Source organism: Chelonoidis abingdonii, chromosome 2 (assembly GCF_003597395.2).
Source record: "Chelonoidis abingdonii isolate Lonesome George chromosome 2, CheloAbing_2.0, whole genome shotgun sequence".
Classification (NCBI taxonomy): Eukaryota; Metazoa; Chordata; order Testudines; family Testudinidae; genus Chelonoidis; species Chelonoidis abingdonii.
In genome coordinates, this window is record NC_133770.1 from 282178048 (window position 1) to 282322226 (window position 144179).

The 144179-nt window shown below is 43.9% G+C and overlaps 1 protein-coding gene, 1 long non-coding RNA gene and 1 other non-coding gene across 3 annotated transcripts; 1 reads left to right on the forward strand and 2 right to left on the reverse strand.

The window, feature by feature from the left end:
- Window positions 1-43219: 43219 nt before the first annotated feature.
- On the reverse strand, window positions 43220-45903 carry LRATD2 (LRAT domain containing 2). The gene is made up of 2 exons (XM_032783339.2): window positions 45704-45903; window positions 43220-44784 (listed from the first exon to the last, which is right to left on the reverse strand). Exon 2 carries the CDS (start codon window positions 44777-44779, stop codon window positions 43889-43891), a length of 891 nt encoding a protein of 296 aa, XP_032639230.1. The 5' UTR covers window positions 44780-44784; window positions 45704-45903; the 3' UTR covers window positions 43220-43888.
- On the forward strand, window positions 45157-87454 carry LOC142046410 (uncharacterized). Its single transcript, XR_012655397.1, has 3 exons — window positions 45157-45252; window positions 56321-56409; window positions 87045-87454. It is a non-coding gene; the product is annotated as an uncharacterized LOC142046410 (long non-coding RNA).
- Window positions 87455-142921: 55467 nt separating this feature from the next.
- Window positions 142922-143135, reverse strand: LOC116826544 (small nucleolar RNA U3). The gene has a single exon (XR_004374095.1). It is a non-coding gene; the product is annotated as a small nucleolar RNA U3 (small nucleolar RNA).
- Window positions 143136-144179: the final 1044 nt, after the last annotated feature.

A 144179-nucleotide genomic window follows, 5' to 3' on the forward strand; every position in this document is an offset into this window, starting at 1 on the left:
ACCTCCTCTTGCATACTGTTGTTTTGTTTTTTAATCTATAAAATTCCTATCCTCATCTTTTGACTTATAGTTTACCTTATAATACAATTACACACCAAAACAGTATGTTAAAAGAATATGACTAAACATGCAAAATCAAGCACTCAAAAGTTCGGAGATGCCACAATGAAGGTTGCTTGTGCAACACCTACACGGTTCATTAGCAGAGTTGGAACTTTTAGATCCACTGAACAGGCCTCTGCACTTCAGCTAATGGACTAACTGACAGAAGTAGAAGGTTGTTAACAAGGTTCTCAGCACCAGAGGGGGATGAGACATTTTGACAGAAAGTTTCACAGCTATTTGCTACAACAGAGGAATAGTGAGACTCAGGAATCTTGGATCCCATTCCAGGCTCTGGAGGGGAATGTGCTCTTGTGGGTTGAGACTTTTCTGCCCATTTCTTCCAGTCTCCCAGAGACTTTTCTGCCCATTTCTGGCCTCTCCCCTCAACCTGTCCCTGTCCCAGTCATGTCTGTTACCCATCCCTGGCTCTTCATCCCATTCTCCTCACATAGCCAGTCCTAGCTCCCTACTCCCAGCCTCTTGTCTGATCTCTCTCTCTTCCCTCCTCCTCCAGCTGCCAGTCATTCCCATGCCGACCCTTCCCATCCCCCACTGGCTCCCAGTCCCAATCTCCCTTTCTGGGCTCCTTTTCCAATCTTAGTCTTCTTCCCCATACTCATCAGTTCCCTCCCTGGCTCCCAGTTCTTTGCCCTCCCTGTACTAATCCCCTGCTCCCAGGTCCCAGGCTCCCCCCAGAATTGCAGTCCTAATCTCTTTACCAAACTGGTCCCAGCCTCGCATCCCAAATCCTAGTCCCTTCTCCGCCCCGCCCACCAGCCTCTGCCATGTTTTCCCTCACCCAAGCACCTTGTCCCCTTTGCGTTTAGTCCAGAAAGCTTCCTCCTCCATGCTGCCTTGGTGTCAGTGGGGGGCATTGAGAGCACCAGAGGCACAGGCTCCCTGCTCTCAGCTCTAGTGCCCAGCCTTGGCCTAGCCCAGGGCAGTCAGGAACTACAGTTGCAGGGAAAGGCCTGTTCATCTCCAGACTGGGATATTCTCAGTATGGACAGAATCTCAGACACAGAGGCTTGCCCTGCTCAGATTTCAAATCCCTGCTCCAAAAGTATAGAGGCAATAGAGCTTCTTGAAGGAAAGGCAGCCAGAAGTTTTTGACATGGGCTAACCAATGCCCTCCCCCCACCTTCTCATTCTTGGAATCATTGTAGCTGAAACTAAGAAAAAAAGAAGAAGCCTGAAGCAGACTCCCAACATGGAAATGATTAGCCCAAATGATTGAAGTCTGGCAAAGTTATAAGCAACTGACAGCCGGTGCTTAGAACGGAAAGTGTCACGCAAACTTAATAGTGGGCAGTACTGCAGCCCTGCCTAATAATAAATTGTTTAATAAAATAAAATAGTTATAGCTCTTCAAATGCTTACTGTGACCTCTATACAAATAACATAAGAAGAAAATTCTAAATAAACAACAGAGATTTAAAAAGTCAGAGTGACTAGTTAAGGTTATATAGAAATATTCCATTGCCCAACCAGTTACTCTTGCAGTTTAGTTAAAGATAATACTCATATAGAAAAAAAATTCACCATACACAATTCACAACCAGACTTCACTGTGACTGAGACAAATACTGATGAACTTTTTGGAATGCATTTATCTTGAATGAGGTACTCAACATGTTCTGACAAGTTATGTTGCAAAGTTAGTAAGTATTGTTGTTGGTCACAGCTAAATTTAGTTGTGGTCAGGTTAGACTCCAACTTGGACTTCCAGTCCCTGCGCACCCAAACTCAGAAAAAATTCTCACCGAAACAAGGGGCCTAATTCTGCCCCTTTAATTCTCTTGTACGTGTGTTTGTCACGTTACATTGGGAGATGCATACTAGCATACTATATACTAGCATATTTTCCAGATGAAGAATTGAATCATTGGTTGTATGTGGAGTTACATGTTCTGTAGAACTCAATGAGATATTTTTTTATGATACAACAGTTGCAGGTATGAAAGGAACAATTTTCTGATCAAGTCTAGTAAGATTAGAATATGTTGAGCAGCGTATATATATATGTACCTTTGTATGACGGGGAATATGGTCTTAAAGTATTTGTTCACAGTATTAGAGAAAAATTATATGATGGGGGGGATAAGGTTGAGTTAGACATAGTTGTGAATGCTTTTGTTACAGGGTCAGAGTTCTTTATTCAAAATTTTTAAATACATCTTGGGGTGCCCATCCAATACTTTGAGCGCCTACCCCATAACTAAAAATCAGAGCATTAATATAGATAAAGGACTGCCCACAAATTTATCCCCCTCAGCATACACCCTGCTCAACAGCCATAACAAACAGGATGGAAAGATGGGCTTTGCAGCCTGCTGGGAAGGTTAACAAATCCAGGCTCTGGTGGATTAGATTGCAAGCCCTTTGGGGCAGGGGACTGTCTTTTTGTTCTGTTTGTACAGCACCTAGCGCCTCCTCCGTGAATGGGGCTTCTAGCTGCTACCACACTACAAATAATAACTAAGGGGGGGAGCAAGTTCCCAAACTGAAGTGCCTCATAGAGAGCTGGCAGCAGCTCCCTGTCTAGCATCTCTGCCAATCTCTAGTGTAACAGTATATCACAAAGAGAGAGGCAGTCTCTCAGTTAACCAGGTCCCAAACCACTTAGCACTTTGTAGGTTAAAACCAACACCTTGAATTCTTCCTGGAAGCTTATTGGAAGCCAAGGCAGCTCATGGAGCTCCGGTGTAATGTGCTCCCTATGCACAACTCTACTTAATAAGCGGGCTGCATTAGCATCAGCTTCTGAAGGGACCCAAGATGTAGTCGCATGTTATAGCAACCTAATTAATCTAATTAAGGTGGTCTAGGTGTTGGTCAGTGAAATTCTTCTGCCTCTGTTGTGTGCAAATTGGATGTTAAGTTAAGGCTGGGGTTTTAACTTATCACAGCTAAACTTAATTATGCCCCTTAATGCACATTTACAACTCCATCACTAATACAAATATTTCTGCAACCATGTAACTTCTATAATGTTTAATGGATAGATTGAGAGTTTCCAAATGTGTGCTATGGAGCCTGGTTAAGTTTAGTTGTGTAATGTGCCTTGTGAATGTTTGCTTGGTTATATTGTCATTAACCATCTGTCTGCGGTGAAGAGCGATTGAATGTGTAATCTCAGCTGGTCACTTTCATAGTGATTAATGCTTAAGGGTGTTTAATTGTAATGTGCTGGTTATCTAGCATAAATGTTAGAGTGATCACCTGAGAAACCATATGTTCTTTTTAGTGGGAATTTTTAAAGCTATCTTATACATGACATTCAAGTTACTGAGAGGATGATGTGCTGTATACAGAAAAGACCATGGCAGCTGGAATGGCAAAATGTTGCCATACATACCAGTGCATACTATTGCTGGGCCATGTGCAATTTTTGATTGTAACGGTCACAAACAGGAGAGACGAAACAGAAATGGAGAGCACATGTAGCTATACTTTATTTCTTGCTTGTCCACGTTACGTTAAGTTTCCCAGAGCCTGCAGTTTCAGCAGAAATGTATTGCTTATATAATGCTAGTTCTACTATGTTTATACCCAGTGAATTTAAGATAGAGGATGGAGAGGCTGCACTTTTACCAAGGGAAGGGGTGGGATTCTCAGTCCCTTTAAGGGTGAGATATTGTCCCCATTGAAGTCAATAGCAAACTCTCATTGATTTCAATGGAGCCAGGATGTCGTCCAATGTCTTTAGAAGAATGGATGTCATTCAAAAACAAAAAAAAAAGTTCCATCTCAGTCAAGAATTTATGGGTTTGATAAATGAAATTCTATGGCCTCTGTTATGCAGGTCAGACCAGTTGATTATAATAGTCTCTTCATAGTTTCTTAATGGTCTTAAGGTATCTTTTAGGTAAAAATATATGAATGTATTGTAATTCACCCTGCAAATTTTGAGATCCCTGTTTCAGAATATGGAAGTTTTTGAGCTTTTCAAAGAAACATGTGGTGGTGGTGGTCGTGGTGTAATAAACACCATGAAAACTATCTATTGTTCTCTAACTTTATTCTTGAAAGTGGCTGAACCACTTCTGTTGAAAATGATTTTTTTGTAAATGTGAGGCAGACACCAAACATGGAAAAATTCAGCCCAGATGATTAAAATATCAGTTGATTTAAGCAACTGATAACAAGGGTTTATAATGGAAAGTATCAAGCATTTTACTTCTGAGTTTTGCACCCATGTGATGCCTCTGATACATGGGGATGGGCAGAAAGGTAGGTATAGAACCACAGTCAACTTTTTATTTAAATAATAGAATCATATAAATGTAGGTCTGGAAGGGACCTCAAGAGGTCATGTGCATCCCCCTGCTCTGAGGCAGGATTAAATATTCCTAGACCATCCCTGACAGGTCCAACCTGTTCTTAAAAACCTCCAAGGATAGGGACATGGGGCACCAGAGTGGGGGGGCCAACGGGCTATGCCCCCCCACACTTTTTCTCAGCTGTAAGGGTGAGCAACATGGGGGGGGGACGTGGGGTTTGGGGGGGGAAGAAGGAGTGCAGCAGCAGGGCCTTGGAGAAAGAGGTGGGGGGCAGTGGGGCCATGGTTCTGGCACCGGTAGCCCCTCCTCCCTACTGTTAGGAAGCTTCTGCTACTCCAGTGGGGAACTAGCAGACAACAGAGTATAGCTCAGTTTAAATACTTAGCCAGTAAAGGGCATCCTTTCATTTCAGCAACAAAACATGTCCTAAAAGAAACTGGAAAACAAAGGACCACATTTTCACATAGTCTATGCTTGCAAGATGTGCAAACACGCACAAGTGACTAAACTGGCTTTCTGTGCAAGTAAGCAGTTAGAGCAGATGCACACACAAATGAGACATAAACGTTTTGTGCAGATCTTTTACCCAAGTTGTCTGACAATCTGGTTTGAAGTGTTTGCTGCAGGAGATAACATTTGAAGCTCTAGCCAAAGCAGGAATGAATGCAAGGTACTTACTGATAGGGAAAATGCTGAGAATAAATACTTTGTGCCCACAAAAAGTAGGAGAAAAGCATTATTTTGAGACTGATACATTACAATGAACAAAGTGGTTCGGGAATCTCCCTTCTGCAGCAATGCAGAAATCAAGCTGCTGAAGTTGAAACAAGACTGGCTACTTCAGCTTGTATTTTGCCATTCTGAGGGAATTGAGTGGACTCACTAAATCCACAGTTCTAGGTCAAAACAAGTGGCCAAAGCAAAACTAACAATAGCATCTAGAAAAGAAGAAACAACCTCACCTTTTCTATGATTCACGCTCTTTTTAGTCATCTAATCCTATCCAATATGTGGCTCCTTCCCCCAGACCCTGAACTGGTTCTTTCCAAACCCATGTGATACAGATCTTTTACTGAACACTATGGCCTGGTCTACACTACGCGTTTAAACCGATTTTAGCAGCTGTTAAACTGATTTAACACTACGAGGCCCTTTATATTGATATAAAGGGCTCTTTAAATTGGTTTCTGTACTCTTCCCCGACGAGAGGAGTAGCGTTAAAATCGGTATTACCATATCGGATTAGGGTTAGTGTGGCCGCAAATCGACAGTATTGGCCTCCGGGCAGTATCCCACAGTGCACCATTGTGACCGCTCTGGAAAGCAATCTGAACTCGGATGCACTGGCCAGGTAAACAGGAAAAGCCCCGCGAAATTTTGATTATTCATTTCCTGTTTGCCAGCGTGGGCTCTGATCAGCACGGGTGGCATGCAGTCCATCCCAGAGCATGTAGAGGAGTACTGGATCTGATCGCTGTATGGGGAAACAAATCTGTTCTATCAAAGCTCTGTTACAGAAGACGAAATGCCAAAGCATTTGGAAAAAAATCTTGGCTACACAGTGCTGCGAGACAAGCGTAACAGGAAGCCAGACTCAATGACGTCATGAGGAGGGAGGGGTACTGAAGCTCCAGCTATCCCACAGTCCCCAGCAGTCTCCGAAAGTATTTGCATTCTGGCTGAGTTCCACTGCCTGTAGGTTCAAACACATTGCTCGCGTTTCGGTGCTCGCTTTACGCCCCCCCACACTGAAAAAGGGAAAGAAATCGTTTCTTGACTTCTTTCTGTGTCCCCCTATGTCTACTGAATGCTGCTAGTAGCGCTATGCTGCAGCAGTGAAGCAGTATCCACTTCTCTCCCCTACCCGTGGCAGATGGTGCGTGGATGGTAACCATCCTGTTTCAACCATGGTGCTTCTGCTGGCTCAGCTGAGGCTGGCTGGGGGCACCTGGATGAAAATAGGAATGATTCTCGGTCATTCCAGTAGATGGTACGAAGCTAGAACTGTCCTCATGATAGCACTGGGGTGAGCTCATCATTTCTGTTGTTGAAAAGATTCTGTCCTGCCTGGACTGTCATAGCAGCAGCATGTCTGCTCCTCTTCCCCCACACTCTTAATGTCCTGCCTGGACTGTCATAGCACTGGGAGCTGCTCCCCCTCTCTTCTCTCTACTAAAAGTCACTGTTTCTTATTCCTGCATTCTTTATAAATTCATGAACAAATGAGGGGAACTGCCACGGTAGCCCAGGAAGGTTGGGGGAGGAGGAAGCAACGGGTGGGGTTGTTGCAGGGGATTTGACATGGAGCAGCTGTGCTCTCTGATACATTGGTTCTAGTACACTTGCCCCATATTCTGCAGGACTTGTCATAAATAGATAGCTAAGGTAATGTTCTTTTACTGTAAAGGTTAACAAAGCGAACCAAACACCTGACGAGCTCCCCGGAAATTGGATTTTTCAAAGTCAGGGAGAGTTTGGGGGTCTGGTCTTTTTTCTGTCTCAGCTATGAAGAGGTTTTTCTATTCTACTTTCTGTTTATTGTAAGTACAGGTAACAATATAGGTATTATAGTTTTTGGTTGTATTTACATGTGTGTAGCTTGCTGGAATTTTCAAATTGGATATCTTTTGAAATCAGACTGTTTATTCATATTTTTCTTATAAGCAATAGCCCTGTATGTGTACTTGATGCAGAGATTAACTTCTTATGTTTTTTTCTTTCTTTTTATATAAAGTTTTCTTTTTGACTTGTTTGAGTTTTTCTCTCTGGGTAGGCTAGGACAAAAGGGAGGGAATTTCTTTGCGTTAGATCTACGAGGGTAAGCTCTGCAGCACCAGGGAATTTGTGGGAGGGGAAGAGAGAGAATCCTTTCTGTTTCCTTGTATTTGGGGTTTGTCTCTTTGTGGAATAGAGGAGACATGCTTCTTGGTATTGTGATTAGTTCATCAGTACTCCCAGGTTAGCCCAGAGAGGAAAGTCTGGGGGAAGAGAGGGGAGGGAAGTGGGTTTTCCTTTGTGAGACTCAGAGTCTCTGAGTCTTGGGGTCCCTCCAGGGAACGTTTGGGACCAGAGCGGGCAGGCACTGTAATTCTTTCTGGTGGCAGCGAGATAGAATCCAAGCTGGATTAAGCTTGGAGATTCATGCTAGGCCCACATTTTGGACGCTAAGGTTCAGAATTGGGAAAGATGCTTATGATAGGACTGACTCTATTTTAGAAACCATAATGAGGGATTGACTCAGGGAGTCATTTCCAGTTTGCTTTGTGCCCCTGGCCGATTTCAGCCAGGGGTACCCATGACACAGGCAGAGTATCAGAAAGACAGATAACCATCATCTCATTGCCAATTTACACCAGCAGCAGATGGTACAGAACGACTGATAACCGTCTCTGCTATCATGCAAAAACAAATGAATGCTGCTGTGTACCGCTGGAGTATTGCCTCTGTCCGTGGCATCCAGTACACATACTGTGACTGTAAAAGAAAAAAAAAAAAAAGCTGAACGGGCTCCATGGTTGTCGTGCTATGGCATCTGCCAGGGCAATCCAGGGAAAAAGAACGTGAAATGATTGTCTGCCGTTCCTTTCCTGGAGGAAGGAATGACTGACGACATTTACCCAGAACCACCCGCGACAATGATTTTTGCCCCATCAGCCACTGGGCTCTCAACCCAGAATTCTAAGGGGCGGGGAAGACTGTGGGAACTATGGGATAGCTAAGGAATAGCTACCCACAGTGCAAAGCTCTGGAAATCGACGCTAACCTCGGACCATGGACACACACCGCCGAATTAATGTGCTTAGTGTGGCCACGTGTACTCGACTTTATACAATCTGTTTTATAAAACCGGTTTATGTAAAATCAGAATAATCCCGTAGTGTAGACATACCCTATGACTAGGTACAGTGAGGTCTAAGGGCTGCCTCCTCAGCTGCTGTAAATTGGCATAGCTCCACTGAAGTCACAAAGTTACTAATGTGAAAAATGAGTGCAGGATTAGGGCTCCTGTATCTATGTATACGTCTGTGTGTGTACGTGATGCATAAATCCACTTTTGGCCTCATCGCAAATCCCCCTTACCCATTAATACACTTTTACTACAACTTTTTTAACATTTGAATCCCCTGATCAGGTTGAAAGAGCTGTAATTTTAAAAATCAACCTGTTAGAAAAATGTTTACTTCTTTCCCCCAAAACATGGAACTTCCCCCTACCCCCCACAATTACACTGGCTTGTGGCACAGACTGGATAATATTCAGAACTGCACCAGTGACAAGTTTACCATCTAATATTTCATATGACCTTCGGAGGCTAGAAACAACAGGGAAATTCCACTGGAAAAAGAGCTTCCCAGGTTCCCAATGTGACAGACCACTGCTTCTACCTTTGGAAAGCCCTAAGTCAGCATTGGATATTCATGTTAATCACTTTTATATGCAGTAGACTTGTTGTCAGAGGTGTGTTGTCAAATGATACCGGTGTGGTGCTCTGCTTTCTCCTTGTTGGTATCACTCGGCTGCGTGCGTGTGTTCCCTCTGTGTGCTGCCCCAGCTCTGCGCAGGTAGCTGACACAGCAGACCAGAAGAGAACCCCCAATAACCACAGAGTCCAGTAAGGTACGAAGGCACGTCGGCCAGGTTTATTGCCGTATTGGATACAGTAGTAGTTCTCCGCAGATTACTTAGTCTACCGAGCATACTACAAATATGTACCTACGGTCAATGGACTCGGCTCAGTCAGTGGCGGGACTTTCCACTGCTCCCTAGGTCGGACAAAGACATCGCCCCAGGGATTCATTCTAATACACAGGTACAAACAAGTTACACATCACTCCTGACGTATTGAGGTGCAACCCCTCTACGTAGCAAGGTACAACCCCTCTACGTAGTAAGGTGCCGCCTCTCACCTTGTACATGTTGGTTTGAACAAAACAACTCTATCCATCATATTACCCTTTTGCCCCTGTCATTGGGATGGGTCAGTCTGTTCCTTGTTATCTGTGTGGAATGTGCAAGTATGTGAATGTTCTGATCTCTAGTGTTCAGTACCTTTTAGGTACGTATCTTCTTGCAGCATCAGCCCTTTCCTTGCCAGCTTCTGTGAGCAGGGCCTGCCTCTGGCTCACAGCTCCACTTTGCTTTGTTAGCAAAGTCTTAACCATTACTTTAGTTCAGGCCTCATACTGGGCCTTTAGCAGGGCCTTCACTTACTACAAGACTCATTTTGGTAGTTTTTAGAAGTTGTTAAAGTATGGATCATTTTCCTCTTGCTCTGACCCTACATTTGGAGTCATGGTAACTAAATCAGCTTGAATCACAGGTGGAGGGATATGAAAATACTAATACACATGTTGTGATGGGTTGGATCACAGAACCCTCCTTGGGAGCTGCCACACGATATGCCAAGACTACTTCTACCCCTGCCTTCCCTGCCATCTCAGGATCCCAGCACCCTGTCTTGCTGAGCTAGACACTTGTCTGCTCCCACAAGAACCCAGGGTCTGAATTACTTGACCCAAAGCTGCAGGTTTACCTGAAAGCAGCTCACAGAAGTGTGCTTGTCTTTAACACTCAGATGCCTAACTCCCAATGGGGTCTAAACCCAAATAAATCCGTTTTACCCTGTATAAAACTTATGCAGGGTAAACTCATAAATCGTTCGGCCTCTATAACACTGATAGAGATGCACGGCTGTTTGCTCCCCCAGGTATTAATACATACTCTGGGTCAATTAATAAGTAAAAAATGATTTTATTAAATTCAGAAAGTAGGATTTAAGTGGTTCCAAGTAGTACCAGATAGAACAAAATCACCAAGCAAAATAAAATAAAATTCGCAAATCTATGTCTAATCAGACTGAATACGGATAAGATCCTCACCAGTTCCAGAATGCTCCTTTTTACAGACTAATCTCCTTTTAGCCTGGGTCCAGCAATCACTCACCCCCTTGCAGTCACCGTCCTTTGTTCCAGTTTCTTTCAAGTCTCCTGGGGGGTGGAGAGGGTCTCTCTTTAGGCAACTGAAGACAAAATGGAGGGGTGACCTAGGGGTTTAAATAGACTTTCTCTTGTGGGTGGAGACCCCCTCCTCACTCCTATGCAAAGTCCAGCTCCAAGATGGAGTTCTTGTCAAGTCATATATCCATGCATGACTCACAGTCTTTACAGGCAGAAGCCATTCTCCACATGGTATCTTGTATGTCTCCAGGAAGACTTCTTATGTGGATTGGAGCATTCCAAGTTACATTGTTCCCCAAGTACTTCCTGATTGGGTACTTAACCTTGCAAATTCCTTCCTAAAGAAAGTGATCAAATGCCTCACAAAGCTTACTTAGAAATCAAGCAAGTATACAGCCAATATTCTTAACCTCAAGTACAAAATGATATATGTGTACAAATAGGATGAATAGTTATAGTCGACCATAACCTTTATGGAGATATGTTACATGGCACAGGCAGCACAAAAAAATATTCCAGTTATGTCATATTCCCATAAAGCATTATGGGGTACAGTGTCACACATGTAAACTATAAAGTATGTCTATAGGAGTTCTTTATAAAACAATGCATACACAGAATAGGGTATAAAAAACAATCATTTGGGCTTAGCTATATTTTTGGATGGCTTGTTTTACCAAACTGGTAATGCAGGCAGCTATAAAAACCTTTATACAACGCCGTGCTAGCCTGGGTTGTGTGCTTAGTAATTATGGGCCAGATTGTGAGTGGCTGTAGATCAGTGTCAGTCCACTAAAGTCAATGTAGCTATGCCAGTTTATACCATCTGAAAATCTTCCCCATATAATAATGCCCATATAAAATGGATATCCATCTATAATGTGCATGTAGCAGTGTGAACACATGACCATACTGTATAATACAAGTTAAGATGGTGGCTACCTGGAAAGCAAAATCAGGAACACAAATAGGAGTAGGAAAATGTGTGAAAGCAACCATTTCCAAGGAATCTGCTTCCTCTCTTGATTGCATGTTGGGGATGTTACCTAGAAACAACATAGCATGCTAGGTATTTATGCATTATTAAAAAGGATGGTACATAAATCCCCCATGTGGATTTAACACAAATGTTCTCGCTGCAGAAAATGGTTTATGATGCCCACGCTTGAATGTCTCATAAAAGTGCACATGTGCTGAAATCCTGCACCCTTCTGTGCCAGCACTGTTCGTGCAATTAGCAGTCACATTGCCCTCCATGCCTGGAAAAGACTCGATGGCATAATACCCAGTTCAGTTTGGTTCTGGAACCAGGCCTAGCTGGGATTTTTTTACCTCTGCTTGAAATCTTTGAAACGTTATTACAATGCACTTTTTCAATAAAATGTACACAACGGCTTTCTTCCAAAGCACACAACTAGCAACGTCACATACAAACAGCCCCATTGAAATGCAGTTATTCCACTACCCTAATGGGCTGGAGGGGAGCAGCCATAATATAGGATACATGGCTGTCATTCATGAGGAGGGGATCAGAGTAGCTCCTTTGGTGGACACCCAGCCAGCCAGTTAGCTACAAAATCCCTCTTGGTCTGTTCTCCGCTTGCTTTACCAGTAAAGGGTTAACAAGCCCACAGGTAAAAGAAAGGGAGTCGGCACCTGACCAAAAGATCCAATGGAAAGGCTAGAACTTTTAAATTTGGGAAAGAAATTTTCCCTTTGTCTGTTGTTCTCTGGGTTGCAGGGACAGAGCAGCAATGCTGTGTAAGGCTTGAACCAGGTATGAAAATTCATCAGATCATACTTAAGATTACTTATTTGGAAACACCCTTCCCCCACCAAATATGTAAGTAAATTAGGAATGTTTAGCTAGACGTGATCAGGTTTGTTTTCTTTATTTTGGTTTGTGGACTCCTCCGTGCTAACTAACCCCTGATGTTTTTGTTTGCTTGTAACCTTGAAGCTGAACCCCCAAGAAAGCTATTTTGGGTGCTTGATTTTTGTAATTGATTAAGATCTAGCAAAAAGCCTACATTCCAGATGTAATTTTTTCCTTTTTGTTTTTAATAAAATTTACCTTTTTTAAGAACAGGATTGGATTTTTGGTCTCCTAGAGGTTTGTGTATGTTGTTTGATTAGCTGGTAGCCACAGCTAATTTCCTTTATTTTCTTTCTCAGCTTTTCACGGGAGCAGGGCTCAAACGGCTTGAGGATACTCCACAGGGAGGAATTCCCAAGTGCTCCTTCCTGGGTTCAAAGGATATTTTTTTGTTTTTGTTTTTGTTTTTTTTTTTGCATTTGGGTGGTGGCAGCGTTTTCCAAGCCAAGGTCAGAGAAAAGCTGTACCTTTGGGAGTGTAATACAAGCCCGGAGTGGCAAGTATTAATATTTAGAATCCTGGCAGGCTCCTACACTCTGCACTTGGAGTGACAGAGTGGGGATTCAGCCTTGACAATGGTACAAAATGTAAGGAAAACCCAAATCCTCCCATAACTGAAGAGAATCATGAGCATTCCCACAAAGCCAACTGGATCTTGATAATGGCCCCAGGAACAATGAATTTCATGGCACTCAATTTACCTATACGGGAAGGAAGAAGTGCTGAATTTGGAACTTGTAATTCCAAGGAGCCTAAGCAATGTATGCCCAATCAGGGCAGGCTTTAAGCCAATTCACCCGATTCCCCCGAAATGGGCCCCGTGCCGAAGAGGGCTCCAAGCCTGCACATAAGGGGGCCCCAATCCGGGGGTCTTCGGCAGCATTTCGGCGGTGGGGGGTCTGCCCCTGGGGTCTTCAGTGGCATTTCAGCAGTGGGGGGGGCCTTCAGTGCCACGGAAAACCTGGAGCGGATCCCCCCGCTGCCAAAATCCTGCCAAAGACCCCCACAGTGGGGTCCCCTTCCAATCAGACCCCATGGGTCATAAAGCCAGCCCTGTGCCCAATGCCTCATCCACTAAAACACCCATCTAACTGAGCTTTCTCCGTCATAGAGTCATGTAGTTTAAGACCAGAAGGGACCACCAGAACATCTAGTCTGACCATCACAGGCCACTAAACCCTACCCCTGCATTGAGCCTAGTAATCTGGATTAAACTAAAATATTGCAGCCCTCTGGAGACAAAACTATTGTGTGCCATGGGAAGAGAACAGGGGGCCTGGTGTGCCACCAGTGCCTGAGGCCTCTGCAGTAACTGGGAATGGATTTAATGAAATATACCCAGACAAAGCTAGGAAGCAACCCATACCCCATGCTGCAGAGGAAGGTGAAAAAGTCCCAAGGTCCCTGCCAATCTCACCTGGTGGAAAATTCCTTCCTGACCCTGAAAATGACTATCAGGGTGAGCCTGAGTACATGAGTAAGACACACCTGACAAGCATATGAAAAAGAATTCTCTGTGTGGCCACTCAGCACTGAGCCTCACATTTGGTGTCCCAGCTCCAGCCATGGCCAACGCTGATCCCTCGTGGTGCTGTTGAACACCTTAAAGAGAAAAGCACACGAGTTGGGTGCAGGGCGTTTTCAGAGCAAGGTGATGGTGGCACCCATTCATGGGCCAAGAGAGATGAAGTTTCTTTGCCTTCAGAGTTAGAGCCATTTTCTTGACTTGCAGGGTCCTTCTGAAGGGGTTGCTTGCAAGGTGTTTGTGAGTGCAGTGGCGGGGAGGTTGTTTTGTTTATGTTAGTTATTCTGGCATTAGTGCAGCTGAAGAATTGTAGGTTCTTAAAATTGTTTTTAGCATTTCTGCCTGGAGATTAAGAGGTGTCATGTGATAAAAAGGGGGAAAACAACACACCCCTACACTCTCCTCCTCTGTGTAACTGTGATGTCCGGCCCAGAACTGTGAGTCACTATGTTACCCCTTTGCCTTAGGAAGAGTGAGCACAGCGGTTGCTGAGCTGTGTGGCAGCTCCCTGACACTCCAGCCTGTCTCCTTGTCAGCAAAGTCTTCAGGACTCTGCCAGTCTAAACCTTGCCTTGCGGGTGACAATTAGTGTACCCCAGTTCCTGAGTTCCCCAAAGATGTCTCCAGCTGTGCCCAGTCACTCTCACTGGGCACTCACAGAAATTATTAGGGTTTCTGCTCCCAAGGAGACAGTGCACACACGGGCTTGTTAAGTTAGCTGAAGACTCGCACTTCATTTTAATATGAAGCTCTGAGGTGGTTCTGTAATAAAACAAGCATAAATGTGTTAACAAAGAACAGAGATTTAAGTGATACTAAGCAGGAGAAAAAGGACCAGGTCTGGTTACAAACAAAACAAAACAAACTATGTTTTCTCTTGCCTAAACATTAATCTTAACAAGTTACAATCTTTTCCTAACTAGTTTTCTTACTCATATCAACTTCCCAGCAGTCCTTCATGCCAGGGTACCAGCATTCACAGCATCAAAGGGTGCTGTCCCATTTGTTCCCTGCTTGATGGATAACTAAAATGCCTTTTTGTTCCCCTTATATTACTCAAAGTTCATTGTCTCTGCCTCAAGAGCCAGGAAGTATTCCTAGGGTGCAGACTTTGCTCCCCAGAGTGTTCATTAAGCTGCTGATAGCTTTGTTTCCCATATATGTAAATGTACTTTAATTGTCCTCTGCCTGTTATCAAGCTCGTCAGACAGGGAATCACACATTCCTTTGTCTAAGACAGGCTGGGTTAATGCACTGCCTCCCAAACACAGTTGAGGAACATATTTCTAGAACATATACAAAACTCTTCGCACACAACCTGCATATCCCTCACACAATGATTCTAAGGACCAGCATGTCACCAGTTTACATAAGATACCTTACATGACATCTTTTAGATACATATTACCACAACAGTGGCAGGGCCAAATTTAGGGGCAGGTGACTCAGGTGAGCACCTGGGGTGCCAGGCTAGGGGTGCGCCAGGCACAGGGTGCTGTTTTTGTTGTTAGCTACAAAAGGGAAAATAGAATGTTTGAAGTAAAATATTTCAGGTATTCTGTATGTGGATGCGTCTTTCACTAACCTCCTAGAATGTTCTGGACCTTTGTAGAATCTCATGGAACCTTCCAAACTTTCTGAGAACTATATATTTTTTGATCCTCTTAGAATGTTGTCAGCCATGCCCTGGTGGGGCATTGCCAGTCAGTCAGTGGGATATAAGAATGAAATGAATTGAGAGCACAGCTGCAATATGGTGAACCTTGTTTTATGGTGTAATTGTAAAAGTCTGAGTTTTAAGACTTGAAGAGTATAAGTAGCATCTTATAAAGGGCATATTTAATGAGAAGCCAGAGATATCTATAAAACCCCTATATATGGAACAGTGCTGTTAGTTTTGTCTTGCTTAGCACGTAAAGTTTAATGACTTTCTAAGATTGCAGAACAGAGACTTTTGCTGTCCCTGGATTTTGCTCTCTGTTTTCCCCCCACAGAAAATAAAAGATGCCCCTGAAGAAGCCTCCAGGAGCTCAGTATAGGAAGCAAAAAAAGCCCAATTGCAAACTAGTTTGCAGAAAAGGGACCATTTGATGGGAAAATATCAGAAGCAGAATAACATAGACCAGGCTTTCGACAGAAGTGATTGTTTTGCAGTAGGAAACGATGGAAGACCTATTACTAAGGAATTAGATGTTTTACCTGAATTTAAAGAGTCAAAATGTGAGGAAAGTGATGGAGAATTGTCCAGGTTTCCTGGTGGCATAAAGGAGAGTGTGATGATAAAGAAGAATGTGACTCACATACAAAGGAGAGTAATGACAAAGAAAAATCTGGTTTACATGAAAAGGAGAGAAACAATAAAGAAGAATCAGCCTCGCATGATGACAGAAAGAACAATGAGAAAAATTGCACACCACAAATCAGTACATCAGATCCTACTTTATGGCCGGTGATCCTAGACTCTGCCGATATTGATTGTACAATTTTGAATGGGCCAGGGAAACTCGAGGATATGACATTTCCAGTAAATGAGCAGAAGTGACAAGTCTCAGTCACATTGCAAAAGAGTGCTTGAGAATGGTGAGAAACTGAATTGGCATTGGCTAGTTTACTCAAAATCAACTGACAAAGCTTTCTGTTATTGTTGCAAAATATTTGACAAGAATGCCAAATTCTTGCTTGTGCTTATCAGATACAACTACTGGCATAACTTAGCTGATGCTCTGAAGCAACATGAAAAGTCACCTGGCCATTTTATGGTCTAATCTAAATGGATGGAGGTCAAGTTCAGGGTCAAGCTGAATAAATGCATAGACAAAGAAAACCAGTGCATTGTTAAAATAGAAACCCAGCATTGGAGGAAAGTGCTCAAGCATCTGATCTCAATTGTCCTATTCCTTGAAAAGAATAATTTGGTTTTCTGGGGCTCAATGGATAAGTTGTTCACTGAACGTAATGGTAATATTCTCAGTTTGCTAGTGCTCCTTGGGAAATATGACGATGTCATGCATAAGCACCTATATTGAGTAGTTCATAAAGAAGCTATGGACCATTACTACAGCAAAACAATTAAAAATTATTTGATTGACCTTATGGCCAGGAAGGTGCTTGATGCAGCTCAGCAAAGCGAAGTCCTACAATGTAATGATAGACTACACTCCCGACATGAGTCACGGTGAAAAGATGTTTTGGCGGGTTGGATCACAGAAACTGTCTTGGGAGCTGCCAACTGATGTGCCAAGACTACCTCTGCTCCTGTTTTCCCTGCCAGCTCAGGACTTCAGCACCCTGTCTTGCTGAGCCAGGCACTCCCGTCTGCTCCAACAAAGACCCAGAGTTTGAACTACTTGCCCTAAAGCTACAGATTTACCTGAAAGCAGCTCACAGAAGCATGCTTGTCTTTAACACCCAGATGCCCAACTTCCAGTGGGGTCTAAACCCAAATAAATCCGTTTTACTCTGCATAAAGCTTATGCAGGGTAAACTCATAAATTGTTTGCCATCTATAACATTGATAGAGAGATATTCACAGTTGTTTGCTCCTCTGATACTCTGGATCAATTAATAAGCAAAAAGTGATTTTATTAAATACAAAAAGTAGGATTTAAGTGGTTCCAAGCAGTAACAGACAGAACAAAGTAACTCACCAACCAAAATAAAATAAAATGCGCAAATCTATGTCTAATCAAACAATACAGATAATCTCACCCTCAGAGATGTTTCAGTAAGTTTTTTTCTCAGACTGGACACCTTCCAGGCCTGGGCACAATTCTTTTCCCTGGTACAGCTCTTGTCCCAGCTTAAGTGGTAGCTAGGGATTCTTAATGATGGCTCCTCCTCCCTTTGTTCTCTTCCATCCCTTTATATATCTTTTGCATAAGGCGGGAATCCTTTTGTCCCTCTCTGAGTTCCCACCCCCTCCTTCTCAATGGAAAGGCACCAGTTTAAAGATGGATTCCAGTTCAGGTGACATGATCACATGTCACTGCAAGAGTTCATTACCCGCTTGCCAGAACACAGGTATACAGGAAGACTTACAGGTAAAACAGCCATTTGCAGACAATGGTCCTAGTTAATGACAGTCATCAAGATTCCAAACCACCATTAATGGCCCACACTTTGCATAATTACAGTAGGCCCTCAGAGTTATATTTCATATTTCTAGTTCAGATACAAGAATGATACATTTATACAAATAGGATGATCACACTCAGTAGATTCTAAGCTTTGTAATGATACCTTACAAGAGACCTTTTGCATGAAACATATTTCACTTACATTATATTCACTTATTATTAAATTTTTATAAAACCATATCGACTACGCAATGTCACAGATGTCATTTACAGTAAGATTTGTTGATGACGAGAACTGCTGTATCCAAGTAAAGGAACACTTTACTGTTTCTGGTCTGTGGATGGCTCTACTGGAAAAGGCCAACAGAACTGTTTATGAATGTTTTGAATGAACATAAAATAAAGCTTCAGGACTTCCGCAGCAAAGGCTACTACATTGGCGCAAACATGGGGAGTGGTGTCCGGACAAGGATCCTTGTTCTGATTCCAAGAGGTTTCTTTGTGCTTTGTGACTGTCATTCCCTCAACATTCCCTGTGGTTGTGTCAAATTCCATGTCACCTTCTTTAGAGTAAGAATCTCTCTTCATAGTACTGCAAAGTGTATACGTCCTGTTTTCAGCATCAGCTTTCAGGTGGAAGACCATGAAACTGCTAAGTGCCACTCTCTGGGAGAGCCACAATGACAGCGTAAAGCCAGTCAGGTACCCAGTGACTGAAGTTTATGATGCACTGATGGAACTGGTGCAGTCGAGTAAAGTTGAGGCTGGAATCAGACCCCAGGCACAAAGCCTGGCAAACCAGATCAGACTTCAAATTTCTGGTCTCAATTGTTTTAATGTAATTCTTAAAATTAAGAAGTTTCTATGAAATCAGAGGAAATTTTTTTTTGATTTGCTTATACATGGCAGAAATAAATACAGATTTACAAATCTTAGTGTGCTAATTTATCATCTTATATGACAGGTATAAATCATGTATGCAAATCATGCACCAAAGTCATGAAATGGGTACAAATGCAATAAAAAATAAGGTATTCAAAAGTTTAACAAATGGAGGTGGGTTGCCGAAGACTCTCCTCACTTGGGGCACCATTTGGTCTAGGGCTGGCCCTGGTCTCAGGCCTGATATGAGTTAGAGTATGGTGGGCCCTCTGTCAGTTGGTGTTGATGGTCCCAGTGACCCAATGGAAATACACTGGCATAAACCTGGGGTAGTGGAATGGACCACTGGACTCTAAATAAAGAGAAAGGGAATGTTTTACGGTGAGGCCCCGAGGTGATTCAGCATAGTGGGTGGTGGTACTTCCAGAAAGATGAGACAGCAAAGAGCCAGATTTTCCCCCACCCACCTTTGGGAAGCTGTGGGGAGGGGACATAGACTGCCAGAGTGGTATGAGTGGATTTGAGAAGAGAGAAGGAGAAGCAAGTCTAGAAAGACATCTGAAAAACGGGTGGGAGAGGCAAGTTTGAAGCAAACCAAGGAAATCCAGCTTTATGGAGTGAAAGAGTTAACAGAAACGTAGCTCACTAGTGGCATGGAGATAAGCCACTTAGGCTTTCAGCTCATGATTTATTCCTCAAGTCAACTCAGCTTAGATATGCTCAGTAAACCTCTGCTGCTTGGAGGTTTTACCTTCAATGCAATCTATTTGGGAAGGCATTTAAAACCCCTCTTTTTTTTTTTTAAGGCTTTAGGAGGAAGCATCTGCTCCAGCCAGTGTCTTGTGTGTTTACTTAACAACTAGAGGTCACCTTTCTACCTGAACAGATTTCTTATCAAGCTTGACTCTTCTTTTCCCAGGCATAAAAACTCAGGCCAGTTAGCAGCATGACAAGACAAACTGAGTTGAAAGTTCCTATGAATAGAAAGGAAAATAATAGGATCTGTGGGATACAGTTAATCAAACAGGTTAATTTTTTTTTATTCCAAACCTGGACCTGCATTTCGTTTGTGGCCGCTGGAAGCAACCAGCACCACTCAGTGGTAATACTAATGATGGCTCTGCAAATGTCCTAGGACAGTTTTTGTTCTGTAAATTACTGCGCATATGTTCTGGGGTTTTTACAAACCGCTATCCATCATACATACAGACTTGACTGTAAATAATATAAAGTTGTATATATACTTAATTGATAGCTTCAAAGCAATATTGCTTTTGTTTTCTATCAGAGTGCATTAAAGAAAAAAAAAAATCCCAGCCGTGACAAGGACTGAGTCATCTAGAATTCGGACCTTACCAGAAATATCTATTACCTAAGTCTTTAAATTTCTCCCTACATTGAGGGAGGCTGGAGCACAATCTCTGAAGCAAATAAGTTGCATCCATATGAGAAGACAACTCATTTTTATTTCTGTCCAGTGCTACTGCACATTTCCTGTATTCTATTCATTCACTAGCATTGGACCAATGCCAGCAAATGTAACCAGGGCCTTTCCAAAATTCACAAACTGCTACATGGAAAATGCAGCATAGCAAGTATGTCCAGTATGTGGAGTTGGCATTTCAGATGTGTGTATGTGAGAGAGAAAGAGGAAGACAGACTGAAAAGTTGGTGCCTTCTTCTAGCCTTCCTACCTGAGAACTAATAAATCCAAGGGGAAGACAGGAAAATAGTTACCAACTTGAGATGAAATTAATTCTCACTGTTATTGAAATAAAATTTTGTGCTTCCACCATGTCTTTTTATCTAAGGAGCTCAAAGGCTATCACAGATATTCCTAAAAGTTGCCAATTGCATTAGTTTACTAGATAAGTATTTGCGGTTAGATAACATTAGTGCAAGGTATTTCTTATGCGGGGGAAGACTGCAAATACTTAAGTATCCTACTTATCTCGGGTAAAATTGGCAATTGTTCAAAGAAGAAAGCACTGAAGAAACCATGTGAGTTCAATGTACTAGTCACAATATAACTGCAAGATAAAATGGTACCTGTTTTACAGATGGAGAGAGATACCTGGAGGTTAAGGTCCAAACTTTTAACAGTGGCCTCCAATTCTGGGTGCCTCTGTGTGTGGGAACTCAGCATTAGAAATGCTGAACATCCGCTGTCTAGTTGAAGTAGATGTGCCCTGTAGATGCTCAGCAGCTCAGAAATCAGGCCCTCGTTGTATAAAATTAGGCATGCAGAATTAAAAGGAACTGCAGAAAATGCGGCTCCCAATGATTTGCCCAAAGTTACACAGTAAGTCAGTGAGGTAGCCAGGGATAGAACCCAGGGGCCTGCCCCCCAGTCTGTTTCTCATAATCAGAAAACCGCACTAATTTGGAAAGCCATGCAATATACTTCATAAAAGTATAAGGTGGATAGAAAGCTGGCTAGATCGTTGGGCTCAACGGGTAGTGATCAATGGCTTCATGTCTAGTTGGCAGCCCGTATCAAGTGGAGTGCCCCAAGGGTTGGTCTTGGGGCCGGTTTTGTTCAATATCTTCATTAATGATCTGGAGAATGGCATGGACTGCACCCTCAGCAAGTTTGAAGATGACAATAAACTAGGGAAAAGGTAGATACGCTGGAGGGTAAGGATAGGATACAGAGGAACCTAGACAAATTAGAGGACTGGGCCAAAAGAAACCTGATGGTTCAACAAGGACAAGTGTAGAGTCCTGCATTTAGTATGGAAGAATCCCACTCACTCTTACAGACTAGGGACTGGATGGCTAGGAAGCAGTTCTGCAGAAAAGGACCTAGGGGTTACAGAGGACGAGAAGCTGGATATGAGTCAACCGTGTGCCATTGTTGCCAAGAAGGCTAATGGCATTTTGGGCTGTATAAGTAGGGGCATTGCCAGCAGATCGAGGGACGTGATCATTCCCCTCTGACATTGGAGAGGCCTTATCTGGAGTACTGTATCCAGTTTTGGGACCCACACTACAAGAAGGATGTGGAAAAATTGGAAAGAGTCCAGCAGAGGGCAACAAAAATGATTGGGGGCTGGAGCACGTGACTTATGAGGAGAGGCTGAGGGAACTGGGATTGTTTAGTCTGTAGAAGAGAAGAATGAGGGGGGATTTGATAGCTACTTTCACCTACCTGAAAGGGGCTTCCAAAAAGGATGGATCTAGACTGTTCTCAGTGGTACCAGATAACAGAACAAGGAGTAACGGTCTCAAGTTGCACTAGGGGAGTTTTAGGTTGGATATTAGGAAATACTTTGTCACTAGGAGGGTGGTGAAGCACTGGAAAGGGTTACTTAGGGAGGTGGTGGAATCTCCTTCCTTAGAGGTTTTTAAGGTCAAGCTTGACAAAGCCCTGGCTGGGATGATTTAGTTGGGAATTGGTCACATATGGCTGTGCATTTTACCGACTTGAGCACAGTTTCATTTACAACTCTAATTATTTACCTTACTAGGCTGGAGTCCCAGAGCCAGATCATCAGTTGGTATAAATCTGACTTACACTAGCTGAGGATCTGGCCCTAGGTGCTTAGAAGGCTAAGACCTCAACCAGATTTTTTATTTTTTAACTTCCAGTTTATCTTTAAAACCTTTGGGCCTGATTCTGCCATAATTTACAGTAAGATAAGGCAGGAGCAACTCCACTGAGTAATAAAAGTATAAAAAGAATGTGGGAATAGAATTAGGTCCTGCATTATCAAGCTTCTAGAATCTACATCATGGTTATAGGATCCTTAAGCCTCATTAATTTGTGCCTGCTCCTTTCTTTTTCACTTAGAAATGTATTTACGGGTATGTTGTTAACTAAAATATGCTAGTTTCAGAAATGTATTTCCTTCCCTGTGCTATTCATAACCTTGTAGATTATTGCACTGAAAGAGTACTTTAAATCCAATTTATTTTGCCACTAATGCTGATTGTTTGTTTGGCTGAAAGGAAAAATCAGTGCTGGCAATGGAAACAAATGGTGTCCTTTCACCTTTATTTCCAGTCAGTGTCTAGTCACTTTCACTTTCAGGTTCTCAGACACACAAACTGCTGCTACAGTGTTTGGCTTGCAAAAGATATCTGTAAATTCAATCAACAATGCTTTTTTGTTGGAGTTAAAAATAATTAAATCAGAGGATCTGTGTTGTTCTATTAAACAATGGTTTCTATTATAAAACCTAAGTTTATCCAAATCTAAAATTTGATATCGTGTCTATCTCAGTATTCCCTTAAACTGGTAAAAGATATTTGTTTTAGGTATCTCTGGATTTTAATTGAAGGAAGATTCTAATTTGCGCATGATATCATATCATAATGTACCAGAGTATTTCACACAGTTGCGATTTGCTCTCTGTTACAACTCAGGAAACTGAAGAATGAAATCAAACTGTCCAAACCATCCTCAGTCAGCTCTAACCAGCACAGGCAAGCTGAACTCATGCTAGCTAGTCACAAATTAGAAAGAAGTTGGCTAACCTGCTACAAACAGTAACAATGCCCCCCTGACCCCCAACTACGCAGACAGTACCGTGCACATTTAATTCCACATGGCACATTCCTCATACCATTGTTATCACCAGTCGTTAACTTTTACTTACTCCTAAATTAAAATATGCCAAGAAATGCTTGTTAAAGAATGCAAGGAGAGTTTCATTTGGCATGGGAGAACATTCTGGTTTCAAGCTTTTAAAAAAGCGCCTCTGTTTAAAATAAACTCTCTCCTTAGGGTACGTCTACACTGCACGATTATTTCGAATTAGCTTAAACCGATATTACAAAACAGATCTAATAAAATCGGTTTAGCGCTCGTCCACAGTGGGATCCCGAAATCGATTGTTTGCTCCATGGTCCAAGCTACCATCGATTTCAGGAGCGGTGCACTGTGGATAGCTGTTCCTCAGCTATCCCATAGTTCCCCATTCCGTGTTGAGAGCACAGTGCCTGATGGGCAGAAAACATTGCCCCGGTGGTGCTGGGTACAGCCTCACCCCTCCCTTTGTGAAGGCAGCAGAACAACCCTTTGCGCCTTTTTCGCGAGTGCATTGAGCAAACGCCATGCACAGCAATCTTTCCTTTTTTTTCACTAGGTGGTGGGGGGAAATAAACTGAGGACTGTTCCCTGAACCACACCAGACACTGTGTTTGAACCTACAGACATTGGGAGCTCAGCCAAGAATGCAATAATTTTCAGAGACTGCTGTGGACTGTGGGATAGCTGGAGTCCTCAGTACCCCTCCCTCCCTTCATGAGCGTCCATTTGAGTCTCTGGCTTCCCGTTACGCTTGTCACGCAGCATGTGTATCCTGGAGTTTTTTATTCAAACGCTTTGCATTTCGTGTTCTGTACAGAGCTGGATACAACAGATTTGTTCCCCATACAGCGATCAGACCTAGTATCTCCCGTACGGTCTATGCTGGAGCTCTTTTTCGATTTCAGATGCATGCCAGCCGTGCTGATCAGAGCTTCCACGCTGGGCAAGCAGGAAAATGTAATTCAAAAGTTCGCGGGGCTTTTCCTGTTTACCTGCCCACTGCATCCGAGTTCAGATTGCTGTCCAGAGCGGTCAGTGCTGCACTCTGGGATGCCGCCCGGAGGCCATATAACGTCGATTTCCATCCACATGAACCCTAATCCGAGTTATCGCTATCGAATTTAGCGCTTACCTCTCGTTTGGGAGGAGTTCCGAAATCGATTTAAGGAGCCGTTTAACTCGATATTAATGACGACGTCGTGTGAACGGATACAAGCGTTAAATCGGTATATTGGCCATTAAACCGATTTAAAGTCACAGTGTAGACCTGGCCTTAGTTTTGAAAAATCAATTCTTGATAAAACTTTGTCCAAGTTAGCCGCATGCACCGGTGTCTAACTGTTGCTGAAACTATTCCTGCAGTAAATCCTCTCAAAATAAAAGGGTAAAGACATCCCAGTTGTTGAGTACTTGACACACATAAGGGAATTGCTTCCCTGGCCTAAATTTTTAACTCTGGATGGTACCTGAAGTACAGCGAAGTACTTCAGTGTTAGCTACAAATAACTGAGATCAGATTACAAGGCTGAAGTTAGTGCCTGAGGCCCAGCTCCAAATTCAAAGGCCACAATATTTTTAAAAATTCATCATTGTAAGTTTAAACTTTATGAAGTTTCACCAAAATAAATGAGAGTGAATTTTATAACAGTTTATATGCAAGCTAAACCCTACTCAGATATGGTGTAATTGCCTCTTAATTTGAGTAAGTCACTGATAGTTAAGGATGTATAATGACAAAATATCATGCTAAGCAGTGCAGCCCTGTGACCACTGGACTACTCTGAACAGGGTCAGCTCCAGCTTTTTTGCTGCCCCAAGCAGTGAAGAGGGGGGAAAAAAAAAAGATAAAGCCGTGATCGGCGGCAGCTCTACCGCGCCGCTTCATTCTTCGGCGGCAATTCAGTGGCAGGTCGTTCACTCTGAGAGGGACTGAGGGACCCGCCGCCAAATTGCCGCCGAAGACCTGGTCGTGCCGCCCCTTTCCATTTTCCGCCCCAAGCACCTGCTTCCTTTGCTGGTGCCTGGAGCCGGCCCTGGCTCTGAAGTAGCTGGACATGCCAGTCCTCAGCCTGAAGCTTAACTTCTGGGTGAGGTTCTGTGTCCTAGCCCCACTCCACTTTCATGTTGCAAATGCTCCTCGTATAAACAACTGGGACTAAGGCCCAGATGCTCGAGGATATTTAGGTACCTAACTCCCATTGAAATTCTTTGAGAATCTGGGTTAGATCCCTGTGCAGGACTTTTTTTTTAAATCCAGCTCCTGTCTCATCCTACAATTCCCACCCGCTCTCCTCCCACCCCGCAATGCCCATTCCCACTCTTACTCACTCCCACATTGTTTGTTGAATTTTTATCCCACTCCTGTTCTTATGGTAGCGTGTCCTGTGGGACCCACGGGCTTCCAGTCCCATTGTAGGGCTCTAATCTGGGCCTAAGAAACCAGCTTTAGCCTCATGTTCAGGTTGCCATCTTGTCACTTCACAACAACCCTCAACACAATGAAATGTAATAGGCATCTTTCTAGAAGACCGCACTGGATAAACTGCCCCTTCCCCTTTGTAACTGCATCCATATAACTGCTGCTAAAATACACAGTCCACATTAGGCCATGGACGTTTTTTTTTTGTTTCCTATAAGAAATGCAAAGGTACCATAAATCACAAGTTTAAGTCATACACAGTGTTAGTGGTGGAATGCTCTATTAGTTAATGAAACCCTTTGGAGTGGTCACCTAGGATTCTGCACGAGTGTAAAGCTGGTGTTAATTATCTGAAGAAGCAACTGCTACTTTAGACCAGCCTGCAGCTTGCAAATTTCATCCATTCCTTGCCTGAACAAGAAGGGGGAAAGAGACTTGTTTTCATTGTATGAACTTGCTTCCTGCGCCATCATTTTAGTTGTGTGGTGCGTCTACAGTAAAAATAGAGTCCACCTCAGTGAAAGATACTCTTGGATCTTGCTGTTCAGTTTCTCCAACCTTTTCCCAAAATTTTGCAATGAAGCTGAAACATGTTTTTGCAAACACCAATCCCCAGAATTGTCGGTATATAATTCTGCCTAAATGTATAAGGATCCCCTTGTTTTAAAAAAACAAAACAACAAAAAACAGTGGCATTCTGTAGTAATGGTCAAAATTATGGACCATTATTGTCGCTTTCCCCACTTAAAATTGTCAAAACTATTTATAATTTCAAAATAAATTACTGTGAAATTATCAGATCTCTTTTTTCAGTTCAAGATATCCATTTCTAACATACTATAGTACTAACATAGTACAGTGTTACTCATCACTACAAAACATTTACATTTTTAATAGCTATGGGATGATGTAATTTATATAGTTAAAAATACAAATTTACAAAATCTGCATGCACTCACAAAACCCTCCAGCCCTCACATTTCATAATCCAATCAGATCAGCCATTCAATTTCTAAATACAAAAATATCCTTCCATTCCACCAACACACCAGTACTATGAGAAAATGTGTATGTTTGACATAGCTGACTGTTCCCAGAACTATATTTCCTTAGAATTCTTTATCACATTAGCCCTAATACTGCTGCAGAGAATTACATGGCTTCCCCACCCGCACCAGCACAGTAGGACTACGTAGATCTTGTGTCTGGGTCCACAGTGCAGATCCTGCATAGCCAATGCTTTGTATGTCAGCAAGTAGGTAAAGCGGGAACAAGGAGTAGGTGAAGCAATTGTGCCACACACACAGCATTATGTAGTATATTCCCCCTAATGAAATAGCAGAACTATAGCAGTGGTTGTCTGTGTGTCGGTGTTTACCGGGGCTGCTTCTGGGCTTGTGTGGTGGTGCAGTTTTGACACTGCTTCTTGCATGGGACCGTCCTTAAGGGCACAGTCTAACCCTGGATAAATCTAGAGTATCAATGGTACACATCCGGCAACATGTTTCCATTACAAACCAAAGCAAGGAGGCAAAGTTCAGGTAGAGTGGGCTGGCAGTGTAGCCAGGTGGGATATTGAAGTACCATATACTTTTCATATCCAGACTTTTTAATATTTGAGGAATTCTTTTTTAAATTGTAGACTTTTGGTAAGGGAAAAAAAAGTAACTTTGGAGAGGTTGGGAGTTGAATGGAGTCCACTGAACTGTACATCGGACCTAATTCACTTTCAGAGTTGTTTTCAAATTTCCAATACTATCTGTGCTCCTTTAGCTTTGGTGTCTGAGATCAATTTTTCAAACTTGAGTGCCTAAAATTAGGCATGTAGGGTGGGATTTACAAAGATATTTAAGCATTTGACTCCCATCAAAATCAATGGAAGTTAGGCCCCTAGTTACCGTTGTCAAGCCCACCCCTGCCTATTTGGGCACTTAGATAAGGCTCTACTCTTGAAACACATACGCTCATGTACATAAAGTTAATACATGTGCTTAAGTGTTTTCAGAGTCAGATTTGGTGCCTGCGAGAGAAGGTGAATGGCCACAACTCCTGTTGACCTTAATAGGAGCTGTGGGTGCTCAGACCTTTAAGTCCAGACCTCCCTATACTGGCAGTCAAGTTTGAAAAGTTTGGCCACTGTTTATTCAAGCTGCAAAATGTCCAGTTGAAAGGGGTTGTTTTCAGGGGTTCTGCAGCAGCTGAGGGCATTCTATGTGGATGAGATGACTAAAATCTCCAAAAAGTCCGGGTACTGAAGGGAGAATGAATTGCTGGTCTTGGGCAGCAGGCTTGAAAATTTCAGGGGCTGGTTTAGTCTTTAGTGTGCAGCAAGCTGAAGAATCAGAGCATGCTTTAAAAATGTCAGTGCACAAACATGCATGCAGGCCCTGCTCGGCTCTTCAATAATGCAGCAGGCAGTGATTATGATACAATTTTATAGCTTCACTAACCCCAAAGGATCCCCAAAGTGTTTTACAAACTGGCATTATGTATAACTGATGGACTGGGCCATCCTTTCTCCAGAAGAGCAGGCACTACTGCAACTACCAGGCAAATGTACCCAATACGCATAGACGCATTGGAACAGAACCAAATCGGAATCATTCCTCCCCCCTCAAACCCACAGAAGCTGCTTTGTCCATGTCAGAGAGGGATAGAGTTGAGGAACAATCACTGCAGCTGAAATTGTGTGCTAGGAAATTGGCCAAAGCCAGCAGAAGGGAGGAATGTGTTTCACTGATGAACCAACTGATCACTTTGTGTATGGGTAAGGCTCTGACCTTGCAAAGGCGTGGGCATGTGCTAACCCTATGACTTCAGTAGGATGATACATGAACAAATGTTAAGCATGTGCTACGGTGTTTGGAGGATTGGTGCTGTAGTGTCTAGACACTGAGTAGTGTGAGCAATGTTTGTGAGCTCTTTAATGGCCCTTATTGTCTCCTGTAGACCAGAAGCCATCAGAACCCTACCAGAGCAGTCATGTATATATGTAGCCTAGGCTTTGCATGGTGTATATAGTCAGTAAATATGGTTATCTGGTCTCCATTGTGCCCAGGTGGTTCCTCCATATTATATATGTTGAATAAAAAGTAAAAGATCGAACAGATGCCTTATGCCCTGATCCTTTCATAAGCTGCATGTGGGTTCACCCTGATGCCAGTGCATAGCTCTGTGGAAGTCAATGAGCCTCTGTAGGGTCCAGGAGCTTGCCTGTGCAAAGCACCCCATAGGTTTGAGGCCTACATTTAGAAATCACTTGCACTCCTTCAGAATGAAAGGTGATTTACAGAATGGGACTCTGACTCTATTGAAGTCAGTGACAGAACTGCCATTGACTTCCATGCAGCCAGGATTTCACCCCAGGTGTCTTAAGCCTGGAGCCTGCAGAGAGGCACCAGTAAAGCAGAGATCATGGCTGTGTCATAGAGTCCCATCTTCTTCAACAGGACTTTGTGTGTGAGTGACAGGACCACACTTACAGATCAAAGCCTCTTTGATCCTCCAAACAGAGACTGCCTATTTTCATTGTCACTGAGCACATCATCAGTGTTTAAGAAAATAGCATTCTTAATAAAATCTCCATTTGATTTGTCATAAGAAAAATGAAGATCATTAATTTTATTGGAATTTAGACTTCCTTCACCTAGGAAGAAACCTAGTATATTCACTTCAAAAATGGGGATTGAGTAGAAAAATGATAACACAAAATACAACTTACAGTTCAATTTTTCTTTTTTCAGGAAATCAGATTGGACCAATACACAGCGGAGATCTCCGGGATGTGTTTAGCCCATTGTAGTGTGAGCCCCAGGACTAGAAGGTGGAGATGGATGGAACTCTCTGCTCTCGGTTTCTCTAGTGGGGAGATGGGGAAAAGGCAGATCTGGCTAGCCTCATTGAAATGAATTATAATGATGTGTACCCATAATTCCATGATTGAGGCTTTTTTTTTGGGAGGCTTGTTGAAATTTATTTGTGATTTGATACGTAAAGATGATAACAGTTTATAATTATGGCACTTGTGAAAGGGCACTGGAATTGTGCAGGATTGGCCCTGGGTCAATGGTCGACACTAGCAATGGACTTTGGTTGGGTGGTAAATTTGGGGCTCAACAAATGGGGATGGGGCTTCTCTTTCTTTGGAAAAGAGGCGTTCCAGTGTAGGAAGCAGGGCCTCTGCCCAGCAATCCTGTTCTGGGTTCCCTCCCTAGCTGGAGATTTGGCATGCTGTGTGGAGGAATTTGTGGATGTGGACCTATAGTGGCAGAGTTTGACTCCACAGCAAGGTCTAATTGAACCAGTAGAGCAGAGTCTAACTCTGCAGTGAGACCTAAGTGGACCAGTAGTGGTGGCAATCTGAACTGATTTCAAAATGCCCCAGTCCATATGCCTGTAGGAAACAGAGGTGAAATCCAAGAGCTGGGCCTGGTAACTTCTCTGCAGAGTGGAACCTGCTGGAGCAGTTCTCTCAGGACTGGAACAGACCAGCAGAGGAGAACCACCACTAGACACTTCTTGGCTACCACTGAGACTAACTCAACCTATGAGTGGGTAGTATTTGTGGGGAGGCAGAGTTTGGGCCTCCCTCTCTATAAGATGGACACTTATTAAGGACTGAGGATTGACCAAACCCTTGAGATATTGATTTGGATTGTTCTGTTTCTTATACACAAATTAATATATTCTCTGCATTTTCATAAAAAGATACTTGTGCTCTTGTGAGGGTCTGGTCAGGACACCCAGAACCATAAGAACACTCCTCTGCCTCAGCAAGTGAGGACTTTGCTGCTGCTATGTTGTGTTTCAGCAACCTGATACCCCAGCCCAGCCCATCTGTCTTGCTAGCAAACTCTTTGATGCTCAGCCAGTTTAAACCTTGCCTTGCAGGTAACAATCAGTGAACCCCAGAGACAGCACTGTGCATCATCCAGTCCTTTGCACTATGACGCTGTCAGAAATTATTAGGTTTGCTTCCTCCAAAGAGACAGTGCACACACCAGTCTGTTAGGTTAGCTGACGAGACCCTCACTTCACTTTAACACACACTTTAACCACTGAGATGGTTTTATAATAAAACAAGAATAAGTTTATTAATAAAGAACAGAGATTGAAGTGATACTAGGCAAGTGAAAAAGAGACAGGTCTGGTTTAGAGTGACCAGATAGCAAGTGTAAAAAATTGGGATGGGGTAGGGGGTAATAGGTGCCTATATAAGAAAAAGCCCCCAAAATCGGGACTGTATCTATAAAATCAGGACATCTGGTCACCCTAGTCTATTACAAGCAAAACAAACACTCTTCTTAGTGACTCCAACTTAATTCTTGCAAGTTACAATCTTTGTCTAAAAGAGTGTCTGACTTACAGCAGCTCCTGCCCTTCAGGTCAAGAGAATCAAATTTTGAAAGCCTCATATAGTGCTGTTCCCTATATCCTCTACGTGTTGGATAACTAAAATGTCTTTCTGCTCCCCTTAGAGTACCCAAAGTCCATTGTCTCTGTCTATAGAGCCAGGAAGACTGTCGGCGGGGGTGGACTCTGTCCCCCGGTGTGCTTACTAAGCCGTCATGTGATAGCTTTTTATTTACCTTACATGTAAATGTACTTTCATTGTTCTCTGACCCAGACTTGTGAATACTTGACCCAGACATGTGAATCCACAATCCTTTGTCTAAACCAAACTTGTTTACCAAATCTGTCCCCAAAACACAGTTTAAGAATGTATTTCCAGCAACATACATAACTCTTTACACACAAGCTGTACATACATCAACATTCATGACCAGAAGGTCACCAATTCTTAGGATACCTTACTTGATGTATTTTTATAGTAAAATAATATTGTACATAATCAGTTTATTCAATTGTTTATTCTTTGTGGATTAGACCCTTGTTCTCCCCATGGGTTGTGTGAACCTTGATTGTCTCTCAGTTCCGGGTCTCAGAGGCCTCTCAAGAACTAGTGAGGAGGAAAAGTTAGCTGCAAAGATGACTATGACAATTTTATTTTAATCTCCCAGATCCAGAAGTGGGGACTGGGACTGAGTGGGGACTCGATGCATAGCTTTATGTATTTTATAAGCGGACCCCTAAACAGATCGAACCAAGCCCTTACTGCTGCTATTGGCATCTGGCCTCAGGGTTACAGTAGCATGAACATTACTCAGCAGCATGTTATCACAAACCTGCTAACCTTCCAGCATCGGTCACCTTATGTGACTGTCTCTGAAGCTCCATGTATTAACCCAACATGGCGAAATAAACATTTGACAGATATATGTCATGTTGCCCAAAGGGCTTAAAAATGTGCAATGATGCATAGATGTGCAGTGAAATTTTAAAATAATATCCACTGACATTTCAGGAGGATGACCACTCAGTATTAGACAAACAGCTGAAATATCCAGGGCTGCTGTCCAGACCAAGCACTTCATTCCTTGTTATATGAAGTGACTTTTTAAATGTTTTTATAGGCACTGTAAATGGTGCTACAGGCATGTAACAAAAGACCTTTTTCTAATTCACAACCAGCACAGAGTTAAGGTGACAGTGATAACTCTTAACTCTAAACATGTTTTGATACATTAACTGGAAAGATGCATGGTCTAGCAGTCTGAATAAAGGGTGAGATGTCAGGACCCCCATGAGTTGTAATTCCTGCCCTAAAATAAATTCCCTCTCTTGTTTTGGTCAAAGGGGAGCTGACCACCTCCTGAGCGGTCCTGAGTGACCTCAACTCTTTAAAGTCATTGAGATAACCATTTGATGTCAGATTCCTCATCTGTTAAATGGGGATCCCACCACTTACTGGGGCAGCTGTGAGGGCTGACCTGCTCTGTGAGTTTGGACAAGTCACTTTATTCTGTGCCTCGGTTTCCCTACCTGGAAAATGAGGATAATACTTAATAACAATATTAACAGATGGAAAGTGCTATATGAGCCTGATTCAGAGCCCATTGACTTCACTGGGCTTTGGAGGAGGCTCTGTAAAAGCCCAGTAATACTATAATGTGCTATAAAGATGAAACATGATTATTATTATTATCATAAATGATCTGGAAAAGGGGATGAACAGTGAGGTGGCAAATCTGCAGATGATACAAAATTACTCAAGGTAGTTAAGCTCAAAGCTGACTGTGAAGAGTTACAAAGGGATCTCACTAAATTGGGTGACTGGACAGCAAAATGGCAGATGAAATTCAATTTTGATAAGTACAAATTAATGTACATTGGAAAACATAATCCCAACTATACATACAAAATGATGGGGTCTAAATTAGCTGTTAGCTCTCAGGAAAGGGATTTTGGAGTAATTATGGATAGTTCTCTGAAAACACGCCCTCAGTGTTCAGCAGAATGTTAGGAACCATTAGGAAAGGGATAGATAATAAAACAGAAAATACCATAATGCCACTATATAAATCCATGGTACAGCCCCACCTTGAATATTGCATGCAGTTCTGGTCGCCCAATCTCAAACAAGATATATTAGAATTGGAAAAGGTACAGTGAAGGGTGACAAAAATTATTATGGGTATGGCACAGCTCCCATATGAGGAGAGATTAAAAAGACTCAGACTGGTCAGCTGAGAAAAGAGACGGCGGGAGGGAAGGGGAGTTATGGTAGGCCTCCATAAAATCATGAGTGGTATGATGAAAGTGAATAAGGAAGTATTATTTACCCCTTCACGTAATACAAGAACTAGTGGTCACCAATGAAATTAATAGGCAGCATGTTTAACGCAAACAATAGAAAGTATTTCTTCTTACAGCACACAGTCAACCTGTGGAACTCATTGCCACAGGATGTTGTGAAGGCCAAAAGCATAACTAGGTGCAAAAAATAATTAAATAAGTTCATGGAGGACAGGTTCATAACAGTTATGAGCCAAGATGGTCAGGGACACAACCTTATGCTCTGGATGTCCCTAAACCACCAACTGCCAAATGCTGGGACTGAACAACAGGTTCACTCAAAATTGCCTTGTTCTGTTCATTCTCTCTGAAACATTTGTCATTGGCCATTGTCAGAAGACAGGATCCTGGGGTAGATAGACCACTGGTCCGATCTGGCCATTCTTATATTATTTATTATTGAAGTGGGGGGGTTCACTGCACCGGGCATTGAAATATATGTGTACTATACTTCCTCCTCTGTCCCTTTAACAGAAGCAGTGCAGTGCTCCAACCCTCTGTGAGACTGTCTGCAAAACAGGACTTTTTTATTCACAGAAAGAGAATTTCCACAAGGGAATTTTCAAAGAAAATTTATCATATCTCAGGCAAAAATGTTTGAAGCAACCCTCTTACAAAAGCTATATGTCATGGGCTGTAAAATAGAAGGTTTCATTTTACAATAAAGAATTCTTTCCCTATTGTTGCTGTAAGCTCTTTGGCTCAGGGCCTATCAGTGGGATTTTCAAAAATATCTGAGTTAGTTAGGAGCACAAGCCTGAATGCCTTTCAATGGGACTTGGAGACCCTTATATTTTTATTTACTCTCTGCTGCATTGTGCTCCCCTATTGTACTATATATAAATGTTTAATAAGTAATGTGGTGGAGGGGCCCTGCACAGTAACAAGGGACCATATCAAAGGACCAAATTATGCTAAGCATATGTTTAAACGTTTGGTGACTCACGGCCCAAATAGCCACCTGCATTTTTTCATCCCTCAGATGTGGATCTTATGTGGATCTAGATATGGATCCTTTGCAGAACCATACTTTAGAAATACATAGTTGATAGCTAGCCTCATATCCAAGGTAAGGGATTTGCACTAAATCAAGGTCTCTTGTTCTGGTTTTAAATACATCAAATGGGCTCCTTAGTTAAGTTGCTGATTGCAAGTAAATGAATCAGTTCACCAAGTGGCAGTGTCTCCCCCTGGAGGCTCATAGGAATTGCACAGAGTAAGATGAGATTGCCCTGTCACCATTGTCTTGCTCTGGTGGCATGCTTCCAAAGGTGACCACATGCCAGCTTTCTTCTGGCACTGGAGTCTTACACAGTGCAACTGCTTCAATTAGAAATATGAGACAACTTGTCTTCCTTTCATACGGAATAAAAATAATCCTGTCTAGTGTCCAGGGAGCAGGACCATGGCAATATATACAATAAGGCACATTTGTAGGGTTACCCAGCCTTCATCTGCTGTTAAGTATTTCCCCCTGCAGAGTCATTTCCAAGTCTGGAGGCTGCTGATGAATTTAAGTTAATATTTAAATTTAATTATTTTATGCTGCTTTTTTCCTGTGTTTTGTGTTCTAATTAATTCACAAGACATGAGCCAACTTTTCAGACTTGGGCACCCAAATCCAGTGAACACCTAAACCTGGTTAAGTGTTCATATGAAGGCACAAATGTAGAATTGGGCACTCTCACTTTTAGATACCCACATTAGAGAACGGGATTGTGCCTGTTTTTAGCTCAGCTTCTAACGGATTATCACCCCCTGACTCACTCTCCAGTTGGTGGGCATATCCTCTAATCTGAGCTGTAGTTTGGCTGGGGGCGGGGGGGAGACATTTGTATTGTCAGTATTCTCCATCTGTGCAATGTTGTGGGGCAGATTCTGCCCTCAGTGACAACTCTGTGCAACTCTGCCGCTAGATAAAACATACATAGCTCCAAGTAGGCCACATTTTTCCTATCAGCTTCCTTGAAACTAATGAGGTCCTAAGGTAAGAGAAAAGAATATTATCTATTGATTTCAATGGGCAGTGCATCGATGTGTATGAAGGACGATTTTGCCCAGTGGATATTAGCACCATGCAAGCGTCAACACAAGTGCTCTCCACGCACCTTACGTATGACCTCTAGCATCTAATGTCTATGGTTAAGCGGGTAACAAGCATGCTAAACTGTATTCCTCAGTTAATCCACATCCTGTGACTTGGGTTGCCTGCTCCATGATCCAGAACATCCTCATTACTAGGGGTCTACCAAATTCATGGTCCGTTTTAGTCAATTTCACCATCATAGGATTTTAAAAATCATTAATTTCATGATTTCAGCTATTTAAATCTGAAATGTCACAGTATGGTAATTGTAGAGATTCTGACCCAAAAAGAAGCTTGGGGGGGGGGGGGTATCACAAGGTTATTGCAGGGGGGATTGCGGTACTGTTACCCTTACTTCTGCACTGCTGCTGGCAGCGTGCTGCCTTCAGAGCTGGGTGCCTGGTCAACAGCCTTTCAGAGTGGTAGCTGTGTTAGTCTGTATCAACAAAAAGAATGAGGAGTACTCGTGGCACCTTAGAGGCTAGCAAATTTATTTGAACATAAGCTTTTGTGGGCTAAAACCCACTTCATCAGATGGATGCAGTGGAAAATACAGTAGGAAGATGTGTGTGTATATATATACACACACACACACACGCACAAAGAACATGAGAAAATGGGTGTTGCCATACCAACTCTAATGAGACTAATTGATTAAGGTGGGCTATTATCAGCAGGAGAAAAAAAACTTTTGTAATGATAATCAGGATGGCCCATTTCAAACAATTGACAAGAAAGCATAAGAAACAGCAGGGGGAAAATTAGCATGGGGAAATAGTTTTTAGTTTGTGTAATGACACCTTCACTTCCAGGCTTTATTCAAGCCTAATTTAGTGTGTCCAGTTTGCAAATGAATTCCAATTCTGCAGTTTCTTGTTGTAGTCTGTTTTTGACGATTTTTGGTGAAGAATTGTAACTTTTAGGTCTGTACTTGAGTCACCAGGAAGGTTGAAGTGTTCTACAACTGGTTTTTGAATGTATATAATTCTTGATGACCGACTTGTGTCCATTTATTCTTTTGCATAGAGACTGTCCAACAGCCGCCACTCTTGGGCTTCCCAGTTCTGAAGGCAGCAGCACAGAAGTAAGTGCAGCAAAACTGCACCCCCCCACCCCACAACAACCTTGTAAAATAACCCCCTATGACTCCCTTTTGAGTCAGGATCCCCAATTTGAGAAACTGTGGTCTCCCCCATGAAACCTCTATAATACAGGGTAAAAGCACACAAAAGACCAGATTTCATGATGGGAAACCAGATTTCACAGCCTGTGGTGCGTTTTTCATGGCCACGAGTTTGCTCATTATAGTTCTTCTTTCCTCTGGCAATTCTGATTTTTAATTATGGTAATATATCAGGGCCTCCTCATACCAGCCACTGTACAGAGTAAAAAGCCGGCTCTGATCCAAAATTGCTTCCAGTCAAAAGACATAAAAGCAAAATATGGGAGAAAGGATGTATCATCCCCATTTTAGGGCTCCCAGACTTTCAGTGAGACGCAGGCTCCTCACTGCTTAAGTCACTCTTGAAAATGGGACTTAGGTTCCTTTGAAAAATGTACTCTGAGGTTAGGGTTGCCAACTCTCCAGGAGTCTCCAGAAATTAAGGAGTCGTCTTTAAAGTTTGGCATGTAAGGAAACCTCCAGGAATACAGCCAATGTAAACTGGCAACCCTATCTAAGGCCCAGATCCTCAAAGATATTTAGGTGCTCAACTCTCACTGATTTCAGTGGGAGTTAGGAACTGAAATACCTTTGAGGACCTGGGCCTGAGACTTGCTCACAGACACATGAAAAAGCTGTAGCAGGGGTATGAACTGAATCCAGGCCTCCTGAGGTCTAGCCAGCACCATCCTTCCTTAATCCCATTTTTTTTTTTACTGTATTTGTGATTCTTTATGTAGACTGCCAAGGGCAACTTGAGATCCTTTGACGAGGTTTCTGTTAGTGTGGTTATCAGATACATTTTGCTACAGAAAACACTTGTTGCATATAAACTTACTCTGGGTGGTCTTTTATTCAACAAAGCATTCTTGTATAACCAGACTCAGTCCATTTGTGCGAGACAAAGAACTCTTTCAAGCCAGGCACAAGTACATTTGACCACTTGTATAATTTTTTAGTAGTGTGTGCAGTGGAGGACATGACAAATTGTAATAAGAACATTCACTGTAGGGATATCAAGGCTTATTATTATGCCTAGTCCTCATAATCTTCACTATTAAAACTTTTTGTTCCTGATCTGCACTCTCACTGGAGGGAAGAACACAGATCCCATAAGGTCTCCAAAATTTCAAAATCCATGACATGACATGTTCAATTAGTGTGACAATTGTGATGATTTCATGTAAACTCTCAGGAAGTGCCCTTATGCTCCCATTTCTCACTCTCACAGCTATTGGCAGCCAGGACACGCATGGGTGTCAAGAAATATATGATCTTCTGCTGATGTCATTGCCACCTTTAGAATTAGATTATGGGCCAGATCCTCAGATTCAGTGGAGTCACAGACAATTAGACCAGCTGAGGGATCCAGCCCTATCTAGAGAATGCTCTTCTCTCCCTCAGCCCTAGAGCGTGACCAAGGGTGTTTGATTTCTATCTGAAATCTAGAGGCATCTGTATTGTCAAGGATTTTGTACCAGCTACATCCACTTTGAGAGAGATCACAACAAGCAAGCAAGAGGAAACAAATATAGTTCAAATAAGGAAGAGATTTTGAAAGATATTATAAATTTTTTATTTCATTTTAGTTACTATGCAATGCCCTTCATTTTGAAGGAAATGGTACAATCAGGAGCCTTTACTTCTTTCTCAGGAAAAAGTGATATTAGCACTAACAATGCAACATTTACAGACAAGATACTGCTCATGGAGGGAAAAAAAAAATCACTTCGCGATTACACTTGTTATTGTGATGATTTCATGGAGTGTTGCAACGTTAAATAAAAACTTCAGGTATGTGTAGAGAGAACTTCTAATTCAACATTAATGGAAAAGAATTGTCTGGACCACGGATGTTTGAAGTTATCCTGATTTTTTTTTTTTTTTTTAAATTTACAAGCAAGTCTGTGGTTTTAATAGCATAAAAACTATTCAGCAGTGATGTGACCTCATCAGATTTTTCACTGCACTTCAATTCATAAGACTGTTTGATTCAACAAAAGTACATAAGTGATACAGTAGATTTCTTTAAGAATAAGAAACTGCATTTAGAAATTATCCAATTCCCTACAATTACTTAATTTTTCATAGCTGATCTTTCATATAAAATTAAAATTCTGCTTTCAAAAAATATATGTTCCCACATGGCTGTAATAATTATGGTTGGTGCAGCTAATTGTCAAAAAGCACAGGTGGCAAAGCACCTGACAAACAAAGCTCACAGGCACCAGGGACAAGTTTTTCATAAAGACCAAAAATCGTTCACATTTAAAGTTTCATCTTGCTGGAAGAAATTTATTCCAATCTGTTACCTATTTTAGTACTGAAACAAAATATTGAAATTAAATCTGAATACTATAAAAAAAAAAGACACTTTCATTTATACAAAACTGTTGTGTATAGATGGGAGTTCAGATCCACTGTCTGGATTCTTTCACTTTGAAGAAAATATTTTTTTCAAGTAAGAAAATATAGTTTCTGGAATTGCTAATATATTTTTTTTTTTAAACCAAGCAGACCATCACTCTTCCTGACCGAACTTCTGAAGAGTTGCTGTAATCAATACTTTGTCCTCAAAGAGAATCAGGAATGGGTAACCTGAAATAGTTCTAAGTGTGTTTATTTCCCCTCCTAATGGAAGGGGACTGATTAAATCATGTTTTTAGAACAACTTAATCAAGCAATAGTTGGAGGTTTTATTAGGCTTTTTCCAAGAAAAAAACGTTATTTGCATAAAAAACACTGACAGTCTGGAGAAATAGACGGCTCATCTGCATTTCCTAACTGGAGTCACATTTACACTTCTGGGGCTTAGAGTAGACTAAATATAGGCATAATGATCCTCTCAAGAGTAGCTCCCTCAGTGGCAATGGGACTACTCATGTGAGTAAATTCACATACATGATTAAGTGTTTGCAGGATCAAAAGGCTTTTAAAAAAAAAAGAAGTCTGTTAACTTCAGTATTCAAAATGCAAAGAGAAGGTTCTAACATGACCAGACAGAAGAGTTTGGAAGATATTCTGCAGTGTTAACTTTCTAATTTACAACTGTAAGTTGCTGGGTAGGCTGCTGCCCTCTGCTGAACCAGTGCTATCCACTGATTTCAGGATGCAACTGTGGGCAGAATTTTGTCCATTCTGTGCAGTATGATCCTGATTCCCCAGCACCTTCTTTGGGCAAAATTTCCCCTTTAAAATGCCCCTCAGTGGGACTTTTTCCCCTTGCTTCCCCCTCCCATCCCTGAACAGATCATCAGCCTCAGGGCTCCCCTTCCACTGTGGGTCAAAGTGTAGACAGGAAGCCCTGAGATTCAGCATGGAATTTAAGCATTGAATGATTTCAAGGGAGCCTACTCATGAGCTAAATGTTAGGTGCATGCTTAAGGCCCTTGCTAAATCAAGACCTTAATGCAGCTCAGTAGAAGGATCAGGCCAGCATTTTCTATATTTTAAATGTAATCTGCAAAAGAAAATTAGAAGTGGGATTCATTTTGTTCCCTTCTCTTTGCTGTATAACAAAGGCTTGAAAGGCTTGAACAAAAGTGTTTTCCTGGTTTTGGTTTTAAATATAAACACTAGAAAGTCCGGTCTAGTTTACTCTGGAAGACACTGTGACAAATGGAAAAAAGTCACAGGAGACTGAAAGCTTAGTAACTACATTACTTCTCCTGCTGTGAACTCCTGGCCTGCTTAAACCTGGTTTGCTTGTGCTAGTTAGCATCTATTTAATAACTTTGCCTATTCAACAGTTGGGAGAAAAGTTTTCTAAGTTAAAGATTCAACAGACATCCCTTCAAAGGTGTGACTGATCTTAATACACACATGACCCAGCCCTGTCCAAAGCAATCCTCTAATACTACCCAGGAAAAGCAGACTTGACGTTGCTGATCTTAGTAAGGGAAAGCAGAAGCAGCAAAAGCTTTAACACAAAACTTTCAGTCATTCTTCACATATTATGAAGCAGCAGGAGAGAGTACAAATCCCCTCTTAAAAATCCTTTGCAGGTCACATTTATGTATTCCAATTACACCCATTCTCTAGCTGCATGTTTTAATGCCAAGCAAATATTTAGTCTAGGTGCAAAGAGAATACATGGGATGGCCTATATTTCACAGCATAAGCATCACTGAACTCAAGAAAGAAGGTCAAAAAGTAGCAGATAAGGAATACGTTAGTATGTTTGACTATTAGGCAAGCTTCCCTGCTCACCTCTACCACTACATCTCAAGCTTGATTCACAATATCTCTGCCAGTGTGTGGATTTGTACCAAGCTGTGTGCTAGGTAGAGGTGTGCATTAATAACTACATGAGACAACAAAATAGTTTCAGGTAGATCTTAACAGGCTTTGCTCTCAGTTCTCAGCTTTTGTCTTGTTTTTATAAATAAAACAGACTAAATGTCTGAGAAGAAGGAAGAGAGGTTTGAGCGTTCATTCTGATGTGTCAAACATAAGGGGAAAACATTTTCACAAACACACACACAGTTTAGTACCTTTCTGATACAAAATGTTTGACATCTACAGCACTTTCCATCCTGTAGGACCTAGAAACTTCTTTAGATCACTAATGACAAAAATAAATCCATTCAGAGGACATCAGAATAATGTGCATAACAACTTACTTTCAAAAATGTAAGAGTCTCATGATGGAATTATTTTTAACTTTCAAAAATATTTGTAAGAAAATATTATTTTACATACATATATATTACATAGTGAATAAACTTGGTTCTGTACAAAATTTCAGGACTAGGAACAATAGCTAAACATTTATTCATGGTCTAGGTGATCTTAAATCTGTCTTATTCTATTTAGAATAGCCAATATACAGAGAAGCTCTCCTTCATTCTGTTTAGGAATACATCAGTTACAATCTTAAACAGTTAAAGGTGGCTGAACGGAGAAATAGCCACGTTAACCTTATCACAGTTCAGCTATGGATAGTTCTCATGCTTCTTGAGCAACATTGCATGTTTGTTTAACGATCACAGTAACTGGAGTATGACTCAACCCCATATTGAGGAAAGATTTCATCAGTACAAAAGCCTGAGCTACAACATTCTAAAGGAGCTTTGTTTTAACAAATTCTCCGTAGGAGCCAAGAATTCCACATCCTAAAATTAAAGCATAGAAAGTATTAAGGGAAAAGGTAGAATGAGTTTTAAGTGTGTAACCCCATAAGTTGATCCTCCCCCCAATAATGAACAAAATTTTTCTAAGGGAGTGGGAGGGGGGAAAACAAAGAAAACCTCTCTCTGCATTGTCCACTTAAGTAAGATTCACAACAATGGAAGTCTATTTGAAGCTTAGGTTCCTTTCATACACATGAAAGCTGCTTCACATAGTCTTAATTACTCCAAGGTTAGGTATCTGCTTATTTATAATTGACTGGTTTCTCGCCCTAATCTTAAAAAACAGAAATTGTAGAGTAGAATTATGCTGCAAGCAGTGAAGTAAACAACTGCAGGGAAAACAGAGTCATTTTAATACACTGCTTAATTACACTGCGTGTTTACTTTAAAATATTGATTTCCACTATTTAAATGAACTCTAGCTCATCCTCAGGTTAGCTTTGTAGCTAGTGTGTTTTAAAGGGCAGGGAAGTTTATATTAACAGTCCAGAGGAAAACATACACAGAACAGATTAAGAATCCATGATGATCTGGTATTACCGGGCATTGGAGACTAGGGAAGAAGTGATCCATTTCAAAAAGAGTTGCTATTTGGTAGGTAATGTTAGATACATATAGCACCTTACCCTCCTGCAAAAGCATCCGTTGATGGGAGCACAATACTCGAGCAACCTTCAGGAGATGGATCACACAAGGAGAATGACTACTCCCTCTTTCCTTCTCTAGTGGCATCGCTCAGCAATGTACCAGGAAAACCCACCAAAAACAAAGCACAACCTTGAACTTACTCTTCATCAGGGATTTATCTGTAGTGGGAGAACACCAAGAATTTCCCCAGCTTTGAATTTGCAGTAACTTCCCATTCAGGGAATGTATTTCCTTCCCCTCTACACTGGTCTTCTCCCACACACACCCCTCAATTACTTCCTGTTACAGCACTGTTTACCATGGTGCAAAAACAGTGTGCAACTTCTCCTGACCCCTACCACTAGGAATTTTACCAGTTAATCACTAGCCCACATGTTCCAGGCAGTGGGATTCAAGACGTTGCTTAATTCCCTGTGATTAAATGTTTAAGCAAAAAAATCAAAGTGCTATTTGTACTGTAGACTTAAACCAAGACTGACGCAGTGCTGATACTGGCTAGAGGCTCCCACCTCTGGTAGGGCTTAGCCAAAATGCTAGACTACCCCCTGCCAGAGTTAACTTATCCCTAGCTCACCCAAACACACTAAAAACATATGAAGAAGCTGCTTATAGGGCCCAGTCCTGCACCACAGAAGTCAATGGGGACTTTGCAATTGACTTCAGTGGGAGCAGGATCAAGCCCCCTAAAGAATGCTGATGCAGTCAAGTCTGGTGTTAGTGACAAGTTTCAACATATTACAATGCATAGAGAGCAATCTTGATCACAGCAAACCTCCACTTTGGGTCATTTCCTACCCCCATCATGACAACTTAGCTCACTGTACACAAAAGGAAGCCACACACAAACAGGCAGGCAAGGATTCCCCCAGCCAGTCTGCAAGTTACTTTAATTAAGATGACACTGTGCATGTCAAACCTTGTTTCACAAAGTTAACCGTGATTTATCCCTTAAATCCTTTGAGGACTGGGGGTTGGGTGTGAAGACACAAAGGTCTGGCTTGCTGTAATGCTAACAGCAACCACAAGATAACTACATGGAGAGGAGACAAGGGAAGGGGGTGGGGGGAAAATGAATTTCCCAGCTAGGACACTCAGTCATGCACTTGAGAGCGACAGGACCCTATCCTACAAGAAGCTGGCTCCTTCTTAATAGTGCTGAATGCCCTCATCTCCCACTGAACTCAGCAGAAACTGAAAGAACTCAGCACCATTTAAGATCCATACCTGCTGGCAGCCAAGGGGCTGATGGTTTGGGGATGAAGGTAATATATGGGGGTGGTGGAATCTCCCCAAGTTTTATCCTTTACAAATAAGTCAGAGATTTACCAAGCACTGAAGGAGTTAAGTACTAAAGCGCAGACATTTAATCAGCTTTCTCCCTTCCTTTCACATGTGATTGGAATGAAGCTGCACTGAAGCAGCCCAAAGGGCTTATAACAGCTCAATTTCGCAGCCTTCAGTTTTAATCCCCATCACCCAGCCCAAGCAGCATGATGGTACTGCTGCTACTACTCAGCAGCAGTCTGGGCACCTGGATCAGCCTCCTCCTCTTCCTCCTCTGCAGCTTGCAGATGGCTGGAGAGCTCCTGGATCACAGCAGCTCTACCAATCTGGTCATTCCTCCTCTTCTCCATGATCAGATCCTCCAGGCTCTGGAATTCCAGTGTGTGGCTGCGTTTGTCCCCTAGCCGGATCTGCAACCGGTAGGGCTGCTTCCCTATGCGGAGCTCCCCGCCGATTTTAAACTCCCGTTTCCCATAGCGGCACCAGGCAGCGAAGCACTCAGAGTTCCTCCAGCTCAGCTCCCGATCCTTGCAGCCCACCTGCTCCAGGGCATTCCGCACCACCGTGGCTGGGCTCAGGGGCTTGTAACGGTACAAATAGTTGGCAATGCGACCTCTCCTGCCCTGGCTGGCATCAGTCAAGAAGCTGTTCACCACCTCCAGCCGATGCAGGTGCACTACCTGAAAATCGCCAACATACACTGCCCAGTGTGGGTACTGGGCCTGGCACACAAACTCCACCAGGTCACCTGGTTTACATCTGTTCAGCAGATTCTCTGGGGTATAAGTGCTCAGCTGCCCTGCACCTCCTCCATCCCTCTCGTCTGGTGCGGTATCATCCCCAGAGAAGCTCTTCTGGTAGATACACTCATCCCGATAATAAACCGAACACTCCACCTCCTGCAAACGAGGGTCATAGGGCTGCGGTGCAGGGTGCTCGCCTCCCATATCCTGAGCCACTGAGTCCTGCTGCTGCTGCTCCAGCTCATCGTCATCACTGGAAAAGATGTAGGACACCCCGATCCTTGGACCCTCGTCTCTGTCCATGCCCGTCGGGTCGGCCGTGGGAACTTCCTTGTAGTTTAAGTGGGTCAATTTCTCCATCTGGTTCCCCATGCCCACTGTAACCATAAGCAATATGCAGCCATCAGCAACAGGCACAGGGATTGGGGAGCGGGTAAGGATGAAGGAGACAGGGCTGCCTCACCTCCCCCAACTTTATGGCCCTGGCGGTGATCTTCTCAGTGCAGTGGCAGAACTAGTAAGGTCTTCCCCCCCCTTTGGTAACGCCTGTGTCTCCCTGGCCATCGCTCTGAGAGCAAAGGCAGGAATACACGCTCTGCTCCCTCGGGAGCGAGGAGGCTGGGTGGAAGCCCTGATCCCTTTGCTTCGTGCACTGGGGGCGGTGCAATGCAAAGGCGGCAGAGCCGGGCGGCCCCCGGGAACACGCTGCAGTTCCGCTTGCTAAGCGTAGAGGGGGCACGAGGCGAAGGGGATCAGGGCCACCGGCCGATCGGATTCCTGCCGTCCCTCGGCAGAGACAAAGGCAGGGGAGAGCGCGGCGCGCGCGGCGCAGCCCCCGGGACCGGGTTAGTGGCATAGGAGGCGCGAGCCGGACTTTGCAGGCAGCCCCAGGCTGCTGCAGCAGAGAACGGGGCTGGCAAGGGCACGCACGGGAGCGGGCGAGGGGGGACACGGCCACCTGTTAGCGGGAGCGGCACTAGCAAGGGAGGGTGCGACTCGCATTTCCACCTGTTGGCCGGGCGGGAGAGGACCCGGCCGGGGCGGTGCAATCCCACCTATTGGAGGCTGCCGGGAGCTGCTCCGCCAGGGACCCAGGGGTGGGGGAGTGGGGGCAATACTGGGCTTTGTAGTCCCAACCCGGCTCAGATCCCGCCCAGAGCCCCGCGTTGCGGGAGGGGCTGCCATCGCTCACCCTCCTCCGCCAGCTGCAGCCCGGCCAGGTGCGCCTGCCCGCACCTGATCCGCCTCCCGCCGGCTCCTCCTCCTCCTCTTCCACCTGGGCGCCCGGAAACTTACCGTGCTGAGAAGGGCTCGGCTGCTCCCCGGGCGCGGGGCTAGGGCCAGCTGGCTGGGACGGCAGCCGCCTTGCTCCTAGCGCTGGGCGAGGCGTGGCGCCGGCTCATGTCTCCTTTCCCCCTCCCCGCTCTCACCTGGCCGCCGCCTCCAGCGCACTGGCCAGCCGCAGGCTGCGCTCCCCTCCAGCCGAGCTGAGCAACAAGCGCTGAAGCCGGAGCGATGGGGGGGGGAATTCTAGATCCGGCTGTGGACTCCCCGGCGAGAGCTCAGCCCCCAGCATTTAAAGAGACCGCTCGCCTTTTCCCTTTGCCCTCCTGCTCCCGTGCGCGCCCTGCTGTGCCCGGGGCTGGGATCTGGGCTCCCCCGGCCGCCGAATCGTGACCGGCAGCCGGCTGGCCGCCGTGCAGGGGCTGGAGCCGGTGGCTGGGACTCGCTGGGGCTGCTGGTGGGTTTTGGAACAAGCTGTGTCTTTAAGGGCGAGGCGCCACCGAACGACCTGCCCGCGTGGGGGAAACTCACTGGGATCTGGAGTTTGCCTGGGACGACCAAACTTGCAGCGGCCGGACATTGATCTACCCTCCTTCCCTATCCTCCTCGGGCACAGGAAATCCCAGCGCGGCTGGCAGGATCCCTGCCACCTTAATAAGAAAAAAGCTCCTGCTGCAGCCCCTCTAGCTGATCTGTTATTCTTCAGATTAATATTGATCAGCCTTTTACCAGTGGGCTTAGCTGTAATGGTGATAAATAACTCAGGTTGCAATGGGCTATAGATTGCTGTTGGGAAGGGAGCCCCGCCTGTTTCGTGGCTCCTGTATGTATTCTCAGGAATGTCTCTGGAGTGTGAGATCCTTCGGTGTCAGACCACACATGCACTGCTTCTGTTTTCACACAGCCCAAAATAATAACAGTTGTAAAAGAAACAAAATAGAAAACCTCTGCCCTCCTGGGCTGGCCTGATTTGTTAGATTCCACCGCTAAGAGTGCATATTTCTTATTATATTTACTTTTAAAAGACAGGACACTTTTTTCTATTTCAATGCAGCGCATTATTGGTCTTTCCTTCTAGACAGAAACGATCAGGGCTGGTGGGAATATTCCTTTTAGTTCCTTGTTGAAGGAAGTAATACAAGATTCTGCTTTCTTATTAGGTGGGGGGTTTATTTTTAAGACTTGCTGGTAAATGCTGATAAATCTAATACAGAACTTTTAGAGGAAATATTTGGGAGCTGAGAGAAGAGCTTTATTGTCTTGTCATTTTCAAACCCAGATATTCAGCTCAGGTTTTGAGCATAAGCTGAACCAAAATGGCCCGCATTACTACAGTGATGGGCACTGTATAAGAACTTGAATAGAATAGAATAGTACCAGGGGGTAGCCCTGTTAGTCTGTATCCACAAAAACAACAAGGAGTTCAGTGGCACCTTAAAGATGCATCTGAAGAAGTGAGGTTTTTTTACCCACAAAAGCTTATGCCCAAATAAACCTGTTAGTCTTTAAGGTCCACCGGACTCCTTGTTGTTTTTCTGAATAGAGTAGTTTCCTTCAAATGGCCTACATCTCTGATTTCAAATACACAACTGATGTTGGGTAAGATTAGTTGCTTCTCCAGCGCAGCTTGCATGTGAGATGAGAATTGTGTTCTTCATAGAACCTTCTGGAGTTGTGTATCTCTGTATTGGGGAAACATCCTAAACCCTGGAAGGAGGGAGATGACCATGGATAAGCTCTCTGGGTCAGGGACCAGGGGTTCTGTTTGTACAGCCCCTAGCGCAATGTGCCCAGGTCTATGAGTGGGGCCCCTAGGCACTATGGTAATACAAATACTACAATGGAAAAGCGAGATCCTAGTAAAAGGGCTCTGACCCAAAGAGATAAAACACTTTCCTCTATTCTGATCATGAAACTATTAGCCGACATCCAGCCAGTTGTAACTTGCTTAACTGGTACTTATGTAGAAATTCATTTTTGGTCCTGGCAGTGCCATTTTAAGGGCCATATGTCCACCTGGATCAGGGTTTATCATCTGAATCAGCTTCAGTTTATGTGTGGCTGTACTTGTGCAGATGTACAAAACTCATTGCTGTTCACCTCATACCTTTATCCAGCTCTGTGCTCATCTCCTCCTACCTGACTCAGCAACTCACACCAACACTTGTTAGTTTTCTTCAGCCTTCAGCACCTTGTCAGATATTTTTTTCCACTTTCATCCCTTTGCTGCAAGGTTGTTTCCTTTCTGAGCATGCACCCAGAATCCATAGTCTTGCTGCATCTGATATTTTATAGAAGACGGGCAGAGAATCCTAGATGGATTGTAAAAAAATATTAATATGGGAGCATCGTTATTGTAGTAAAGGTATCCCCTGTGGGTTACAGCTCCAGGTGACAGGAAAAAAGTGGATTGATAGTGGAGCATGATTAGTGTTATTGACACCAGGTGTGCATGGTGCTTAGAAATATAGAAAATAAGGGCCAGATCCTCAAAGATATTTAGGTGCCTAACTCTCATTGATTTCAATGAGCGTTAGACTCGTAAAAACCTTTGAGGATCTGAGCCAAGGTGCTATCTCCGTCAAGAAACTTACAGTCTGATTCAGAGAGCTAACCTAGCTAGTGAAGACATCAGACCACAAAGGATGCTGAGAGTGTTGCACTGGGGAGATAATTGGTGTGAGTGTGAATACTCTTGGCTGCAGTAAATTTCTGACATCTCATTAGAGGACTGGAGGCCTTGGGAAGAATCAGTAAGCTGAGTGGAAAGGAAAGGGAGTTCAGAACATGTTTGGAATAAAGCTATGGGTTATTGAGTTAGGGTGACAGGGAGAAGATCAAAACTACAAAAGGAACTGGAAAGACTGCTTAGACACATGCCAGTCACTGGATAAATTTCCTTGTGGTGATGTACATATATGAGAGGTTTACCCCTTTGAACATAACAAGATATTCTTTTCTGAACATCTGGAGTCTATTAAATACACATTCTCATAAAAACAAGTCTGAGGTTTATATGTACTAATTCCTATTTTCCCCTTTATTACAATGTATCCCTGTCTGTACATTTTTATAGTATATTCATCCCTTTATGTGTTTCCATTTTGCAATTTTTTTTTACCTTATTTCATTCCTAATGAAATAATTGATTTCTCTTTTAATGGCTGCAGGACACAGTTCTGGCAAAAATAATTTATCTATGGATTTACAAGACATTAATATAGCCAGAAATAAACCCTGAAAATCTGGTTTAAAAAAACCCAGCAGAAACTGAAAACCAGAATCCCTAATTATTTGTAATAATTAGGACTTTGTCATAGATCTCAAAACACTTTACAAAGAAGGGTAAGTTTCACTATCTCCATTTTATAGGTTGAGATCTTGAGGCCCAAAGAGGTTAATTGACTTGCCACAGGTCACACACCAAATCTGGGCCACAACTGGAAACAAAAGCTAGTTGTTCTGCCTACCAGCCCTGTGCCTTGTCCACTGCTTTGCTGGTGGGCATGAACAGTTTGCCATCTCCAACCTTACACACACATTTCCTGCATTTCTTTGAAACTAAAGATTAAAAATATAGGTCTTGGTTTGGATCCAGATTTAAAGTTCCTCCCAAAGTTCAGGTCTATTTGGATTTGGGAATCTGGTCTCACATTAATATTTATTAATTAAGATTATTTTGCAGAAATGCATTTTAAGGCAAAATATCACTTCCATTCATATCCCTTCAGTTCTTTTCTTGAAGGCCAGAATGTCAGGCCATGACTAGACATCGGCCATCATAGCTATGTGAACTGGGTGTGAAGAAGTGTGACACGTGACTGACATAGCTTTGGCACCAAAAGCCCGGGTGCAGTTTTGCTGGTATAATCTGTATCCACACTAGAAGCACTTTGCTGGTATAGTATACTGGTATATCCAGACCAGCAAAATGCTCCTAGTGTAGACATGGCCAGCAGCAAGAGGATCCGTAAATCTGTTGGTTTCTGCAGGTGTCCCTCTGGCCAATGGCTATCACTGCATGAAGTTATTTAGCAGGTTTTATTTCTCTTTTCCAGTAGAGCTCTATGAGGACTGACATTAGTTATGCTCCAGTGGGCACATGAACATCCTGACTGTACCTCCTCTATTCATCAGGCGTGCTTCCACACTACTACCATCACAGAATTAGAGGCAGCAGGCTTTTGGATGGAGGAGTCCGATCCAATGCCCGCTGAAGTCAATAGGAGCCCTTCCTTTGACTTCATTGGGAGTTAGACTGGTCTCTTAAAGTGGTCAAAGGATGAACAGAGAGAGATGGTGCTGCACTGTTCTTCCAAATACAGGGTGTAGCAGAGGTCTGGGAGCTTAGGAATGTGGGCTCCCTCCATAGTATGTAATCCCATCTGAATCACCTCATTGTATAGACAAGGTGAGATAGCTGTGCTCTCTAGCAGCTACAGGGGATTCAGTGCAGACCCAGCAATCAAAACACCACTGTGCCCAGACTGAGAGGCCCCAAACAGAAAATATTCAGCAAAAGAAATGAACCATCTCATCTCTCATTTCCTTCTTGCTAATTAAATATGAAATATTAAAGCAATTAAATATTAACTAAACTTTAGCTTATTAATGAATCCTTACAACATGCTTGGGAGGTAAATCAGCCAGTGTTATTATCCTTATTTTAAATATGGGTAAACTAAGGTACACAATGGTGAAGTGACTTGCCCGGGGATTGAAAGGGTTTTATCTGGAGAGATAGGAATAGAACATAGTTCCTGTACTCATCTTGTATTCTCAGCTTTGGAAAATGCTTCTCCATTTTCAGATTAGGATCTTAGAGTGCTTTTCAAGCTAGGGGGTTGAGTTCATCCCCGTTCTCTGTCACAGGCTTCCTGGGCAAGTTACTTGGGCCCAGATCCTCTCAAGGGCCTTAGTCTCTCAGACTCTAGATCCACAAAGGTACCTGGGTGCCTGACTGCCTATGGAGGTGCCTGAGTCCAATATTTAGGCACCACTGACATGCTCAAAAGCACTTCCCAGCCCTGTAGGCGCTTAGTCCCCAAGGCACTGGACTTTCTTTCCATGATCGTGCACAAAGCTGCCTCAGCCCTCATGCCAACCTGCAGGTGATGAGCTGCGTGGAGCCCCGCTCACGCTGCAGCAGAACTATCAAATGAAGCATTCCCCGCCTATCTCCCCACCAGAGCCAGACCCAGTACGCACACCGGATTGGACCTTGCACAAAAGGCAGCTGGGGACGAGCAGGTTGGGAGTTTGTTTTTCAGGCTGAGGTGTGTGTGTCCCCAGAATAGGCCAATGGTTGGGGCCCTCATCTAGGAGACCCTGCTTCAGAGCCTGCTGCCACCTCCCAGTCCGAACTACTAGGCTATTGGGGGCTCTGATTAGTCCTTCCTGTTGAAGCTGTTCCAGTTTGTAGCAGTAACTAAATATTTAGTGGAGCAGGGACTTGAGCCTGAGTCTCTCAAATGCCAAGGGCTATCGCATCAAATCTTTCACTTTTGCTCTCAGGCCCAGTGACTGTTTAATTATTTAATACAAAGAACAGTTTAAACAGGAGTAACTGAGACAGCTGGTAGTTAGGGCACTGTCCTGGGAGGTGGGAGATCTGTGTTCAGGTCCCTGTCCCAGAGCTACTGGCTATCATGGAATTGAATGGGGGAGGGGGGTTGTCTCTTCTTCCCCAGGGCTAACTGGCTTAGGTGCCCAACTCCAGTCCTGTGCCAAAGGCCTAGATCAATGAGAAACAGAGCTGGGCCCTAAGCCTCATCTCTTTCCTCTATATTTCCCCCCGTCTAGGTTAGGCAGCTACCCATTCTGCTTGGCTTCTGAGGATCCCTTTCTTAGGTGCTTACCTCAGCCCATGGATTGCATAGGGAGCCAGAGCATCTAACTCAGGGCTGAGGAGTCCACTAGACAGCAGGGGGCCTTGTGCTTAGGTGGTGCAATGCAGAGCCTAAGTCCCTTTGAGGATCTAGCCCTCTGTGTCCCAGATTCCCATCTGTCAGATGAGGAGAAGAGAACTTCCCTTACCTCAGAGGGGTGTTGTGAGAGAAAATAAACACATTTAAGATGGCGATGTGCTCAGATATCATGGTAATGGGGCCCATAAAGGTTTCATAGATAGGTAGAAGAATTCCTAGGTGCAGCCTGTTCCAGAGATGGGACCCTCAGAATTTGGATCAGCCCACCAGCTTCCACCGTGTTCAGGGAGGTCTTTGAATCTTTATTCAGGCCCATCTCCAGTAGTATGTGGTCCTGGCCACCAGTACCAACATATAGGACAAATGCAACCCATTCATGCATACTCCTGTGGGTCTGGAACTATCCCTGAGTCTGCAGCTCGATAGCAGTGGTGCCCTACACTCAGACACCGCAGGTGACTAACTAGGACAAGCCACCCCTATGTCGCTTGGGAGGATTCACTCATCACTACAACTAACTAATGACAATTTTCTACCTCAATTGAGCTTGAGTCTGGAGACAATCAGCTCGCTTTCTGATACAAGGCGCTGTGCGCTATGGCTGCTGTGTTAAACAATTACCATTCCTTTCAAGAGGACACGTGATGAGGAAACAGCACGAGACTCAAGCGAGCAACTGTATTATCCAGTTCTCACGGTAAACTCTTGCAGCACACAGTTCAGGGAGCAGTGGCAGGTGCAGATGGATATTCCTCCGGCCCTGGGAACTTGTTAGATGAAAATCATATCCCTGGTAGAATCTACTGTAGAGGAAACTGCTGGCCTGCCTGATGGCTCCGCAGGATTGGATTTACAAAGTACTCCACGGATAATGATGTGTGTGCTCATAATAATGATTTTAATACTTGTTCGAACTGACAACAGTACACGTTCTCCTTCCTGTAGGCAGATGTTCTTTTGCCTGGTGATATGAATTGATTCCAAGTGGAGGAAGGGGGCAGGAGAGTGAGGGAGACACTATCATTCATTTCTCTCTTTTTTTTCTTTTGCTTTTGAGGGCTGTCTGCCAGACAGGAGTCTGACACTAGCGCATCAGGAGCTGCAGGGAAGCCCTCTAGCCATTGCAGTTCATCCTTCTCTGCAGGCTGTCACAGCATAGAGATGCAGGGCAGTGCGTGGCACTCCTCTCAGTTTGGCTGGGTTCAATGAAAGAATTCTAATGCATCTTCCCCCCAGTTTACAACACAGTGGAAGGGAAACGCCTGCCCCACCTTGCAGACTGGGCTTGATGTTCATACTTACAGGCAGTGTTTAATTTCAAACAGTTCCCATACACAGGCAAGTTGTTGTCTCTCCACCAGATCCTGTTTCTTTGCAGTGTGCTGTTCTTTCACCATGATTTAAGTGCTTTGCTGAGGTTCCACATAAGGGAGATAACAGAATGTGCAAGGCTGTGGGTGAAGATAAATATTCAGTATGGGAAAAATGGAGCTCTCTTTATTTTTGGAAGGCAAGCCCACCTCACAAAGGGAACACAAAGTGCTTACCACAGTAAGTCCTTGTAACAATCAGCTCTTTATCTCGCCTGCATCAAATTCCACAAAACAATTCCAATGGAAAGCCAGGTTACAGTGCATTTTTTTTTATTTTAAAAGGGACAGTAAGAAGAAACTCATCAAAGCAGGAAGTAGAATATCATTTCATTAGCATATGTCCTCCAGACAAGGGTTATAACCCAATCCAACTCCTTTCACAGTCAATGGAAAGTCTCCCATTGATTTTAATGGGAGATAGATCAAGTTCTATATCTTGCACTCGGAAGGATGCATTGATTCAATGATCTAACTCTAATAGGTATTCTCCCTTTCTAATACCTATGATCTCCTGATCTTGGAAGAATCTGATCAAGGTTAGGCCAAATATTATTTTGCTGGGGGTGCAGGTGATTATTTACTGACTCACTGTCAGTACGAAGGTTTAACAATAAAATCCAAGAGAAACTAGCTGTCAAGAAAAAAAGTCATGGACCATAATCTGATTGCAACTGTGTAAATGGGATGAGAAGTCAACCTCATACATTCAGAATAAATGTGTCCATCCACATGTCATGGATAACACTTTGGATTATTAATGCAACTAATCTACTTTAATTGAATTCAGGTTAGTGTGTACTTTTTTGCACTTCACTGTTAGCTTGCCCAGGGTCCCTGGATAGGTTGACGGCCTGTTTAGAGTCAGTTTCACTTTTGCTTTTAACATGGTAGAAAAATCTTGTCATTTTTAGGGTTACTAACACAGATTAAACAAAGCCAGGAAAATAGTTTTATACCCAATAGGCATACTAGATCTGCCTATTAATAATGCCTAACAGACCCTGAGGCTTTTACTTCATCCTGAGTCTGAGTCAATAAGAGCTGAGTAGAATCTAAGGCAGAGGTCGGCAACCTTTCAGAAGTGGTGTGCCAAATCCTCATTTATTCACTCTAATTTAAGGTTTCACGTGCCAGTAATACATTTTAACATTTTTAGAAGGTTGCTTTCTACAAGTCTATAATATATAACTAAACTATTTTTGTATGTAAAGTAAATAAGGCTTTTAAAATGTTTAAGAAGCTTCATTTAAAATTAAATTAAAATGCAGAGACCCCGGACCAGTCGCTAGGACCCAGGCAGTGTGAGTGCCACTGAAAATCAGCTCGCGTGCCGACTTCGGCACCTGTGCCATACGTTGCCTACCCCTGATCTAAGGCCTTTCTCCCATTAAAACCCTCAGGAGAGGTAAGATTGTAGTTGCATCATTTCTTACTCATCGGGCCTTCAAGAGTAAACTGGTTGTCCGGCAGGGAAGCTGCTCAACCCTGTGGATACATGGGGAAGGGACCTCTAGGGGGTGGGGTTATCTGAATGGACATCAAAATGGCAATGTGAAGACACTCTGCTCTCATCCCCTGGTGGAGTGCAGATTCCAGAATGTAACTGGCATATAGGACCTTGCATGTGCAGTGTACATGAATTAATGTCATCCTTTGTGTATTGTTTAATAACTATGTATACACTCCCTGGTGATAGATGTGCATGATAAGTCTATACATACAACTGATGTGTATTATAAATCCAAAATAAATGCATACCTTAAGGACCAAATTCTCCATTCCTTTCTTGTTGATCTTATTATGGCTACTCCCAGAGTAAGGTGTGTGTCAGTGTAAGTTTCAGCTCACAGAACCTGGCCTTTAGTAAATAAAGTCCTTTTTGTGAGCCATTGCAGTTGGTACTAGCAGGAGGGGCAAAAAAAGAGTCTTTACAAATTTTCTATTTGAAGGAAGCTGCATTGTGGGGAACATGTCTGGGCTCATCCACCTGTGCTGGAGCAAAGCCCTCATTCTTTTCCCAAAAGACGCTTTGAAAAAGTTATTACTTAGGTTTTAACTTTTCCAAAAAGTGGTAGGTTTTTGTTTTTTGTTTTGTTTTGTTTTGCTCAAAGCTCCTGGTCTAAAAAGCCAAATCCTGTTGTTGCTAAGATTAAGGGTTTTTTGCTCCTTGAATGTGGTTTACTAGCAAAGACCAGTGCCTGGATTATTGCTTTCTTTTGCCAAATGGAACAAAGGTGCTTTTAGAACATTGTACTTAAAGTGGGATCAGAAATTGCATGTGATTTTTAACAACGTGGTGATTTGATTTTTTTTTCTTTTTAACTGCCCATGGCCCAACCCCCTCTTCCCCCATGCAGACTTTTAAATTTGTAACTAAAGTGAAAAATAAAAATCAACTGAAGACCCTCTGCAACTTGTTCTAAACACACATGGTCAAAATAGCTACAATGTGGAGATCAATTTAAAATGTGATTTATTTCATTTATCTTTTAATTAATAAAATATCCAGATTTGCACACTAATCAGATTTATGGGTTTACATCCCATTTTATGTGTTTTTATGCATGTACTAAACTGTTTCATTTCTTCGTCTTGTTTTATTTTTTTCCCCAAGGCTAATGCCATATACAAAATTAAAATCGAACTAGTTAACTCAATGCTGGCAAGATTATAAAAACCGGGCGGAAAACAGAAGATTTTTGCTGTCACAAGACAGTGACCTCAGCCTTACCCTGGAAAGACCATGCGGTCTCTAAGGCAGGAGAATGAATTTCATAACCATGCTGTGTTCATTCTGGACGTATAATGACATACAGAGCACAGATTGTGTCTGATTGTACATGGTGGTTTTATGATATCCATGGCTACTGAGCCAAGATACTGATGTCATATATGAGTATATCAGCTATTGTTAAACCCCTTTCCTGTACTGTATGCTCTGTTTCCTTCTTCTCCTCTCCCACCTCTAAATTGTTACGTCTTGGATCATTACCTAAAGTTCATTTCAGTTAACTGCCGCCCAACACTATTAAACCTCACCGTTAGTGTGCACGACATATTAGCACCATATTGTCCCTGCTCATAGAAAAACTGATCCAGCTCCTATTGAACACAATAGGAATATTCCTATTGACTCCAGTGGGAGTGAGATCAGGAGCAGTTTCCTTTGTATTGTTCTGTCTGTGGGGCAGTCCTGGCCTTCAGTGAAATGGGAAGAGTGTTCTTCTGCCTGAACACACAGAGATTTTAGGAGTGGCTCAGATCTTCAGAGACCTGCCAGAGCTTAGAGCCATGCGTGTGACAAATCTGTGTTTTCTTGTTTGTTCCAGCCTCAGGCGTGGCTGCTCCTGAATCATCCTCATGGGGTTCTTGCATCAGAAGGGGCAATACACCTGGATAATCCCTGAAAGGGTTGGAGGTAAGGAAATTATGTTACTGGAAGCAGGCATACCAAGATATTGTCCTTTCTTGATTCTGGAACCTCTCTGGACCTACAGAGCTCCAACCACTAGGTTCTGATGTGGAATCTAGAGAGGTTCCAGTGGTCCTACGGGCTGGGTGAAGCGTCTTATGGTGGTATTGCTCCCTCAAGGGGTCAGACTGGAAAGAAATAAATGCAGTATTTTCCCAAGCTCTGAGGGATAGCTCAGTGGTTTGAACATTGGCCTCCTAAACCCAGAGTTATGAGCTCAATCCTTGAGGGGGCCACTTAGGTTCTGGGGTAAAAATCAGTGCTTGGTCCTGCTAGTGAAGGCAGTAGGTTGGACTTAATGACCTTTTGAGGTCCCTTCCAGTTCTAGGAGATAGGTATATCTCCAATTATTAAATAAATAAATAAAGAATTATGCCACCAACAAGAGATGCTGCTCACAGCAGGTTGTGCAGATCTTCATCAGATTTCACTTCTCACACAAACATGACTGCTGCAGTTCAAGTTTGGAAGGTTTTCTTTGCAACCACAAGGATCAGAAGAGGCTTTTTTAATTTTTAAATTAAAACATAGGTTCTGGAGTACATGATGGCAGCCTTCAGTGCTGTAACGATGGCTCCCTTAGCTGCTGCAGACTGGTCCAATCTAACCCCTGGCTTTTCATGGCTACATGTATAATGGCTTCTCCACCTCATTTTGCTCCCCTCCCATCCACTTAGTGGTGTGCATACATGTCCCTTGGTGCTTGCTACTTAGTGTGTTGCACTAGGTATGAAAATAACTTATCAGTAAAGAGCCCAACGCCTAGCCAGGAGTGAAAGTAAAATTGAACTCTTACCGATACGGGGCTGACTCAGGCCCCCATGGAAGGGGAGGGGCCTTGGGAGGAAGGAGCGAGGTTGGGGGTCAGTGTCCCCCAGCCAGACCATCTGCGCTGCTTGGCCTGTGCCACCTGGGGCTCCAGCAGTGATTTAATGGGCCCAGGGCTCTGGCCATTGCTGTGGTAGCAGCAGCAGCAGCAGCTAGAGCCTCAGGCCCTTTTAAATCTCCAGCCCTGGGGCAACTGCTCCTTTTGCGCCTCTGTCATGGTATAATTCCCCACTCTGAACCTTAGCGTCCAAAAGATGGGGTACCCGCATGAATTCCTCTAAGCTTAATTACCAGCTTAGTACTTGTAGCGCTGCCACCAACCAGGAATTCCAGTGCCTGGTACACTCTGGTCCCCCCAAAGCCTTGCCCGGGGAACCCCAAGACCCAGATCCTCTGGATCTTAACACAAGGAAAGTAAACCCTTTCCCCCACCGTTGCCTCTCCCAGGCTTCCCCTCCCTGGGTTACCCTGGAAGATCACTGTGATTCAAACTCCTTGAATCACAAAACAGAGAGGAAAATTCACCTTCCTCCCTCCTTCTCTTTCCCTCTCCCAGACTCTCCCTGAGAGAGACAGTAATCCTAACACAGAGAGAAAAATTAACCTTTCTCTGCCCCTTCCCTCCTTTCGCCCCACCAGTTCCCTGGTGGATCCAGACCCAGTCCCCTTGGGGCTCACCAGAATGAAAAAAAAAACAAAAACAACAACAATCAGGTTCGTAAACAAGAAAAGCTTTTAATTAAAGAGAGAAAAACAGTAAAAATTATCTTTGTAAATTTAAGATGGATTAGGTGCAGAGTTTTTTCAGCTATAGACACTGGGAATACCCTCCCAGCCTAAGTATACAAGTACAAATTAAAATCCTTTCAGCAAAATACAAATTTGAACTCCTTCCAGCCAAATACACAGTTAAACTCCTTCCAGTGAAATGCACATTTGCAAATAAAGAAAACAAACATAAGCCTAACTTGCCTTATCTACCCGTACTCACTATTTTGAACTGATAAGAGCCTGTATTGGAGAGATTGGAGAGAAACCTGGTTGCACATCTGGTCACTTTCAGAACCCAGAGAGAACAACCACCAAATTCTAACAGCACATATAGAAACTTCCCTCCCTCAAGATTTGAAAGTATCCTGTCCCCTGATTTGTTCTCTGATCAGGTGACAGCCAGGCTTACTGAACTTGTTAACCCTTTACAGTCAAAAGAAATATAAAGTACTTCTGTTCTATTAACTCCTACTATGTGTTTATGACAGCCTCCAATCAGCGGCCCGGTGGAGGGAGGAGGGGAGGCAAAAGGGGCAACAATGTTGAAGCAGGGTCCTTTGCCATGGCAGACCTTTAATTTCGTTGCCCCTTCTGCACCCTCCCATCGGCAACCCTGCAGCACTTTAACATCAGCGGTACCAGCCGGTACCAGTGGCCACTTTTTATAATTTTTTTGTTAACTGGTATAGATTTTGTTATATTAAAGATTTAAAAATGTTCATAAATATTAGTAGAAGTATATCGGTTCTGATGGCACAAGATTAGACCATGAGGAACGTGTCCTCTCAGATCAGCTGATTATATAAACAAACCACAACTAGCTGCTGATGCTGGACCAAGTGTGTGTTGAAAGGTAGAGAATTGTTGCATTTTAGTGTCTTTATAGTTTTACATCTAGTTGACTAAGGAATTATTTATGTGTGAGAATTCCTCATTATTATCTCATATGGTAGCTAAAAGAGGTGAATGGTTGGTTGGTTGAGGCCTAGCTTGGTAGCTTGGCCATCACCATCGGCATTTGTAGTCTATAGGCCCAGTTTCAGGGTGAACATTTGTGAGGACAGTCTTGTACAGTATATTTCCTGAGGACGTATGTTTGACATTATCCCTCTGTCTGTATCCGTGTCTGTGTTTACTATATATATGTCATCCCTTTGTCTTCAGCTCAGCCTGTTATATTATACTTTGCGTGCTTGAGTTTTGATTCAGTAATAAGGAAAATAACCTGACTGTTTCATTTCGTGTTCTTAATTAGTATTCCTTCATTTTAAGTCTTTTCAGCATTTGAGTACCATTCAGCATTTGTGTACATGTTTATAGTAGAAGATTTCAAGTGCAGATAAGCTACTTATTTACAGCAGAATATTTCAAGTGTGGATAGGCTACATATTGACCAGCTAGATCACTTTGAAGAGGAGATTTTAAATTAGTGCAAGCAAGAGACAGTGAAAACAACTGAGTGAAACAGCAGCTAAGAGCTCAAAGCCAATAATTTCATTTCTCAAACCACTGGAAAACATACCTTCCCCAACAAACAATGCTACAGATAATGAAAACTCCACAACTGCAACAGGTGATTTTTCAATGCCAATACTTGAACATGAGGACAGTAGTCAAGAAGAGGTGCCACTGGTAACAAATGCTGCAGAAGATCCAGTGTATGATCAAGAAACTCAACAACAACAGGAAGATGCAGATCTTACTCAGCAAGAGCAATTCATGAGTATTGCAGGTGTGACTGTGACTGACATTGGAATTATTGACAAGACCAAAGCTGCCCAAATGCAATCTTTTCTTCAAATTAGTTGTTTTGCAATTCTAAGTAACATTCCACAAGATGCTGATAATCATGCTTTCCCTACTCGTCTGCTGACAAAATCTCTTCCAAATGGTGAGACCTGCACAAGAGACTAGTTATGCTGGAGTATGGAAAAGCAGTCTCTGTACTGTGCACTCTGTTTCATTTTGAACAAAAGTGCTGCAAATACTTCAGTTCTCTCTGATCAATCAGGATGGAGCATCAACACAGGTTGGAGGAAGTTGAAAGACCAAATACCATCACATGCGAGTTCAATGTAACTCAAAGAAAACTGTGTTGCATAGAAATCAGCCATTAGCTGAAAGTTCAGTTGAGAATTTACTTTGACTGAATTCTCTATAGAAATGAATAACTGGAAAAAACTTCCTGAGCACATCCTGAATGTCATCCTTTTTCTTTCTGAGTGGGGATTGGCTTTCTTTGGTTCCAGTCAACGCACTGGTGATCGTGCAAATAGAAACTTTCTAGGCATAGTTGAGCTCCCCAGCAAATATGACCCACTTTTATCAGGGTATGTTAAACATGTTCAAGAATTGCAAAAGAGTCAAAAGCACATACAAGTCCATTGTCTCTCCACACGCATACAAAACAAGTTTATTGAGCTACGTGGGTCATTTGTACAAACAACAATTCTTGATGAGATTTGAAATGTCAAGTATTTTTCATTCATTGTTGATGCCACTCCAGACTGTTCTCACAAGGAACAGACTACTATGGTTATTCAATATGTTAAGAGTGTAGACAGCTGAATATTTTCAATTGAGGAAAGGTTTATTTTCTTTGATAATTTCATGAGAAAAACTAGAAAAGAAATTACTGCTCGAGTAGTAGCAATTCTAGAAGGTTTTATGTTAGATTTTCAAGTCTGCATTGGTCAAGCCTATGATAATGGAACTAATATGGCTGGGAAGTACAACGGTGTACAAGCAGTTGTGCTTGAGCATAACTCAAACTGTATTTTCTCCAGCTGTGGAAACCACACACTAAACCATGTAGGTGTTGATTGTGCTGAATCATGCGAGGACGCAATTACTTACTTTGGAACTGTTCAACAAATGTACAATCTCTTCAGTAGCAGTCCCAAAAGGTGGGAAATTCTGAAGCAATATCTTCCTGTTTCACTGCATGGGATGTCCAAAACTAGATGGTCTGCATGGATTGATGGTGTTCAGCCAGTTGCGCAGCATTTGAATTCAGTGAGAAAGGCTTTAAATGAGCTTGAATCTCTCAATCTCACTGCACAGGCTTGAACTGAACTTCAGTCTATTCAGAAGCACATGTTCAAATTTGAATGAATTCTGATGTCACCTTTGTGGATGAAGCTACTTACAATGATCTAACAAACTCATCTGTTAATTGAAGCACACAATGCTACACTTGATGTTGAGAGGGATAACACTGAAAGTCTTATCAATGACATTCAACAGATTCATGAACCATGGGATGCAATCCTGACTGAGTCCAAATCAGTAGTACCGAATATTGGCATTTCTTTTGAGTTCTCCACCAATCGAAACTTATCTACTGAATCCAATGCCAAGCAGCATTATAGGGTCAGTGCCTTCCTTGTCATCATTGACTCCATTCAATCAGATCTTACACGTCGATTTGAGTCACTGCGACTAATTTGGACCCTTTTAGGATTTCTTTGGTGGTTCAACAGACTGAGTAATGAAGATCTACTTTCTGCAGCTGAACAATTTCAGCAACAGTCCAACAAAGAAATCTCAAAAGATCTCAGTGACAAGGTCATCTTCCTCAAATGAATATATTCCATGACCTTTAAATTGGATTGCAAGCCAAAGGAATTTCTTCAAGAAATACTCAAACTTGGACTTTCTGGCGTGTATCCTAATATCACAATTGCACTGTGTATTTTTGTCAGTTTGCCTGCATCAGTGGCTTCAGGTGAACGCACCTTCAACATGTTGAAGCAGGTAAAGGACTATCACTGTTCAATTATGGGACAAGAGCATTTGAATGGGCTTGCCATGCTTGATATCAACTGTGACCTTGCACGAAAGCTAGATTTTTCCTCAATAATCAGTGCATTGATTTGCACAGAAAAAGGCTAGAAAAGCATTTGTTAAATAGAAAGAAATATTCAAAATATGTCTCACTCTTTTTCTGGTGCCATATTTTGTTTTCCTGTGTCGTCATTTTTAATTTTTATTATGGCTAGGAGCCGCAAAAGCTGGAAGTGGCCTGGGCCTCTCTGGACCTCTGAGAGGGTCTGACCATAAGAAGTCGCATTGTAATAAATGCTACCCAACATGAGTGGAAGTAGAGCAATCTGGTCCTGTATGTTTGCAAAGCGACTAACACATTGTTGGAGAGTACTGCAATAGAAAGAAAAATAACTTTCAAGGACCCCGCATCTGCTGAAATAAATGGCAGAACTCAGTGACTTCAGTGAGCAGGATCAGGCTCTCAGTTATCTGGCTCTTAAGTCTTCAGAATTAGAGAAAGGTCTTTTTAAAATCTAAGATTGTATTAATGCTGCACTCAGGACGCAGTTTCATCTTTAAAACATGAAAGCTCAGAAGGCAGCAATTGTTTGTGCACCATGCACTGTGTTGCACTTATTCCCGGACAAGGAAATTACAATGAAAATAATCATTGTCAGAATACTAATGTGATGTAAACTAATGTAGGGATATTTATTCAATGGAATGCAATTACTAGGAATACTCTATTTTCTGAAAAGTGTGATTGTAATCCAATTTAGCTTTTTTAACCCCTGGTGATTTTGTTTCAATTTGGATTGTGATAGGCCGAAAAACAGGCTGGGGGCAGAGAAAGGGGAGTTAGCACCACATGTAATCTGAAATCTTAATGACTTGACTAAATCTACATCACCACAGGGCAGTTAGTCATGATTGTGCTGTTAATTGAATGAAAAACAGAGTAGATCTTATGCTCATTTTATATTAACATCATTTCACTTTCTGATGAATGAATATTCACCAGCTTAATCATCAACATCTCATAATAGTGGGCTTTACCTTAAACCAGTCGTTCTCAAACTATTGTACTGATGACCCCTTTTACATAGCAAGCCTCTGAGTGCGACCCCTCCTTATAAATTAAAAACACTTTTTATATACTTAACACCATTATAAATGCTGGAGGCAAAGCGGGGTTTCAGGTGAAGGCTGACAGCTCATGACCCCCCCTGGAATAACCTCGCAACCCCCTGAGGGGTCCCAACTCTCCGTTTGAGAATCTCTGCCTTAAACCTATCAGTAGGATCCTGGATGCAGACAACAGAGATCAGATCTTTTGAGATAAAGCATCAAGTTGTACCTTTCCTTGACGATGGAAAGGTACAACACAGGATGCATGACTTGGTCAAATGGGGTCAGGTGCAGCAGTATTCATGGTGGGTGGGGTTGCAGCAGTGTCTGATGGGAAGAGCCCAGCTTCCCTCCTTCAGAAAAAGAAGGATCATGGGAGGAGAAGGGAGGGACAATTCCTTCCAGAGATGCTGCTGCAGGTAATTAAGAGGCTAAACACCAAGGACCAGGTTCTGATACGTTCATTCAGACCATGACTACACTTGCAGATGTACAGCACTGTGAGTTAAACCTGCCTTCGTATAGCTGAGTAGGGAAAGCGCTGCAGTATGTCCACACTGACGGCTGACAGCGCACTGTCATGGCCACATTTGTGGCACTTGCAGTGACATTGGGAGCTGTGCATTATGGGCAGCTATCCCACAGCTATCCCACAGAGCTCGTCTTCCCAGTCTGGCGCTGTGGGTTGTGGGAAGGGAGCGTGGGTGCAGGGCATTCTGGGTCCTGTCGCAACACCCTGTGATGCATCGCTTCACATCCTAGCAATCCCTGTGTTTCCATCCACATTTAGCACCATCTTTCAATGCCATCTGTCAAAAGTTTCTGTGCAGCGCGATCTGTGTTCTGTTTCGGTCTGCATCAAATGGAGCCCGAACTCTGAGGAGTATGCTCATGAGTCTCACCAGCACATCACATTTGGCAATTGAGCTATTCTTTAAGTTCCAAAGTGACAGTGAGGAGTCCGACGATGATATTGAGTCGCGTAATGCGTACGACACGAAATTGCTTGTGGCATTCGCGGACATGCTTAGTTAGCACTGTGGAACGCTGCTTTTGGGCTCGGGAAACAAGCACTATGTGGTGGGATCACATCCTCATGCAAGTCTGGGATGATGAGCAGTGGCTGCAGAACTTTCAGATGAGAAAAGCCACTTTCATGGTACTGTGTGAGGAGCTCGCTCCCACCCTGCGGTGCAAGGACACGAGATTGAGAGCTGCCCTGACGGTGGAGAAGCAGGTGGCTATTGCAGTCTGGAAGCTGGCAACTCCAGACAGCTACCGATCGGTCGCAAACCAGTTTGGAGTGGGAAAGTTGACCGTTGGAATCGTGTTGATGCAAGTTTGCAAGGCCATTAATCGCATCCTGCTCAGAAGAACCGTGACTCTGGGGAACGTGCAGGACATTATGGATGGCTTTGCCCAAACGGGTTTCCCTAACTGTGGAGGGGCGATAGATGGGACCCATATTTCTATTCTGGCACCACCCCACCTAGCATCCGAGTATGTTAATCGGAAGAGGTATTTCTCTATGGTTCTCAGGCACTTGTGGATCACCATGGGCGTTTCATTGACATTAACGCAGGCTGGATCAGAAAGGTGGGGTGAGGAATGGTACAATCACAGATTTGCATATGTCCTGTCTGGAGTGCTGTGCAATGAGTGCTGCACTTCAGGATGGCTATACTGTATGGTGATGGGGGTTGCGTGCAGAGGGTAAGGGTCGTAGTTTTCAGGGCTGGGTGATGAAGATACAGCTGGTGGGGGTAAGAACCTGGATGATGGGGGTAAGAACCCGGATGTTGGAGAAAGTGGGTTGGAGGTGTCATGGGGGCACGAGGGAAAGAGTTTTGGGACAAGGGCTGCAGGGGGTGGGCAGGCATGGTAGTGTTCTGCCTGCATGGCTACGAGCGCCTGGATCAAGTTGCTTGGCGCTCCATGATACTTATCAGCCGATCCATGCTTTGCTGGTGATTCTCCGTGCTTTGGTGAGTAAGGAGGACTGATTGTTTCATAGCCGTACTGTCCTCTGGGTTTCTGAGCTTTGGGGAGAGCCAACAGCTGCAAAGGGCACCTACACTGAACACTGTCCCAGCATTTTCCACAGGAGTTGATCCTGGAAGATATCTCACTGCTGAGGGTGACCTGGGAAGCAAGGGAGGGTCTTCTAGTACAATGCGGCTTCTGCCCTGGCCCATATGCAGCTTGCCTGTGTGCAGCAATGGTCCCCTCACCCCTCGTGGCACAGTGGCGCGGACACGTTAGCCTGACTGGGACAAGGAGCACAGTAGCTCTCCCAAGAAACCTGCGCAAACACATTGCCTACGTTCTGGATGAGACTTTTGAAGAGACTGCTGAGGCTGATTATTGCAATATGATAGACCACATCAATGCGCTATTCCGCATCTAGGCATGCATGCAGCCCTAACCCTCCTCTCCCAAAGAGCCCACACCAAAAAAATTTCTTCCCGAAGAAAAGCCACTTACTGGGAACCTGTTCTTCTGTTTGTCCTCCACCAAATACCGGCCACTGCGACTGGCTACCTTCCTCTTGGCTCGAGAAGAGCTCCTGGCTGCATGCCTCCAGGGATTCTGGGGTGTCTCCCCCTGTCCCAGCACCCTTACTCCCACTTTCCTCCTCCTCCTCCCACTCTGAAGTGTCCATGGTGGTGCTTGGAGTGGAGGTGGGGTCACCCCCAAGTATCGCGTCCAGCTCTTTGTAGAATCGGCAGTTCATGGGGGAAGCACCCAAGTGGCCGTTTGCCTTGCAGGCTTTGTGGTAGGCACTCCGCAGCTGCTTCACTTTAATCCTGCACTGCAGTGCGTCCCAGTCATGGCCTCTTTCCATAATGTCCCTTCATATCTGCCTGAAGATATCATAATTCCTATGGCTGGAGCGCAGCTGGAACTGGACAGCTTCCTCCCCCCAAACACTGATGAGGTCCAGCTACTCGCCATTGCTCCATACTGGGGATCGCTTGGTGCATGGAGACATGGTCACCTGGAAAGATTCGCTGAGAGCACTCCATGCCTGGCTGAGCAAACAGGAAGGGGATTTTTAAAATTCCCAGGGAATATAAAGGGCATGTCTGATGGTTGGTCACCTGAGGCCAGGGCAGTAGAGTTCAAACTGATGACCAGAGTGGCTAGAACAGGTATTGTGGGATACTGCTGAATACTTCTGGAGGCCAATCAGAGTGCATTGGGCGGCCACACTGGCGCCGCAGTGCAGCAGAATACTCTTTATTCCTCTCGGGAAGGTGGAGTACCAACAGCACTGTGGCGGTGGAGACACAGCGCTGTATGTGCCTTGCCAGAGTGGACAGGGTCTGAGGTACAGCTCTGTGGGCGGCTTTAGTGCGCTGTAACTCGCAAGTGTAGCCAAAGCCTCAGGTTGCATAATTCCTTACTTCACAAGGAGTCCTGGTGAAATGAGTGGTGCCACGGTAAGAGGGAGGCATTATTCAGCAAGAGTAAGGTCGTCAGAATCTAGGCCCTAATAAAATGTTACACGTGTATGAAAAATGTATTTGTAATTGCCTGAGGCCGGACTGCGGGAACACTGTGACCCAGGGACCTCTTGGTACTAACTGAGAGGGCATGGGAGAGGGAGGGAGAGGCATAAGTACTATAGGGATCTCCTGGGTCTGATACTATACAGTAGGTCATAACGGGTGGCAGGTAAGCTCTCCACTGAAAGCCTGTGTCACACCAGTCATCCTAGTCATTGTGAAAGGTATGTCTGGATAACATGTAGTTAGTTTTTATATATATATATATATATATATTGAAAATTATGTCCTTGAGGTCTGTTAGCTGAGGCTGATCACCAAAAGGGAAGACGTAAATTGCTTTCAGGCAGGAGGTACTTAGCTATCTGTCTGGCTATATGGAAAGTGAATTTTGTGTCCTTCACAATGGCTGCCTATTTACAGGATGAGCAAAATGCCACTCAAGAGACTATGAAGTCTGCAGGTGAGATTCTCTATAGGAAAAACCATGCAGTGGAGAAAAATCATGCATGTTTGTGAAAGAAGACAACAGCATGTTGAAACTAACTGGAAGCCCAGAGAAACACCCTGCCTGCTTCACCTACGGGACAAGCTGCCAGAGTGCTTGCCTTATGAACAGAGGGTCACAGCCAGCCTGGTTGTTAAATGCTAGGGGAAGGATTTGGGGTGAGCTAAACTTCATTAGACATGAAGAAGCTTTGCTAGCTAGGGCTAGGCATTAGTATATGTGTTATGATTTTATTTTACATGTAACCTTTTATTTCCAATATTTCTACTTGCTACCAGTTTAATCTCTTCTTTGTTAAATAAACTTTTGCTTGTTTTTACTATCAAGGTATCTAAGCCCTATGTGTTAAGCGGCCTGTGATCTAAAGGGTGTAAGGGTGTACTATTCCTTTGGGAATATTGGCTCTGGGATTGAATTCTCCTGGGAGATGCTCTAAGGGCTCAAGGGTTGGAATGCGCCTATCACTAACTGGTAGATGGGGGACAGCATTGGCCCAGAGGGGAGTGCTTGTGTTGCCAGTGGCTGGTGGAATCAGGGAGCTGACCTGCGGTGGGCACAAAGAAGGTTTCCTCCCACTCAGGGCAGGTGGTAGTGAGGTGCCTCACCCCAGGGAAGCGTCACATATGCATTGGTGGGGAAGACCACAATTGTTGGTTTTCCAGTGCAGAGCACCTGCCACAGTGAAAATCCTTGCATTGAGCTGAGTGCAAGGACTGTCCCCCGACTAGAGCAAACCTGCAGGCTACCCACCACAGGAGGCTTGGGGAGTGGCAAGGGAAGGGAGAGGGTATGGACTGACCCACCTCACCCCCATACACTGGCCAGCAAAGATGTCTGCTCATCATGGAGAGGAATATATGTTGCATCCCAGCTTTAGGAAGTGTATTACTGATCTTTGTTTTATCAGGCCTCAGTATGGAAGTACTGGTCTGTCACATCTTACACACATTTAACATGCGCAATTTCAGATTTACGTGGTCAGCAAAAAAACTAAAACAAAAAACAAAAAAATGAGAAAAATAACAATTTTAATACTGTGCCTGTAGTGCAGGCGATTCTACCTGCCATTACACTCAATGTAATTTTGACTATAGCTTTACGTGCTGTCTTCGGAACGTAACCCCAACGTAAGATGCGACAGACCTGTAGACACATGACAGGAGCATGTAAAGAGATAAAGGGCTGACAATCTAATGCTCTGAACCTGCAATGAAATGCACACAGACTGGCCTCAGTGACTACAGAGAGGCTCCGCATGGGCACTGTCGTGCTCAGGAATCACTCTGGGCTCAAGGTGCTTGCAGGAGATCCTCTTCATTCAGCGAGGCAGTTCCAAGTGCCTCTGCAAAACAGAAGCTGGGTTTCTGCTGTGCCCCTCCCCACACTTCCCTTCTGGGAAGCTAAACCCCATTAATGGTCAAGTTCCCTTTACCACAGGCACAGGATGCTACCAGCATGGTTCTCACTGCAGAATATCTGAGTGATGGACAACAGAGGGGATGGAATGAAACAGGACGTGGTCAGGGTCCCAGTTTTGGCATATGTACCTCTTGGGACCCTGCGATAATAGAGAAAGGGAATGGTTTTCTTGTTTGTTTTTTTGTGTGTAGCAAAATGCATATCCCCCCTTCTTGCATGGGACACTGTACCTCCTGATACACAGTGCCCCCCACTGGGGCAATGGATACCATGCAATTGTAGGACCTTTTGCCTTCAGGCCAGTGAATCATGTTACTGCATAATTGTCAATTGCAGCAGTTTCGCATCTTCCTCTGAGCCATCTGGTACTGGCCACTGATGAAGAGAAGATACAGCTCTTGATGGACAAGTGGTGTCAGCTGGTATTGCAATTCTTCTGTTGTCCTGCAGAGGACCTTGCTGGGAGTTCATTATTATGAATTACTCGTATTGCAATAGTGCTTAGAGATTCCAACTCCTCTGTGCAAATAGAGAACTAAAAGAGAACTGAAGAGTTTACAGTCTCTGAGACAACAGGTGGGTACAACAGACAGATGGTGGGGGGAATTATAAGGTAATATATGTTTGATTGTGACCTATGCGATGAACAGCCGTCACAACACCCAACTTCAATAGGATTTCTTCATGCAAAAGACTTGCAGAATTAAGCCCTTAATATCTCCAGCAGTCAAATCCCCAACAGCATGGGTGAGACAATCAAAGGCGTACATTCTTAGTCCCTGCTGAGCTGTTTGGATTTTCCTTTTCCTTTTTAATATAATGTCTTGCAAGTTTGTATGGGGTGTTTTTGCCCATCCATTTACCGTAAATGCTGTAGGGACCCAGGACAAAATGCAGCTTGGGCTTATGCCATGATAGTTAAGGAAGTAGAGAATTTTTTATTAGTCCATACTTAAGTCCAATTGGATTTAAATTACATGCTGCTGAGAGGTTTCTACAAGGACTTGTAGCGGCAGAAGTACCAGCAGAGCAGAATTTCAAGATGACAAATTCTGTCTCCCTGGGTTAGATCCTTCTCTCACCTAATAATGATTTTATTCCATTAACTGCAGCGAAGTTACTCCTGATCTATACTGGTGTAAGCGAGAGGAGAATCACACCCTTTCTTTCCTTGACTGGGAAACAGGTACACAGCACTAGGCTGTAAAAACAATCTGGGAACATGCTAGCCAAGCATCTTTTCTTCAAAGTGGGATTCTATGAATAAAGGCTTTATGGCCATGAACAAAGCAAAGCACCTACACATTCTATGAAGAGCCAAACCCATCTCTGCAATACACCTTCTTGTACCATTGACCTTTTAAAAGCAGTTGTTCTATAGCAAAGTCCAGTGTTGATTTCATATCAATTCATATGAACTTTGAAATGAAGCACTGTCTGGAGAAAAATGAGTTTCTCCGCATTGGAACACCATTGTTCTTGCAAATCAATGGTATGGATTTTGCACTGTGACATTTAAATGCAATAGTTTTGAGATGTGGCTGCTGACTGCTAAAAGAAGGTGTGGAATAGAGGCAACGTTTGGGACATTCCTGCTTAAATGACTGCGTACAGACTGTGAGCTATTTGTGTCAGACACCGTTTTTTTTTATTTGTTTGTACAGTGCTGAGAACAGCAAGGTGCCAATCTTGATCAGGTGCTACTTAATACAGATAATAATGGTATGCAGGGGGGATCCCCCTGCTCTGATTCCCAGGAATTAGGAGCTGGACTGCAGACTTGGAGCCAGAAGTCTTAACAGAGATGTGTCCAATGAATAGGCTTTAGAATGATTGCCAGTGGAAGTTCTCAAGCCAGACTAGCAATTCACTCATGTCCAAGTGAAGACCTTTTCCATTCTTCAGCAACCTGGGGAGATATGATTTGAATATAAATATATATGCATAGGACAACTCACTTCAGCTAAGAGGGTGTTTCTCAGCAGGGCTCTGCTTCTAACCAGCTTATAGGCTACTTGATGTAGATGGAAGGAAGTGACCTTCTCAAAGTCATATACTGCTCATATACTACATGACGGACTCTCAGTAATATCAATAGGAGTGTCACGTGGGCATCCAAAGGCAGAATGTGACTCAGCAAGTGACTCAGTTGAGAAGGGAACTGATTGGCCTCCAGGTTCTCCCGTTGCCAGTGTGGGCACATCCTCTCCATGAAGTCTTTTTCACATGGAAAGTGGCTAATCCACTAGTGGCACTGCCAGCACATATGGTGACAAGTGGATCTTGTTGGAACTCCAGCATCACTGAAGGCTAATGGTGGTAACTAATCTTGCACCTGTGTATCCCTGAAGATTTCCCCTGCAGCCCTTTATTTCCAAACAGTGCAATGGTAGAAATGAAAATTATGCTCTGCTGCTTCTTTCTTGCCTTTTCAGGTTGTTTTGAAGGAGTTATAAGGAGCTTTGGGAGTTCATATATGAAAAGAAAAGCATCTGTAATTGTGTGGCACATGAGAAGTCAAATGTCATACAGTACTTGCACAATTCAAGTTATACACTTATATGTCTTAACAACAATTCATTTATAGGGAGCACCTTTCAGCTGAGGATCCCAAATAAATTACAAACATTAGCTAAACCTGACCACACCCCTGTAAGGAAGGTAAGCGTTATTACACCTACATTACAGATGGGGAAACTGAGGCACAATGTTAAAGCTGTGATCCCACAAACATGCTTGCTTGCAGAATCACAGGTAAGGAGCCTGCTTACCTTTACTATTTTGAGTCCTACTTTCTGCTGTTTAATAAAGATAGCATATTCCTATAGGTTTGCAGGATCAGGATCTAAATGACTTGCCCAAGATCACACAGCAAGTTATGGGAGGCTGTTGGCATGCTGACACTGTTATTAACTGTACCAGACATGATTGCTTCCTTCAACCTTGTCCTCTCACCTACCCTATATAATCTGCTGCCTCCATGGGTTGTCTCTTGTCACATGCAAAGATCGTAAGATCTTTGAGACAAGGACTGTGTTTTCATTACGTGTGCATAATACCAAACACAATGGGGCTGCCGTAATAGTAATAATTATTAATAATAAAATTAGCAGCACAGCCGGGAATGAAAATCCATAAATCTCCTATTCCAGTTACTAGACTGTGGTACCTCTGCCTTTGACTTTTCTTGTCATGGGCAGTAGGAAAAAGTTGGAATATAAAATAAAACTTTGCTTCAAACTTTTCATGAACTGCAGTTGCACTGGAATTTCCTGTGAGGAATTACTAGTACTAAGAGTAAATACAGAATCTCAAACTCTCATCTGGGAGGGGTTTAGGCACCAAAGATGCACATTCAGCTCTCAGTTAAATCTCAACATTTGCAGTCCAAGCAAATTTTGCAGTTGGGAAAGCCAAGTGCTCTAAAGAGCTTTAAATGGGAATGTGGGACTAAGAGAGACTGTTGAGAGAGGAGACAGGAAAAAGGGAAATGGAAGAAAAATACATTAGTAACACTTTAGAATGTCCACAGAGGGTATGAATAAGCTGCAAGAAGAGAAGTTTTGCACATAATTCCCGATTGAAAGGTAAGTACTAGCACAGGCTAATATTCAGGAATATGAATATAGCCCAGTGAAAAGGAACTTGGAATGTAACTGACTGCATTACAATGTCACGTCCTATATTGTAGTTAGTGGGAAAATATTAATTAGTTATTATCCCTTTGATAAAATATGGAGTGTGGTCCTCTTCAGAAGGTGTGAAGGACTAACTGAGTTGCAAGTGGAAGACAGATCTCTCAATTGTTCTCCAGATCTTAGCTTTCAGTTTTTCAAAAAAGGAAGTCTTTTCTCATTATGATAGCAAGAGAGTCTTGAAAATATGACCCCCGAGGAAAACCGATGCAGTGATGTGTGTCTGAATTTGCAAAGAGCCTGCAACAATAGCTCTGAGATGTGACTTGCCCCATTTATTTCAGTGGGTACTAAAGCAGATGCCCATGATGCTACTTTAAATGCCAGTGTCATATGTTAGCTACTTCATTGCTCAGCCAAACGTGGAAGAATGGAGAGGAAGTATCACATTACAAAGCTCTCCACAATCTACTCCAAGTGACCAGGGTGGGGCAGGAAAGAAGTTGTCCCATCCCACAAGAATTTTCACAATTTCAAAGTGTTTCTTTTCCACATCAGGACAAAACTAAGACCTGACATTTTTCACAAATGCCTACATACCTTTAAGGGTCAGGGCCTTAGTCTATCTGTTCCTCAGATCCCCCTTTGAAAAAAAGGGGATATGAGCACTGCCCTACCTCCCACAGGATAAATATAATAAAGATTGTGAAGTGTTCGCATACTATGGTGATAAGGGCTATATAAGTACCTAAGACAGATCAAAATTTGAAACCAAATTATGCCACTCTTACATACACTGACACAGGTCTGGTTCTCTATTGTCCTTCACCTTGCACAGCCATTTACACTAATGCAAAGTGCATGTAACACTACAGTACATTCAGGTGCACTAGCGTTCTGCACTCTTGTTGCTCTGCTGTAAATGACAGTACAAGGCAGAAGGCAATGGCGAATCAGGGGCATCTGAATAGTGTTCTGCTGGGCATCTCACTGCAGTCAATGGGTCTACTCATGCATGTAGCTGCTTGCCAGTGTGAGTAAAGGGTTCACAATCTGGCTCTGGCCCTGCAAACTTGCACATGAATAGTGCTGGGGGATGTTTCACATGAGTAAAGTTACTCAGTGTGTAAGTACTGGTAGGGTCAGGCCCAAGGAATATATTGTATAATGAATTTTCTACACCATTTGTAGAAATACCTTCAGCCACTTCATGGTAGATGTATCTGCAAACTTGTGATATTTTTGGGCCCCAGTGACTTCAGCACATTTTTGCAGTGGCCACACAGCGTGCCACTGATGTTGATGTGCCTAGGGGATCAGATTGCAGGATAAAGGCTAGAATATTACCTCTCCCAGCAGGACCAGTGTGTTTGATCTAGAGCAGAGCACAGGGATTGGAGCTGTGATCTGAATGCATCGAAACGCCGAGTGGGATGTGGAAATGAAGAACTGCTGAATGTTTGCATTAGTTTGTTCCCTTATCCATGATTTTATGCTGGGGCCTCAGACCCAGTCTTCTGTAGAATTAAATGCATCAGTCATACGTTATGTTAAGATTCAATTTATAAATAGTTTATAGGAGGTGAATAAATGGTTAACAGATGTTTTAATAAATGGTTAATTAAGGTTGTATTCATAAATAATTCGCAGTTACTAAAAGGTTAATAAATTGTTTAATTAATGATTAATCAATCGTTATAGAGTGTGAGAGTTCAACAGGTCAATAGGTTGTTTCTGTGACACCTTCTGCTGAAGCACTTGTCACTATCTATGACACATGCTGTTCATGTTTGTCATTAGCTTATAACATCCCATAATACTAACCCTTGGAAAATGGTACCTTAGTGTAAAATGTGACTGATGAATTGCTGAACAGTTTGCCTTTGAGAGAATATATATTTTATGTACCACGCCCAAATGCATATTGTGATCTTTAAGTTAAAACCACGTACATTTTCCTGTGTATAAAGGTCTCTCATTTCAGGAATCCCTTTTGTATCAGATTATACTCATTTTTCAGAAAGCACTTGTGCACTTGGTAACTGTCCATTATCGGCAATACAAAAACCTGCTGCATACTGAAAATGTGGTAACGCTGTAACATAGTGAGAATGGACTAGCAAAATAAATGACACAGTGGCGACTGCTCTGGTTGTATTATGCAGTGCCATATTTAATTCATTTAAAAGCTTCGTTTTTGTTATTTAAATGAAGCTGGCACAAAAATCTCTCTCTTTAAGGTATTTATATGGCCCCTGTTACCATAGTATCAATGAGGTAGGGACATGCTATTGCCTCTCTTTTACAGATGGGAATTTAAGCCCATATCCTGATTGATTCAATGGAAAGTAAGGTATCTAAATAGCTTTGACTATCTGGGCCTAAGTGACTTGCTTAAGGTCATACAGGGAGTCTGTGGCAGAGGAAAAAAAATCAACCCAAGTCTCCTGACTTCAAGGCTAGTGTCCTAGCCAGTGAACCATCCTGTCTCTCTGGAGTGTTGCTCTAGCCTGATTGATGCCTGTGAAATGGATAGAGTCCCCTGGGCTCCACCCAGAAAATAACAAAAATAACCTAAACAAGTGGAAGGGGCCACAGTAACAGAAAGGTCCGCTGAAAAGCTCAACACTGACCAGGAAGCCTGCTGCTCCAGAGTGCTGCAGAAGCCAAGGTCTTTGCTGGAGCATTTAGGTGCAATGATTTACACTGCATTGATTTATCCCAATTGAGGCTATGGACCTCTGTGCAGCTGGCTTTCTCCTTTTAATGTTGCATTGAATGAAGAAATACATGAAAAATCTAAGCGCGGACAGTCTGAAGCGAAGGGTCTGACATGCTAGTAAGGAAGCCATGTCACATAACAAGGTAGGCAGGATTAAGTAAGCGCATAAACTAAAAGAACAGAGAGACCTTTGGGGAAATCCTGTTGACATGCAGCATGTCCTCATTTCAATTTTCCTATTTGGTTTCCTGCAGAGCTCTCAAACATCTTAGCATCAGTCACTACCTGGAATTTTCTTTTGATTTTGTATTTGCAAACTCAAGGCAGCTTTTTTACATCAGAATTGTATGCTCCTGTTGCTGCATATGCCTTTAAATATCCAGCTAGTGATTATTTGCAGCAGACAAGCAAATAGAAGGTGTTTTTTTTTTCTTTTGCTTGTTGGTGCTAATGATAAGGAATGCCGATGCTTCTGCCTCCTGGTTTTTATAGGAAATACTCTCCAGTTCTTCAGAGCACTGCAGTACTGGTTTTAGCTGTGGTCTTTGGGACTGTCACTGGAGGAGATTGCACTTCTATTTAATAAAGGATTCCACTCTCCTTCTCCCAAAGGCTTAAATGGGGCCCTGCTCCAAACAGTGGCAGATTAGCCACTGGGCCAGTGGGGCCCATGCCCAGGGGCCCTGGCCAATTGGGAAGCCCCAGAAAAATGGGCTCCCCCATGCCTTGACCCCATTTCCCAAGCAGGAGAGCGGGTGAGGGCATGGGAGGGATGGCAGGCAGAAGGGGCCCCCCACTTGCTCTGGCCCAGGGCCCCACAAAACCGTAATCCTCCTCTGGCTCCAAAGCCCACTTAAGTCTATGGAAAGACTCCTAATGAGCTTTAGATCAGGCCCTTGATATACTCAGCAGATTTGTGACTCTTTGCCAGGTGGTACTGGCAGCAAAAAGGGCCGTGTCCAATTTTCTAGGGATTCTTTCTCGTGATTAATTGCCACCGCCTGAAGCCCCAGTCCAGAAACTTGCAAAACTACATACACAACCCTGGGAGCTCTTGATGGGCAATATTTCCCCACATGCAAGCACTGAAACCAAAGGTTGAAAAAAGAACTTTATTGGAGGATGGGGAGGGGGAAGAGAAGAAGCAACAGAATTTATTTGGGAAAACTGGCAACAAACTAACACTTCCTATGAAATAAGACTCCCAGCTCCCTCAGGGTGCCAAAAAGTAGCCCCATCTTCAGTCCTCCTTTGGCAGTTTATAGAATCATAGAATATCAAGGTTAGAAGGGACCTCAGGAGCTCATCTAGACTCATAGACTCATAGACTTTAGGATTGGAAGGGACCTTAAGAGGTCATCGAGTCCAGTCCCCTGCCCTCATGGCAGGACCAAATACTGTCTAGACCATCCCGGATAGACATTTGTCTAACCTACTCTTAAATACTCTCCAGCAGAGAGGGAGATTCCACAACCTCTCTAGGCAATTTATTCCAGTGTTTAACTACCCTACAGTTAGGAACTTTTTCCTAATTCCAACCTAATCTCTCTTGCTGCAGTTTAAGCCCATTGCTTCTTGTTCTATCATAGAGGCAAGGTGAACAAGTTTTCTCCCTCCTTCCTGATGACACCCTTTTAGATACTTGAAAACTGTTATCATGTCCGCTCTCAGTCTTCTCTTTTCAACTAAACAAACCCAATTCTTTCAGCTTCCTTTTGTAGTCATGTTCTCAGACCTTAATCATCTGTTGTCTTCTCTGGACCCTTCCAATTTTCTCACATCTTTCTTGAAATGCGGTGTGCAGAACTGGACACAACACTCCATTGAGGTCTCACCAGTGCAGAAAGGCGGAACGAATGACTTCTCGTGTCTTGCTCACAACATACCTGTTAATGCATCCAGATCATATTTGCTTTTTTTGCAAACAGCGTCACACTGTTGACTCATATTTAGCTTGTGGCCCACTATAACCCTAGATCCCTTTCTGGCTGTACTCCTTCTAGACAGTCTCTTCCCATTCTGTATGTGTAAACTGATTGGTCCTTCCTAAGTGGAGCACTTTGCATTTGTCTTTATTAAACTTCATCCGGTTTACCTCAGACCATTTCTCCAATTTGTCCAGATCATTTTGAATTTGACCCTGTCCTCCAACCACGTTGCAATCCCTCCCAGTTTGGTATCATCTGCAAACTTTAATAAGCGTACTTTCTATGCCAACATCTAAGTCGTTGAATGAGATATTGAACAGAGTCGGTCCCAAAACAGACCCTGCGTAACCCCACTTGTTATACCTTTCCAGTAGTATTGGGGCCATTAATAACTACTCTCTGAGTATGGTTATCCAGCCAGTTATGCCACCACCTTATAGTAGCCCCCATCTAAATTGATTTGCCTAGTTTTTTGATAAGAATATCATGCGAGAGATATCAAATGCCTACTAAAGTCTAGGTATACAATCTATCGCTTCTCCTTATTCCACAGACTCGTTATCCTGTCAAAGAAAGCTATCAGATTGGTTTGACACCATTTGTTCTTTACAAATCCATGCTGGCTATTCCTATCACCTTAACCACCTTCCAAGGGTTTGCAGCATGAATTTCCTTAATTACGGGCTCATTATCTTCCTGGCACAGAAGTTAAACTAATTGGTCTATAGTTTCCTGGGTTGCTTTTATTTCCCTTTTTATATGGGCACTGTATTTGCCCTTTTCCAGTCTTCTGGAATCTCTCTTGTCTCCCATGATTTTCCAGAGATAATAGCTAGAGGCTCAGATACCTCCTCTATTAGCTCCTTGAGTATTCTAGGATGCATTTCATCAGGCCCTGGTGACTTGCAGCATCTAACTTTTCTAATGTGATTTTTAACTTGTTCTTTTTTATTTTATCTTCTAAACCTACCCCCTTCCCATAAGCATTTACTGTCAGGCATTCCTTCAGACTTCTCAGTGAAGACTGAAACAAAAAGTCATAAGCTTCTCTGCCATTTCCAAGTTTCCTGTTACTGTTTCTCCCTCCTCACTGAGCAGTCGGCCTACCTGTCCTTGGTCTTCCTCTTGCTTCGTAATGTATTGATAAAAGTCTTCTTGTTCCCTTTATTCCCATAGCTAGTTTGAGCTCATTTTGTGCCTTGCCTTTCTAATCTTGCCCCTGCATCTGTGTGTTTACCTATAACATCCTTTGTAATATGACCTAGTTTCCATTTTTTTATATGACTCTTGTTTATTTTTAGATCATGCAAGATCTCGTGGTTAAGCCCAGGGGTCTTTGCCACATTTTCTATCTTTCCTACCCAGCAGAATAGCTTGCTTTGGGCCTTAATAGTGTCCGCTTTGAAAAGCCAACTCTCCAGTTGTTTTTCCCCTCAGTCTTGATTCCCATGGGACCCTACCTATCACTCTCTGAGTTTACCAAATCCGCCTTCCTGAATCCATTGTCTCTATTTTGCTGTACTCCTCTACCCTTACTTAGAATGCAAACTCTATGATTTCATGATTCACTTCAACCCAAGCTTCCTTCTACTTTCAAATTCTCAACGAGTTCCTCCCTATTTGTTAAAATCAAGTCTAGAACAGCTTCCCCCCAGTAGCTTTTTCAACCTTCTGAAATAAAAAGTTGTCTGCAATGCAGTCCAAGAACTTATTGGATAGTCTGTGCCCGCGGTGTTTATTTTCCCAACATATATCTGGATAGCTGAAGTCCCCCATCACCACCAAATCTTGGGCTTTGGATGATTTGTTAGTTGTTTAAAAAAAGCCTCACCCACCTCTCCCACTGTTAGGTGGCTGTAGTAGATTCCTAGCACGACATCACCCTTGTTTTTTACCCCTTGTAGCCTACCCAGAGACTGTCAACACTTCCGTCTCCTATGTCTATCTCCACCTCAGTCCAAGTGGGTAAATTATTACTATATAAGGCAACCCCTCCTCCCTTTTCCCCTGTCTATCCTTCCTGAGCAAGCTGTACCCATCCACACCAAACATTCCAATCATGTGATTATCCCACCAAGTTTCAATGATGCCAACAATGTCATAGTTGTATTTATTATTATCACTTCCAGTTCTTCCTGCTTATTACCCATACTTCTCGACATTGTATATAGCATCTAAGATATTGGTTTGATCTTGCTTCCCAGTTTTTGCCTGACCCTCCTTTCTCTCTGCCATTATAGCCCATGCTCCCTTTTGTTTCCGACCCATCTCCCAGGTCTCCATGTTTCCCACTTTACCTGTGAGGCTTTGCTCACCTGTCCCTGTCAAACCTAGTTTAAAGCCCTCCTCACTAGGTTAGCCAGTCTGTGGTGCAATATAGGGTCTTTCCCCCTCTGAAAGGTGAACGCCATCTCTGCCTAGCAGTCTTCCTCAAATAGCAATCCCATAGTCGAGGAAGCCAAGCCCTCTTGGCAACACTATCTTCGCAGCCAGGCATTCACCTCCATGATGCATCTGTCTCTGCCCGGCCCTACCTTTGACAGGAAGAATCGAAGGAAATACCACCTGCGCTCCAAACTCCTTCACCGTACTCCAGAGCCCTGTAGTCACTCTGATCCACTCAGTGTCACACCTCACAGTATCATTTGTGCCACATGGATGAGTAGCATAAGGTAGTAGTCAGAGGGCTGGATAATCCTGACAATGGCTCTGTAACATCTCCGATATGGGCCCCAGCAGGCAGCATATCTCCCGAGATGAATGTCAGGGCGACAGAGGGGCGCTCCGTCCCCTCAGCAGAGAGTCTCCGACCACCACTACCCTACATTCATTCACCAGTGCTGGCAGCAGACCTCCATCCTTAGGGGTATGAGGCTTTCTCCTTTACTGAAGGGGGTGATTCCTTCTCTCCTTATCAAGAAGAGCATAACGGTTACCTATTACCACAGCGGGAGGGTTCGGAGCAGGGGTGGAGCACTGATGCTGCAGAAGTAACAGCTGCCAGTGTTCACCTGAGCCATCTCCTCCTCCACCAGTGGTGTGTCAGCAGTCCTGTGTAGTGGAACAGCTCCTTCAGCTGTCTCCACATGGACACTGTCCAGGAATCGCTCATGGATTCAGATGCTCTTCAACTAGCCATGTCCTCCTGTAGCTCTCCACTCGCTGCCTGAGAGATTCCACCAGTAGTCACCTTTCACATTGGATGCCCCCCAGCCACGGCTGATTATCAGTAAGTGGAAAATTGCAAGTTTTAACAGTCCTTGCAAAACCACAACCAGGATCTGGGTAGACGCATCCATGCTCAGGTGCTCTGTCTGGCTACAGGTGCAGGTAGAGGAGACAGAAGCAGTGCTGGCACAGGTGTTGCGGGCTTCCTAAACCATCATAAGCCCTCCCTCTGTCAAACTCCTCTCAAAACTCCCTGTCTGCAGCTCCCGTGTCCATCTAGTCCAACCCCTGTTCCAAGCAGGACCAATCCCCAACTAAATCATCCCAGCCAGGGCTTTGTCAAGCCTGACCTTAAAAACCTCTAAGGAAGGAGATTCCACCATCTCCCTAGGTAACCCATTCCAGTGATTCACCACCCTCCAGTGAAATAGTCTTTCCTAATATCCAATCCAAACCTCCCTCATTGCAACTTGAGACCATTACTCCTTGTTCTGTCATCTGCTACCACTGAGAACAGTCTAGATCCATCCTCTTTGGAATCCCCTTTCAGGTAGTTGAAAGCAGCTATCAAATCCCCCTCATTCTTCTCTTCTGCAGAATAAACAATCCCAGTTCCCTCAGGCTCTCAAGTCATGTGCTCCAGCCCCCTAATCATTTTTGTTGCCCTCCGCTGGACTCTTTCCAATTTTTCCACATCCTTACAAGTGGCTAACGCGATCCAGACTCTTCGCTACTCCCTAGCTTCTCACTCACAATAAGTTTTCCTGGGTTGGAGGAGTTCAAGGATTCTAGCAGAGTGACAACAGTGATCTCCCTTCTCTGTCAGGCTTCAGGCCACAGGGCTTATACCTGGTAATTAGGGGCTGATTCTTCTCCTGTTTGCAGCAATTTTATACCCATGTGACTCCAATTGTTTTCCATGGTGTTATTCCAGACTGAGGGTCCGGTTGTGCCTGTGAGGGGCACCGGCAGGAGCGGCACCAGGGTTTCTGATGCCCTAGGCGGACAGCCGTTTCGCCGCCCCCTGCGGCTCCAGTGGAGCTGCCGCAGTCGTGCCAGCTGGCGGTCCACTGGTCTAAAGGCTCCGGTGGACCTGCTGCAGGCATGACTACGGTAGGTCCGCCAGAGCCTTTAGACCAGCGCACTGTCCGCCAGCATGACTGCGGCAGCTCCACCGGAGCCGCCACAGCAGCGGACCATCCGCCGGCATGACTGCGGTAGGTCCCCTGGAGTCGCGTGCCGCCCCCCCGGCAAAATAGCGCCCCCCAAATATTCTGGCGCTCTAGGCCATTGCCTAGGTCGCCTAAATGGTAGTGCCGGCCCTGGGCACCGGTATAGTTCCATCTCCTCCTACCCCCCCATTTAAAGTCTGATCCAAAGCCCGTTAAAGCCAATGGGAGTCTTTCCATTAACTTCAATGGGCTTTGGGTCATGGCCTGATTGCGCTGTGAGGCATAAGGGGATTGTGCAGGGGGAGCATTCCCTGTACCTGTGCCTGGTCCTTGTGTAACCTACACACCTTCTGGGTATGGTGCTTTGTCCCATCTAGTGGCACCCAGACCACCTAGAGCAAGCAATAAAATGAGTCTGCTGCTGCAGCTAACAGCTAGATGGCTTTTAGCTCACGCTGTAGAGGCTCATGCACTAAGCTCCAGTGGTCCCAGGTTCAATCCTATCTGCTGATGACCAGGTCGGGCTATGCAAGGGGGTGAAAGCCCTTTTCTGCACTCGTTAGCAGGGGCAGCTCTAGCTTTTTTGCTGCCCCAAGCACAGCAGTCAGGCTACCTTCAGCGGCTTGCCTGCGGGAGGTCCCCGGTCCTGCGGATTCGGGGGCTTGCCTGCGGGAGGTCTGCCGGTGCCACAGCTTCAGCGTACCCACCGCCGAATTGCCGCCAAATCCGCGGGACCGGCGGACCTCCCGCAGGCAAGCTGCCGAAGGCTGCCTGACTGCTGCCCTCACAGGGACTGGCAGGGTGCCCTCCCCTCCCGCGGCTTGCCGCCCAAGGCACGTGCTTGGGGCTCTGGTGCCTGGAGCCACCGCTGCCCGTTAGGCCCTGAGCCTGCACTGCTGAATCAATGAAAGATTGCTGTTGAATTAAAAAGGATCAGGAACAGTTTGTAGTTAGTAAGTGAGAGACAAACAATGCCCTGTGTGTCTGTCCAATGAGAGCTCACACTTGGACTGGCTCATTCAAAGCCTTGATCGTGGTGTTACAGTGAATTCCATACCTGTGACGGTACGTGCTCCTTAAGAAAACAGCAGTGGTAAATTAACTGTTTTTCTTCGGCCCCCAGCTTGGTCACAGCCTGGCCAGACCTCCTGGAGCAGAAGTCACGCAGTACTGCTATGCTGCTCTGCTGCTGCCTCAGCGACAAGCACCGAGCGGGCTCAAACCTGGAGGATTTTCTCCGGGGCGTTCCAGGCACATAACCACCTCCCAGAATACAGTGTGAAATCATGGCCAAAGCAAACTACTGGAGTTCAAAATACGTACCCGAGAATAGCAACAGGCTGACCAACCTTTGACGGTCTGGAGAGCTAATTAACATCATTCAATACACAACAGTTGCTGCTGCTGCTGCTGCTGCTGGCATTACCCACTAGAATGTGGATGTGTGTTTGTCTGTACAACAGAAGCACAAAGAGCATGTTACTTATACACTTGCTCTTTTGCTTTCCAGTTAGCAGCCCTGTGTGGGAACAGCAGAGGAAATGCAAAACCTTTTATTTTATTTCCCTTCCTTGGGGATTTCAAAATGATTAAAAATCCTCTGCTTGGCTTCATTAGCCTGCTTGTATATCTGTCCCTGCTAGAGAAAACTGCATGGGGGGAAAAAAACAGCATTTGACTGTTCTGACAGTACAATAACATTTAATGCCTCTGCTGTTTGGCCCAACATTATATCACCCACTGTTGTGTTTCCCAGCATGCCCTGGCATTCCTTCAAACAAGTATTCATTCTAGCAGAAAGTCCAAGAAAAGACTTTACTCCCCTGAGGATCAAGAATAAAGCAACTGCTAAGGAAGGTACAGGAGCTATTAATATTAATAGTATAGGCAGAAGGGGAGGGGGGAGAGGACATAGGAGCAGTGAAAGAATGAATACTTATGGCTTTGATGTGTTCATTTCCACAGGACCGGTAGCAGCATGGAGAATACAGAATCCATACAAAGAGGAGAATGAGGAGGTGGAGGTGAGCTATAGGCAGCTAAGAAAATTGCACAAGCTGTGGGGAATTTTTCTGTCTAGACACACATACACAGAAAGGCAGCCACTGTGCCATCTGCAATGTAGCTGATTTTTTTTTTTTAAAGGACAGAGCTGAGGCAAAAAGGAAACCCACCCATGTGCTTCTGGTTTTAGCATTCATATGAATGAGGCATATTCAGTGCCTGCTGCATGTGGGGAGGAAAGCCACTGAATGTAGTTGTTGTGCCTACGAAGGAACAACAGCGAGAGAGCACACAAATCCTTGTGCATGTCATTTTCTGCTCCATAGACAGAGTAAAAAGGGAAGGGATGCAATTATTTTAGTCCTAATGAGGCTGCTGAGGAGTAAAAATGGAAATAATTAAAGCCCTTGTGTTTCTGATTCTTTGGGCCAGATTCTTCTTTTAGTGACACCACTGCACTCCCACTGCTCTGGTGTCTCTGAGAGGGCTCAGAGGCCCTCCAGTACACATACACCGTTACCGGTGACTTCAGTGAAACTTTCACAGATGCGACTGAGGACAGGAACTGCACCTTCTTCCAGCCACCTTTATCCTTCAGGTAACTCTACTGTCCTCAGTGGAACTACACAAAGGAGAAATCTTAACCTTTCTGCTCTCTCGTTACCCTAGATTTCACCAGTGTAACAAAGGGCCTGATCCAAAAACCACTAAACTCAACAAGAGTCTTTCCAACACCCTCAGTGAGCTTCAGCGCAGGCTTTCAGTGCCTAGTCTCACCATATGTCTGCTCCCTTGCATGGCTTCCAGTCAGTCCAAGCTGGCTTTAACAGAAATGTGCTGGATTCCATTCTGCTCGATGCATCAACGAAAACGTCTGTTCAGCTCTGATATAAGAACTGCTATTTTACTAAGGATGCTGCAAAAAAGTCCACAAAGAACTTTTTTTTACAAAAAAAAGGGGCTAGCAGATTCAGGAGATCTGCATTGAGCACTGTTGAGATGCACCTCACATTGCTCTATTCGAGTCACCAGTTCAGAGACCCGTGGGCACAAAGGTGACAAGCCAGGTGCCAATGTCAATGAAAGACCATTAACCTGAAAAGGGTTACAGAAGATCTATGTAGCCGGAAGTTAGAACAGAAGAAATACTCCAAGAAAGCAATGCCACTGCAGTTGGGAGAGAATGTTAGGTCCCAGACTGGCAACCTGCTGCGGAAAGTGCTGGAACATCTGTCTGAAAGTCATACATTATAATCCCCCCTGGAGGGCCAGACCTACAGGAGGAACAGAAGACATTTGAACAAAACTAAGGAGAACATTGGTTCTGGTTTTTGAGGCCATTCGGAATGCCAATGCCAGCATTCACGCTCTGATAAGAGTAGCACATATCCCCCTGGTCACAGACAAAAAACACCTGAAGCAGCAAACACAGGCCTGGGGGCAGCGCCATTATAGCAGCCAAACAGGCCATTGCAGAAGGACCTGTTTCAAGAACAAGAGCCTGGCATATGATCGGAAAGCCCTTGAGATTCAGGTGTGGTAGTTAATGATGTTTGTCAGTAAGAGGCAGGTTAATTTTCTCATATGTCCAGGGCTTAGGCCATGTGTTTTGACCTCCACCTAGATGTCCATTTGTAGAGGTTATTAATTGGCTGTGTCAATTTGTCATTGGGTCTGGTTGATATTAAGTTTTATTTGCATTTTATTTAAAGAAACAGAGGAGGCCGGAGGTAAAACTATAGCCTGTGGAGCCAGTGAGAATTCTGACCCCTGTCTGTGATACAGATATGACTTTTAGGAAAGCAGATCCAGGACATGTGGCTGTCTTGGGCTCAAAGTATGTCTACACTGCGGAAAAAAAGAGGTGTGTTCTTACCTCTGTTCTTAGCTAACTCGTATTATGCTAAATCAGGTTAAGATAGCACTGAAGACACAGCAACTCGACTTTTCACTCGGGTGAGCAGCTCGAATTACAGCCTATAGGGGAATCTGGAGTTGATCTTGAGCTGCTAACCCGAGTTAAAAGCCGAGTTGCTGTGACTTCACTGTTATTTTGACCCGGGTTAGCTTACTGCAGGTTAGCTAACCCAAGTTAACAGCACATTTCTTTTGCAGTGTAGATGTAACCCTTCTGCCAGCTGGATTCAGCAGAGACCAGGGCCGGGTTCAATAGCTAGGGGTTCCTTTTCAACAATACAACACAGAACTGGCTCAAGCCTCCACCCAGTAAGCTAGGAAAAATACACACCACTCCTGGATGAATCTAAGAGGCAATACTTCCTCTCTCACAAGTACAGAGTCTGAGTATAAAAGAAACTTTTAATGAAAAGAGGGAAGTCACCCGGTATTCATTTGGGAAAACACTACCAGCAGGATTCAACCGTGAACAAAACACCTACACCAGAGTATGCTGGACAGCTTCTTTTGGCTCAGGTTCTTGAGCTCAACAACCAAAATTTCCTTTAGCATGCCCCTCTCTGCTCCTTCACCACACCTCACTCACAGGGGTTGTCCTTGGTCAGTGAAGACCTGGAGTTCACAGATGCATCTATGTGAGTTCACCTCCCACCCCTGGGAGTGGGGAGGACAAAGGCATCTTGCTCACTCCACCATCTGAGCACTTGCTCTGGCATCACCGCTCCACTGGCCACCTGCTTCTCTAGTGTGGCCTCTTCAGGTTGGTCTCCTGAGGGTCCACCCTGTTGTTAGTGATTGTTAGTTCTCAGTGATTTTCAGTTCTTAGTGGGGAAACTTCAGTGCTGAAAGAGACTGGGCAGAAACACTGTCCCCCTACAGGTCAGTTCAGCTCTAGTGATCACTTAACAAAACATAGCTGGCAAGAACACCTGCCCCCACACCCTCTCTTTGATAGGGGTCTGGCATCCAAGCCCCCTGCTTAGCAAGTTCAATCCATTTGAGGGTAACCCCCTCAATCAGGACAGGCTAAGCACAGTTCCACTGCCCTTTACTCATACAATAAGGATTCATTTAAAAATTTGTATTAAAGCTAATGTTAAAAAAAATTATGTAATACATAGGTTGAGAAAAGAGTGTCTGTACATCTGGGTACAGTAGGTAGATTATCCACAAATACAGAGTTTGTTTTTAAAAGTCATATGATACATAGAGTACATAAGCAGCAATAACCTAAATTTAGGTGAATAAATTTAACAATACAGTTCAGATATTAGAATCCAAATACTCGGGTACATCACTCATGAAGAGTTGTACAGGGAGTTGGTTATGGAAAGCAAAATATATCAATGTGTGGAGATTGTCCCTTAGTAACTGAGAATAAGGGTAGGTTGTCCATTTAGAAAATAAATCTATCAGAGAAGTATTTCAGTTTCTTTCCTTACTGCACTTCTCATCGACACTCCAGCTCATCCTTCCAGGTATTGTCAATGTCCAGTGATGTGTTCTATGTCAATGTCCCTCAACCACCTGATGGCGTCTGACATCATGAGTTGCCACATCAGCCAAGCATAGCGTTGACCAATTCTGTATTCTCTCAACACTCACTTGTTTACTGGGGGCCCATGCACCCAGGGTTCCGACGATCAGCGCTTATGTCTGAACCTGAACCCCTAGCTCTCAAGGTGTTGGCCAGAGGGATGTATTTCTCCACCTTTTGAGTTTGGGCATCGCGGAAGACCAGGGTCCTGTTCTCGAAGGACACTGTGCCGTCCACCATGATGATCTTCTTCCAGTCCTTGTTAGTGATGACGATGTCCGGTCTCAGTTGGTGTCAGTTCCAGGGATGGTGGAGTGGTTTGTAACCCAACACCAGCCAGAGTTGTTCACTTTGGAAACACAGCTGTCTACTGGATACCTAGGCAGAGTAGGCGTGTTCATGTAAATTCAGTATGGTCCTGAAGCCTTTCCCTTCCCCAACTAGCTGTCAGGGGAGAGCTCATTCAGAGCCTGCTTCCATAGCCAGACCTCCCCCAGCACCACCATATGTCACACTTTTATTTGAGTGTTTGGAATAAACGACCTTGTTCTTTTCCTCTATCTGCAGGTACGTAAGTCTCCTGAATCCATCCAAGTTGTCTTCATGCACCTTTTGATGGGGATGATGCCAGGACTCTCCCCTGGCTGATCATGTGCAAATTCTTCTTCCTCCCATTCTCATTGTTTCAGAGCAGCGATGCCGCGCAGGATCACGATCCACACTCCTGTGTGTGTGCTTCATTCAGAGGAGTCCCCTTCAGGAGTCCAGTGCCACAAAACAACTAGCTGGGCTGATTGTTCTTTCCTAATGGTAGTTTTATTTTGGAGGATTAAAGACGATTATCCCCCATCTTGCCAGGTGAAGATCCACGGTTTGTCCCTGTCCATTTTCCCAAGTATGAGAGTTAACAACAAAGTCCAGGACCGAGTGCAGAGGGAACAGCAGTGGTGGTTTTACTAGCCCTGTGAATGACAGCACCAGGAACAGCACCATGTATAAATTGTGCTGCAGCCATTTGACTAACCACAAGCACTCCCATGTTAACTGCACGTTGCTTGTTAAGACTCATACTGTTCCCCTATATAGACCTAGATTCAGCAAGATACCTAACTTGAAGCAGGTGAGTAGCCCCGTGGGGCAATTCATGTGTTCAAAGTTAGGCACATGCATACGTACCTTGCAGAATCAGGGCCCTGGCTTTGAAATCCCTAACCTCATAGTACGAATCCTCATTCAAATTCATCTTTGGCTAAACTCTTCCCGGAGGCTGATCTGAGGCTGCCTGTTGTGGAATTCATTGTGCTGAGTAATCTGAAGCCAATGCTCCTGTCTTGCCAAAGGAAAAGTAAGACATAATACAGGCACGTCTCTTTATTAAAAAAAAGTCAATTTAGATCCATAAATGTACAAATGACAGCACCTCATTTCCATCAAAAAGCAAATAACATAACTGATAAGTCACGGCAATCAAAATACAGTCAGATCTAATAACCCCAGAGTCAGTTGTGTAAATGATATGCACTTACACTTTCTGAGCAATGCTTGGGTTGTTGTCTTTCCATTGTAAACAAAAGTGAATTATGATCTTGTAAGACCTATCTCTTCCAGATAACTGAAAAAAGCTCATTAAAAACAAAAACCACAGATGTAATCATTGCTTAATGCTGTAAGCATAACATGACCTAATGCTATTATGAGTTCTGAACAAATTTCAATTAGAACTCCAGCTGGTAAACATATAAATGTGATAATGGTGTTTGAATATTGCATAATCAGTTGTTAGCAAAATTATTTTTATTTAGTCTATTTATAATCTGAATCAGAGACTCAAGGTTGGCATTATTTTGCTACAATTTTATCACGTCATTTTTTGCTCATCTAAACTGGAGAAAATCCATTTGTCGGTAGCTGCAATTTTAAATTTGGTTAAAAATAGTTGAACATTTGGGACGAGATTCACCATCTCATCATAAGTGACACCCATGCAAAGGGGTCAAAAAGTGGTAGCTTTTTGCACTCCCTTTGCACTGGGCTGAAAAACTCCTCAAGGTGCAGAGCTGAGGTGTATTGGGTCTTATGTTCCCAAACCTGAAAACAACAAGAAAACAACAAACAATAAACCAACAGGTTTCAGACTTTTTGGAAGCATCAAATCCTCAAGGGTTAAAAGGAATCAGGAGGGGACTCGGGAATGATTTATTTCATGTCCCTCTGCACTATAAGGAAAGCATGCAGCAAATGGGATTTTCCCATAAAGCTGAGCACATCTGTAAGTCTTTGCAGGATTGGAGCCTATGACTGAAAGCTCTTTGGAGCAGGAACTGTGTTTATATGGCTCCTAGAATAATGTGATACAGATCCTGATTGGGTCTTCGGGATACCACCACAATACAAATATTAAGGGAAGAGTAAGAAAGGAAGTATGTTCAGTGGTTAGAGTGCTAGCCTGAGTCTTGGGAGATGAAAGGCCAATTCTCTGCCACAGACATCCTATGTGACCTTGAGCAAGTCATTTAGCCTTTCTGTGCCTCAGTTCCCCATCTGTACAACGGGGTTAATTGCATTTAATCTACCTCATGAGGGGTGTTGTGAGGCTACTTACATTAAAACATGTATTCAGATACTGTATTGATGGGGACCATATGAATAACTTTGACAGACAGACGTAAATAATAAAAACAATAATGGATTCAAATGTTGTTTACACTGGAAGGATCCCATAATCCTCAGTTGTGTAGGGTGCCTACTGCAGCTGAAAAGAGGGGCAAAGGGGCATTGAAGCTTCTTTGCATCCTCTCTATCAATGCTGGTTTTTTCTCTTTTCTGGTTCAGTCCACTGATGGGCTGCTCTAATTTACAGCAATAGCCAATGGTCCAATGGGCTATCCCAGCACATACCAGAGCACAGGAACACCACACCCACACTTCCCCCTTTTTCCTGGCCATGCTCCCACACCAGCTACAAGGAGGGGCAGTAGTGCAAAAGCAGCTATGCAGGCAGCTCATGTCAGTGTGACATCAGAAAGGTTCCCTAACAGAATCAGACTGCAAGGCAGTCTTGGACACAGGCTCTGACTTTTGTTTTTGCCGGTGGGTGCTTTCTGCCTTCCCACTTCACTATGCACCATATACATGCTCCTGCCGTCTACTGGAACTGTTGGCTGGCAGGATGGTGACATATCAGCACACAATTTTTCGGTGATTTAAAACTCTGCTAGAAGGAATTCTAGTGCTGGTGGGAAGTATTGGCTTGACAGGCGTTGGGATGAAATCCTTTCCAAACTGATATAGCAAGTGAAGAAGCATCACAAGCGTCCCCATTTTCCCACTAATTGCCTTAACCCTGTGCTAGAGGGACTAGCTCTAATGGGCAGAGAGTGTTCAGTCTCCATGGCCCATGCACTCCTTGGCCTTGGTCAGTGCCTGCTGGAAAGAGGAAGTTTGCGCTGTGGGACCGCTATATTTAACTTGAGTTCATTTGCATGCTGCAGTCCTGCTGGATTAACATTATTTGTTGACAAAGAGACAACAGAAGGTGTCACAATCATGAACTGTAATTCTTCTTGCTAGCAGTCAGTGAGATTTTTCTCCATTAGCCAGTGTACCCCTTGTATTCTGGAAAAAAGAAGGGCTAAATTTCTGTTGTATTTTTTAAATAAATGTTGAAATACATAATTTCTTTCAAAAAAAAATGTCCACCATTCTAGTTGGTAGAAGGGGCAGTCAGTCTTATGACTGACAGCTCTCCTGACAATCTCTTCTCTATTATTTATTTACAGCCAGGTAGAATTGGGGCCCCATTCTGCTAGGCTGACCCATACTTCCTCTCCCCTGTGCTGCTCCTAAGGGTGGCTCACCTTAATACTGCCTCTTACACGGGGGCTTTGTGGGGAAGACATAATTTAGCTGAAACTATGGGCCCATTGGGTTGTATGATCACTACTTGGAATTTGAAGCTAGACAAATTCAGACTGAAAATAAGGCATAAATTTTTAACGAGGAGAGTAATTAACCATTGGAACAATTTACCAAAGGTTGTGGGGGATTTTCCATCACTGACAATTTTTAAATCGAGATTGGATGTTTTTCTAAATGATCTGCTCTAGAAATTATTTTGGGGAAGTTCTCCAGCCTTTGCTGTACAGGAGGCCAGACTAGATGATCCTAATGGTTCCTTCTGGCCTTCAAATCTTTTAATTTATTTAAAAAAAAACTGGTATATTTTCATGTGCAGTGAAAGCTGGCAACTGTCTGATACAAATCAGATAGACTTAGGTGCTCAGCTACCATGTTGATGGGCATGGTATAAGAACAGAACGGATTTGTGTGCACAACTATCAATGTCAAGCTGTGCAGAAGGATATGCCAGCAGTGTTGACACATTTCTACAGGCGGGTTGAAAAGGTAAGCCTGTATTTTGATGGCAATGTGGAATTCAGCAATCTCCAGTAACAAGAAGAGTATAGGCCCCTTTCCCTCACTGTGTTCCTCCTGCTGGCATAACTTTATTTTTAAGCCTCTGGGTCCAGACAAGTGGCTTGATTTGCCATTGAGAAATTTCATAATTAAACAAGGAATCCAGACACTCAGAGAGGATTTGGTTGAATACTTGCCTGAGCATGAATTTCAAATACAGGGACTACTCAAGGCAATAGGCCAGGCACAGCTTGCCTGGCAGCACACAGCAGAAGTCTATCTGTGTTAAACGTACTCCTGTAGCTGTCGCTTTGACAGTCCAAGAGAGGTTCCCGCCTGTTCACTCGCTGCAGCTGTGCTGCTGCACACAGCTGGGTGATAGTTCCCCTCGGGCTGCTCCCCTGATGAGGAAAAGCAGCCAAAAAAGTGAGTCCGTGAGAGCTGGAACTGTTCTTCAGAGCTGCTGAGAGGATGGGGCAGGTGAGATCCATATGCAGCGCTCTCACCAAGGGAGGAAATAAGTGCTGGAAAGAATCACTGAATCCTTGATATCGTGGCAGAATCTGAACAAGCTCTCACAGCCATTTCGCTCTTCACCCTGGTAAACCCTGGATCTAATTCTCCTCTCACTCACACTGGTGTAAATCAGGAGTAGTGCTACAGAAGAAAGTGGAGTGTTATCTATGTGAATGTGGTGTAAGTAAAAGGAGAATCAGAGTTCTTCAATTCCAGGTGCGATAGAAGGACTGGGGCACCTAGTCACTTGGTTTCCTATTTAAATAGAAATGCTTTCCCATGAGTGAAAAGGGAGGCAGCGCCAAGGCTCAAACGAATGTATACTGGCCAGCACTGCACTAGGATTTTGTGCATCCTTTTATCCAGCCAAGCCTTCTCAGTTCAGATTAGCTTCCTTTGCATGATATTTATCATCACTTTGCATATCTCAAGATGGCATCCCGCAAGTCCTGTGAAAAATAGATTGAAAAGCCTGTCTCACCAAAGCTCCCTGAAGTACTTTCTATCCATCTCTCTGGCTACTCATAGGCCCCTAATGACCTCAGAACTGAAGTGTCTTTGCTCAAAAGGCTAGCGTTTGAAGAACCAGCGGCGCTAAACAGCTAATTTATCCTCCTGCATCATTCAACAAAGCCATTCTTCCTCTCGCCCATGGCATAAGCACACCCGTAGAGCTAATAATACTGGTAGCACATATATTAACTAACTAATTTGCCCAAAGACATGAGGTAGGCAAGTATTATCCTCATTTCTGTATAAAGGGAAATTAAGACAGAGATGTAGCCAAGCCCATAGAACCTGCCCTTCAGTTAGAACACAGCTCAGCATCATATGAGTAGATAGTCCAGGGAGCACTGCGCTGCTTGTAACACACAAGAAATGGAGACAAACAACAATGACCTTCATCTCCATTCACACTGTACTGTATTATTTATTTCAAGACACATGTTTTGCCTCAACCAGCTGGAACCTGCCTGAATGGAAGTCAATAAGAGTTTTGTGATTGGCTGCAATGGGATCAGAAGCAGATCCTAGGACAGGTTTATTGTGATTTGTATTCACAAAGCTAGAAAATACATAACATTTAACACCATCTAAAAATGCTTCAGATAATAGTGTCCTTTAATGGAAATCATAATGATGTGTATAATGTCACCAGCTTTATTACGGATACGCACACTGTGAGATAAAGGGACACAGGAAATGCCAAACTGGATTGGACAAGGGATCCATCCAACCCAGTGTCCTGATTCTCACAGTGGTCAGTACACAAGAGAAGATGCAAGGACCCTTGAAGTGGGCAGTTATAAGATAACCTCCCCGCTCCTAGCCCCCAATAATTAGAGATGGTCTTATGCCCTGAAGCATGAGGGTTTATGTTCCTTCCAAAACTTGGGGCCAGATCCTCAGCTGGTATAAATCAGCCTGGCTCTACCGAAGTCAATGGAACTAACCTGATTTGCACCATCTGAGGATCTGGCCTTTGGTTTTATTTTCAAATCCTTGCTACTGTAACTCTGAATGCCCTCATTATCCATACAATCAGCCAGTCCTTATTGTTAATCCTATTATGCTCTTAGCCTCAATGGTAACTTGTGACAATGATTTAATTTAGCATTGCTCTTGAAAACCACCTAGATGATAGGCTTGATTCATCTTGCTTTCTTCTAAACAGGCGTGCCTGTTGTTAATACTTTGGTAAATGTGTTAATTGAAACGACTGTCAGACTTTCGGAAAATGAGTCATTTTGGGAGCCACACTTTGGAAGCATGTTCACAGTGGCATGGAAAGTGTGAAGCTACAAATCATTGTTTACTATACTATAAGAGAGCCTGCAATGCATAACTTACAGCAAAACACACACATACTCTCTCAAAGATATATTTCTGGGTAGATTCATGACAACCGTGGACACAGCGGGCAGTGGTGTCAGCTAACTAAACTCTAATCAATCTTTTTAATGCCTTTCATAGTATGGTTTCATTAGAAGCCCAGGATAATCATTCAGTCATCTGCTGTTGAGTGGCTGGTTTTGATTTGTGTTCATTTATTGTTAGGAACTAATGTGTATCCCATACGATCAAGAATTTCCTCTAGAAGACAGTCTTTTCGAATGTTTCCTATGTATTGCTTATGTGCTAAGAATATATATTACCTTTATTATATAGACATTAGAGGGTAAAATTCAATGGGGGTATTTCTACCTAATGCAGTATGTAGAATAGTAAATTCCTGTAGGTGTGAAATGAATCCCTGCTAGAATATTCACTGAGTTATCCAACACCTTTCCTCTCATGAAACAGATTAATTCACATCCCACAGAAGCCCATTAGGTACTTTTCATTACAACTCTTCAGGCTGTTTCCTGCCTTTGTTTACACCTTGAATCTTGCCGAGTTTAAAGGTAGTTTGAATGAAAAATGTGCATTCTGCTTCCTATTATCTGCTGCACATCTTGGGAGAACAGTTCAGGTTGGGAGGGGGAAGAGGGCTTGAGTAGCTTGTCCTGCCTCTCAGCTATTACAAAGAATGGAATAAAAAGAATTGGATAATCCATGAAGCAAATTCATGTTCAGATACTGAATTTTTTCTCTTATTTAAATCTTGAGGGGCAGTGGGGAACTGTATGTGCATTAAAGATTCACTCAAGCAGGTTTAGGTTGTACAACAAGCATTTACTCAGCAGATCATAACAGGACTCACTCACCTTGGCAGGAATGCCGGGGCCATATTTTCACAGCTGAGTTCTTTTTGAGTAATTTCTCTGATGCATTAGGCACAAAAGCACATTTAACCGGGGTTCTATATGCTTTCACTATTTACAGCAACCGATTTTTCTCCCCCAAACATTTTCACTCTGACTGGCTATTGCTAGAGAATTCTTTCCCTTCAGTCCCCTGGTGGAGCTTGGCCTCTGAGTCTACATGACAGGTTTATTTCAGAGGAGTCTCCACCAGGACTTCAGTATTGCACAGCAGCTGATTCCCATTGCTTTATCTGAAACGTTTCCTTGTTTAGGGAGACACTAACCACAATGGGCCAAATTCATCCCTGGATATGAGCAGGTACAACTCCTTTGACTTGAGAGTTGCCTTACCCGATACCAGGGCTGAAGTGTGGCCCCTGATTTCAAGACAGATTAATGCTGAGTAGTTGTTCATGCAATCTGACTGAGTAATATTCAATACTGAATGAAACTCCATCACGCCTAAATAACCTATGAACATTTCCTTTTCTGCACATAAAGAGTAGTAAGAATGACCTTGCCACATGGGATTAATGACCATCTGGGCATAACAGCCCTTGCAGTAGAAAACTTTTCCCATATGGTTACTGATTCTTTGGACGTGTGTCTCCAGTCTTCGGTTCTTCACACCTGAAGTTTACACCTCTAGCCCATGCCTTCTGTCCTATAGGGAATAAAGAACAATACAAGAATTAGTATTCAACTGCTTATCAGCCGATTTTAAAAAAGGGACATTCATACACCTTGTGCTGTGATCGCTTCTCGTAAAGCAAAGCAGGGGCAAGTCTGGGGCAGTAGCTGAACAGAAAGTCCTGCTGGGAAATCCAAGGGCTACAGGAAGTTCTGTCTGTGATTCAGCAAGAGTTCTACTTGACTTTGAGTCAACACGGAAGCAGTGCTCCAGCCTGGTTTTAGAGGACATTTTGCTTCTGGAGATGCCTTCTTTTAGAACATAATAATAAGTAATATTTATTATTTGCTTGCTGCTCTATAATGCACAAAAATAAAGACAATCCCTGCCGCAAGGAGCTGGCCCCCTATAATAATAGGAAGTCAAATCAAAGTCCTCCCCCTCACACTCATTAGACATCCCATGGCAGTTTTTCTAAGAGTAGAGGTGCTAGTCCTGGTGTCCTGATTACATTCTAACATGGATTCTCCCTGGAGTTCTCTCAAGGAAGCAAGGAGTCTCAGATTTCAGTAAAATGCAGTTACATCAGCAATACAAAGGATTAAACCAGATTCAGAGTATGTCTCAGAGCACCCCAAAACTCTATCTCCATCGCTCTTTCTAGCCTACTTCCTAATCAATACTTGTAAGTGCCACAAGATGCCCCAACATCTTGCCTATTTAAATCCCCACAGAAGTTTCAATTACATACAGTATTTTCCACTTCCTTTCCTCAACCTTTAAGTGGTGGTGTTGTGCCCTGGTAAGCCATTGCCATGTTTCATCCCAGAGTGCATCACAATACCCTTCAAAGTAAGATCATTAGAGCCCTACCAAATTCATGGCCATGAAAAACGTGTCATGGACCGTGAAATCTGGTCTTTTGTGTGCTTTTACCCTACACCATACAGATTTCATGGGGAGACCAGTGTTTCTCAAATTAGGGGTCCTGACCCAAAAGGGAGATCCAGGGGGATCACAAGATTATTTTAGGGGGGTCATGGTATTGCCACCCTTACTTCTGCACTGCCTTCAGAGTTGGATGGCTGGAGAGCAGTGGCTATTGGCCAGGTGCCCAGCTCTGAGGGCAGCGCCCCACCAGCAGCAGCGCAGAAGTAGGGGTGGCAATACCATACCATGCCATCCTTTCTTCTGCGCTGCTGCCTTCAGAGCTGGATGGCTGGAGAGTGGCAGTTGTTGACTGAGGGCCCAGCTCTGCAGGCAGCAATGCAGAAGTAAAGATGGCAATACCATACCATGCCATCCTTTCTTCTGCGCTGCTGCCTTCAGAGCTGGGTGGCTGGAGAGTGGCAGTTGTTGACTGAGGGCCCAGCTCTGCAGGCAGCAACGCAGAAGTAAAGGTGGCAATACCATACCATGCCATCCTTTCTTCTGTGCTGCTGCCTTCAGAGCTGGGTGCCCGGAGAGTGGCAGTTGTTGACTGAGGACCCAGCTCTGCAGGCAGCAGCACAGAAGTAAGGGTGGCAATACCATACCAGGCCATCCTTTCTTCTGCGCTGCTGCTGATGGTAGGTCTGCCTTCAGAGCTGGGTTCCTGGCCAGCAGCCACCACTCTCCAGCTGCCTGGCTTTGAAGGCAGTGCTTGCCATCAGCAGCATTGAAAAAGTAATGGTAGCAATACTGCAACCCCCCTACAATAACCTTGCAACTCTTCCATGACTCCTTTTGGGGCCAGGACCCTAACAACTACAACACCATGAAATTTCAGATTTAAATAGCTGAGATAATGAAATTTATAATTTTTTAAATCCTATGCCAGAGAACTTGTCCAAAAGGGACTTTGAATTTGGTAGGGCCCTGTTTATAGTGCTATAAAATCAAAGTACCATAAATGGGCATGTAAATTGAGCTCCAAAAGTAATTAAAGTAGCATGTGTGCATGCTTAAATCTTCAAAGCGTAGATACCCTGTCCAATAACCAATACTAACACAGCTAGTCAAAATTCTGTTCAGCAGAAAATTCTAATATTTTGAAATTTATTCAGGATGAAAAGTTGAAATATTGAATTTGTTTTGCAAAATGAGCAGAATAGTCCAAAATATTTTGATTCCAAATATTTTGCTTCAATATTTCCAATCAAAATGAAACATTTCAATATCCCCAAATCAAACTGTTTCTTTTCAGTTTGCTGAACTGAATTGAAACATTTCATTTCTGCTTGATTCAACATTAATCTGTGTTCCCCTGAATTGTTGTAACTGGAGTGCCTCATGCCCTCATTGTCTGCTATGGGCTGGGTCCCTAGCTGGACTAGATGTCCCATAATGCACGTTGGTCACACAACTCCCATGATGCACCATGTTAGTGCACCCAAAGGGGAGCCAGAGTTCCACCCTGAGAGATGTAGTCCAATTAGGGAGCCCAGTTCATGAGGAGGAGGGGGGCTTGAAGCACCCAAACTATAACTCCCAGGAGGCACCAGGGTAGCTCAGGCAGACGCAGATTAAAGATGTCTGGACCTAAAACCAAATGTTTTGATTCAGTTTGACAAACCAAAATGTTTTGATTCAGGTTGAGCCAACATGGAACAAAGGCTTTTGTTTCAATTTCCCCCATGGAAAACTCAAGAAATTTTGAAAAAAAAAAAAAAAAACCAGAAAATTTTGATTTTATGGAAACTACACATTTCCAAAAGCCATTGACAGAAAGTTCTTGGTCAGCTGTAATTACTAGTCTTTGACTTCAGTGATACTCGTGGCATAAAGAAGGATGACTCCTATGAGTAGAGGTTGCAGCCCTGTGCCCCTATTTTCTAAATTTCATGTTCAGGCTTCAGGATTTCCTCCTGAGTCCTCTTCAGTGATGCTATACAGCTGGAATTTTCAGAAGGACTCAGTTCCCACCACTGGGGCCAGATGTTCCCAAGAGCCCTGAATGGAAAATCTAGCTGTAAGTATCACCATGGGAGCTGTTGGATGTTAAGCACATTTGAAAATCTAGGCCCTGTTTAGGAGCTTAAATAGGAGCTTCACTCTTTTAAGGATCTGTCACGTACTGAGGATGCTTAAAAATCTGGCTCCCACCTCTTTAACCCACCAGATATTCTTTGTGAAAAGTCAGGATCATGTCATTTTAAAGATCAAACCCCCAAACACATCGGAATGGAAACATGAATGGCTGAAATGTGGTCAATGAATGCTCGCCCAGAAGGCTAAATGTGGAAGTGATATCTAACACACAGTTGCTCAAAATCTACAGTGCTATTGAATTCACTTGCTGCTAGGATAACAGTCAGGTTATGCAGAACAGATTGATTGAAATCTGGATGGAAAAGGAAGGAATGTGACATGTGGTTAATGACTGCAGGGAGATAGTAATGTCAAAAGTTCACATACAACAAGTGCTATCAATAATTTACAATGCACTTCTAGTGCATTTTCTTTATCAACAGTGCCTTCTAGCATTAATTGGAAGGGGTAGCACAGGTCACTGGTTTAGCTATGCCACAAGAGGATGTCAGGCACTGTATGAGATCATGGCTACACACCTGTATATGTCTTAGTAAGCTTGGATTCCTTATGAATGTAGTGTGTGTTACCCACTTGATTCATTATTTCCACCATATCATCATTATCACCATCAACTGTGATCGTTTTGCTTTTGCTTCTCCATCCATCTTCAGTAACTGATAGGAGAATAAATACCTACTGAATGCATGTGTGCACGAGGCATTTTATATCAGTATCAGAAAGTTGCCGAAGAGGATTTTTAGAAGTGAAAAAAAGTCGTGCTTATGTTATTGCAAAAGGCAGCAGAGAAGGAACCCACTACCTGGAGTAACGTGGGGGTGGTGGCACCCAGATTTAATGAAAGTGATGCTTTTGTGTCCTATGGCGAAGCGGGGAGGTGATAGATATGTTTTATCTTACCCTGCTATGCACAATACTCCTTCCATGCACGGTGTAGGATCAAGCCTGATATGAGGTGCTTTTGTGATATATGCCAGGTTTTCCCAGTTACCTTGTCTTTGAAACGTCACCTGTGATCTTTCTGCTTGAAGTAGCGATGAGCCAGCATTTAGCATCCAAAGAAATGTGCCAGCAAAATAAAATGGTAGATCTTCAATTGGACCAGTTTTCAGACCTGGTAGGTGTTTAGATTCATTAATCTGAAAGGAAAATAGTGAATGATCTGTATATTTTGGGAAAATTCTGTCCCACACTGCAGCTCCTTTGTACTATCCGATCAGGATTGCATCCTTGCTGCTACATCCCACTCTGGGCAGCATTCTCCTCTTGCGCTCTGCAAGCTGTTGTAGGGAATGAAAAGACTAAGCTATGCTGTCATAAATAGATAGTTAAGGGTTAATGTCTCTTTTACCTGTAAAGGGTTAACAAGCTCAGTGAACCTGACTGACACCTGACCAAAGGACCAATCGGGGGACAAGGTACTTTCAAATCTTGGTGGAGAGAAGTCTTTGTTTGTGCTTTTTGGGTTGTTCTTTGTTCTCTCTTGGGACTGAGAGGGACCAGACGTGCAGCCAGATCTGTCTCCATTCTTCCTAACAGTCTCTCATGTTCAGAATAGTAAGTACTGGCTAGAGAAGGCGAATTAGTTTTTGTTTGTTTTCTTAATTTGCAAATGTGTATTTTGCTGGAAGGATATTTTACCTCTGTTTGCTGTAACTTGTATCTTAGGCTAGGGGGAAAGGAGTCCCTCTAGTCTATGTAAGCTGAAGCCCTGTAAACATTTTCCATCTTGATTTTACAGAGATAACTTTTACTTTTTCTTTCTTTAATTAAAAGCTTTTCTTTTTAAGAACCTGACTGATTTTTTTCCTTGTGTAAGACCCAAGGGGATTGGGTCTGAACTCACCAGGGATTGGTGGGGGAAAAGGAAAGGGGGGGAAAGGTTAATTCCTCTCTGTTTTAAGATTCAAGGAGTTAAATCACAGTGATCTCTCAGGGTAATCCAGGGAGGGGAAAACCTGGGAGGGGGAAGGAGGGAGAATGGTTTATTCCTCTTTGTTTTAAGACCCAAGGGATTTGGGTCTTGGGTTTCCCACGGAAGGTTTTTGGGGGACAGAAAGTGTACCAAAACACTATATTTTTGGTTGATGGCAGCATTATCAGATCTAAGCTAGGAATTGAGGTTAGAGGGGTACATGCAGGCCCCCACTTTCTGGACACTAAAGTTCAAAATGGGAATAATATCTTGACATATGCCCTGCCTCTTTTGTCCTTTTTGACTCTCTTTGTAGCACAGGGACTGCCCTGCTACCTGTCCCTAATGGAAAAGAAGGCACCTAGCGCTCCCCTGCTCCCTCACACTGTGCATCAGTGTCAGAGTCAGACACAACTTGGCCCTACCTGATTATATGAGTTATTAAACTGCTTTAGTTAGCATTTGAAGAATAGTCTATATTCAGGGGAGGTCAAGCACTAGGGCACTAGAAGGATGGTCTAGTTGTTTGACCATTCATCTAGGCATCAGGAGACCTGCCTTCAATTCTCTGCACTGCCATAGACTTCCTGTGGGTAGGTCTACACAGCCAGCGGCAGCCCACAGCAGCATGGCTCAGAGCCTATGTCAACAGACTTGGGCTTGTGGGGTTCGCTCTAGAGTGCTAAAAATAGCTTTTCAGCTTGGACTTTGAAGCTCACCCCCTCCTGAGGCTTCAGAGACTGAATCTACACAGCAATTTTTAACGCTGTAGCATGAGCCCTGAAAGCCTGAATTTGTCGACCTGGGCCCTGAGATTTGCTGCTGTGGGCTGTTGCTTGCTCTGTAGACATGTTCTCTGTGACCTTGGGCATCACCTTGCCTTTCTTTGTCTCTTTGCCTGCTCTGTAAAATGAGGATGCCGGTACTTCTTTTCCTCATAAGAATATTGTGAGACTTAATACATTAAAGATTCTGAGGTGTTCAGAGACTGTGATGAGGAGGGCCATATAAGTGCCATAGATAGATCACTTAGGAAGCGGTGTGTCCTGAAGCTAATGTAACAAACAGCAATTTTACTGGTAGAAAATATTCTGCCTGCCTATATGGCCTTGTCACCTCAGTATCTGAGCACAAGCTTTCTCTCTCTACTGTAATTACTCTACTCCACCACACTAATTAGCTCCAAAACTGAGCGCCTATTCTTTTGGAAAAGGGATCTTAAAGGGTAGAAGAGAAATAAAAGCAGCCCAAAAGAAAATCAGAGAAATTTTTTTAGCCAATAAGCAAAACACACACACACACACAAAAACAGGAAAAGTTTTCCCACACAGCCAAGTCAAACTGACTTCCACCTACTCACAATTCTAACTACTAGAGGTTAGCAAGCAACCTGTCACAGAAATCCAAATGAAAAGATTTCCCAGTAGCAACATAATAATCATTCTGGATGGAACAGTAGCTAGTATAATGCAGAATTGTTTTGTACAGTTCTTTGGGATGTGAGGTTACTATATCTGGGCTTTAGGGATATTAAGCCCTATTGTGATAAATCTCATATTTCTTCCTTCTTTATAGCAACACAATTTTTATAGCCTTCAAAATACTTGAGATCCAGAAATGCTACTGAAATAGAGGTGGAATGTATCATGTTCAGGAAATATTCTTTATTCAGAGGTTTGCTTTTATATCTAAGCTTGATGATTTGGGGTTAAATTATTTGCCGGTGTAAACTGGTGCAACCTCATTCACTTCCATGCAGCTACACCAGTTTCCACCAACTTTGTTCCAAACTTCTGACCGAAATGTAGGACAAATTCTTTCAGCAGTGAGGCAAATCCTGAATTCTTTACTCACTTGTCACTCAATCAGAAGTCCTGTTGACTTCACTGAGAGTTGTACTAGATTGAGGACTTAGGATTTGGCCCAGTGTGGCTGAATAAGTAACCTTTGGAATGGAATGTATAGCCCCTCAGCATTTGCAATCATGACTAGAGGTGGGGGAATAATGGAAAATGTTCTCTGGCAATTCTGAAAAACTGGGGGAAAATTGTATGGGGTTGATCTGAAAACAAAATTCTTCAGAACTTCTGGCAAATTGAAAAGTTCAAAAATATTCAATTTGGGGTCAAACAAAATGTTTCATTTTGACATTGACCTTTTATTAAAAAAAAGATTTAGCATTTTTAAAAAATTAAATTGAAGGAATTTCAAAACAAAAAGTAATTTCAACTTGAAACATTTCATTTAAAAATACTGACATGAAATTTTTCGACTTCTTTATTTTTTAAAAAAAAATTTCAGAAAAGCAATTTGGTAAAACCAAGCCAAATTCACAAAATGTTTCAGTATCACCAAATGTACAGTTTTCACCATAAAATTTCTGCCCAGATATAATCACGATGCCTTGGACCAGTTTCTGATTTTAAGGTATCCATCTTCCATTGACAGTCAGTGGGCACAGAGTACCTAATCCCCTGGACTACCTTAAAAATCTTAGTCTCAGTCTCCAGGTACATTGATTTATTGGTAAACTTGAGTAACTCCAATGGATGTATGCTGGTGTAACTGAGATCCGGCCTCTAGATTTCTATCTCTGATCCCTAATCCATGTGTCTCAGATAGTTTGTTTCATTTAACCAGTTATGGATAAGTGATGTTCTAAAAAATAAGTCACAATTTAACCAAAATACTAATTTTGGTTTACAAAATCTCCTTTCCTTAGTATGTCCCAAAGTAATTCAAATTTCTGACAATCAGGAAGTTAGACTCACAAGCGATGCAAATTTAGCAAGCTCTTTATCCCCTAAAACAGTCAGTGGCATTTGCCAGTTTTCTATTATGGTTTTTTTCCCCTTATTCATTATTGTTCTAAAACCCCAAAACAATCTCAATGATATGTAGCTGAGTGGACACATTTCTCATGTAGTAAACTGACTCAAACAGAGCCAGGGTAAGGATGAATTCCACAGCTAGTGACTAATAATACAGATAGTGTGCACTAAAAGCCAACCCTGTTAAAGTAAAATGGAATGATTCATGTTCATGCTCTCTAATAGAATTCCTGACTATTGCATCACGAGGGCATTAATTAATTTATATGTGTATGTGTATAAAAAGTAGCTGTTCTGAAACGAAAATCCAGTGTGTTTCAACTGCATATATTTGCACATATTCAACGCTGACTCAAATGGTGTACACTGTGAAGACCTTTTAACATACAGATTTAATACGGATTAGGTTTAATCCTTCATAGTTTGTCTAGGTTTTATTGATTTTATCCCCCTGCTTTTTGCCTGTTTAATGGTTTCACCATATACCATTGTAGGCAATGCTAATGCAAATTCATGCTATTTTATGAAAACAGTTTCACTGGAAACAATAGAAACTATTCTGCATCTGGATTATCATCAACAGTTATCACCTGGAAACGGTACAAATAACTCAAGTCCTAATGTCCACACGTGATCTTTTAACAGATAAACTCATTGTAAAGTTAGATGTTTATTTAAAGAGATTCCAAACATTCCAGATCAAATTGTCCAAAAACTCTGTTCATGTGTTAAGGGAATTTTGTTTTAAAGACAAACATTATGTATTGTCTGCAATCCATATCTATCTTCATGTACAGTTCTGAATGAACAATACATCCAAGCAGTAGGCCAGATTGTGATTCCATTCACTTTATGGGCTTCAGTTGAGTTACTCTAGATTTCTCCTGGTGCAACTGGGGTCTGAACCTGCTCTGATGACTCTATACTTCCTCCATTAGGTTCTCTGCACAGTATTAAGCAACTGGGATTAAAAAGGTGATTACCCTTGTTTGTATTTGATACCTGAAGCTATTCTCCTGATATTTCCAAGCTAGATGACATCAAGAAATATGAGAAGTCTTCTCATGAGATTTCCAACCAATTTGTAGACCCTTCAAAGCAGTGTCCAAACTTCTGAAGGCTTATGAAATTTGCCTCTCACAAATTGCTTCAAGGTTCAGACAATATACAAAGGCCTGTATTGAAATAGCACTACAGGATTTGTGCAAGATACAAGGATGGTGCTGATGAGGTTAGTTGTGTTTTCTCTTCCAGATTGCAGTACTGTGCAACCTGTCCTCTCATTTATATTCATGTCATTCTAATGAGGTTGCACATATATAACTGAGTCCAGAACTTGTACTGAGATCATTCTCACATCAAGTTTTCTAGCAGAGCCCAAGTGATTTCACAGGAAATCTGGTCCAAATATGCCAATAGGATTTCCTGGTATTACCCAGGGTTCTTTCAACCCAAAGTTCTTGGCAACTTTTACTCTGTGCAAGGTGGTGTCAAGAAATAAATCACAGCCGTCCAACCAATAGATGTCTGGCACAAACAGGACAACACAAGAGTGCTTTCACTTAAAGCTAAACTTTACTTAGTCTCAAGCACTTACACAGGTCTGCAACAGGTTAGTAAAACACCTCTAACCCTCTATAATTACCGAAGCTGAGTGTGGCTCTCGAGTGGCAGAGCTGCAGCCCATCTGCTGGTGGGGAACACAAGATGCATCCAGAAGGAGAGTCCAGTCCTGAAGAGTCCCACTACCCCAAACTTTTCCCCTTTATTTTATACTTTAGTCAAGCAAGAGGTTTTCTGCTGATTATTGATTAACCAGGTGTGGGGTTTTCAGCCTTGAGACCCTGTTAGACACATTCCTGAGGGCACATCTTGCTCTTCTAAGATGCATGTATCAGCAACTTCAACACAATTCTTATAAGGAAGGATGTGGGGTCAAGCTGCCCTTTCTGTGGCACCCAAAACCCCCTCCTCTCCTTCCTTGGTTAAGCTAAGCCTGCTGACTTGGCTGCTTGTAGCAGTAAGCAATAGTGGGTTCAGGCACTTTACTGGTTCGCTGACATCTCCTTGTACACTGGACAGGTACAGCTGGACCTTGTGTGCTGTGTGAACAATCAGATTTGTAAAGCTGTTTTGCATAATTTTTGGTTGTGGGATTGCCTGATGCAATGCTGACAACTCTTTTGTCTCCACTGGTAGCATACTAAATTTCTGTAACAAGGGCTCAATAAGGAAGACAAAATGCAGCTCATCTTCTCTCTCTCTCTCTTTCTCTCTCTCTCTTTCTTCCACCTGTGGATATACAGCTTCCCAGACACTGGATTCACTACTAGTGATGAGAAAACTGCTTGTTAAACAATAAGAACTCCTCGTTCTATTCTTTGCTCCTTTTTGGAATCAAATGTGAGCTAAACTCAGTTGGAAGTTCTGAAATGCTCATCTAACTCCTTTCTGCTCAATATTTTTCAGGTGGTAGGAAGGATGGTTTTGTGGAGAGCTGGATCTGAATCTACACTCCTTGATCCAAGCAGCCCTGAATTTTGGGGGAAGTTTGGATCCACATCCAGATTAGAAACCCATTCTCTGATTCTATCAGTAAATGGCTGAACATTTGGCCCAACTCTAGTCTTGTGGTTAAGACACAGTAGTGGGACTGGGGTCCTGGAACAGGACACATCGCTGCCATAAGTTTCTTGTGTGATGTTGAGGAAATCATTTGATCTCTGTTCCTCAGCTTCCATATCTGTATCATGGGGAAATATGTCCCCACTTCACAGGAGAGTTGCACAGCTTAATTAACTGAGATTATGAAAGTGCTTTGAGATCCTCAGATGGGAAGTGGTATATATGTGTGACATATAATTAATATTATTATGCACAGCCAGGATTCAGCAAGGAGTAGAACTGGAATGGCTGCCCCGAACACCACAAGAAAGGCTGTTTTGGGATTTATGGCCTAACCAGAACAAGAAAGTATGGAAAAATCTAGTGAGAGAACCTTCTTTAACAGCCTGGGTAGCAGTCATGATAATCTTCAGATCCAGAGAGTGGGTACTAGGCAGCTGCCTAGAGTGGCAGATTCTGTCTAGGTTGACAGCGCCAGCCCGGCCAAACCTGAGTGGTGCTTGAACCCCATGCTGCCAAGGTGCAATGCTATTCACCCTCAGACCCCGTCCCTTGGTCATGACAGAGGGATGGCCAGGTCAAACATGAGTGAATGGCACTGTCACCTGGCACTTAGCCCTCTCCCCCAACACACACTTCTACCGTAACAACTGAACCATCAGAAGGCTCGCTGAGCCTCCCCAGAAAGTCCAGTGCTCACCCTGGTTGAGGACCTCTGTTGAGGACCACACTGAAGTTTTAGGTGGCAGACTGTCTTGAGCAGCCTCTGCTGGAGCAAGATTCTAGACATCTGCTATGTTTCCCCAGCCAGCTGAGGGATAATTCCACTGGTGCAGGCACGGTGTAGCACAGCCACTGGTGTCCTCGCAAGTGCCAGTGCAGGGACCCACGGGGGGTAGGACAAGAGTAGGAGGTGACATGTCAAAGGCATGACTGTAGCAGGCTGCAGCACATACCACTGCAGCCTCTCTGCTCAGATCCAGATTGTGCAGCTGCCGCACAGTCAATCCAAATAGGGCTGCTGTGACTTAGCACCAATTCCTGGGAGCTGGGGAGCAGTGAAATGGACAACACTGCCTGGGTCCCTGTGGGGAGTGGGCAGGGGGTCCAAGAAGCCCCTGGCAGCTACCTTCCCACTCCCAGTGGGGAGCAGAGGGGCAAGAAGCCCCGGATGGCTTCCCCTGACTCTCAGCAGGGAACAGGGAGGCAAGGGGAGGCAGCCCACTGGGACCCCAGGAGCCTGTGGGGCAGCCAGAGTACTGACAGGGAGCTGCCAGCAGAGCTGAAATAGGGCTCTCAGCCCCCCAAACTGCCTCCTCTTACATTGGTGGAAGTTCTCCTGGTGAGGATGTGCACCACCAACCCCAGAAGGGTACTGTAGACATGCACCAACACAGTAACTGCTGCTGTGGCTGTAAGTCGATCTAATATAGGTTGACTTAAGTTTGTAGTGTTGACATACCCTGAGACTTTGAGGTGCTTATCTAACTCAAATGTTGATTGTGAGTTTTTGATGTTCCTCTATCACTCTTTTGTTCCACTGGACAACCTTCTACTCTGGCCTGACTTGGGAGAAATGCCTCTGACAAATCCAGGCACAGAGCTATGTCCCAGCTATCATCTATGCAAATATTAAATATTGCAAAAGACATTGAAGACTCGGAAAACATTAATTACAACTCATTATCAGCAGGTGCCAGAAGAAACTGAAGCAAGCACACAGTGCTGCATCGTTTGGTTTACAACAGGCCCTTTCTAGATTTACAATAATCTATCAAAGGGTCACTGTATCTGTGAAGAAGTGGTTCTGCACAGAAAGGTTATCCAGCCATGGGCATGTAATTGTCCTGAGAAGCATAAATTGGAGCTGAGAGAGCTGGAAAACCTCCCCAGTAAATTCCTCTTAAGAAACTGTGACACAGAAACCTTTCCTAACTTGCAACCTTAATAGGCTTCATTAGTATTATCTAGCCATGTTTATTACAGCAGTGCCTAAGGGCCAAACAAGAGCAGGGCCCCATTATGCTAGGTGCTGTGCAAACGCAGAACAGTCCCGGCCTAGTGAGCTTACAACCTAAATAGATGAGGCTGACATAAGCAGAGGAAAGGGGCATCACACACAAGCAGGGTGAACAATGTGATGGCAGGAAACATAACTTTAGTGCCATGTTTTTGCAGGGGGGTTAGTTAGAAGAATAACCCCGACTCTTGGAGCAGTGAGACTCTGGTGGGCCCTACCAAAAGGACTGCAGTTAAGATGACTACCTGAGCCCTCTGACTTCATTCACAGCATGTCTGGAGCCAGGGTGGGAGGCAGAAGGAACTTGAAACCTCTGTTTGGGTCAGTAGGGAGGCTTCTGCATGAGGAGAGCACACAAGCAGGCCATTGGACCCGTGACAATCCAGAGCTGCTCAGACAGGGTTAGTTTCTGTTTGGAAGCTGGGAGAGAAACAACTCAGCTGAGAGAGTCCCTGCTAAACTCCCACTTCCCCCAAGGGGAATTCTTGCACTGCTGTGAGATCCAGCTACATGGACCAGGCCGTTCAGCACTGCCATAACCAGCATCCATGGAGAGAGCAAGCCCCAACCCAGCACCAGTTACTGAGCAACAGCTCAGACCTGCACAGACTTCCAGACCTGGCAATCCAGTAGGAGTCCTGAGAGGACCCTGCCCAACCCAGGGGCAAAGACCTTTAGTTCAAACCAAACAATGCCACAGCACTGCAGCAGTTCATCTCAGGATGTGAAACCTCAGTTTACCATCCGCCTAGGGATGTACCATAGGAATGTGCTAACGGGGGGTGCTGGGCTTTGGAGGCATTGTGAGTGTTAAGAAGCGGGAGGTTGGTTTGTTTATCAATGTTTATGAATTTTTATTTAACCACAATCCCTTCCTTTCTAGATCCTATTTTCCTGTTCTCAATAGTTACCGCTCTGTTATGCTCTTATTATTGGCAGGTAATTCCATTGTTGGAGATTGTTTTATGCACTATGCTTTACTCTCCCTTGCCATTTTCCCAAGAGATAGCACCCTTCATGTCTCGAACATAGTGAGGAGTCACCTTGTGCGGAGGCACCAGTTGCCAGAAGACGAACGCAGGACCTGACCCACATGAAGAGAGGAGAGAAGCCACTCTAAATATGGATGATAGCAAGCACCAGAGAGAGAAAGGAGAGAAGGCATAAGCCACGGCACAGGGGAGGGGCTACAGAAGGGGATCAGCTAAATGGAAAGGAAAGGGGAGGAAAAGGGGGACGAGGAGGACAGGGCTGGGGAGAAGAGGGAAAAAGAGGCAAATTTGGAATGAAGATGATATGAAGAGACTGCGAGGGAAGGCGACGGTTGGCACAAACAGCTAATCAGCACAGGGCAGAGACTGCCCAGCCAAAATTGTAAAAAGTTAACTGAATGTCAAGATGCTTTGGCTGCATCTGCTCCTACTGGCTGGAGTCTCATTACTTATTGTCTTTTACTTTAAAAAATATTCCCAGCCCAACTTCTGTGTTGTTCTGACAGACTCCTGCTCACGGGCAGCTATGGGGCAGAAGCAACCATGTTTCAAAATATAAAGAGTTTTTTAAAAATAGCACACAGAGTACAAAAATCTCTATTGCTGAGCTCCAAGCACCTCTTTCCTGACTCCCATTTTGATCCCCAGTAAGAACATTCATGTGAAGGCACGGGGGGTGAGGGGCGAAGAGAACCAGTCTCTCTTTGTTTAATCCACTGCAGCTGCCAACTAAACTGTTCTACTAACAATCTCCGGTATCATGCAGGGCCTTTCCTCTGAGGTTCTCAAAGCACTTTAGAGATGTTAGCTGATTAGACCTTACGATAATCCAGTGGGATAGGTAAGTACTGATGGGCTTGATTCTCATCCTAGGTTGCAAGCACTCGGCAGTGGACTGTGGAGACACATTGGCATAAATTGCCTGCTTCTGCCATTTCATCAGTGGGCCTGGAGCTGGCTAGCAGACACAAAAATGGAAAGAGTCTTCCCAGAGAGTGAACTAGACAAGGCAGGCAGAAGAGATGCTAATAAAGAACATCTTATGGGGAGCATGCATTGGAGGGGTTCTTATGGACTCCAAAATTTCAGATTCTCAGGCCTGTCCTCAGACCATAACTCATTCAGTTATATTAGTAAATACTTTTTAAGAGTTCTGGAATGGCTATAAATGCCCCTGGTTGAGGGCTTGTCAGCTTCTAACTAATGGCAGTTAGGAGGACATTTTCTGTGAGGGCATGTTAGCCCGTAACTGCCTATCACAAGGGTTCTTGCAACTTCCTCTGAAAATGGCCAGTCAGTGATAAGATACTGGACAAGCTGGACCTGTGGTTTGATCCAGTATGTCAGTTCCTATGTATCTGCATTCCCCACCACTATTCCATAACCCTGATCTGGTGTGAGCACTTTCAGTAGTGAGAGGATAGTCTTCTTCTGCATTCAGTCCTGCATTCAGTCTTTCTGAATCGCTTAGCCAATGTGAACTGAGGTGACAGTTTTTGTGCTGTTTGCACAAAACTGTGGCCTTGCTTACTAGGAATTGCCCTTATTTCATAAGGGCCACTGAACAGCTGTCAGATGTTAACCATATTTAGTCCACTATCATCCTGGGTGGGGTTGTAGGGGTCAATTTGAAATGACAGCTTCAGAGCGAGACCAAGCTTGGTTTTGCTCAGTGATGGTGTCAGCAGTATCACAGCTGGAACATTTGGATAATCTCGTCAAAAAGAAGCAAAGCAGAAAACCCCATTTTCCATGCTGGCTTGCTACCAGTTGCCTGGGCACCAGCAGTAAAAAATCTCTAGTGAAATGCTTTCTTGCAGCTCTAGTATAAATAGACATTTTTTGGTCTACCTCGAATTGAGCATCAAAACAGCAATAACTTGATAGGGTAACATCTATCAGAACTAATAAGCATTAATCTAGCATAGCAGAGACAACAACCAACTGAGTTGGCTGGAAGGGAAATGAACAAAGTCTAGTTACAGCACATTGAGACTATATGCAATTATAATGAATGATAAAACAGCTCACTGGAGAATGTGGATACAGGCGCAGTAACAATTCTAATAAATATCTGAAACAATGCCTTGATTATATTTGTGTTGTAAGGTGTCAGTGCAACTCAACTCCCTATACATCCCACTGAAAATACATTTCCTTCCCTGAATGTGCTTTCATTAACTCTCCAAAATGTTTCTGTTTTTAACAATCAGTTTATCTGAGGGGTTTGGTTTTCTTGCATGCGACATAGTTTTGGAATGGTAGATGATGCATCTGCTTTTACTCACTAATCACAGCCATGTACCTATAAGGTGCATATTTAAATTGTGTGGATGAATAATCGCTATGCTCACTGAGGGGTTTTCTTTTCTTTTCTTTTTATAGTTCTCTAGGCTATGCATCTATTTTCTCTTGACTTTAGAGCAATCAATATGCTGGCACAAAGGCTTTGAGATAATTCATAAGCAACAACCTGTAGCAATTTGCAGACTGATTTGGATCACCTAAATCATTCTGATGAAAACGTAGGGGAAGATTCAAAATGCCTCAAATTAAAAAAAACAAATCCTTCCGTGTTACAAAATCACTATGGGTCAAATCCAGAGTAACTCTGTTGACTTTAATGGAGATATTGCAGGTTTTCACCTGCGTTTCTGAGAGCAGAATTTAGCCCTATGTGGCAACTCTGCACAATTTCGTAAATTTCAAAGAGGCAGAGGAATGAACTACAGCTGCTAAGGTGGTTGTTTGGCTCGAATGAAGAGACACAAAGCCGCACACAGGCCCGTGTGTAACTTTTAGCGGTGCTCCTTAGCACTTGAACTTTTGGCAACAGTCTCGCCAAGATAAACAGATTCTCTCTGTGATGACACAGATTCCAGAGCTTGTGCACAGAGACATGAGAGAAAAATGTACCACAGCACTAAAGGGTCAGATGGTCCTACTGATATTTCTACACCTAGCATCTGAGGTTTATATAAACACTGGGCTATTACATACCACATGCTGGCATGCACCTGACGGAGGTGTTTTAAATCGAAATTGTTTTCTTCCTCATTACCTCGCCCTTTGCAAAGCATAAATTAATCGGTTGAGAGATTCCATTGACTAACATGAACTATAAAGAGAGAAGTGCTGCATCTCTGTGTTGGCTAAGGAACAATGACTCTTTGTGGAGGCCTTGACTTGCTAATATCTCTGGAGCTCACAACTCACTGTACAGTATTTATCGGGGGCAGAAGCAGGATTGCCCACACTCCTACTGTGGTTTAATCATACTAACTAGCCAATGGTCAGCCCAGGCATCTCACACTGGTGTAAACCAGTGAAGCAGAAGAGCTCAGAATCAAGCTCAATCTGGACAGGAATGACAGGCTGAGGGAAGATATCCTTATCAACCATAGTCACATAAGGAGCCATTAGGATTGCCAGGAATCTGGTTTTTGACCAGAACGCCCGGTCAAAAAGGGAACCTGGCGGTTCCAGTTGGAACTGCCAAACAAGCTGTTAAAAGTCCAGTCAGCAGCATAGCAGGGGCCCAGGACTAAGGCAAGCTCCCTACCTGCCCTGGCTCCATGTGGTTCCTGGAAATGGCCACCCTAGGTGCCTGGGCAGCCAAGGAGACTCCATGCACTGCCCGCGCCTGAGTGCCAACTCCACAGCACCCATTGGCTGAGAACTGTGACCCATGGGAGCTGGGGGGGCGGCGCCTGCTGGTGCAAGGGCAGCGCACTGAGTGTCATTGGTTTCCCATGTGCTTAGGGGCCTCAGGGAGCTGATGGCCTCTTCCTGGGAGATGTGGTTAGCACCGTTGGGACCCCACACCCCTCCAACACCCCAACCCCATACCCCAGCCCAGAGTCAACTCCTTCGCCCCAACCCCTCATCCCCAGCTCCACCCCAGAGCCTGCAACCCCAGCCAGACCCCTCACCTGCTCTCTCACCCCAACACACTGTCCTAGCCCTAAGCCCATTCCTGTATCCTAAAACCCTCATCCGTGGCCCTACCCCTGAGCCTGCACCCCCAGCCGGAGCCCTCAGTCCCCTGCAGCAAACCCCACTGCCCAAGGCTGGAGCCCCCTCCTGCACCTTAACCCCTCATCCCCAGCCGCATCCCAGAGCCCACACCCCCAGCCAAATCTCTCACCCCCCTCACACACCCCAACCCTCTGCCCTAGCCCTGAGCCCCCTCCTTCACCCAAAACCTCTCATCCCTGGCCCCACCCCAGAGCCCATACTCCCAGCAGAGCCCTCACCCCCGTGCCTCTGCATACCAACCCCCTGCTCCAGCCTGGTGAAAGTGACTGAGGGTGGGGGAGAGCGAGCAACAGAGGGAGGGGGGATGGAGCGAGCAGGGGGCAGGGCCTCAGAGAAGGGGCAGGGCAGGGAGTGGGGCAGAGGAGTTTGGTTTTGTGCAATTAGAAAGTTGTCAACTCTAGCAACCCTAGGCAAACCAGGTTCAAACACATGAACAAAGACATTTCATCATGTTTATTGTGATGTCCTGTCCCTTTAAATGTTTGAGTGGAACCACCTTCCTGGTGCAAAGCCTCACTTTTGTTGCAGCCAGAACAATGAGGTAAGCCCAGCAGACAGCTGTGTGTCCATCAGCTCCCTCTGTGTCGGTCTATCTCCTTCACAGCTGGCTCCAGAAATATAACTGTAAGCAGAGTCAGGATGAGTGCTACCCTGACATCTGATGGTAAATTGTAGGGAGTGTGGAAAGAATGTCAAGAATTTCAAAGGGTATGGAAAGATTTGCATTGGCATCCACCCCCGCACTTAGCATAAGCCCACAGCAGCTTGGGATGGTGATTTTAACAGCTCTGGGATCCCCAATTTCTTTGTTATTGGGGTAGGAGGAAAAAAAGTTTGTCACCCTGATTGTGTGAATGGGGAGCTGTGGGACTGCTTTGTGACAGAAATGACTCAACCTCAGTTGGGTGGAAATTGCTAGACAAGGGACATGGGTTCCAAAACCCACTGAATTGAGAGAGACTAGTAGTAGGTATCTATGTCTGGTAGTGCAGTCTCCTTGTGGAACCAGAAGCATGAGTTCTACTCTCTCTACTGTGGAATATCAGAGTTGTTTTTTTTGATTCCCTTAGGAATCTAGCTACAGGTTACTGAGCTGAACTCACTTTGGGCTAATGGTGCACTAGCACTGGGGCTCCCTTACTATGAGCTGAAATCACTAAAGAGCTGAAATTACTGAGCTAAGAGCACTGAGTACTGTGCTAACTAGTGGGGGGAGCCTGAAGCTATACTGTGAAACAGAGCAGTTGGGGGAGTGGAGCAGTTTGTGGGGACAGCTGGAGTGGATCACAGGACAGCTGGTGCAGTGGAGTGGCTGGCAGAGTGGAGTAGCTGTGGGACGGGTGGAGCGGCCCACAGAGCTAGCAGAGCTGAGCAGTTTGCAGGGACAACTGGAGCAGCTCATGGGGCAGCTGGTGGAGCAGAGCAGCTGGTGGAGCGGAGCAGTTTGTGAGGACGGCTGGAGGAGCAGATTGGAGCGGCTGGTAAAGCGTAGCAGTTTGTGGATAAGGCGGAAGCAGAACCCACGGAGAGGCAGGGCAGTTGGCCCTGGACCATGTAAGGTGCCCCTTTCACCCAGGCTGGGGGGAGGGACCTCTACAGATAGACTCTTGAATTCTGTGGTGGCATTGACCAGAGACTTTGGGGTGATTGGACTTTGGGGCGATTGGACTTAAGACCCTAAGGGGAAAAGGACCTTGCCAAATGTACTTGAAGGTGGGTTTTTGTTTATGGTTTGTGTTATAACTCTGTCTGTGGTGTTTCTCCAATGGGATGCCGCATTGATTCCTTCCTTTATTAAAAAGATTTTGCTACACTCTGACTCCATGCTCGCGAGAGGGGAAGTATTGCCTCCTAGAGGCGCCCAGGAGGGTGTGGTATGTAAGTGTCCCAGGTCACTGGGTGGGGGCTCGAGCCGGTTATGCTTTGTGTTACTGAAACGGAACCCCTGGATACTGAACCCGGCCCTTGTTGCTGCCAACTCAGAGGGGCAGAAGGGATACATAACATTTGATGAAAAGGAATTTATATCCAACGAGCGTCCAGTGCTCACACTGCCTGAACAACAAGAAGAAAAAGTAAGCAAATAATACCATAAAAAAGGGGACAGAAGCTCATCTGGAGGCACAGGGTGACTGACTGCTGTTTTGGCTCCTGAGATAGTGTGAACCAGCCAGCTAGAGAGCGAAAAGTAGGCAAATAAAAACAGCACAAAGGAATAGGCTGCTGCCCGGAGCATGTGCAAACCAAGAAGCAGTGAAGTGGAAGCAAGCAGCCATCTTGACTAACTTCATGCAAGCAAGGCAGGCAGAGAAACAGCCTTAGGCCTGGTCTACACTATGGTGTTAGATTGATATTTGCCATGTTAGGTCGAATTTATAATGTGCATGTCTACACTACCGAGCCCTTTCCGTCGACCTAAAGGGCTTGTAAAATTGACGCCTGTACGCCACCTTGGTAAGAGGAGTAGCGCTAGAGTCAACCTTCGCAGCTTGAATTAGGGGTAGTGTAGACACAACGCTGTGTAATTCAATGGGTTTGGCCTCTGGGAGGTGTCCCAGAGTGCTCCAATGTGATCACTCTGAACAGCATTTTCAACTCCATGGCACTTCAGCCATGTACACAGGAAAAGCCCTGGGAACTTTTAAATTTCATTTCCTGTTTGATCAGCGTGGAGAGCTCACCACCACAGCTGACAATCCCTGCCCAGGGCTGCAAACACGCTCCAGCACAAATCATATAGGAGACACTGGATCTGATTGCTGTGTGGGGACAAGAATCTGTGCAAGCAGAGCTCCGAACCAGCAGAAGAAATGCTAACATCTATGCCAAAATCGCACAGGGCATGGGGGACAAAGGCTACACCAGGGACACACAGCAGTGCCATGTGAAAATAAAGGTGCTCAGGCAAGCCTAGCGGAAGACAAGGGAGGTGAATAGTTGCTCTGGTTCTGAGCCACAGACATGCCGCTTCTATGAGCAGCTGTGTGCAATTATAGATGGGGCCCCCACCAGTACCCCAGCATCCTCCGTGGATACCTCCCAGGGGTGCCAGGTGGCCATGGGCAACAACGAGGAGGACATTGTTGATGAGGAAGAGGAGGAGAATGAGCAGCAGGCAAGCAGAGAATCCATTCTCCCCGACAGCCAGGACCTTTTCCTAACTCCGGAACCAATCCCCTCCCAGAACCTACTGCTGCGGGACTGTGATGGTGGGGAAAGCACATCTAGTGAGTGCACACTTGTAATCACACTACAGGGGTTAAATGTAATTGTGTTTAATGTTTAATTTGAGGTAAACAATTGGGATACAGTGGCAGCCAGTGCAGCCATGCAAAGGGTGCTCCCTGGAAAAGCCTGTTTATTGCCAAGAGTTTCTCTACTAAAAAATGTCCCCGGGTGCACCCTCACACCGCCTACCCTTTCTTGTGTGCTTACCATGCCTGCCTGCAAACCAAAATCTGCTGCCCAGTGCTCTGCCATGTGCTGTGCCTTACTGGTAGGCGCTTCTTTTAGAAGACAAAATGTGGCTGTGTACCTCAGGGAATGTTTTTACTGCTGTGAAGTGTTTCATTCATTGCAAGAGTTAACCTTGTGTTTTCAACAATGTATGTTTTTCCTTGCAGCTGCAACATTGTCTGTGTGTGCTTTCTCCACATCAGCACAAAGGCTGCTCCAGATTAGACGGCAAAAAAAGTGACCCAGGGAAGACATGTTCTGACAGGGCCCAGCTGAATGCATGGAAGGCTTACACTGTCGCAGAGCATGCACACTGACCAAAAGGGTGGGAAAGCATGCAGGGAACAAGATCATAACACGCAAGAGGAGATGTTGCAGCTTATGGGGGAGAAAACAGACACGTTGAGGTGTCTGTTCAGATGCAGGAAAGGCAGCTAGACCTTAGAGTCCCACTGCACCCAGTGATGAACCAGCTGCCCTCCTCACCAAGTTCCATAACCTCCTCTCCCAGACATCCTAGAATGTGAGGTGAGGAAGCTCTGGTGTCCCTTGAACTCAACTCCACGGGATGGTTCATGGAGCAGAAAGCTCTCATTCCCAAAACTTTGATTGCTAGACAGTGCAATTTTAGTAAGCTATGTGTCCTTGCCCTTCCCGCTCCATGTTATCAGGCCCTTAGACTCAGGTTATCTTTGCTATTCATTGCTGTCTCTGTTCACTGCTTGTTAGCATAATAAAAATGCATGGATTGAGGACAAGAGGCTCTTTATTCACAGTGCACACTGTGATTAGTGGGGGTTTAGTTTACAGAGCAGTACATGCAAAAAAGGGGGCAGTTTGGTAAGGAACAAGACACACAACTGTCACATCAGTGTTGGATCCTTCATGAAACTGGTTTTCAAAGCCTCTCGGAGACACAGTGCACCCCAATGTACTCTTCTTGTTGCCCTGGTGTCTGACTGCTCAAAATGGGCTGCAGGCAATCTGCCTCAACCGCCCTTGCCCCCCCCCCACCCCCGCCCGAAACATTTCCCCTTTACTTTCACAGATATTATGGAGTACACAGCAAGCAGCAACAACAATGGGAATATTGCTTTCACTTTGTGGGGAGGGATAGCTCAGGGCTGTGAGTTCAATCCTTGAAGGGGCCATCTAGGGATGTGGGGAAAAATCAGTACTTAGTCCTGCTAGTGGAGGCAGAGGGCTGGACTCAATGACCTTTTGAGGTCCCTTCCAGTCCTAGGAGATCGGTAATCTCCAATTTAAAAAAAAAAAAAATTGGAAAGACAGATGACCATGGGAATTTAAAGAATGTCTCTGTGGCCATTATATGTGCAAACTACATATGCTGAGAAGGATTGCTGGGCACCTCACATTATTTGCAGAAAGTGCCAGAAGGAAAGTGTAGCAATGTGAGAACTCACTGCCCACAGCACCTCCTTCTGGTCATCCAGGGAATTAGCTCTCCAGCTCCAGAGCACCCTCTGCTGGCTGATGTCCTGCTGACCCCTGTGTCCCTGGGGCCCCTTTACGTTGGGTGCTGCCCCCTGGCAGTACCCCTACTCTCTGAGTCTCCCCACCCTTTATCCCACCTTGCCTCAGTGGCTACTGCCAGCCATTATCTAGCCCCTGCTCACTGGAGCAGACTGCAGTCTAATCCACTCATCACTGGCAAGGAGGGTTTGGATCTGCTGCCTTTCCTAACCCTGGGCAGTACTTGTTTCCCAGGCTGGAGCTCCCTAGCTCCTCCGGCCTTCCCCCAGCCCTGCTCCACTCTAGGTATCCTCCTCAGCTCCCAGGCAGCTCAGTCCTTCTCTCTCCAGTAAGAGAGAGCCTCTGGCTCGCAGCCTTTTAAAGGGCCAGCTGTGGCCTGATTGGGACATAGCCTCAGTTGTGGGTGTTTCCCCAATTAGCCTACCTATTGGGTCCCCAGAGCAGCCTTTTCCCAGGGCTGCTTAACCCCTTCAGGGCCGGAGCAGGGTAACTGCCCTGCTACAGAAGGACACATCGCTGTGACCTGTCTCACAGTTCAAATCAGCAAAATAGAGTAACCATACATCCAAGAAGACACCCATGATGACTGAACCTGAGAAAGGATCGTTGTTGGGAATTCATAATGTGGAAGAAGACAAGATCTCTAGCGACACTGACCACGACTTAGCATTACATGTGTTATCACAAGCTGGAATCAGTGATGGCATCTGGGTTACACCCTTGAGCCAAGGTGTTCATACAAGAATGGAGCTTTATACCGGAGCTGCTGTTTCACAGATTTCTTCATTTACCTATTACCAGACTTTGTTACAAGTTCTCCTTGAAGAAACCTCCATGGTTTTGAAGATTTATACTGGAGAAAAGTTAGCCAGTTTGGTTTACCATTACAGTAGGAGAGTGATAATGGACCTCAATTCTGTTCTGAAGAATTACAGAGGTTCCCAGCTTCAAATGGAATGCAGCACAGAGAGTCAGCTCCTTACCATCTTGCTACAAATGGATGAGCAGAATTCTTTGTACAAGCACTTATGTATGCCTTAAAAGCTAACAAGTCTATTCTAAGTTAGCAGTAGTTAGGTGATTCCTTGCTTGTTTACAGGAACACACCACGTGCTACCACACAGGATCTTTGAACTCTTTTTTTGAAGTGAGCTTTGTGAACCTGTTGGGACCTGTTACATCTTGCTGTTGCCTTATATGTAGCTAAATCCCAGGCTATGCAAATTGATCAATGACATGAGTCTCGTAATAATTCTTATCAAGTCAGAGACTTAGTGGGGATTCACAACTATGGTTATGGAATGAAATGGGTACCTAGAGAACTTGTAAAATGCATGCGACCTCTTTTGTTTGTGGTAAAACTATCTGACAGTGTTTTCTGGGAACAACATATTGACCAGTTGTAGCCTCGACTAATATTGGAGTGCAGCGATGTTCCATTAGGTCTTTCTGTTCCTCCAATCAAATGTTCTTTAATTAAAATTCCTAATTTTTAACAACTTGGTGGAAGAAAGTTTGGTATAAGATCCAGTTGATTCCTTACCACTGACTATTCCTGTTGTTTAGGACAGTGCTGCACCACCATCACCATGTTTTCCCAAGAGAGTGTGAAAACCAGTTGTGTGCCTGAATTATAAATTATTTAGTTAGTTAGTGAGTTTAGTTAGTGAGTTGCTATTGCAGAGAAGAATACTCACTTGCAATTTAAGAGTCTACCCACAGCTCTTAGTTAGGTTATATGTTTGAAAAGCTTTTTTTATAGTAAGGTGGTAGAATGTGATGTCCTGTCCCTTTAAGGGTTGAGCACAACTGCCTTCCCAGTGAAAAGCTTCACTTTCATGTTAGTTTCAGTTTTGTAGCTAGAACAATAAAGCAAGCATACCAAACAGCTATATGTTCAATAGCTCCCTCTGTGTGTGTGTGTCTGTCTATCTAGCTCCTTCTCTGCTGGCTTCAGAAATATAACATTTATCTTCATGTGTGAAGTCAGGCAACAATCTTAATGAAGGTTGAGCACTAATAACCCTAGTCCATATGATGGGGCCAGATTGTACAGCCAAAGATCCATTCAGTGCTCGATGCACAGAGCTCCCCTCCTCTGTGTGGAAGGAGGGTTCTGATGCCTCTGTGGCCCTGTCCCAGAACCATGCTGAGTTCTGTTTGCATGGTCTGGGATCTACAACAGTGGGTCTCAAACTTTTGTACTCATGACCCCTTTCACATAGCAAGCCCCTTATATATATTTTTTATATTTAACACCATTACAAATGCTGGAGGCAAAGTGGGGTTTGGGGTGGAGAGACTGACAATTTGTGACCCCCCCATGTAATAACCTCGCAACCCTCTGAGGGGTCCTGACCCCCAGTTTGAGAACCCCTGGTCTACAAGATCGAAGAAGTGGAGCAGGGGAAGGAGGGTGCAGGTCAAAGGTGTGGGAGTTACGCATCTTTCCTCCACCTGTAGCCCCAGAGAATTCACATGGAAATGTTACCAAAACTCCAGGGTGGAAATTCCATCCCTACAGGTGACAGCTGCAGTAACGGAGCATCTCTGGCATCATGGAACAAGGGGAGCACTGGAGCTTCTGTGGGCTACACGGCCTGAGCATGGATGGTTATGGCCTCCCACAGATCCCCTTGGGAACCACCAAGCTTGGGGTTGGGCCCCGTGTCCTTTATCCCATTGAAGCAACGCCACATCAGCATGCTTCAGGAGAATCTAACTTCAATTTCCTCTTCAAAGTCCCCTCTATCGTTTTCTGTAGGAGGGGACAAATTGGCCAAAGAACCTCCAATTAATATATAACTTCCAAATATATAAACTCCAATTAATTGGTCAGCTGAGCAACAAAGAGAGCAAGCCTTAGGTGTCACTGTGTGCTGCAAAGTGAATTATACTGAATAAAAAAAGAATCAAGACAAGGCTGTTACAAGTTATCTTATTAAACCCAACCTTCTGAACCTTTCAGAGTATTGCATTTCCATTACCAAGCTGATGAATGATCTTAGAGGAAACTTCAGCTCCAAATTCGTTCTGTTAATACCTTTACTTTTAATTGTATATTGCAGCCCTGGGCAACTTTATATGAGAGTGGAGCCAGAATTAATGGCAAGTAATACAACTTCACTGTGCTTTCACACACTTTGGATTTTTACCACTTTATTACAATTTTAGCAATATCCATACATCTGAGACGAAGCCCAGCTACATTGTACAGCTGGGTATGTACCCTGTCTTTTACCTAGCTGTGGGACTGTATAAAAGGAGATAACAAGCAAGACATAGGTGGATTGTGCCTGTGGAAGATAATGAACTGAGTGGAACTGAGATGGTGATATATTGTATCCAGCAGGGTCGAATTTTCAACTGGGAGAAGGTGATGTCAGAGTCCAGATTAATGTATTAAACTGTATCAGTACGCTTAGCAGAATTTGATTTTTATTGTTTTATAATTTTGATGGAAAATATGTTTATTTTTAATCATTTTTTAAATGTTTATCTATTTAAATGTTCACAGTTGTTGGAAATTATGGGGGAGTGATACAATAATTATTTAATAGACCTTGAGATCCAAAAAAGTGAACATTTTATAACAGTTAAAACACAAATCATCAACATTATATGTCAAAACATACAAAGTAAATATCCTTAACTCAAATTCTAATAAGATCTCAAGCAGCATTTTTCTTACTTTACCTAGCTGTAAATTTCTATTATTATTGATGAACATTTTTTTCATTGGTTTGTACATGAATGGTGAAATTGACATTTACCAACATTTACCGATGAAAAACTAATCCCATGTTTCAGATATTTATCTTCTTAGGGAACAATGAGACACAGGTGAGAAGCCTTTGCAAGAGGATCCTACTGAGCATTTTATGTCTGGCTAGATTGCGACTTGGCCCATACAACCACTCAAAGGATTGAAAATTCCTCTTACCTCCTTGCAGGAGGTACTTGGAGCCTGGGACTGAGCAGGGAGGAGTGTGCCCATAGTGTGAGCTTGCTGACTTTCCTTCCTGAGCAGGTAGGCAGGAAAATGGGTGGAGCTCTGGCTCACCTTTCCCTCTTCTTGCTCTGGTACCCAAGATGTGGTCATTTGCTGATGGTATAGGCCAGCAGCAAGTTACCAACTCCTCATCCCAGAAGCAAAGAGGAAGCATAAGAGAGATGGTGATGTAGAGATGTGGTTCTGAGGCACAATGCTTCCTGTGTTCATGCAATTTACCCACCACTCTTTCCTCAAGGTTGCTCCTTAAGTCACTTGTCTAGTCCTCACTTATTTTTTTAGTGCTCTGTTCTGCTCTGTCTTCAAATGAAAACAAACAAGCAACATGGCCTTATGATCAAACCACCACCACTCTTAAATCCCGGTAATCTGTAGAGCTAATTGAGCTACTTATTTCAAATAACATTTGTTACAAATGTGGCTCTTTTCTGGTTAGCAAGCAGTTCACAAACTGATTGTGATTTCTGGGAAATGATTTGTGATTCCCAAGTGCTGGCCAAATAGTTAACATGAAGAATTCTCAGCATTTGGAGATTTGTCAGCTGTTTTGAATATACTGTTCATTGTTCACTAGTTGTGTTACGAGACTGGTCACCTAAGTCATGTGATATTGCTTCTCCTCCCTGACTGGATGACAAATTTTGTAAGCAGGAGAAAAACAAAATAACAGAACTGACAGTATAAAACAACCATTAATGTTAACATTGATGAAAATGTGGGCATTTGTGAACATTTTAACAAATACCTGTGCAGCCCTGAGAATACTTGTGAATAATAATACTCACAAACCCCAGTGAACTTGAATGTGGCCCTTTATTTATGAAAATATTCCTGAAACAGTTTTCTCACTAATCAACCAAGTGGAGATAGAAAAGCCAGTCCCTGACACAACCAAGTGGAGATATCACAATCCAGTCCCTGACACAGTCTGTATCTGTATCTCTGTAGTACCATGTTTTCTTGTTCTTATTCAATAGAAAGTCCTTATAAAGGAAAAATAAATTCAAAAATTGGAGATTTTCAAAATCAACAAGGGGATTTAGTCACTAATAATGCCCCTTAAAATGAATCAGAACTGTGTGTCTAAATCCCCTCTTCCATTTTTAAAATAATCACCCTAAATGTTTTTAATCTCTATAAAATTGCATGAATATTTCCAATAGCCCTGCTGAGAGTCTTGTCCTGGGAATTTTCATTCAACACTCTCTTCTATTTCTCCCACTTCGTCGTCCCTCTTGGCATTCCCTTGAGGTGCCAAGTGATGTGTTTTCTTAGATATAGGAGCTTCATATCACGTTAGCCCAAGTTTAGGGGTGATCAATTGATGTTGTAGAGAGACGTAAGGCCTTTCTGCAGCCCCACAATCAGATCCACTTCTCAGTTCATCGGTTAAAGGTCAGGCATGAGTTAGTGAGGAAAAACTCTATGACATGTTGGCGTGATAGCATGACTACAACTTATGCTTTGGCCTGGGGTTGGTGGTATGTCAACTGTGCAACTCTGTTCACAGAAGTGAAAGAGCAATAATGAGATTAACTGTTATGAAGTTAAAACTGTATCTAAAGTAGAGGTTGGTAAATCAGCATTGGCAATGAGTTTGTAGATTTTTGGTTTAAACTAGGGTATTCTGCTGCCACTGCTTCAACTAGGAAGGGCAGATAAAGACCTGTATGTGTGGAGTGAGGTTTTGTTGTTGCAATCAGGCCTCTGCAAAGCCATCCCATGTGAAACGGCCTGGATCATCCCTTCTGCAGAAAAACTCACAGCCTGTTTCAATGAGCCACTGGGCTCACCACCAAACCCCACGGATCTCTCAGGAGCTACACAGATCTCAGAGGGAATAGTAGGAGGCCAGGATGAAGTGTACAAAGTCCATGTGCCTCTGCTGTAATGCTGGGCCCCAACAGCTCTGGCCCCAGTCCCTTGCAGAGCAGTTTTGTTGAAGACATGCTGTCAGTATATTCCCCTAGCCACAGTGCTTCTGGAAGGGGGAACCCAGTCATGAAGGGAGTTCCATGTTAAAAACAAGACAGCCTCAGGTTGTGTTACTTCTTCCTGGTAAACTCCACTGGGCTGATAAGTCACCAATGTAAATCTGACCGTGACCTGTGACTCCTTCTGAGCGTCCCCAGTACCCTTCTGTCCACAGAGGCCTTTGCAGGGTCAGTGGCAAGGAGAAGTTTCTGTCATGGAGATAGCTTAGGGAGTGCTAGCAGTGAGCAGTCATTTTGTCCTCATGAATTCCTTGTGCCCTCTCCCAACAGGTGTACCCACACAAGGGCCTGTTGCAACCTGCCCCTCAGCAAATTATATCCATCCCTTCTCCTTTATCCACTCTTTTGTTAGCCCCTAAAAAACCTTCTAACAGGTGAGAAGCCTGATTCAGCCTTATCGAAGCTATGCTGCATTGTCCCTATCCCATCAAACTCATCTCTGCGCTTTCCAACTCTGCCTATAAAGATGTTATCAGCTGGTATCGAAACAAATGAAAAGATGAGTTCAGCCTGGCATTGAGTACTCTCCAGTCCTCAGATGTAGCAGGTGCTGTTAATAGAGTGTGAAAGCTCAAATAGGTCAAGCTTTAGTTCTTTCACAACTCTCAGGTGAACAGACGATCCGGTCCTTGTGTTTTATTGCAATTTAGCTTCTCAAGATGCTCCTCGTTCTTTATAACGAATATGACATGGCTTAGAGCAGTGGTTCTCACACTTATTTGATTGTGCCCCTCTTCTTTGTGTCTGTAGCTGTTTAGGCCCCACTCCCACCACATAAGTACATACGCCGATAAAAACAAATCAATATGCAACTCTCCCTAAATATGCAGAACACTAAGGCATTGATTCAAACACAGCCATTTAAGTACAGTAACATTAACATTAAGTGAGATGCTACTTACTGCTGTCACACTATTGGTACTAATGTGATGGGGGTGTATCTTTTTTTTTTTTTGAAGCTGAGAAATTCCACGAATTGCATGAATGAGCCAATCAGCCATTGTAATAAGAGCAAAACCAAAACTGGGACTGTGGTCAATGCTTACAATTAAACGTGCATACCGCGTCATAGCAAACGGATCAACATACAGATGGCAACGACTTTGTATAAGGTTATGCAAGCTTAACAGAAATCCATCAATATGCACAGTGCCATCTGAAGACCTGATATGTTGGGAGGAATCCGCTTTGCTAGTTACTCATTGCTATGGGTAAAATGTGTGCAGGAAGCTTTTCTTCCTTAAAGCTTTTCACGCACACACATGCACACACCCTCGAATATATTCCATGCCGGGCCCACCCGTCAGTTTGAGAACCTTTGGCTTAGAGTATAGGCAGTGGTTCCTACCAGGAGCTGTCACTTTATTCTGGCTTCATAACATATTTCTGATACTGCTTGTGACAAGATGTTCAGTTCCTCAGAAGTGTAAAGCCCTCTTGAGCCATGCAATGGGGTGTTGAGTTAGTCTCTTAATCCACCCTTTGCTCGGATGTTGGAGCCCTGCCTGGAAATACTGTTCTAGTCCTGCTGAGTCACAATGGACCCGTGGTGTGTTAACTCCACCCCAGGGAGTGGAGGTGGGTCTATGGGAAAGAGAATTAGGGCTGGGAACAGAGAAGTCCTAGAGGGAAACACTAGAAAGTGTCTAACTTTTGAGGAAAAGACAAGGGAGCCTTGACATGTTCTGTGCAAGAAGGGGTTAAAGATGCAGCCTGTTTACAGATCCAAAGCACCCCACCAGGATCCTCTTCTCACTAGGCCTGTGAACAGGACAGGGATACACATGGGCTGCTGGCAGGAGGTCTATGCACCAGCTGGAGCTACCTTGCAATCCATATTCAAGAGAGTGGGATGCCTGCAAAGGGAACCCCTGCAATGTGCCTCACTTCTCAGTGGGTTCAGAGAGCAGAGCCATCCTTTAGATGTTATAGAAAGGGAAGGAGAAGAAATAGAAACAGAAGGATGTTCTGGGAAATGACATCAGCTATACAGCTGAGGGGAGCTCTGCTGTAGGTAGTTTATTTTGTTGCAAGGATGCCAGTTGTGTAAAGCAGAATTTGGCTCTGCATCTGTAGGCAAAGGTAAAGTTTCATTGTTGCTTTGTTTTACATTTATATACCAGCAAAACTATAAAATCATTCTTACACGTGGGAAAAACTTTTCTTTCAAGAGACCAAAAAAGAGCTTCAATGTGTCTCTCTTCAGCCCTCTGCAGTACTTTATGCCTCGTATACCATGGAGGATTGTACTTCTACCAGTTTAAAATAAATGCCTCGATTCCTAAGAAATTCACCTTGGAAATGATATAGAAATTTAATAGAGTTCTGTTGAAATTACTCAGAAAACCTACAGCAGTAAATGGAGAACGTTATCCCTTTTACAGGATTTTTGAGTCACCCCGCACAATTCTATAGCATGGATATAATTTTTTTGTTAAATGTTATAGGATGGTACTTTACTTATGCTATCTTCAAGGATGTATATAAATAAATAAATAATGGAGATATCCTATCCCCTAGAACAGAAGGGTCATTGAGCCCAGCTCCCTAACTTCACTAGCAGGACCAATTTTGGCCTGATTTTGCCCCAGATCTCTAAGTGGCCCCCTCAAGGATTGAATTCACAACCCTGGGTTTAGCAGGCTAATGCTCAAACCACTGAGCTGTCCTGATGCTGAGCCATTGTTTATGGGAAAGTGGAGCTGCCCAGGGGTCTGTACAGAGGGGCCAGTGCTGTTCAACATATTCATAAATTACCTGGAAAAAGGAGTGAACAGTGAAGAGGCAAAACTTGCAGAAGATACAAAATTACTTGAGACAGTGAAGTCCAAAGCTAACAGCAAAGGGTTACAAAGAGATTTCACAAAACTGGGTGACTGGATGACAAAATGGCAGCTGAAATTCAGTGTTGATAAGTGCAAAGTAATGCACATGGCAAAATATAATCTCAGCTATACATACAAAATAATGGGGTCTAAATTTGCTGTTACCTGTCAAAAAAGAGATCTTGGAGTTATTGGGGATAGTTTTCTGAAAACATCTGCTCAGTGTGCAGCAGCAGTCAAAAAAGGGAACAGAATGTTAGGAACCATTAGGAGAAGGATAGATAAGACTGAGACTGTTCTGCTCAGAAATGAGATGACTGAGGGGAGATATGATAGAAGGCTATACAATCATGACTGGTGTGGAGAAAGTGAATAAGGATTTGTTATTTACTCCTTCACATAACACAAAGAACTAGGGGTCACCTGATGAAATTAATAGGCAGCAGGTTTAAAACAAACAAAAGGCAATACTTCTTCACACAATGCAGTCAAACTGTAGAACTCATTGCCATGGGGATCTTGCAAAGGTTAAAGTATAACTGGGTTCAAAAAGTAATTAAATAAGTTCAGGGAGAATGGGTCTAACAATTATTAGCCAATATGATCAGGGCTGCAACCCTAAGCTCTGGGTGTCCCTAAACATCCAACTGCCAGAAGCTGGGACAGGACAACAGGGGATGGATCACTCATAATTGTCGTGTTCTGTTCATTTCCTCTGAAGAATCTCACAGTGGCCACAGTCAGAAGATAGGATACTGGGCTGGATGAACCATTGGTCTGATGCAGTACGGCCATTCCAATGTTTGCGTGTATAAAGCTATTGCTAAAAGTCTTGTTGTTTATTTTTCCTCTCCTGCTTCCCTCTCTCCAGCTTGATGCCTTTAGAAATATTTACTCACCTAATTATCGTGACCAGACTGCTGCCCTCTAGGACATTCAGTCTATCAATAGTACTTAGGATAGTTCTAAGAACTGGCTATTGTGACAGATCATAGAACAAGGGCCTGATTTTTATCTTGCACTAGTGTAAATTAGGAGTGACTCCATTGATGATGGTGGAGTTTGTGATATCAGTAAAACCAGATAGGCTGTGTGAATAGTTCAGCTTCATTTTCTTCAAACCAGTCCTTTTTTGATGGTCTCTTTCCCAAAATGTAGCTAAAGCTGTGTCATAGATTGTTGTCCTTAAATCTTCCCAAAATTCCTCTCCCTTTTCTGGTAATGGCTTCCCATGCATGCTAAGTTCCAAAGCCTTCACAAACTCCTGGGATTTCCTTTGGTTTCTGGTGTTAATAGCATTGGTTTGGGGCTTGCTCCTAGGTTTTGCTCTATGTAGTTTCTTTGCTGTAATCTTCACTTTGCTAATAATCAAGGAGCGGTCAGTGTCACAACCAGCACTATGGAACATGTGAGCATTCTGCACTAAGGGTAGCTCTTTCCGCCTGACGATAACAAGGTTTAATGGTGCCAGTGGCCTGATCGTGGATGTCACTCCTCCCTCCCTCCCTCTCTCTCTCTCTCGGGGACAGAGCACAACACACACCACACCCAGGAGATGTGTGGGTTACACAAGCACTCCCACTTAACTCACAGCACTTCAATATGTTTATAGTGAAATCACGTATACATTTATTTAACAAAGAGATTCAAATAGTAGCTAGTAGAAGTACTGGAAACAACTGGTTACATATAAAATTAAGCCATAACACACATTCTAGAATCTAGACTTAATCAACAAGATACTCATATGTCTAATAAAGTATTTCTCACCCCAGATCCCTGCAGCACTTTACAGCCAGAATGGTGGTGACTCTTCTTTCATGATACATGCATGCCATCAGTTAGTCATGCAAAGGACCAATTCAGTGTGCCTTTATGCACTCCAAGATAAACCAGAACAACTCTTTTATTCTTATTCATAAATGGGACATCTCCTGCTGTTTGTTTCTTCCTAAAGATTTCTGCTGCTGTAGATTTCACAGTCTCTCAGTTTGCCCCTGGCTTAGTATACCAGTAGGCCTAAAGGGATAGAATACACACATGCCAGACAGGGAGCTAGGGGTCAACTAATCCTGCAAAAAAGGAACTTCCCTGAGGTATGTCACGTCCTGCTGATCTCCCTTAACTCCAAGACCTTAAAAACATAATTTTTAGTAAAGGTACATAACTTCTTAAATATTAGGCATACATACATTTTGCAATGATTATGATGACCAGTAGGCTACTGGCTCTTGGCAGAGGCCACACACGCCACTGTTTGGTGAACTATTAAGCAGATATCTGACATAGGGGATCCCTGTAAGACCTTATGCACCTCCTGTTCCCTCTGCCAGTTGGCACCAAAGGGTCACTGGGCCACACCCGTGCCAAGAGCAGAGTTCAGCTATTGCAAAGTATTATGAGATTTATCTCTTAGCATGAATTAACAAGAGTGAACAACTTCCTGGGAAAGCATAAGTACAGTTCACAGTGCTACAACTTAACATAACTACTCAACATTCATATATGATATGTGTACAATATTAATATCATGTGTATTATGCACATGATATTAATATTGTGCACATTATATATGTAGATATATATAATATTGTGCACATATATATAAATATATATATATACATATATATAATGTACATATATTATATTTTATATATAATGTGCATATATAGTAGCTAACATTTTGCAGAGGAAAATTAGAGCAGAATCTCTAGTCCCCCTCACTTCACTGGCCAAGGCGGAATATACACCTAGGAAATTAAAGAAGAGGTTACTATAAAGGATTAAAGTCAGATTCTGCAGTAATAAAACTGCTGATATTTTGATGAGGTACTAGTTATAGATGGTGACAATGTAAATGAGAAAGATTTCAAACAATTACAGGTGAGATTATAACTGTCTCATTGAAACATATTGTAAAAATCCTTTGTCATAAGAGCTGAGTTCTCAAAACTGCCTTAAAATTCTCTCAGAAAAAGGAAGTCCTCTTCCAAAGGGCTAAAGCTTGGCAGATCTGCTGTAACAAAACAATTCTGTCCTCAGCAGAATCAAAAATGAGAGATGAAAAAGGTTTATCAGGCCATCCAGCTCATCTCCCTGGTAATATAGGATTGTTTCCCTATGGTACGTTTGCCTAGTACTTTGTCTAGTCTTAAAGACCTAAGCGATGGGGCAGCTAACCATTATCCTTGGGATGCTATTCCAATGTCTAATATACCTCATTGTCAAATTTCCCCACAACTAGCTCCAGATCAGCTTGGGTTGAGCAATATATTTATTTGAGCCAAGAAATTAACATGTGCCATGATCAGGAAGGTGAACTCTCACGAAGAAAGCAGGTTCAGTTCTGTCAAGGATGTCCTCCAAGGAAAAGTCAATAAGGCAACACATGCCAATCTCTTCAACTCAACAGTACTGCTAGCAATGTTGTATGGCAGCGAAACATGGGTGCTGACGAAGACGGAGGAGCAAAAACTGTTTGTCACAGAGAGAGCGATGGAAAGAAGAACTGGGGGGATTTCAATCCATGACCGAGTCCCCAGTGACGTGATCAGACAACAGAGTGGAGTGCAGGATGTAGTTGTTGAAAGCAGTAGAGTGAAATCTGATGGGCCGGCTCACTGATAATTGATAGACTGCAGCTGTCACCGAGTGGTACCCACGGGAACTGAAACAACCGCTCGGCTGACCTCAAAAGAGTTGGGAAGATTTCATCATGAAAAGGCATGGCTGCCCATGGAGAAGGAAGGCCAGGATAAGAGAAGAATGGAAGACATGTTGTGATTGGGGCATCTATATGAGGGCTGAAGGACCGATTGATCAAAGTGATCAAGGTGAAGCTCCAGAGTTCTTTTTGCTCTTGCCTGGGTTTATGCCTGGTCCTTCTTTCCATGAAGCCAATGAACAACTGCCCTTTGACAAGCAGAATCAGCCACCTGAGGCCACATCTTTACACATTAGTCAACAGTTACTCCCATGAGTAGTCCCATTGATGTCAATGGGAGTAACTGTTGACCAGTGTGAGTAAGGAACTGCCACAATCTGGCCCTTGACAAACGCAGTGGGCTCAATTAACCTCGATGTTTACATTTGTCAGTAGCCAAATTTACAGTGGTACTTCCTATGTTAAGTACAGACAAAGCTAACTAACTACCACCACAGCATGTGTAGGCATACATGAGGAGCTTTCATCTAGCTCAAGTAATAATAGCAGTGAAGCCCTGGGAGCATGGGCACTGGCTTCTTGAGTATGTAGCCAGGCTGCCATGGCTACACTGCTATTGTTGCTCAAGCTAGCACTGATATAGCTAGATCAAAACTAGCTTGGGTATGTCCACACGTGCTGCAGCCATATGTCCTGATTGCTGCAGTGTGGACATAGCCCTAGCGGCGCCCATGGTGTCATTTCCTGTTCCAAAAAGCAAAGTATACATGTTAACCTGTTGCACTTGAAAACAATTTTGCAAGAACAATTTTCATTCCAAGTGAGTTGACCAGTGTGTAGCACAGGAACGTGACCCCTATTAGTGCAACCCAGATGATACAAAGCAAAAAAAGTCATTGAGAACGCTCAGCATATTTTGCAGTTCAAGTGAATTCAATTCTCCATTTAATTAAATCTCTTTGGTGCCGTGTTGTTTTCCTGCTATGCCGGAGGCCTGTATAATCTTTTTCACAGTACACAAACTCACACAATCATGCATCCTTTAGCACGTCATTTGCAGGAATGTTTTACCTCTTGCAGAATAATAGAGTTTGATGTAGCTTGTTACTGTTTAAAAATATTTTTTTCCCCTAGGGTTTAATACAGACTGCAAAGCAAGGAACAGCACTGAGTGATTTTTATTTCCTTTAGTTCTAGTAGAGTTAAATAAGAAAGAAAATACAGTGAATTATTTAGGACCCACCAGTGAATTGATGTGAAAGATATCCCCTCTAGGCTCTGAGTTTCCCCATCAGCCCTTAAAGGGCTGGACTGTGGCTTGGGCAACAAGCCCCCGAGGATAGTAAGGAAAACCCTATTACACCACTGCAATGGCTCCTGAGACCTTGGGTCTGGGTGCATAGGAGTAATTGGGGGTTACGCATTTGCTTCTTCCTTCCTTGTGCTTAGGCAGAGACTGGATAAGGACGAAGCACAGGAATTGCCATACTGGTCCATCTAGTCCAGTATTTGGACTCAAACAGCATGGGAAAGATCCAAGAAACCCTTCATTTGGCAGTTAAGGAATAACCTGCCCCAGGGAACATTTCTTCTTTACCTTTACCTAGTTAGCGGTTAGGGATGAGGGTTGAGGGTTTATTTTGCTTGGAAAACTCTTGGTTATATTTTAATCCTCAATGTTATAACTCCTGCTATCCTTGTTATCCATGTGCCCCAGAGCCTTGAACTCTCACATGCACCTGTGGGGCATTACTTTGGAGATCATAGAAGCCAGCAGCAAATTCCTATCTCCATGAAGAAAAGGGGACCCAGGAAGGAGTTGTTGTGACCACAACTTCTTCCCTGGGATGCTCCTGGCATGAAGAAGCTACATGGCATCATTTACTATGGACTGTGTCCTAGAGACACCATCTAGTCCCAGTTCTGCCTTTGCCTCCCTAACCTAATCCACATAATGAGAATAAATGCACATTGGCAAAGATTTCGGGAGAACATCAACACTATTTCACTAAAAGTAAAGGGACAAATTTATCTCTGGCCCACCCCACTGATAAATTTGAATGAAAATTTTACACACACACACACACACACACACACAGAGCGTGTTAATGGGGGTGCTTTCTTTTCAGTTCTGAAATTGAGCCAAGCCCTGAAACCTGTCAGTTCTGCCATACAAAATATAACACATAACAACAATTTTTTCCTACACCTGCTGTCTACAGGGCAAATCCCCTGCACTCATGTCCCCTCTTTCCCCTTTGTTGATGGTATGTAGACCAAGCGGAGTTGAGGGAACCATATCTGTAATAATGGATATGAATTTGCTTCCAGATAACTAAAGGGAAAACTCAGTTGTCTATGTTTTCAGACAGCTGGGGCTTTGGCAATGCAAATTGATAGAATTACTACTTTGGTATGGAACTGCATTTCAACTGGATTTTTCCAGTATTGCAAGTTATTTTCAAGTATATTTTGTCTGTGCAACGTATGCAGGTTTGATCCTGCAGTCGGTTGGGGTATAATTGTCCCAGGGATTGCCCAGGAATTACAAGGCTCTCTGCACCATACCAGAGAGACTGAGAGATCTGTGATTGGAGAGGATGAGGACTCTGTTAGCCTATGATAAGATGGGTCAGTGCACACTTAAGAGAAGGTGTAATTCCCATGCAGCACATTTGAAAGAGGTGCAGGAGTGCTGGTGTGCTAAGCCAGTTCTGGCCACCGTTGTGTAACTATCGGGCAAAGCACTAGCAGAGGGGAGAAGGGCGAAGATGAGGGAGAGGCACGTTACTCGGGACTAAGGGAAATGCACAAAATATGTCAATTGAACCTATCCCAGGCTCTCCCCATATGTGAGATACAAAGACATACTAAGGGTGTGTATGGCTGAAGAGGAGGACTGCAATAAAGGTGTGACACACAGGACTGCAGATAAGAGAGAGGTCTTTATTTCCTGATACCAGCCACATGATATGAGTTGGGGTTACATTCCTGTCACTTAATTGATACCCATTTACTCTGGTAGCACTGTTATATCCCCCTTTTTTAATTTAAAAATCAAATGCAATTAACATATTGACCTCAATCCACCAGCTCAGACTAACACCTTAAAAACTGATCAAATAAACAAATAGAGAATTTCAACATGACATCTAGCCCTTGAGTGCCCACAAGTAAACAGAACAGCAGATTGTGGATTCTTATCGGGAAGAACTAGTTCCAAAAACCAGAGAGCCAAACAGCTGTGATTTGGAAAATCACTACCAGAGCTCCTATAGCACATATGAAAACGTATTTCATCACTGCACAGGAGACAAAAGCAAAGGATGACAAATAACTCTAATCCTGGCAAAGAAATGAGGCAAGTCAAAACAGCTACAAAATTCTAAACTGAGAAACAAGGCCTCAGAGGCTGAATGTAGCAAGATGGTCACTGATGAGCCCAGGGTGCAGGGCTTGACTGTAACCTTGCAGTCCTTGTCCAGGGCAGTGCACAGCTGGGCTACCACAGGGCCAGGTCAGGAGCCAGACCATGACCTTGAAAGTCCCAGCCAAGCAGTAGCATTAGTACTGTTTACAAAGTGGGTGAGGTATGTGAAGGGGTGTTAACCCCACACTAGCCTGGCAAGGGTTAATGTGACCCAGGAAGAGTCCCAATAGGCCACATCAGAGGGGGAGTTTTGCTTGATAGGCAACCCTGACTGAGAATGGAGCCCAGCTGAACAGGAGCAGAAGCAGGCAGGGCTCATATAAGGCCAGGAAAGGGGCCAGAAGGGGCTGCAGTGTGGAAGTTTCCAGTCACACTCTGGCATTAGAGCGGGAAAGGAGGAATCCCAAGGAGAGAGTAGAAGCTCTGGGATCCTGGCAGGACCGGCGCTAGGGGTTTTAGCGCCCTAGGCGCATGGCAATTTCGCTGCCCCGCGCGCTGGTCCCATGACGGTCAGCTTCTCCCGCAGCTCCACCGGAGCTGCCACAGTCGTGCCTGCAGGAGGTCCACCGGAGCCGCGCGAGCAGCCGACTGTCCGCAGCCACAACTGCGGCAGCTCCACCGGAGCCACCTGCCACCCCCTTTGGCAAAATGCCGCCCACCAATAATCCTGGCACCCTAGGCGATTGCCTAGGCCACCTAAATGCAAGTGCCGGCCCTGGATCCTGGCTCTGAAGACAGGGTTTACTCATAAGACTAGTGGTTAAGGGAGCTTGATAGAGATTGAATAGAAAAAGGCTCAGGGAAATGGCAGCAAGCTTTGGGATGGTGCAGACCTTGGCCACTGATTAGACAATTGAATAGTGGGTGGGCACAGGCTCCCCTATTAGCCACTGGGAAAGTGGCATTGTTTGGGCTGTGGAGCAGAAGACTGCCTGAGACAGTTCGTATGGAGAGACTTTGATACCCAGAAGGGGGAAATCACACAGTGAGCTGGCCAGATGGCCAAGCCACGAAAAGGGAGCACCGCAAGCCGTGAAGAGGGAGCATCCTGACTCACAAAGAAGAAGAACTGCAACTCCTGGAATGAGCAAGGGGCCGCAGCACAGGGAAAAACAGAAGGGGCATCAGACTGGGGAGAGCACTTCCTCAGCCACAGCCACAAGGGGGTGCCCCAATAGTGAGTCGAGAACCTCATCACAAGGTAATATCTTTTATTGGACCAACTTCTGTTGGTGAAAGAGACAAGCTTTCGCACTTACATGGAGCTCGGCTTCAAGTTATTCCTTGTTAGTTAAATAAATAAAGGATACAACTCATATTACAGGTACATTAACAACACTGTATTTATAGTCTGGGTCTTGTTTTTGACATATACAATCATCATTACTTTAGATAAGTAGATTATGAAGTGTATCCTAAATATGTTGTCCTAAAACCTGCCTTTGTCACTGATATCACAGCAACCATGTACAACACTGTGTGGGTGGTTTTCTTCCAGTTTTGCCGGATGCTGCAGTGCTCTCTGAGTCTTGCAAGGTGGTAAGAGCTCTTTATGTAGCTTTGATTCCCTCCCCTGCCCCCACTTTTGCTGTCCCTGACATGATCAGGGCCGGCTCCAGGCCCCAGCGCACCAAGCGCGTGCTTGGGGCGACATGACACGGGGGGCGCTCTGCCGGTTCCCAGGAGGGCGGCAGGCGACTCCGATGGACCACCTGCAGGCGTCCCTGTGGAGGGTCCGCTGGTCCCGTGGCTCTGGTGGAGCATCCGCAGGCACGCCTGCGGGAGGTCCACTGGAGCCACGGGACCGGCGAGAGGCAGAGCGCCCCCCCCCCGTGGCGTGCCGCCATGCTTGGGGTGGCGAAATGGCTAGAGCCGGCAGTGGACATGATCCCACATTATCTCTGATAACTCCCCTCCTAGTCTGTGCCCTGAGACCGCACACACTTCCTCTGCTGGGCAGTCAACACTGAGTCTCGCTTTGGCTGTTCATTTGACTTAGTTCAAATCAATACATTGACAAACTTGTTTCCAGGTAGGTCTGTTGCTCTCTAGGTTGGCAACACACTCCATTTTCAGATTTATTTTTAATGCAATTTCCTCCTCTCAACTTTTTTTGTGAAACTTAGGACAATCAGTGCCTAACTCTGCAAATATGTAAATTATTCACCAGCCCTGAATGAAGTTACCGGGCCAGATCCTCAGCTGTAAGTCAACAAGGGGCCACTGACATGCAAACTCATAGTGTTTTGGCAGCAAGTTCTGAGCTGGATTTTTTTTTTTTTTCCCAGTGAGTGCTTCTCCAAATCAGCATGTTCAATATACATTTTAATAAAGAACCTACTGTGAATGGCTCCCATGTCTCCTTAGCGCTGGATATGCAGGGCAATGCCTCCATTCATGATTTTTGTCCTGTGAATCATTGCATTTTTATGGGCTTTTTATTAAAATGTTGTAAAGTGTTTACTGTTTATTGCTGGGAAGCACTGGGGACGCTTACATTGTGAAAGGCACTATCTGGACAGAGCTTGTGGTGCTGATGTTTGCCGCGGATTCATTATGTTTGACTCCATTCCTAGAGTTCACTGGGGCTCCTCACAGGCACAGGGGTTTGCTCCATGGAACAGCTTTCAGAAGTGATGCCTTTCTAACTGCTGGGAGAGGAAGAATGGTCCAGTGGTTAGGTTGCTACCCTGGGGGATCTAGGTTCCATTCCCTGCTCTCACACAGACTTCCTGCATGACCTTGGGCATGTCCCTTAGTCTGTCTATGCCTTGGTTCCCCATCTGTAAAATGGGGGTAATAGCATTGCCTAATCTCACACAGTGCTGAGAGTAAGACTGGGTGACATTTTTCAGCCTTTTTATGTGAAAAATACAGATTCAGTGACACTAAAATCTTTCATACATTTTTGTTAGTTTCACCCAGTTGTTCGTTTGGGAGTGGGGAAGGTGGAAGGTCAACAACCCCCTCCCCAAACATTCCAAAATATTAAACATGTTTCATTTGACATTTTCAAAATTAACTGTTTTGATTTTTTTTTAAAATGTCTTTTTGGTTCAAAATGTCCTTTGATTTTATTTAAATATAGTTAAAACACGTAAAAAGGGTCCAAATAGAAACAAAACAGTAGAGTTTTGTCGAAAAGAAGGGTTTTTTTTAGCCTGAAACAATTTTTTCCATCCATTTGTAATTGCCAACACAGCAAAGAATCCGTTAGTCATCCAGCTGTAGCTCTGAGGACTAATATGTTAAAGATTGTGAAGCACTGAACTACTACAGTAATGGGGCCATAAGTACCTTAGATTGCCATCTGATCAGTGCAGGGGTATACAGATTATACTTTCAGAGGACGGATGGTCTAATGGTTAAAGCATACAACTGGAAGTCAGTAGATACCAAGTGCATTCCCAGTGCCTCTGTGTTCTTCCTGCATGGCCTAAATGACTTGCTCAGGGTCAAATCAGATGTCTGAAAATAGGCATCTAAATTCACCTGAGGAAAAAATCCCAGAGATCTTTCCATGCACTCTGAGAAATATTTCTAAGAAAAAATGAATATGAATAAAGCCCTTCCAGGATTTTACTGAACCCTCATCACATAGATTCTTCCCATATGTTTCAGCAAATATATCCCTAGATCAGTGGTTCTTGACCAGAGGTCTGGGGCCCCTTGGGGGGCCATGAGTAGGTTTCAGGAGGGCCACCAAGCACGGCCAGCGTTAGACTCCCTGGGACCCACGGTAGAAAGCCGAAGTCACACTGCATGGATCTGAAGCCTGGGGCCCTGAGGCCTACCACCCAGGGCTGATGCTGAAACCTGAGCAATGTAGCTTTGTAAGGACCCCTGTGGCATGGGGCCCCAAGCAATTGCCTGGCTTGCTACTCCTTGATGCCAGCCCTGGCTTTTATATGCAGAAAACCAGTTGTTGTGGCACAGGTGGGCCATGGAGTTCTTATAGCATGTTGGGAGGGCCTCAGAAAGAAAAAGTTTGAGAACCTGTGCCCTAGATCCATCCATTTCAGCTCGATAACTTGGTGTGATATTACCACTAAAACACAAATTCCCTTAAAAGTGCTTTTGATTCCTTGAACTGTCATTTTCCGCTGCTTAACATTGCTGATTCCCCTACCACGCTCCACTTTGAACTAGCACATCTAACTATAATCAGTAGCCATCTTTCTCCTTTTTATTGGCAACATATTTTCCTGTTAATTGTGTATGTTCCATTTTCAAGAACGGCATCTGACTTTTCTTATGTAGCTCAGTGAGAAATATTTCTGTATCCTGGGCAATTTCTGTGATATGTTTACGCCTTGCTGGTTACTGTAAAAATGCAAGATGTATTATGTACTGCTGAAAATCCGGCCGGCACTTTGCAATTTTTAATATTGTGCCTTATCGTATAGTTAAAATAAATGTACCAGATACCAGCTTTATTACTCCTATTAGGCAATCTAATGGCTTAATGATCAGGAGCTCTACCAGCAGGATGTTAAAGGGAAAGTACCACTTCTCAGCCCAATCCAGCCCCAACACTGAGCAACACGTAAAGATTCTTCAGAGCAGCCAAAATGTACAAAGCTGAACTAGGGGCTGAATGAAGGCTCATGGGTCAGTTTCTGACAGACAGCATCTAAGAAGTGAGTAGCAGCAACAGGGAAGGGAGAAGAGGCCTCCCACTACATTCACTTTCCACTTCCACTTTTCACTAAAAATCCTACAGCCAGGGGCAGAGGATGCTTCCTAACAGTGGGGGTGAGCATTGTGAGTTTCAAAGCATTGTTTTAAGGAAAAATGAAATGTAAACTACACTTGCCCTGATCCTGTACACACTTGCTTAACCTTCATTTGCCCCCATTGACTTGCCATACGTGTTTGGAAGAATGGGGCAGGAGAAACTGTGACAACACTGATTGTCCAAGGCTGCATTCATATTGTCTGGCTGGGCTTTGAACTAACTGCCAACTATGCACAGCTGAGATCCCAGCAGAGATATACACACCCAGTCCCTTTCCTGTTATGTTCAGTGCATGAGGAAGATGTGGGGAGGGAATGTGGAACAAAGATAAGGCACCCAGTAAGGATATCTTGATTTTAGTCAGGCTTTTGACACAGTCCTACATGACATTCGTATAAGCAAACTAAGGAAATATGGTCTAGATGAACTTACAGTTGGGAGTAAAACTGGTTGAAAGACCATTCTCAAAGAATAATTATCAATAGTTCGCTGTCAAACTTTGGTGATGTAACTAGTAGAGTCCTGCAATGGATCAGTGGTGAGTCGGTTACTAGTCAATATTTTCATAAATGACTTGGAAAATAGAGTGAAGCGTATGCTTATAAAATTTGCATATGATATAACCAAGCTGGGAGGGGTTGCAAGCACTTCGGAGGACACGATTAGAATTCATAATGACCTTGACAAATTGTAGAATTGACAAGATGAAATTCAGTAAAGACAACTGCAAAGTACTTCACTTAGGAAGGAAAAATCAGACACACAACTTCAAAAGGGGGAATAACCTCTAGGCAGTAATACTGCTGACAAGGATCTGGGGTTGTAGTGCATCACAAACTGAATATGAGCCAACATTGTGAAACAGATGCACAAAAGGCTAATATAATTCAGAGGTAATCATTCGGTATAAACAGGAGTGTGGTATACTCACTTGTGATGTTTCAGCTGGAGTATTGTCCAGTTTTGTCACCAGACTTTGAGTAAGAAGAGGACAAATTGGAGCCAGTCCAGAGGAGAGCCACAAAAATGATAAAAGGTTTAGGAAATCTGACTATGGGGAAAAGTTAACAAAACCAGGCATCTTTAGTTTTGAGCAAACAGGACCTGAGCAGGGACCTGATAACAGTCTTCAAATATGTTAATGGCTGTTGTAAAAAGGACAGTTACTAACTATTCTCCATGTCCACTGAAGGTAGGACAAGAAGTAATTGGCTTACTCTATGGCAAGGGAGACTTAGGTTAGATATAAGGAAAAACTTTCTAACTCTAAGGGAAGTTAAGCTTTGGAATAGGCTTCCAAGGGAGGTTGTGACCTCTCCTTCATTACAGGTTTTTAAGCATAGGTTGGACAAACACCTGTCAGGGATGATCTAGGTTTACCTGGTCATGTCTCAGCACAGAAGGATGGACGAGCTGACATCTTGAGGTCCCTTCCAGACCTACCTTTCTCGGATTCTACGGGAGGGAAAGGGTATTTATGGACTTCATTAGGTACTGTGCATTCTCAGCAACTCTGAAAATCAGGCCATCATGCAGGGGCTTGATCCAAACCCCATTGAAGTCAATGGAAAGATTCCCATTTGGACTCCTATCAGTGCTATCGGCCAAAAGTTGACATAAATGGCTAATTTTAGGCAGCCATTTGGCCCATAGCAGGGGTCGGCAACCTTTCAGAAGTAGTGTGCCAAGTCTTCATTTATTCACTGTGATTTAAGGTTTTCTGTGACAGTAATACATTTTAAAGTTTTTAGGTCTCTTTCTATAAGTCTATAATATATAACTAAACTATTGTATGTAAAGTAAATAAGGTTTTAAAAATGTTTAAGAAGTTTCATTTAAAATTAAATTAAAATGCAGAGCCCCCCCAGACCCGGGCAGTGTGAGTGCCACTGAAAATCAGCACACGTGCCATAGGTTGCCTATCCCTGGCCTATAGCCTTGGTTAGGAAGAATAATCAGACTTCCAGTGACTGGCTGGGACTCCGGCTAAACGGTTTTGGTGCTGAAATTCAAGGGATTCCTATGCTGCAAGATTTTTAATGTCACTTCACTCACATTTGTAGGTAAGATTTTAGGCTTTTTGTGGTTGTTCAGCCCAGCTGCACTCATACCGCACTCTTTCATTCTGTTTAACTTTTATTTCATATTTTCTCTCTTCAGTTTCCTGAAATCACTTTTGAATTATCTAAAAAAAAAAACCCCAAAGTTGGATTTAATGATCATCAGTGAGGATGAGCGTTGGGTGTCTTGGAAACAGGGATCAGGAACTCTGACTTCACAGGTGGAGGAATCGGGATAAAGGTAACAGACAGAATACTTGGGCCTACAGCAAGGGAACTGCAAGACCCCTGCCTTGTAACTACTGCAGGGACAAGAGCAGTAGTCAGCAAGCCATGGAAGGAATAATACGACATGTTGGGTACTAGACTAGCTTGCATAGTACTATTAACTATCATTACGCATTACTAAAATCAAGGTTATATAGATGTAGGCTTTGAACCAGACCAGAGTCTAGATAAACCCTGCCAAAATGTCTAATTGCTATTCATCTGGAAAAAAGTCGCCTGGCAGTATGGAACCTAAAGTAACGTGTTCTAGGCTCCTCAGAGAGTGTGAATGTTGGGAATACAGGCCACTGTCCTCCTGATCTCCGAAGTGCTAGGCAGGAACAGAAAAAATCTCCCCAAGCACCAGTGTCTGTGGTGGTGTTAGCAGAGAAGCATCATCCATTGTCCCAGTGTGGAGGATGATCAACAGGTGCCATGGGGACAGGAACTGTCAGATTTAGTGGATAAACAGAAATAGTATGAAGATGAAGCAAACCAAGCAAGAGAAGAAAGAAAATATTTTTAGGGTAAACCTGCTGATTGGAGGGGTAGGGCACAAAGACATAAAAGAGACACAGTACCTATGGGAAAAAAGCTCTTTCCTAAGGCCTGCTGGAAAATACAGCCCAGTCACACAGCATCTGAGAGCAGACAGAGCATCTCACTTCTAGGGACTCAACATACCAAATCAATAAGCAGTGTAGTTCATTACAGTCACACCCAAGCTCTTTTCTGCCCCTTAAGCAGAAGAACCTCAAAGGTCACCCCTCAGATTGTGCTACCTTCTTCATAGCTACTCAGGAAAAACAAAAAGCAACTGCCACAGAACAGTGTATTTTACCATTTTCATACTCAGAAATAAACACTGCAGCATTTTAACACAATTAGCAAAACTAAACTTTTATAACTTCCCTACATCAATCACCCAGAATAAAAAGGATCCCTGAAAAGATAGTCTTAACTAGCACCCTGCCAGTCACAGACCATTCTGGCAGATTGCCCTCTAACTGGTGGTTGCTACAATTTGGCCTTCACAAGAGAGAGCACTACGAGAAGCCCAATATAAGCAGAACCTGGCTCTCAACTCTGCCCTCCACGGACCCCTTCCCTAGGCTGCCTATCAAAGCAAAGATGCTCAAAGTAGCCATCCCCTTTCATTTGCTTATACTTAAGACACAGACAGGCCACTCCACCAATCTTCTCCCCGCTCCCTTCTCCGCAGTGCCTAAAACAATAATCCTCCAGCTGGCCAAGCCAAGAGCTCTTTAGAAATGACACCCTATGCAGTTTTGGACACCCACATCATGTCTCTTTGGCACCAGTAATCAGAATGGAGGAAGTCAGCAATGGGGAGCCAGGCTCTGCAATGAGTGGTGTTTCCTGAACTTCAAGGATAGTATCACCATTCTCCAGAGAGCAAGAACTCCCAAGTTTTCTGGAAACTACTCCAGAAACTTTAACTGAAAAACAAGTATTTGTAGCCAGACTTTCCTTTGAAGCAAACCAGAATCTAGATCAGGGGTAAAGAACCTACAGTCTTTAGGCTGCATCCAGTCTGCTGTTTTATTTCTTCCAGCCTGCAGCAAGTCTCCACACTGGGGGTCAATAGCATCTAGCCTTGGTCCACCCTGCACCCACGCAGAGCTGGAGTCTCAAGCACTGGCTCACCAGCATGTCCCTGCAGCCCCTAGATGGAGGGATGATCAGGGAAGCTCCCTCCCACACCTCTAACCATCATCAATAGTTTGCTGTCAAACTTTGGTGATGTAATTAGTGGAGTCCTGCAATGGATCAGTTGTGGGTCTCTTACTAGTCAATAATGTTTTTTATAAATGACTTGGATAATAGAGTAGAGAGTGTGCTTATAAAATTTTCACATTACACCAAGCGGGGAGGCATTCCAAGCACTAACTGGAGCCCCCTCCTGCATCAGAAACCCCTCAACCAAAGCCCCACCCCAGAGCCCACATCCCCAGCTGGGGCCTTCAGATCGTCCCACACTCCAATCACATACCCCAGCCCGGAGCCACATTCTCACTCCCAGAACACCTCATTTCTGGCCTCACTCAAGAGCCTAGGGGAAGCCCCAAGTCTCCTCCCTACCCCTGACCCTGCGGGGCCGTGTATGGCTCCAATTGATCTTTTCTGTGGGACACTGGCCCCTGATAGAAAAAAGGTTCCCAAACCCATGTCAAGATAAACCCTGTCAAAATATATAATCGCTATTGAACTGGAAGAAACTCGCTTGTGTGTAACCTCGAGTTCTAATGTTTTCTACGTTCCTCACAGAGCGTGAATAATGGGAATACTGGCCACTGTCCTCCTGTTATCCAAAATGTCGGGGGGAACATACAAAATCTTCCCAATCATTAGTGGCTCTAGTGCGGTTACCAGGGAAGCATCATCCATTCATCCCAGTGTACAGAACAATCAATAGGTATCATGGGGTCAGACTTAGAGGTTGAACAAAAATAGCTGTAAAGATGAAGAATAACAAGCAAGAGAAGAAAGAATCTTTTAATGGTAAACAATTGGACTGCACAGCTTAGGAACAAAAATGTAACAGACACAAAACACATGCAAATATAGCCATTCTTCAAAGCCTGCCAAAAAATACAGCCAACTTACAAAGCAACTGAAAACATATTAAGTACTCAACACCTAAAAACCCAGAACACCAAAGGCACAAAGAGCAACACTCAAATTTTTCTTCACACCCAACAGAACAAGTTCATCAAAGCTAACCACTCAGACTGTGTTTCCTTCCCCTGCTCTCCTCAGGAAGAGCAAGACACTCTTCCACAGCAGAAAGCAGCTGCCACACAACAGCGCTCTCAGCCATTGTCATGCTCAGAAAGAAACACCACAGCTCCTCATCGTGGTTAGCAAGGCCAGGCTTGTGCAACCACCCTTCTCCAGTCACCAACTAGAGAAATGATCCCTGAAAGCATAGCCTTAACCAACACCCAGCCGGACAGCCACAGACCATTCCGGCGCATTGTCCTCTAACTGGTGGGTGCTACAATTTGGCCTTCCCGAGAGAGAGAGCACTACGAGAAGCCCCACGGGAACACATCCTGGCTCTCAACTCTGCCCTCCATGGCCGCCTTCCCTAGGCTGCCTATCAAAGCAAAGATGCTCAAAGTAGCCATCCCCTTTCATTTGCATAAACTGAAGACACAGACAGGCCACTCAACCAATCTTCTCCCCGCTCCCTAAGACAACAATCCTCTAGCTGGCCAAGCCAAGAGCTCTCTAGAAACCACAGCCTAGGCAGTTTTGGACACCCAGAGCACCTTTCTTCGGCACCAGAGACCAAACTGGAGAAAGTCAGCGGTGGGGAGCCGGGCTCTGCAATGAGGTGTGTTTCCTGAACTTTGAAGGCCAGGCTTTCCATTCTCCTGGGAACAGAAGCATGAGCTCATAGTGTTTCCGGATATAATCCCAGAACCTTTGACTGAACAGGTAAGCACTGACACTGTTTCCGAGTTATAACCAATCCTGCTTGGGCTGTCTGCATGACTGAACACCAGACTTTTTCTATAATAATTCTGAGCCTCTTCTGCTTGTGGTAAAGGACAGTGTTCCCCAGCTAGCAGCTTAAGGAGATTCAGTCACTGGATTAGGACAAATACACTGCCCCCCACCCCCGCACATGATGCAGAAGAGGACCCAATAGTCTTGTTCCAAGGTTAACATTCAGTATGCTTTTTTTTAAAGGAGATAGTATTTGGCTGAATCTCTCAGCTGACCCATGCTTTATTGAGCCTCTATGCTCAGGTCTGCTGTTTTGCCATTGCAGCTCATTTACCCAGCACATCTCAGCTCAGATGTAGCATATGATCTGCGGCAAGATTGTTCTTTTCACTCCATTTCCCATTTGGGCTGCCCAAGGCACAAAGGGTCAGGTGACTTGAGGGAATCATCACTGGCTTGTTTGGGATCAAAGAGCCCTGGATTCATCTGGTTCCCCCTCCTTTTCTCCTTCTGTGCTGCTGCAG

Bases quoted from the DNA above. Each gene is read 5' to 3' on its own strand.
- LRATD2 (XM_032783339.2), bottom strand. From the start codon at position 44,779: ATGGGGAACCAGATGGAGAAATTGACCCACTTAAACTACAAGGAAGTT.